The following is a 138,213-nucleotide window of genomic DNA, read 5'->3' as shown; positions in this document are numbered from 1 at the left end:
CCTACATACCATGCTATTCATGACTGATGGAAGCCGAAAATGTCTTTCCATTGTCAAAACCTTTAGCAAAAAAACTTCAGGAAGGTTGAAGACAGTTTTATTTTGTTGTTGTTGTTTGTTTTTTTTTTGATAATGTTTAAGATATTATTTTAACAGATTTATCAGGATTTATCTGAGTTTCCTGCGCCATAACAATATAAAAATAATTTCATTTGCTCTCAGCTGACCATCTCTGAGCCTTTATAAGTAGCTGGTGCTAACCCTGTATTTCAAAAATATGGGTTGTCTTTGGAAAGCCAGGAGCTGTAGGTCTCCATCACTTTACGTTCAATCAGTCACCAAATATTCACTTCTCTCCCTGAATTTTGGGAGGCAATTTAATTTGAAACTATGAATCTTAGGGAATTGTACTGCCTCATTTTTCCTGTTTAAGGAAGACCCGTCCTTTCACTGACATACTATAAATACAAAATTATTTTTATTTCCTGATTCTAGTGGTCCTGAAAGCTCTCTTGGAGAGGTAGAGCAGCTACAATAATCAGCAAATTTGAGTAGTTTTTCTTTGGTGGTTACTTCTGGCTTGAAAAAGAGAAGTAGCAGCGCCCTGACCAAAAGGGGACCTCTGTTTTCTCCTTCATAAGGAGAGGGGAAACACTGCATTAGTAGTCGGAATCAAAGTGTAATTAGGAAAGAGGAGGAAAACAGTTGTACATCAAAAATAGAAACAAACTTAGATGGTTGATGAAGGATTTGCCTTCTTCCGAGTTACCCTTCAGCTTTAAAGGACAGAAGGAGCTGGTGCACAGCCACCCTAATCAGAGGAGCAGTAGGAGGGCAAACAGCAGGTATGAGGGGAGTAGCTCTGGTGCTCTGCTAAGAAACAATCTGCCCAAGATGAGGAGCATTGCTGACTGTGTGCTCTCCCTGCACTGAGAGCAAAATTCATCCGTAGTGCCCTGGTGTTAGGAGGGCTGCCAAGGTGATTTTAGCACTTTCAGTGCATTTATGCCATCAAGCTGGAAGTAAAGTGCTCTGTTTGAGGGTGTTTTCAGGACAGAAGGTCAGCCTTATCCCTCTGCACGACGCTGGTATTTAAATAATGTCAAATAAGCAGAACTGAGGCTAATTTACGTTGTTGAAGGAAACTGGAAATAGTGCACCAATATTACCGGGTGAATTGCCTTGATCCCTGTGAAGGTGACTTTGACTGGGAGATAGCCTGGCCCGTTTCAGACCTGCCCCATAGCTTTGTGACTGGAGTGTGGTGTCCGTGTGGGTGCTTCTTGGTGGCGGGGGCTGGTTTTTCACCTGTCAGATGCGTCTTTGGGTAAAGGCTCTGACCACAGGGAGCTGGTCGTGGAGGGGGTGTGCCCAAGAGCCCTTTGGGGAGATCTGATTGTGCTATGAAGTGAACCAGAGGCTCTGAGAAGTTCAAATATTGAAGAGTCTTGAAGAAAATGCATGCCATAGAAAGTCACAGTGGGGACCCTCAGAAGACTACACGTGAGTTGACAGCCCTTGTGCAAAGCTGGGAGATTCTGAAGTTGGGAGGGGAGGACGCACCATCCACATTTGTTTCTGAGGAAAGGAAAACAGATCAGAGCTTGAGGAGCTCTGCAATCTTTCTTTTACAATTCTTATCTGAGATGATTGTGTCCAGCGTTTGGGAAGCCCCATAGTCAGCTCCCAAACCTAAGCTGTCTGTGTCATCTCTGGTCTTGCTTGTGCTAAACATCAGGAAAATGCAGGGTGCCAAATGCCTTCAAGCTGAATTTCTGGTTGTAGAGGCTACTCCTCGGAGGTCTTGTGAGGAATTCCTAGGCTGACAGGAGAGCTGATGGCCTTTGACACATTGCTTAGTTTCTTGTTTGGCATGCGAACATGCTCATGAGAGAAACAGATAGCTGGGAAGAGTTGGGGGTCACCTCACAGTTCTGTTATTCGTCTCCTGGAACTGGCTGCTGGCTGCTGCGAGATGTAAGGTATGCTGCAGCCCTCGCACAGATACTGTAAGGGGAGTCCTACAGGCTCGCCGAATTCTTGGGATAACTTCAAAGAGCTCTGCACCTCGTGCTACAGATCACGCTGCCTGTCCCCTGTGAGAATGGGGCGGCATAGCTCTGCGGCCTGCCAGGCCGAGGTGGTGTGTGAGTTTCTCAAGTTTCAGATGCCTCCCTGCTCCATTTATGTAGCCTTTACTTGCCCTTCTCAAGGTCTAATTTCATTCCACCAGCGGAATAGGGCTGGAAGGACCGTGCAGGAGGCCGTGTGTACTACAGCCTGCATCACAAACAACTACTGCACGAAGTAACTCATGCTTATTCCCAGCGGGGCTGTGTGTCCTGTCTCTCCACCATCCCTCAGCTTTTGCAGGCCAGTCTAACAGGCTAAAAGATGAGCACAGCTGAAACTTGGGTGTGTGCTCACCTCGGTGTCCCGCTCACCTCCTGCCCTTTGCTCTCTGCCGAAATTAGTGAGGTGGGTGGGTTGCAGATGAGTTCCTTTATGAGGCATGAAGACAGAGCCCAGCCACTTCGGAAGCTTTCTGCAGAGAACAATCCTGTGCCCAGTAGATATGGCATTAATTTTAGTTCCCTTCACTTGAATTAACTTTTCTTGTTGCTGCTCATGGACTGCCCGACATCCTGAAGTCCTCATAGGTTTTCATTCAGGTGGCCGAGGTGGAGATGAGCTACAGCCCTTCTGTGGCTCGAGTGATGAATTGTCATGCAAGTGAGAAGTGCTGCTGCTGCTTTCCCTTCCTGATGCATTCTCCCTGGGACATGTTCAGCTTCTGCTGGCCCAGGACCCACTTACAAGCTTTGAAACTGGATCCCTTGACTGGTTGTGACCCATGCAGTGTGCAAGGGCTGCTGCTGCAGGGGATTAATTTACCACTCACCTGTTTGCATATCAATTGCTTTGCTGCTTGGAATGGAAACTGTTGATTGTTTCTGAATGAAGCAGGTTTCACTGTTGACAAAGAAAACAGGAAGGTTAGACTGCTGGTGAGTAGCACGTTGTTTTGGAGTGAGAAATTGTTATTTATATCACTGGTTGCTGTCCTGTTCCTCGTAATCTGCATCAATACCAGATGTTGGCTCCTGAGAGCAGGCCTGTCCATAGGAAGAGCAGGTTAAGTGCTGGGGAAGGGCCAGGAAGCACGGTTTGGTGGCTGTAAAGTCAGTCTGTAACTGCAGTGCTTGCTTATCAGCAGACACCGCTGCCTTTGATGGTCGGAAACTAAAGGGGGATGCCAGTTTCCCATAGCCATATGCTTCCTGAAGTACACCCCGAGTTACAGTCATGTGTTTGTTCCCTTTATTCATTATATAGTTTAGGTCTCAAATGCTTTTGTTGCAGTGGACAAATGCTATAATACAGAGGAGGAAAAATTGAGGGAGCTCTGAAATGTGTCGGAGTGGCCACTGGTAGCGAGTTCTCCAACTTTGTATACTTCATCCACATCTACCTGATTGTAGTTCTTATCATTTTCATTAAGGATGGTTTAACTAAAGCTTCCTTTTTTTCCCCTTCCTTTCCTCTCACATTTCTCTTTCCTTCTCCCAGGCACAGGGGAACTCAGGCCCAGGGGAACTGTGCACTGAAGGCAGCTTCTGGGACGCCTCGTTGGCCAGAAGCTGGGCGCTCACTGCAGTGAAACAGCCTTCATTAGGTGCTACGAATGAAATGCCTGGAGTATGCCAGGGCTCCAATACTCTTGTTCCAACTCCTAAACATGACCATTGCTGAGAAAAAAGTAACCCTCTTTACCCTCATCTGATTCTTTTTCCTTTTTTCTTTCTTCTCTTCCTCTCAACGTGAGACCTTGAGACTCCCTTCCTCTACGAAGTCTTCTGTTTCATTCGCAACAGCCAGGCAATGCCCCCACACCACAGCTGCTGCCAGCCCTGCCTGAGAACCCCCTGCCAAAGGCAACCCAAACCCAGCCGCCTGCTACATGCAAAGCTCCTGCTGGGGGCCTCCCAGATCCCCATGCTTCTGCACTAAATTTTGGATTCTGCCTATCGCTGGGGAGAGGTCTGACGGAGCCACTTGTGTTTCAATTATGAGTACTATCGGTTGAGCTGCATCATCCTACAGCTGTTCTGTAGCTGTAAATGATGTAAAAATGTACAGAAAAGCAGAGGAGCAGGTCCCTGGAGTCATTCTGCAGCTAAGCCTAAATGAAATATGTAGGTGGGTGTCTTAGACACAGGGTCGAGCAGGGATAAAATTTCAGTTTGGGTTTTGCTTGCAGGTTTTTCTTTTTGTTTTGTGGAAAACACTAGGACATCTAAGCACCTTTTTCTTTCATCAATCTTTATTTCAGATGACCAAAGCCCTGCTTTGCTTTGTAAATAAGCAGAATCCTACCTTTGAAAACAAGCACACTGATGACAAAACTGCAGGCTTTACAGATAAGAGACTGTTTTGTCAAAGAGCTGAGTAACAATAGTGAGCTTTTGGTCAGCTGAAGTAAGCACTGATGTTGTTATGCAGGTGTTTATTGCCCACATACGTCTGGGCAGAAGTAAGTAGATCACAGCCACTGACTGCTACTAACAGACTGTAGTGGTGGTGCCACTGCCTTGTTCTGCTAGGGCTTGTGCCAAGACCTGAGTGTAGCAACAAGTGAAAGGAAACTCAAGGTGATGAGACAAAAAAAAAAAGTTTTCCCCTACCCCCCAGTGGTTTTTTTAACTAACCCAAAATCTCAGAGAGAAAACAAAGCTCGCACTGTTGATTAATCTTATCGGTGATGTGGGTCTGGCTTGCGTATCAAATTGGTTAAACAACTTACGTTTGAAGCACCACCTAAGGTAAATGTGCATAAAAAGGAGAAGGTTTTAAGCCCTGGATAGCCTGATTTACTTCTGGCTTTATAGGCTAGATAAGTTAATTGATTTCGTATTGATAACGCTTATCTAGAATGTTTTTCCCCACTATCTGGTGGGAGCGGCTGTACAACGACAAACCCGGTCCCTACCTGGGCTGACTGCGCCAGCTGCTAGGGTGTCGGGCGTGCGGCCTTGGGGTTCTCTGTGGGTATCCATGCAGTAGCCAAGACATGTTCGTCGTTATGAAGGTCAGTTTTAATGAATTTACTTACTCTTTTAACTACCACCTACCCAGATAAAACATCACTGGCATTCAGACAGACAGCTCATCACAGGAAAACGTGGTCAAGGAACTGTTTTTATTTTTGTGTTACTCATGCTCCAGGAAATAACTGTGTCCTTACTCACGCCTTTTTGTGTGCTGAAGTCATGAGCACTTTCACTACTGTGTTATTTGTTTTTTAATTTTCAGATTTTTAATGTGAAAATCTTATTAATCTTTAATCAGACTTACGCTGACCACAAGCCAAAGTTTGCTGAGTGATCCTTTTGATGACATGCAAGCTGTACAATGTAGTGATAGGAAAAAAATTAATTCCCTTATTGAGCAACGGAGAACGGAGGGCCCCAGGAGCCAGTGAAGTCGTGGCAGAGTAGCAAAGAGGCTTTATATTTGGAGATGTCTGACCTAGCCAGTCACCCTGTGTTTATGCCAACAGTTCCCTAGGTGCATCCCACCCTTCAGTTCTGTGGGGCAAGATGATGGGAGCTGCCCTGGGGATGGCAGAAGGGTTTCAGTCACGTGTGATGCGGGAGAAACCCTCCCTGCACTATACTGAGTCAGTCCTCTGGCTGCGAATATTTTCAATGAGACAAGCTCTGATGGATGGATGCAAAATCCTCACGTTATCTTTCCCACTTTTCAGGGAGCCGGGGCGCTCAAGCTGCAGGCCAGATTTACAAGATAGCCAGCTGAGCACGGCAGATGAAAGGCTAGTGCCCATCTGCTCAGCCACATGTACAAGGCTAAAATAAAGCACACTCTGCTGTCATTGTCAATAAGTGTAATTTATTATCATGACCAAGACAGCCAGGAAAGTGTATTTTCTTTTTTTTTTTTTTTTTAAATCATGTACTGTACTGCAATGCTGGTGCCAGTGGCAGAAATGTTGCTTTTGTTTGATAGGCTTTTGTTGAAGGTTCTTAGGAGATTTTTCTTCTTTCCAAAAAAGTTTGAGCTTCAAAAGTAAAGCAGTGTTCTATGATTATTGGAGCTACTTACAGCACACTGCAATCAGTGACTTAGCTTAATAGACTTTTTGAGACCCTCTTGGGCCACAGGAGAGGCAGGTGGTAAGAGCTGTCAGTGCACATGGATGAACTCTGACCATTTGGGCTTGTCCTTGGAGGAGCAGATTAAGACATATTTGGGGAGAGGCTTTTCCAGTTCCTAAGGCATCTTATAGCTCCTGAAATGCAGCAAGGCAGTATTGTTTCCTAGCCCCTCCTCGGAACTTACTGAGCCCATTCTGCAGTAACATGAGTGCCAGGTAATAACTGCACTCTGGTTAGACAAAGAACTCTCGGCTGATGTTGTACAATGCATGTGTCAATTTCAATTTAAAGAAAAAAAACAGATCACCTTTCCTCCATTTGCTGTACAAGATGCCTGATAGGTCTCTTCCACTAGATAATCCTAGTCATCGAAGTCCAAGCTCACTGCAGAATGCTATGCCAAGGTTGCCATCAATGCAAGAAATTTAACTGTGCATTTTAGTTCTCTGCAGTGTGACAATTGTTGAAGTCTTCACTTTCAAGAAATACGAGCTGAATCAGGGATGAGGATTAAGTAGCTCAAGAGCTGTGTGTAACACAAACAAGCAAGCTGCATATTAAATGGCTTAAGAGCTGCCATATGCAGTAGCTAGAGATAAATGTCCTTTTCTGGCAGGAAAGCTGACAGGGGGTTAAGCAAACAATGACAGCAGCTAATACTGCAAAGTGGCTCTTTCTACATGCTGGTTGGTACAAGAAATGAGGCAATTCAGCTCATAGTGGAGGGAGGAAGAAGGAATCATCATCCAGCAGCATCAGAAAGAAATCCTTATGTTTAGGACGTTGCCTACCCACACTCATGCCTTATTTCATCCCAGCTAATACAAGGAAAGAGCATGTTTCTAACATTCTACAGGTACTGTAAAAGGAAAAAAAGGTGTAAGAATTTCATGTTCCAGTGGGATTTACATCAAACAACGCGCTGAGCACTACGAGAAGAAAAATGCTGCCTTCTTCCAGCATTGACAAACAGTTCTCTCTCTGCTCCGCAGGTACGTAGTATGCCATTTTTTGATGTGGGTAAATTGAAGTCTTGCAAACTGCAAAAATTTTGGATCTTTATAGAATGGACCACAATTGCATTAGAAATGTCATCAGTTAATTTATTTTTTATAAATAAAAACAATAAATAGTTCATAATTTACTCTTGCAACTTTCTAAAAATATACATCTTATCTTAATATTCTCATAAATTAGTTCTGGCTTGTAAAATTATAGGCAAAATATACAAAGAATTTTTGTAGCTGACACTTTACCCTTTACAGTCTATATTAGTACAGAGACTAACGCCCATTAATTAGTAACTGATACTCTGCTAGAGAGACTTTATCTGTGTTTTAACGGAAATACCGAGGATAAACAATTTACTCTTTATTTAACAAATGGCAGTTCTCTACAAAACTAGCTTTATCCCCATTTAACAGCTAAATTTTGGCTACTGTTAGGAGTAGTCATGTGAGATCTGAAGGACCTCTGCAAAGTTTTCCTCAAGATCATCAAGTTCCTTATTGGCTTCCAAATCACTGTCACAAGTAATCAAGTTTAAAGTTGCCTCACATGAGGGTGAAGTGTCTGGGTCTTCAGATTTCACGTAAGAGTGAGACTCTGCCTCAGCGTTCTTCGTTTCAGCAACATCTTCCAAAAAGTCATCCTTACTCCGTGTCTCCTTTGAATTTTCACTGCATACTGGCAATTCGCATGTGCTTGGTTCCTTTAGTAATAAATCCATGGTTGTACGGAATTCTTCACTTTCTGTAGCTTTCCTTTGCCTCTGACTTTTACTAGTCAACTCAGGCTCTTCCATCACATTAAACTCTTCCAGGTCCAGCGAGTCCACGGCTTCCCAGTCCGTCTGGACTTCCTCAGTGCTGCAGCTGAGGTCTGCTTTAAGCACATCCAACAGGTGCCGCATCTTGCTCTAGGGTGTGAAGGAACAAAGGGGTGACACCTCTCCATCTGCCCAGAGCTCAGGGCTCCATTCAAACATAGAGATGGAAGCTGCTTGCAAACAATTATACAGCAACAGGCACTAAACGGAGTTGACTGTTGTCACTGTTTTGTGACTGTGCCTGACTCTTGAATTGTGGTAGATCAGGAGTCTGCAAATCTCTCGTTTATAGAGAAAGATGCTCCCCACTGAGCATTCTGGTTACATAAACCAGCAAATATGTCAGCAGCTTTCCTCTGTGCTTTGTAAACATCACTAAAGTCGCATACAGAAAGTGAGAATATTCTGGAGGCAGTACCTACCTCATCCAAACGGTTCTTGTTTTCTTCTATATGACACTCAAACAATTGTTCCAGAACTCTACAAATAAAAATTAAACCACTTAACAGGAAAGAAAGCATCTTTTTAGATGTCTACATAAACTAATGACCCTAGTTCTTGATTTTAATTTCTTAACCAAGTGGAACCATTAAGATTGTTTCAATTATGCTCTCCCACAAAGAGGGCTACCTGGAGCCTGAATCCCACTGGACTCAGCGCTCAGCAGGTCCAGCTTTGGGAGCAGACACTAACCGTGGGACAACTGGTAGCACAGCTCTGGGTAGTTTTGCTCTGCTGAAGCTACGTGGGGGGAGAAACCAATAGTCCAGTGGCGGTTCTGCTGTCACGCTGAAGCACCCAAAATCTCCAAGGTGCACCACAGTGGCTGATACAAGTGTAAGTAAAGGGAAGGAATAAAATCCAGGTTCAGAAAAAATCCAGAGACAAGTCCTCAGCCCTCAGAACCTTCTTCCATTGCTTACAAAGTGGTGACAGGATAAGAGAAAATTTCAACACAGAGGAAGTGTCCTGTGGCAAGTAAGGTAACAGTCACAGGAACAGATTTCTAGATAAGGTCAGGTGAATTTAATCTAGTTTACATTAGAAATTATTTTTAAAAAAAAGGAAAAAAAAGGTAAGTTTAAAAATAGTTTTAAGGGAAGACATTACTGTAAAAAAAAAAAGAACCAGAGGGAGACTGCTCTTGGAATTTCTCAGAATTTTATAGAGGCTTCTTTATCAGAACCAACAGGTTAAGTAAAGATTTTGTGACTAACTACTCAAATCCGGGAATTGTATAATACCTTACTGTTTAATTATTAAAAAATATATATATATAGTTAGTAACTGGTGAACCCTTGTCTGGAACAGTATGTAATCCTTACAACCCATGGTGAAGCTTGGATTCATACTGGTACAGGAACAAGGACAGAAGGGCAATGGAGGACATATTGTGTGAAAGATTAATAATTTGGTTTATTTTATATCTTGTGGAGTAAAATGATTTCTTCTTAGCATTATTCCACATAGGCTTTTAGGTTAGTTTCTAATAGAGGCTGCATCTCATGGTACATCGCAGCAGCCTGAAGTAGATGACCCACAGGACTTTCCAAGTCCTCTTTTCTTATAATAAAGCAAAAAAGAAAAGGAAATAAAGCAAAAGCAAACGGTAACTGGGTATTTATATATTCTTAAAGGGAACTCAATAATTACTAAAAACTACTTCCCTTTCTTACAGAGTTCCATGTATTTCTGACATAGCATTATAAACTTGAAAACAACCATAACCTACCTGTTAGAAAACAGCCCAAGGTTAAGAATTTCATTTGTTACATCTTCAATGAAAGTTAAATATAAAAGGTCATCTTCTCTGAAGGAAGAACAGAAAACCCAACATTAAATGTTTAAATATACAGACACCTATCAGACGATGCAGTACGTATGATTACCTTTATGGGAGATGTTATTAAGAACATCATATAGATCTTAGCACAAACAGTCATTTTCAGAAAGATCATTCTACCTGGACAAACTTAGCCCTTCATTCAATTTAAAAAATAATAAAAAGAAAACAACTGTACAATGTCACAATACTGGAAAGATCACTGCGGTGTTCCACGTTTCTGTTATCTTCCTGTTGTGGTATAAACTAGCAGTGAGAGCCTCTGAGGAAACAGCCAAATCTTGGAGAGCATTTACAAGCAGCTTTGCACTCAAACAGAAAGGCATACAAACGAGGAAGAAAGTGTAATATTGCAGCTTGGTGCTCTGAGTAAAAGGCTTCCAAAAGAGCTTCTAGAGAATCTGACTGCAACTTGGAATTTCTAGTACTCAGTGGGAGCTCAGAAAAATAGGTACTTATTGGCAGCCTCCATTCCTTTCAAACAACAACTCTTTGATGTACCAAATCCTCGTTAGAGGTGGCTTTCTCCTCTTTGATTACATTTCTCTCTTTTTCCCCCCTTTGGAATACCACTTAAAGCCTGACTGATGCCAATCGAGCAATCTAAATGGGGCACTCTTCAAAACTTTTAAGTTCTGTTTAGAAAACAACCCACTCCCTTTTCCTCCCCCTCAGAAAAAAAGGAAAATAAAAGATTTCACTATTGTTTCTCTTTCATAGCATCTTTCTAAATATCCCAACGTATCCATCCAAACAAGCTCTACAGAATCATCCTTAATAAACAGAATCAGTCTTATTAAACAGAAAATAAAAAAATGGGATACAGCTTGCATGATTAGGTAAAAACTGTCATCCAGTCTGAAGATTGTAATTTTGGTTCCCTCTATAGTCAAAGAAGAAAGATAACTATAGATGACCTATAATACATCCTTAAAGTTAGGGAAGAACAAGCCTACTAAAGCATAAAGAAATTAAACACCTTTCCCAAGGTCACAGGAGAAAGCAGTGGCAATGTTTCTGAATACAACTCAAACATCTTCTAATTGTCATCAAGTTTCAGAGCACAAATTTAGTAAAAATGCCCCTCAACATTTTATCTTACTAACGTTAGCTTCAGACAGCTTTTAGTCCAAAAAAGAACTGGAAACATTTAATGTGCTGCCACTGGATAGTAATAGTCTAGATCTTTCATTAACTGTTTTATAGCAATTCATATCCACATCAGTGTTACTGTAGATTGCGAACAACAGCTTATTCTGAGTGCTTATTCACTGTTTCAAGTTCAACAGTTCTGAGGAAGGGTTTCTACTTTATTGTTGCAAACTAGCAGGAGAATGGTGCAAGTATACTTACTCGGCCTCGATATTCGTCCTTGCAGATGGCTGCTCAGAATACAGCAATGTCTCTCTAATCAGAAAATCAAAGGATAAGAAATAGCAGAAAGCAACATTGTGTAAACCCTTTGCAGTACTTTGCAGCTGACTCTCTTCTGGAGCCATCCTGTGCCATTATTCCCATTATACTTCTTGGAAGAAAAAATACCAAAAACCAAAAAGCTGCCACATCCTACTCCAATAGCAAAACCTACATTGAAGTCTGAAGACTCTAGTTCAAGTGTATTTTAATACCTCACTAGATGCAGTGCTCTGGTAACTCAGAAAGACCTCAGTGTTACTTCAGATGCTATACACAAGTCCATTACCCATAAAAAGTGATTTCAGTGTAACATGATTCGATACTTAATCACGTAAGACTCCCTATGTTCTTTGACACACAGTAGATTTTCAGGAGTAGCTTGTGACTACTGCTCTACTGTACAAAACATCAAACAAGTACACGAAGGGATAGAGTGCATAACATACAAATTGTACTGCATAAAAACAGTGTCACCAGGTGCTGATGTACAAATGAAGAAGACAGGACTGTACAAAGTAGAAAAAGGGAGGATGAAAGCCCAAGTGCTACTCTCTGGACCAGATCTATAGAAGAACTGTGACAGATCTATCTTAAATATACCATATGGAGTTTGCAGGTCTGCAACAGAAAGAACGGAGCTTATAGATCTAAGTAACTTAGCACCCGAGTGCCTCACACAACAAAGGATTAAAAGCATCTGAGATTTTTATTATTATTTTTAAAATACCTGCTGTTACACTGTACACTGATTCCTAAACCCTTAGGAATGCCAGGTACAGGTTTATGCCTGAAAGCACATCTCTGGAGCTAGGACTTCCTTCATTTGGGGCTGCACTGATGCACCTACGTGAACCTGGGATCTCTCTCGATGCATCTCCCTTCTCTTATATATTTATATTGTTCCTTTAGGAATCAAGAAGATTTTGCTGGCTCCTCAGATTCAATTCCCTTCTTCAACATGGAAATTCCAGGAGATTGAAGGAGAATGCTCAAGTCATTTAACTACAGGCATGCTCTACAGGTTTCCATGGAAAGGTCAGAGATCAAATCAGCAAGTAAAGCATGATTCTGAGGCCAGCAATTAGGAGAATCAGCTGGGAGCCCTGGGTTCAGGCCTGATTTCCAACACTGTTCTTGTATTTTAGACAATATTCTAATGCTCAGTGTTACAGCTTCAGAAAAAGATGTGGGAAATGCTTCTGGTATGCAACTCTGGCATATCTTAGATTCAAAAGTCTGGATGTCTGCAAACCTTTTCCTGAAAGATATACCAAAACCGTATTTAGGTGTAGCCCTGTATATGACATATATAGGGTGTAAGTTCAGATTTATGTTCATAACTAACAGCTGTATCAACTTCTCATCAGTCTCACTCCCAACCAAAATATTATTATTATTAATTTTAATTAATTATTAAATTATATTATTTAATTTAATTATTATTAAATTATTAATTATATAATAATAATAATAATAATAATAATCATCATCATCATCATCCTGTATTTCAGAGCTCTCTTTCTTAATTGGCTTTACAGTGGAACTTCATAAGAAAACAATTCTGAAGTTGGGAAAGGCCATTGATCTAAAACGAATGAACAAACAAGTTCTGTGAGAAGAAACTCAGAAATGATAGGAGTGGCTTATTGCCCTAAGAAGAAGCTGTATAAAAAGCAAGAAGGAATGCTTCGAATATTTATTCCTTCTGTAAATCATGCACCTTAGGAAGGAGTATGGAAAAGCAGCTATTCCTCTCTCAGGCTCATCCACATCGTATCTGTTATCTCCAGCCTACAACACAAAAATAAAATCTTTATTATCAATGCAAATACACAGCAAATTCTACCACTAAAATGAACCTAATAAATATTTGTGACCAAGCAGTCCTCCAAATTTTATGTCTTTTCTGAGAAACTTTGAGTAAACTGAAACACATGGCAGCAATTAGTCATCAGCTTTGACATCTAAAATTTTAGTCAGGGGATGTAAGAGATCTGGAACATTTCTCCCCTGAAATGGCAAAAATGAATCCTCTGAAAACCGTAGAGTAGCAAAAATATGGTATGCAAAAGCAGGAAATGGCAGTCTAGATCACATACCTTGAGCTGCATGCAAAAAATTGATGGAAAGTAAACTTGCTGACTGCGTGCATTTTAAATTATAATACCCTGAAAAAGCTACTGTAAAGCTACAGACTTACTGCTGTGACTTACAATGGCCAAAGAAAAAAGCAGATGTAACAGTTTCAAAATTAAATCAAAAGTTCTTCATGGAACTGGTGTGAAGCCTTCTGAATAATCATTTGTATTTCTCAATGAGCTCAACTGCAGATGTAGATCAATTCAGGTGTAGCTACTCTTCCATCTTCAGTAAAGCTATAAAAACATTTTCTCTCATCTCGTCCGTAATTAATTGTCTTATTAAGGCAGAGACACAAATAGTCTGACCTTGTACCCCTTATTCAGGAAGAAAGTCCAAACATATCTGTGACTGTAATATAAAACACTAGGAGCAGGTAGAATTTGAAGTGGTATGATTGTTCATTACAAAATTCAGACATATTAAGCAAGACAGAAAGCAAACAATAGCAAGAAAAATATCCTCGCTTTGCTGGTTTGGTTGTTTAGTCAGAGGAAGGGATTCCTTTGTTCCAATTCTTTCATCAAAGGCTTTATGTATACATTACCCAATGTAAAAATATAGAAAAAATTGTTGTAACAGACACACCTTCTTCTGCTGAAAAATTATGCACCAATTATCTATGTCCTTAATTAAGCACACTGGTGCACTTGTAAAACTTCGGGGAACGGGGTACCCTTCAAAAATTTTGTAATGTTCCAAGCTCTCTTCACACATCTAAGTATTTTTTTCCTGCTGTTTCTGCTTGTTCTTGTGAAACTTTCTCTCACCTCCACATAACTAATTCATCTCATGACAATAAAGAAAATGAAACTTAATTCAGTTGTATGTCAGAGATGAAGTATATATCCCAAAATGATGGTGAAGGGTGTGGGAAAAGTACCCTGACTGATTGATGATGATTTTATTACCTTCACTGTCATCCTCTGCTGTTCAGTCAGAACTTTTCTCCCAGATGCTTTGTCTGCAGTTGGAAAGCTACAAAATTTAGAGATGTGTTAGATAGTATATCTAAAATAATTTCAGAGTAATTATTCTGCCTCTATACATATGTAAATGAGAACAGAATTTGTTGCTTTTATTAAGATATAGTTATGATAACAGCTAAATTCCATGGTTTCAAAATAAAGACTTAAGTTCTGTACCTGATCACATCAGTCTGTGTTTCAGCTTCCACATGCCGCTTGCAGCGGTTTTTCCTTTTCCTTTGAGCAGGAGTGTAATACCTGTACTCTGACAGGACGGATTTAGCATCTGATATTAAGGTGCGTGGAGTAAAAGGTTTTCGGCTTCCAGTAAATAATTCAGAGTGCCTGTCTAGAAGATCCCCACTGTATACTTTGGAGTTCCTATCCTGATGCCTCTGGGAACGACCAATGCTCACAAAACTATTAGAAGAGCAACTGCTTGAAACTCCGGAGTGTTTTCTTGGTGTACTCGATGTACTGACACTTGAGTTTGAGTTAGATGTGTTAGATGTATTCCGAGAATGTTTTCTGGTATGTTTTACTGGACTGGAGTGAACCAAGCCATGCTCGCCGTAAGGTGACAGTGCTCTTGACAGGTACCGTGCATGCTGAACAGAGGGGAACAGACTGTCTTTGTCTTCTGCTTCCAAGGGACTCTAGAAAAAAATAAAACACGATTTGATTGGTTTGCAACTTACCCGCTTTTTTCAAGTTGGCACTCGCAGTTATTATTGCTACCAACCTGGAGGTATTTTCTTTGTAAGAAAAATCCAGTTTCCTAAAATCAAACTGGTTTCAGAGCAGCTCCAGAGCTAACAAGTCTTAACACCTTTATGTGAAAAGATTGGTGCTTTCTTATAGAATAGCGATGGCTACATCAAACCAGGAGGTTCAATCATTTTAGTCCAAAACCGTAATACATTTTTAAAAGTTAAGGAACTAGTAACTGTTGAATTGAGGCACATTATTTTATATGGGTTTGCTCTGTTTGCACTGCCCAGGCAAAGGAAGGTAAATAGACATTATCCACAATTATCTTCAAGTGTGGAGTTGTTGCCTTTCTCTCCAAACCCTATTAACTTTATCAAATGCTGTCTATCTTTACAAGATGTACATTTGGTAAGGGGCACCACTCACCGACTCATCTTAGACCAACATGGAAACTACTGTAATGTGGCTTAAGACACAGAGTAAGAAAATTTGTAACTAGGTGTTTATTCCCTGTGTAACCCTCTTCTTTTGCCTATAAGTGGAAGATTCACATCTTTGGTAGGGCTGTAAAATTTTTTCCAATTATTTCAATTTTAGTAAGGCTAAGCATTGAGTAACACCATGCTAATGACAGAGATAAGAAAAGAACTAATAACGTGAAATCAAAATTTGAAAACTAAGTAGGTCATTGAGAAATGTTAAAAAACAAATTATTTGGAAAGACCATACTATCTTTTTCTGCTTTCTGAAAAAAAAATGAAAATCTTAATGCTTAAAAATTCATCAATATTCCTGAACTGTATTATGACAATGTGCCAAAGCTAAGACAGAAACATAGCTAAATCTAACTGGCATTTGAAGATTTATTTATTTTTTTGGTAAGATGAGGAGGAACAATTCAATAGAAAGAAATTTGATTTCTATCCTAAGAGAACTTTGAAAAATTTCCAAGTTGAAAGTATAAATACATGGGCAGTGTATGTGTGCTAGTAAATGTGCTTTATAGTGTGTCTGAACAGTTAGGAAGCATCTTAGCAATACAGCTGTTGTGTATTCTTTTCCAACCTAACACACAACCATGCATTGAAAATGTTATCAGTGAAGGGTATGTATGACATTTTATGACCTCCAAGGATGGCCATATTGCAGAGTTAGGTAATTAAACCAGAAGCCTAAAAACAAGAAAACTTTCTATAAACTATTTTAATTTCATCCACATGTATTTATGCCATTCAAGTTCTGTTACACACAACTGCGTGATGGAGAAGAGATGACACGTGTGTGTATTAAAGCTACCTAGCAGCGCAACTACCAGAGAAGGTGCTTGCTCCTAGGTCCTGGCACAGTGAGGTCCAGAAGCTGTGAGGGTAATGTTGTTCTGGAACATCTCACAGAATCATAGAACATCCTGAGTTGGAAGGGACCCACATGGATCATCGAGTCCAACTCCTGGGTCTGCACAGGACTGCCATATAAAATTGAACCATACGTCCAAGAATGTTGTCCAAAAGCTGCTTGGCTCCAGCAGACTCGGTGCCGTGACCGCTTCCCTGGGGAGCCTGTCCCAGTGCCCAACCTGCAGAACCTTTCCCTACACCCAGCCTGACCCTCCCCTGTCTCAGCTCCATGCCGTTCCCTCAGGTCCTGTCGCTGTCCCCAGAGAGCAGAGCTCAGCACCTGCCCCTCCGCTCCCCTCGTGAGGGAGATGCAGGCTGCCATGAGGCCTCCCCTCAGTCTCCTCCTATCTAAGCTGAACAAACCAAGGGACTTCGGCTGCTCCTGATGCATCTTCCTCTCTAAACCATTCACTATCTTTGTAGCCCTCCTTTGGATGGTCTCTAATAGTTTTATGTCCTTCTTATATTGTGGTGCCCAAAACTGCACACAGTACTCAAGGTGAGGCCGCATCAGTGCAGAGTAGAGTGGGACAAATCTCACGGCCACACCATGCAAGCAGTATAACACAAGACAAAATAACAGCTAAAATAAAATAACATCTGACAAAGCCCAATTCAAAATCAACAGCTACAAACCCAAATCAATTCAGTTCATGTCTAATTAAATAGTCAGACCTCTTAAAACAATGATTTTACTGTTCCTTACATTCAGTTCACATAGCTCCAGGGCAACTGCTTCACCAAATGCTGTAAGATTTAAACAGATGTATACAAATAGAGGTGTTTCATAAGAAAATTCAACTTCTAACACAGAAATTAACTTGTAGACATGCTTCCACCATCTGAGCAAATAATAGGAATTTTGCAAGGCAATCAATAGCTGCTGTGAGAATTCTGAAGCCTCCCACTTGTGGGATGTAGGTGTGCTGCAGGAAAAGTAAAGACACTTGGAAGTCCTTGTACATTTGTTGAAAATTCGTGACACTGTAGCCTAATAATGTACAGTATAGGATAATTATATATTACTAGTAAGCTGGTAATATATATTAAACTATGTAATACATAGTATAGCTTGTAAATATTCATAGATCTATTCTACCGTTCAATTTCTAAACGATGTGTTCTTAAAAGTTCTAAGCAATGACCCTCACTGTATAAATGTTGCATCATCTCATAAACTGCTACTGCTATTGCTTTGAATCTACACTATTCTGTTTTTTTTCCTTTCAGAACTGCTTGGGATTTTAAATTAAAACTCAAATAATATACATTTTGCAGTATGCAGTAAATGCTGTTTAAGAGGAGTATTAAAAAATGCAGTTAGTTTACCATCAAAATGAAATCACAGAACACACTGCTGTCATGCTGTATATTTCCTTCACAATTCCACACAATTTCCTCCCAAATCATTAATATCTATCCATGCTGTTCCAGTACCCCCAAAATGTGCACAGCTGCTGATGCAAAGAGGCAATTTTTTTTTTAGTTAGCTGAGCCAAAATAAGCCTTTCTTGATGGTGTATCACATTAGCGAACTTAATTTTACGACTACAGCACAATTACATGCTGAACTGATAACATGTAGCAACAATGCCAAACAAATGCTTGTTTTAGCAAGCAGCATAATAAGGCTTACCAGTGTGATTGTTTGCATATAAAATAGTTGCAGTGGCAGCTCAACACTACAGAAAACAGATAAGACTGGAAAGATTCAGAATCCACCTATATAGATATTTTGAAAAGCGAATTCTACACTCTTCAGCATGTATTAAAAACAGCTTAATTTTTGTTGTGTACTTTTTACTCTCAGTGATTAAAATAGTTCATGGAGCTGCAAAATAAATCAGGTTGTAGAAGCATTTGTTAACATAGGATGATTGGTGCCGCGCAATATACAAACAACAACAAAGAAAATAAACCAAAAGATGTTAATGTGCCAACTACTCATGAAAGCCACATGTTCTGTTTCTTGGGTTCAGTAGAGCTGATCCTAAAACAAGACAAAAGGATATGGTAAAAATGGCAATATTCTAAATTTAAGCTTTCCTTATTTTTGAGGAAGCTTAGGACAAGTTTCTTCTCCTTCTCAAACATGTCTTAAGTATAACAGTAGCCAAGGTAGTGACTAGCTGGTAGAACCACAAACCACAGCCGTATTTGTGGCAATCTTGAGATGCATTCGAGTACTGAGAAGGATGTCTTTGAACCCCTTTTCCTGGGCTAAACCCTTAATGCCCAAACAGAAACAGGCAGGGAGTACAGCCTTTGGATATACAAACAGTATCAGGAACAAGGAACTATCTTGCTGACTTCAAAAAGATTTTAAGGAATGCAACATAATGTTTGTCTGCAATTTGTCATTGATGTTTCAGAAAATTATTTTCATGTCTCTTTCGGTATAGGCAAATCAACTGTAAGCAAGTATGTCCATTTTCTTCTCTAATCTGTATCTGTAAAAGCATCAGATTTTTACCTGGAAAAAAGAGATGAAACAGGCCTACAAATATGCAGTAACACACTAACCGAATTTTTAGCTCTATTCTTCTGATGCAATTCAAAAAAATTTATTCAAAGGCAGTACCACAGGTTTGGACATTAGCACTAGCAAAAACTGTTTGTGACTCCGAATTATATTACTTACAGTGACACTTCTCTTACTTTCCAATGTATATTCCTATTCTGTTGATTCAACCAATTAAATTGTAATTTGTTTTGAAAGACCAAAAATTATCCAATGATATATTTCAGCAATAATAATCCCCTTAAAAAGAGTTACTAAATTAAACATTTATGCCTTTTTTATTTTTTTTTTTTAACCACAGCTCTGTGGTAAATGGAATATTACTTGCAGCAAGCTCATATTGAGAGGAATCCTGAATCTTCACGGAGTCCGCAAAAGTTCAGTCAAAACAGATCAAAGCATAATGCTCTGGTCTGATGGGCAAGAGAAGTAACAGAAAGAAAGAATCCAGATTTGTCTTTAAGTTACTTTTACTTCCTAAGAGAGGTTTACTTTCTTAGCTCAAAAGACATCAATGTGTCATCTGCTAACAAAAAAACAAGGTTACAAAGAAAAGCTTGCTAAATCTCCACATAAAATGTCCAAAGGCACCTCTCACTGGAGCCACTGATGAGTTTAGGTCTTGACATTAACTTGTTCTTGCACAAAAAGAGGTCTTCAAATAGAATATTTCATCTACTATTGTAAAATGAGCTCACAGATACACTTTATGAACCATATTGCCAAGACATAGAAGCTGCAATTTTGTAATAAATTAATATCTGATTCTTTTCACTCAACACAGCTCAATTTAAAAGCCACTAATGTTGCTGTTAAGTCAACTGAATTCCTTCTAATTCTAATTCTAATTCCTTCTATCCAGCCTTCTGCTGCTTGGACAGAGCAAAGGTCTCATTTGGTAAGCAACTGGCCTTTACATTTGCTGCTCCCACAACCCTTTGTATGTCAGATGTTCATTTTGTTGTATACTTTGATATTTACTTAAAAATTGAGAAACATGAGAGAGACTATTCACACAAACCTGTGAACAATTAAGACCTGAATGTATATAATCAGTTTGCCATACTGTCATCAGTAACAATAATTTTTCTCACTCAAAACTATATTCTTGTTACATTCTTTATGTGTGCACGTGCCTGTGTGTGTGTTATTCTGTTGTATAATGTGATACATCCCTATTTTCATCAAGGAGCCCAATGCTATTAAGGATATTACTGAATGTGCATGAAGAAATGTATTAAATAATACAACCAGCATGAGAGGTGACTGTTGTTATGAAGCCAGCAAAGAAATCTGTACAGAGCATTCCTGATGAAAACATCTTTCTTTGGTGTTCAGAAGGTTCTTCTGTTCTCTTTCAGTTGTTCACATATCTCATTCTGACAAAACTAATTCAAGCATAATACATCTTCAGACTCTTAATATCTTAACCATATAATAAATCTTTAAACACAAAGCATTTGAGTAGGTAATTCACATAGCCATACGTGTGCACTGCATGCAAAATTAACAACAGATTACAAACAGTAAATGGTGTTTCCTAATCTATATTTCATAAGTGCAAGCATAAGAAAGGTCATAATTGTCCTTCTTAAGAAATCAAACTGTCTCAAAAATCAGACTGAAACAGATCTTGAAATATGAAGCAGTTCTTTGCACTCCCAAAGCAATGACAATTATGCTTAAAATGGCTTAGATCCTTTCAACTGACTTTTGGCACAGATTTATTTCTTTTAAAAAAATCTTCAGCAGTCAGAAATGCCTATTAATAGGATTATCTGAACATGGGATATGAAATAGCAAGTCTTACTCAAATAAGAGATTTTACTCATGGCCAGCTCAATTGAGATTTTCAGATAAAGTCTAGGGATATGACTACAACAGTTAGAAAGACTACACGGTTAGTAGCATTCTTTGCATACACGACACAATATTTTCCAGGCTGCATCAAACAGTCCTTCTATTGTAGGAAAATGCCTTCAAGTAACTGATTTAAGACAGAGTATGTACACTTAATTTGGTGATAGATAAATGACTGGATACCCACTGATGTGCTGCTTATTCACCCTCAAGCTTTTCAGTCTAAATTAGACTAAATACTCACTTAAAATTACCTATTAGCAAAGACACATTCAAGTTAACAGCCCTTTCAGCATCCATATCTGTAGTTTATCACCCTATTTTGATAAACCTTCACACATGGTGTCAATCATCATCATCATGTTGCATGGAAAAAGAAGAGAAGTAAAGCTGTTCCCTGCACATCTTACACACTCCCTGCCCCTCTGGTTGACACTGACAGAAACTGCTGTCCTTGAAGTAACTTAGTTGCTAGTGATCCCATCAAAACACTGCTCCATTGTGCCCTTTGAAAATCAGACTGCTCCTTAGCTTCTCACACTTAGGTCTTCTCATGCACGATGCACAATAAACATCTATTGCATCTTAACCCACAGTTTAATGTGGAATACTTACATCTTAGTGATGAAAATACTCTCCTTTTAATGAAAATCTGTTATGAAATCTAGGTAGCCACAACAGAAATAGCTTCCTCGGCTCATTGCATATCATAGTAGATTCTTACACTACAGTAACTTTATATTTATAAATAGATATTACACATGAAGAATTTAAGGTTCTTGTGCATTCAAAACCTCACACAAAACAGTGAAAGAGGAGGCTAGTCATGTTCAAGACATTATAGATACTCAGTTTCATACTCAGCTCATTGTATAATAAAATATGTTGACTAAATGACAGAGATTATAAGAAATATATAACAATTATATCTTTCAGAATAATTATTTTTAGTTCTTTTTGTTTTTATGATGCACAAAGCACAGGCTCAATGGAAAACAGTTTCTATGCTCTATTGCAGCATTAAATAATAATAAAAGCAGCTGTTGAAAAAATGAAGAATGATGAAATAAAAGCACCAGACTTATGAGAAAGCATAAAAAGTGAATGCTAATGAATGAAGCCTTTTGAAAATAAAAAGTCAGGTGCATAAATCAAAGCTGGGTAACACATATTTAGCCTATAATCTATTCAGACATTGACCTTGTTGAAATTACAATGGTTATTAATGTATATGTTACTCTTGATATACATTTTACAAGAGCAACATTTTATTACTCAAGAAATTATGCATTATGAAAGGCATGTCTTTAGCTTCAGTATTCGTACATTTAAATTTAGCGTTGGCAAAGCCAGCAGAACTCTACTTGTCTTTTATTCTTATAATCCTCCTGTTATAAGATGCTTATGAAGAACAGGACCACATTCTACTTTTGCCACTACCTCCGATTACTTCCACTGCTTACCCTTCCGCCAGAAGGCTCATTTGTAGAATTTTATTAACTTGCTGGTGCTCTGATTTATATTCCAGTGAAAAACACCTTGTAAAACCAGCAATATAATCATCAATGATTTGACTAACAAAGTGCCAAATTGTATTTTAGTGAAGATTACTTTTTGCATATGTAAAGTGAAAACAAAACCAACAACAAACTTACAGAAGGATAAAAGGCATTATATCCAAAAACTACAGTTTGTGTAACTACAGTTACACTCTAAGGCTAACAAACATAAGGAAAACTACAATTTCTCTTGCCATGATAAAATCTATACTTCCAGGACAACTTTTGATGGGAAGGCACCTGTAAATCATTAGAAGAACTGGACAGATTATTTTAGAAGGACCTTGTTTTGGGAGGGATTAAAACAAAGGAAGAATGACAGTCTCTTATAATGCTATATTAAATACCACACTTACATCCCTTCATTGTAGAACTGAGAATTTATACAGTAATTAAAGATTTTAAGCACACTTTAGTTGGTTTCACTGTGAAAAATAAAATTTGGATCTTAAATATGATGTTTTCTACTTTTTCTAATGCATCCCTAAGAGCCACGAACTGAATTTCAAAGCATTATTTCTCCACATTACAATAGGGTCATTCTCAGATTGCCTACTGCAAAAAAAGAGTCACACAGAAAAACTACTGATGAGTTTTCTGATCTACTTGGAAATGTACTCGAGCTCTACATATGCTTAAAACAACATATGAAGCATTTGGTATTAAAATCAACAAAGTTAAGATAGCATTCTTTTTTAAGTTGTGAATTACTCCTCTACAGCGATGAAAATGATTCTATAGTTTATTAGCCTATTTATATACTATTTGGAAATATATGTCATATAACTGGATGAAATGCCAGTCAAAATGAGTGAACCTATACATATAGACAAAAAGCATAATCTTCACTCATTTTGATGGCTTAACCACTAATTTCCACTTTCAACGAAGAGAGAGAAACATGGGGATTCAAGCTGAGATGAAAGAGAGAATTCAAGAGTAACTAGAACTTGTCTTTACCACAGGCACTCTTCATACCTGCCATCTCCATCAGAAGGTTGACACAGTGGCACATGCCAGGAAGACCATTGTCTATTGTTTGAAATATCCTAGCCCTCCCTCTAGAACTAATGCCACATTGGTGATCAGCTGTTATTAGGGCAGGCAAGCAGACTATGATATCTACTAAGCAAAATTAAAATATCTACCTGTCCAAAAGAGGTTGACAGCAGCCTTCCACTCTCTCTTGAGCTGGATCGTGAGGCATTTTTGCCCACACTCATTTCTTTTTCACACCTGGCTATCTTCTTTTTCAGTCTCTCTCTTCTCTGCTGGTCAGCAACTTAGGAAAGAGATAAAGTTTGTCAGGTCCAATCTGAAATCTTACTCTTAATTTGTCCTAAGTGATTTGAAAATGTCACAGGAGTTCCAGTCGCTCAGCAAAGTGAGACCACAGAGATAGGTTCTACTTCACTTGGCAATTACGAAAAATTACATCTATTTTTTAGAAGAAAATATCAGAATATCTTGGTAGCTGAAGCTGTACCTTAGTTTCCTTTAGGTATTCTCATATCCCACAAGCAATACAGTACTGTGTGGAAATTTCAAGATCAGTAATGCTAACAGAGCACCCTAACTGAAAACTAGCAAGTTCATTCCCAAACTTTATGGACAGAACTCCTCTAACTGTACTCTCATCCAATGTGTTAGCAAGAAACAACATGTTTACTGTTAGTAAATTTGACATATACAAAATCTGCTCAAACCATGTGAAAATAGTCTCCCATGTACAGAAATCCATTGTGAAACAGCATGTTCAAGCCAAGAACATAAACAATACACGCAAACTCTGTGAAAGGCCACTGCCAGATCAGGAGGGAAAATTTTTATCAGTCTGCACTGGTCTGCAGTGCAAGACCTCACATGGTGTCCCTGTATCACAGATGAGTCAGGTATATATGCCACCAGATAAAGAGAAGCCCAAAAGAAATATAGGTAAGTTTTCTGTCTGTGTTCGTGTTTGCTGTCAGTCACCTTTATCCAGTATCTTGCATAGAACATAGTATGTTTTTGTATATTACGAGCACCCAGGTGCCACAGATGATGAAGTAGACAAAGTTGAAAAATCCAAATAAAACTGATCAAAAACGTTAATAATTTCCAAACAGGAATGAAGAGCCAAGCATACTTTTGAAGTCTATACATAATGAAACTTTTAACTCGACTACAATTCTCATTCACTTAATACAGACTCAAGCATACAAATGGTTTATTTGAGACACACACACAGACAAAGGCCTTCACAAGTTTCTTCTTCAGTTTCAAAATGTATTTATATCATGCTCTGGTAGACCCCAACCTTCACACAGCTTATAATGCTTAACGCATGGAAATGTAAATAACTTTGTGGATTGATTTGGTACGTTCTTCTAGACAGCTGAGAACTACAGCAGTCTGGGGACATTTAATCAACCTTTAGCATACATGCAACTGTGTCTATTAGAATCAAGAGGCATGGTAATCTCTAGGACTCAATTAAGCACGTGTATTAGTTTTATTGAACGTTTTAGTCCCCTTTTAAACTAGAAGCAATTCCTTCAGATGCTCTCATTCCTCAGGGAAACCCCTTTCTGTCTTTCACTTCTTACAATTGATGTGTAAAATACACAGTAATTTCTTTTACAGCTGCTGATTTATTCAGTATATTCCATTAGAGTACTTACTATATAAAGCTGCTTTTACTCCTGGAAAGGCGTTAGCTGAAGTTAATATATACTAAATTCTACAAAACTGAATTAAAATATGACTTATAATAGAAGGAAAAAATATACTGTACCATTAAATAATTAAAACTCAATATTTGTCTTTCTACACTATATTATTATTATGTGGTTATTCTAAATTATTTTTATTTCTAATTATGTTTGTCTTAAAAGTTACAGAAGGACACTCAAAAATTTGCTACAGGTCACAAGTTTTAGATGTTTGAGATAATTATGGTGGTTCAACAGAGTGCGGCTGTGTGTGCACATGAATGGAAGCTGTAAAAATTCAAGTCTTGCCCACTGCTCGAGTAAAACGGTGTATGAGTATTGAATAAATATCTAAGGAAACAATGAATGAATGAATGATAGAGCTCTACAAATCAAGAATGCAAATCATACAGAATTACAGGTGTCTTATTTTGTAAGCACGAGTACGTGGCTGAAAGAGAAATTTTCTTATACTCAAGTGCTTAGGTAGAAAGTGAGTTCATCTATGAAAACAGAGGCAAACCCCTTACTGCTTGTTCAGCCTGCACAACATTGCTTACCAGGAGTTTCTAAGCAAAGTGTACAGCAGTGTGAATATTAATGAAAAACTGAGTCCCTATTCCACTCTTTACCAGATGAAGTTTGAGATTTAACATACGTCAACAGACTTGGTCTTTACTACTGAGTTCAAAAACTAAGCCATTTTCCACAGATCTCTTCCAGGACTGTGTGCTACGACTCTTCTCTGCCAAAATATGGCCTGTGCCCGAGTAAAGAAAGAAAAGAACAGTAAGCACGCCAGGATGCTAAGGCTATCTTTGGTTGTCAGAATGATCCATCGGGACTACTGTCACCTACATGGGAAATGTAAAGCCCTTGCCTCACACCAATGATATATTGAGCTTAGCTCAGCTAATCCATTAAGTGTGTTCCAAAAGCTAATAAAGTCATTCATGCATACCACAAGGCAGAGCAGACACTTGCAAAACAGAATGGCAGAAAATCCTTGCAGTGTACCTGCCTTGTCCCCACCTTAGGGAACTCTCAGGCTAGATCTGCTGTAAAAGCCTAGGAATTGTAAAAGCAGCAGATTCAAAGATAAAGAAATCCCTCTTGAATAGAGTTAATGTAGACATAAACAGACAACTAGATGTAAATTAGGACAGCCCTGAGGCAGTCAGCAAGCAACAAAGACAAGGGTATAAGCACAGAAAATGTATGCTACTAATTTACTCTTACTTCACACATCGTTTCCTCAAGCAGGGACTGGAGAATCCAGTTTTTCTGTTTGGCTTCAGCCAGACAGAAAATGGCATCCTAAAAATGGCCTGAACCTTTGAAGCACTAATTGCAAATAACATTACAACTGATGGGAGCTGAAGATCCTCAGGGCTGCCATATACAATCGCTTGTCCTGCAGCTGTGCATTTATTTCTGGGCATTCTCACAGAAAGAATGAGAAGAGCATTCAGGAAGAAACATGCAGTTTTGAAAGGGATACTTATCTCTTAATTGGAAAGATTCCACTCTGTTCCAGATATCTGCTGCTTCAAATTAACTAAAGATAAAGCTTCTTTAGTTTTCAGTGAGGTATCGAGTACCTGTTAACAAATTCAGTTGATGTTTACTTCCTACTAGTCTACAACAGTGTGCCAAGGGCACTCCTGTCAAATATAGATTTACTAATTTTTTTTATCTGAAATTTGTTAATAGGTACTTAGTAGTTTCACTGCAAATATATTTTACTGTACATTGGCACCAGAAATGTGTAATATTTGTAAATATGGAAAAAGTTCAAGACAATAAGTATCTTGTGACAAATAAAAGAAAAAAAAATTTCATCTATTTAAAAAGGGTAAAATAATGAAAGAATAACAAATAGTCTATAGATCCAAATAATGTGATTCTCTATTTTACACGTAGTATAGACATTGAGATTAACGTATCTCATTAACTGCTCTGCTCAAAGCCACAACAAAAATTTACAGCAAAGCAACAGTGTATTACATCACAAACAAAGCAGTAATTTTTGTATATCAGATATATTCAGTCTGTGAAACTAAGTCAATTCCCTAACTTATTCCACCCACTCCATGAATCTGTTCTCTTAAATCTGTTAGCAATGAGAGGAAGCATAAGAAAACCCATACATTTTAAGAGGTTAAACTGTAGCATTCTCCACAGAGAGCTAAATACAGAACACTGATCAGTCTCTCACAGAAGGAACACTTTTGCGGGGGCAAATACCCTTTTCACAAAGTTTACACCGCACTTCTGAAGCGGAGATCGTATTGTTATATTTCTTTGTTAGAATACTCCCTCTACAGGCTCGATTCTTTCTTTCTTAAGACTAGGCTGCAGCAGTGTTATAAAGACATGCTTCAAATTATAAAACCATGTCATAAACCTGGCAGAAAACAAAATAATCATACCTATCACACTCCTAAGCAGCTTGCAACCTCTGTGCTAAAGGACAGTGTGTTTCAGAATGACAGTGGTTGTCCTTTGTTCTGAACTTCTGATCTCTAAATTTATCATATGCCACATTACAGCACACTTGGCAGATTCAACCTTCAAATCATTTCATTATTGATGTAAATAAGCCATGGCACACAACGAAATATTATGTTAGATTTAAATCGAGTTCAGCTTGAAGAACAACGTAACTCAAAAGAATTATCCAGCACTGTGCATTTCTCTAATGTGTTTTTATATCAATTATTTTTACATTAACACACTTCTGGTTAATATTTTCCCTTATGAATTCTCCCTGATTACCAGTGCAAATTTGCATCAACCTCAGTTCTGCTGAGCTTGAAGTGACCGTAATTAAAACGTACAGCATAGCAGTAGGTGGTATTACTACTGCAAGCAAGCTCTTCCTTCCATGAGAGCTAACAGCTTTTACTATCAGCTCCTAGCTCAGCACAAATCTCCAGTGCACCATGATTTAAGCAGCTGGGGTGAGCTCTCATCAAATTCAAATTGCGCTTTGCCATTGGTATGAAGTTCTGGTTTCTCTTAAGTATACTTTTATTTTTTTTTAAACACAAAATTTAATTTTCATAACTCTAAGACATGATTCTGCAGTCCTTCATATCCATGATCAATAACACTGTTTTGTCAAATAAAGGAGGAATCACGATGAGGAAAGGTGACAAAGGATTTATTAACGGCTTGATACCCACAACCTTGCTTGTATCAAATAGAACGTTACCCAGAAAAGTAATGTTTGTATCAGGGGATCTACTTAAGAAATGTGATACTGCCTGGCAAAGCTACCAATGGCAGAATTTGACCATTGCTAAAGCTTGGAAGTAAAGCCTAACAGCGAGACGTGAATCCTTCAAAGGAATTCCAGGAGAGGCTAGAAGCACGGCATTATCCCAAATCCATCCACCTCTGATCCATATGGGGTCCTCATATGGCATCTCATAGACATTTCTGCCAGCAGTATGAATAATACAGCAGACTGCGCACAGCCTACTACACTGAAATTGTGAAACTGCTGCACCAACACTGAAGCCTGAAGCCAACTTCTGAGCCTGCTAAGGTAAACCTCCGTTCATGTATTCTAGAGAGAGGTCTGACTGACTTCCACATGGGCTTGGGCAGTGGATTTTGTCTCAGGATATCACTGGTGCAGCTGCAGCCCCCCAAAACATTTTAGACATACTGTACCAAGCTAATGTGGTGCATAGGTGGAAAACGTAATTTTATTCTAGCTTTCTGGCATGCTATGAATATTTTTTGTTCCTCATTAATAGCAGAAAAAGGTCTAACAACAACAAGCCCTCCATCTCCCACCACCTAACAACAGATAGGTGTTCAAGCCAGGTAAATTCCGTTAAAAATCAGGGACACATTTTCAAAAATAATGATGATGATTAATGACTGAAACAACTACAAAAGGAAATGATATTTTATCCATTTCTTGACTTTTACAGGTCAAGCCTGCAGGCCTCTCTTGTTTGTGTGCATTATTAACTATATTCAGTATGGTTGCTGAGTTCAATATTAGCACAGTTGTATAAAATCTTTGGTTTGCTTAACTCATGATGTCAGACTAAACAATCTCATGACATTTTGCAACCACAAACTATGAGAAAAGTCTATTTTTGATGTAATGAATATACATCTTACAATGAATTAGCCCTCATTAAAAAAAACTTTCAGTAGAAGAAACAAAAGTAAATAACTAAATAATTTTTGTAAAAATAAATTAAGATGATTACAGTTGAAAGTATAAGTTGATAAATACTTATACATGGTGGGTTTTCCTGCTCCCCTCAAAATTTAGACTTGATAAATATGCTAGGATACCTCTCTAAAGACATATCTGAACTCTGAAAACTTAAGTGTTACAATTGTTTCATTTTAAAAGACTTATTTTAGTTGTTTGTAACTTTCATTTTCAGAAATGTGTACATAAAGACAAAACAGAAAAGTTAAAAATCAAAAGTGAGAATTTTTGTGAAAGCTTTCTGTAAAACAGTAACAACAGGATACTGAGCTTTCCATAGATGCAGGCTTTCTATAACATAAACGATAGATAAAGATGATGCAAAATATGTATGTGATCACATCAAAATGTAAAGTTTAATACAGAACTATATAAGAATATACATTTCTTGATCTTTCTACTTGAACCTAATCCCTAACCCCTCAAAAAGTAAAACAACAACCAACATCACTGATCTGAGAGAACTGTTTTCTCACCCCCTTCTCCCCGCAAGTATTCAGGTTCTGTCAGTGCTAAAATAGGTTTCTGGTGGGTACCTTCTCAGAATACTTTTCCTTTTTGTTTTTTTTTTTTTTTCCTTCAGTATCAAAGAGACCTGCATTCCAAAGCACACTAATCACTGGGTTCAGGCTGTACTATCAATATGCTCTGTGGAAAAACCTCTAAACATATGGGACGAAAAGTTAGTACTGTTAGAAACCAGGCATGTGTAGCAGCAGCTGTCTTACTTGGCACAGCTTTTGTCAAGTTTTCTGGCACAAATTCCACAACCACAGACTTCTAATGGCCACCGGTATCAATCAACATGCTTGGACTAATTCTGAACATAGAAGTTTCACATTTCAAGAAGTTTCACATTTTAACAACTATTTTAAGTCAGCAAGGCTGATCTAATACACAGGAACATGTTCACTGCTAGCCCAGTGGCATGGCAGCTTGCCTACTTTGCTGCCAGCTAAGATACCAGGAAAAGAACAGTGGAAACTAAATCCACTTTAAGGACAGAACACATTCAGTTGTCCAGGGAGCATGCCAACTACAGTATCATGTTTAATTCTTAAACACTAACGACTGATTCATGGCAACAACCCCAAAGGGAAATACTCACCTGCTATTTTAGCCTTACATGAAGCACATATTTAGGGTATGTTTTTTAACACTATCTGCAGGAATTTTGTTTTGTAACTCTATGTTATTAATAAATCTCAGCATTTCAAACTGAAAATTTAACCCCCTTTCCAAATCTGGTTTTTGAACATGAAAAGCAGCAATACGCCTTGCTTGAGGAAATGACAGGCACAGAACTATTCAAAGAAGAAAGCTCTAAACTCCCTGACCTCAGTGACACCATAGACATTCCTTGACATTCAGTCATACTGATGTTGCACCTGTGCCTTTACACATTGCGTGTCCCACCTCTAGCAAGATAAAAGAAACTGGTTTGAAAATATTCCAAAAATTCTTTTTACTACTTTATTTCTGAGCACGTTTTCAATGTTCTTACTGCCTGAGCTACTAGCTGTCATCTACACATACTCTGTTTTACAAAAGACAAAGAAATAAAACTTATTTTGGTGGATTACCTAACACAAATGATATCTAGCATTGAGCTTAATATTTGAATATGTAATACTTTGTTGAACTATTATTACAGTATTGAAATCTATAGTTCTTTGTAAGTAACACTTAGAACAGTACGAAAAAAACCGCTACAACTACTCTATTTTTAGGTATGAAACTAATTTAAATAATTTTCAGTTTCATTCTGAGCACCTAAGCATTCTAAGAGTGTGTAAGTACAGGGCAGACACTGGACAAGGAGGTCTGAGTATCTTAACCTTAAACACCTTGAAGGCTGTGAGAACAGTAATAAAGAAGTTGAAAGTAAATGTGCCCCACGGAATTATCCCTTTGCTAAGTCTGCACAAATTTCAGCCTGTGTGGTAGTTTCTGATCTGTTTATAAAGTGATCATAGTCAGGTGACAAAACATATTCAAAAAGCAGGTCAGAAAAAATGTCAACTACATTCACACATTTAAGACATTAATCCTCAAACATCTTTATTAGGAAGGGATAATCTTGAGTATCTCGTACAAATGCATCCTGTACTTCAGGTTGAGACAGTTTTGCACTGACCATTATGAAGTAACAATTTCAACTACGGCACCTGAAAACCTTATATTCCACCATCTAAAATTTGCTTTTTAAAACTGGAATTCCCAGGATAAACACTTTTGAGTAAATTCAGTTCTAAACCTGACAGTGTCCAAACTGGACATCAGGAAAAAGTCTTTTCGCTAAGCAAATATCACAAGACTGGAACAGGTTTCTGGGGTTGCAGAATTTCCATCCCTGGAGGTTTTGAAGACTTGGCTGACTGATCACCTGTTAGCCAAAGTCCTATTTTGAACAGGTTGGTCAATAAGGACTAAATGAGCCCCTCAGGTCCCTTACAACCAACATATCTTTGATTCTGCGAAAGCAGGTATATGACAGAAGTTAAACATCTGAAACATTAGGAGAGATTACAATGCATACTGATTGAGTTGTTGAAAATTACTACAGAGGAAATCTACGAACCTGTGTTCATCCCTCTCTGGTGAAAGATCCTCTTTTGAAATGCTAACAAAACCAGCAAGGAAGCTATACAACTTACAGTCTTGTGTCTGGCAAGTGGTAAGAGTTCTAAACTCCACTGAAATCAGATGGTAAAATACTCTCTTCCTCTCACGGGAAAAAAAAAAAAATCTCCTAGAGCAAGAAAAATAAGTTGTTATAGGATTTTATCCAGAGTATTTAAGATGAAAATGTAATTGGGAAACTTTTTCAGCATTGTATAGTAAAAATACTGACTAAATGAATATTCTGATTAAAAGATACTGTATACTTAAGTTTTCTTTATTACTTTGCTTTCTGTCTTTCACTTGCCACTCATTCTTATTAGAGAACACAAAGCACCTCACAAATAAAACCTGAAAACTAGGGTAGAGATATAACATTGTCTTTAGAAGCCACTTTCAGGGGAAAATACAATATTTATTGATTTGTTAAACAGATTATAAAAAATGGCAAATTCATTGTCATCTTCTAATTGCACAATTACTGTCAGTGAGAAACATCAAGCAAACAAAACATATGTTAGAAGAACTAAGCTAAATTTAAGGATAAAAAGCTGTAACCACACTGGATACTCAGCTCTAGGAGATGGAGAAATTTATTCCAAACGAATCCTGTGCTACTGACTAGAATCCCAATCCCTGAACTATGATTCTCAGCTTCACTTTATGATCTAGCTCTACTTCAGGAGAATACAGTAAATTTCAACTCATTAACAATTAACACTCTCAAGTCCTAGGATAGAACAACAGTAGGAAACTTGAAACATTGAGGGTCTTTTTCCTTAACAAAGTTTTTTTTTTTTTTTTTTCCCTAGCTTTAAGTTGTTTTCCTTTGTAAAAAGGAGACTACTTCTAGCTCTGAGTTGATTATATGCACGTTCTAATAAGGTAAAAAACAGCAGCAGCTTTTTCCAGTCCAGCTTGAAACTAGGTGAAAGAGCAATTCAGTGAGATTTAGTGTACAAATTTTATCAAACAGATGGGTAAAAGCAAGAGCAGATACAAAGGTGAAATGTTTCCGTCACACTCTGTATAGGAGATTAATGTTCTGTCTGTGATTAGGCCAGAGTTACATAGTCAGACACTGGTTTGAGTAAGATGAACTGAAAGAGAAACAGATTGCACAAAGGCCTGCTATCTGAAATGGAAAATTCCTCACTACGGAGCGCACCTGCTAGTGTCATGACAATTATCTGTTAGAGTTAAGGCAGTGTAGATGTCTTTCAAAATGAACATATTATTCAGGGAAATTCATTCTCACATGAAACACACAAGCTCTGAGCTCGGGAACATTTTATCTGTAAAAAAAAAGAAGACTAGAATGAATGGGCATTTGCTGGTGTTTGGAAAAACCTGAAAATGTGTGGGAAAATAATTGTTCATTAGGGAATCTAGGAAAGATTCCAGCAGGTGCAGAAAGAAAAAAGCAACAGGAGGCTTTTATTAGACAAACATGTAGGTGTACATTTTCTTCTTATATCAACTTTGTGTTTTCATGCTTGTTTCAAAGCAAATCTTGTACAGCCGGATTACAGAAAAGAAGATTTTTTTTTGGATGCCTCTGTAGAACAGGTGATCTGAAAATCCAAACCTCCATCTGCAGACTACAGAAATCTTTGCAGTACTGTTCCTAATGGTGCTGTACCTTTTGAAAGCAAGAGAAGACACGTCCACATAAAGTATCTTTGATCCTGGTGCACCTTGTTGCCTTAATTCACTCACAATCTATTATGCACAAGCTCTGAAAAACATTGTAACAAAATGCTAACGTCTTTCTGCGTAATGGATGAGTGATTTCCTGCATCAACTCTAGTTACTCTAATCATCTTACAATGCAGTATCACTCCTGCTTGACTGGATATGAGACTAACCACAAAGTATTCTGTACTCTAAAGATGTATCTAAATGAAGTTTTTCCAGTATCTCAGCAGTTCTAACTGAATATTGAATTGGAGAGAAAGAACTTTCTGTAACTGAATTAAAGACATCAAATAACAGAAATATATGTTTGTTGTTTTAATAAACAGCTGCTATTTATCCCCTTCGATTAATAATTCATTTAGTATTCCTTAAGTCAATGACTTGAAAGTATTTTTCCTCAGCTACCACAATAAAGAAAGGCTACAGTACCGACACCTTTAAACAATGTTAAGAAATGAGACAACTCCCAAGAAAAGTAACTGCAGGTTAATCCAGCCTGTTGGGCTGCGCATTTCTGACTGGCTATGCTTTCTGTGAAATGAAACAGTAAGTTTCAGTCCTGGTTCCCAGGTGGCCACATTCCAAAAATTCGTCTTAACCTTAAACTAGGTAAGCTCTCTTCTTGACAGTTCAAGCTCACATCATATCACAAGGAAATAGAGAGAAAAATGCCTAAAATTCTCCTCTTCTGTTCCATTCACTGTGTTGATGAAAAGGATACTAAGCAAAATTAATTGTGATCCTAAGCACAATTAATCACTGACAGACTAGGTCCATCTCACTAGTGTTACATTCACTGCAGATTCTTACAAATAGCTGAAGCAGGATAAGAAAAGCTGAGAAGCAAGCAGACACACATACACTTGATTAAGGGTCATAATTTGTCTTTTATTCCTCTGGCTTTTTGTTAAGTTAGTTTTACAGAAGCTTTAATGCATTGCAGATACTTACGTTTGATGCTGGTCAGCCTACTTCTGGGTGCTGAACAGTCTACAGCTGCTGAAAATAAGAAAAAACAGATGTGAACAGTTGAGTGTTTACTTAGTATTTGTCATGGCTAGAAAAAAATGCATTAATAAAACAACAAAACACATACTAATTAATTAGAACACAGACTTTTTCCCCAATCTACTTTAAAATACGCTACTTGCTGTGTATTTAAAGTTTCTGTGTATTTAAATTGAAATTTATACAGTCAGAGAATTTTAGAGATAACAGTGTTGAAGTAAAATACATATTTAAAGGAAGAATCATCATTTAAATGAAGGTTCCTTACAAAATGTTTCTATATGTTTTGTGCTGACTGCATTTAACTGCAAAGATACTGAGTATGTTAAATGGTAGAGAAATGACAGTACTTTTGTTCTGAGCATGGACTTTGGCAGAATCAAAAGCCTCAGTGTGCTTCTCTTTAAAGCAAAATTAAGAAAGGAGGGATGATGAGGAAAACCAGCATAACCACCTCCAAAACACTATTTCTGAAAATAACTAGAAAGAGAGCATATAATGTTTTGGGAGGCATTCAAAAATCATTTATCTCATAACCCAGACCCTGCAACCTTCTAAGCATTTAATTTAGACACTCAAGACATCCTGCCAAGCCCTAGCATTCATACCTCTACGACTGAAATCCCCAAGACAAGTTTATGCCACGAAAAATGAAAATAGGCTGTGAACTGTAAACAATATTAACAGCTGTCTACAGACTTTTCTTAGTCCTGTGCATGATATTAACTTGAACAGTAATTCTTACTTCTTATATGACCTTAAAAAATATTAACTTCAGCTATAATTGTTTTCAGCTGTAGCACTGACAATGGGGTATTGTCATTTCAGAGGGGAATAACCACACATTTCTAAATCTGAAAAAAAATTGGTTGGGATCTCATCATAATTAAGAAACATATTAAGAAACATATACAAGTTCAACAGGCTCCTAAGTTCCAGTTTTCACATTTGCCTTTTGACAAAAGTACCTTCTAACATTAAAATACGTGCAAAAATTCATATGCATTTTTAGTGCTCAATAACATAGATTAGTAATGTGATTTTCTCATTTGCAAACATGAGGCAATTTTCTAAGTCCTTAAAACTCATTAATGTCACTGAGTTTAATATGAACAAAAGATAAACAACATTTTTGAAAATTAAAAAAAGGCACAGTGGTCTGAGTTTAACTGAAAATGTTCTGCATTCATTCCTGAAATAAATTCTGTATATTTGCTACTGCAGTTACCTCCATGTTTTTTATCTCACCATATTATTTCACAGCAGCTCTACAGCAGAACGAAGAGAATACAGCACAAAGTACCCTAAAATTAAAGTCATAATTTCGGTAGCACTTGAGGCAAAACGTTTTCATACAAAACTTTGAAACCCCAAAATACAAAAGTCTTAAGTAACAGCTGTATCTCCTTGCTGACATTGGTCCAAGCATGAAACAGGAAGAAAATTAGGCTTCTGACTATCCAATTCACTCCCTCTTCGTATGCGCCTGTTCTGAAAAAAAAATAGCTAAACCTAGGAGTACAAAGTTCATTCATATGCACATTTTTACCTTTGGCTGAAAGGATTCTGTTATAATGAAACATCATGTGATCTCTGATCAGGTACTGGTTAGTAAGACTTCGTGTGGAATCAATACAGAAAGCTGTAAGATTAAAAAATATTTGAGCATTATAAAGGCACAATACTAAAATTTTAAACAGCTACTAACTGCAATTCAAATCTAAAAGTCACTATTTCCAAATAATATCTGTACAGATGTCAATCACTAATAGAAAAATGAAAGCCAAAAGAACCTGAAAATGGTTTTGCTATTAACATTTATCCTGTCAGCAGTGAATATAACAAGTACCAAGATAAAACTCTGCTTTCGTAAGACCCAGTTCCAACATCACACCTCCGAAAGATTTTCATGTGTACAAAAATGCACAATTTCAAACCTGCGGCACCAATTTAAATCTAGCTTTGTTTCTGAGACACGTAGTTTCTGCCTTGTGCAAACTCACTATCTAACTCCAAGGAAACCACAAACTTAGAATTAACATGTGCTTCTTTGCTCAATGGAAACCATTTTTCTTAACCAGCTACTATCACATGGTATCATTTTATCTACTTTTTTTTTTTTTTTTTTAATCCCCACTGAACCATTACATTAGCTCAAAAAAATAGTTATGGATGTAGCTGAAGTTGGACTATGAAAATGTCAGCATGGAAACTTCTTGTTTCTCCATTCTATCTTCTTTTGAAAGAAGTTTCTGAGGTGGCACTAAGGCACAGAGCTATATACTTGCCTATTTCAACTACTGACTGTAGTTGAATAGCTTTAACTTCAAGGGTTTCTTAAAGCAGAAACTCACATATTCCAGCTAATACAGACACAACATCTCTTTCTAAATATAAATATATATCTTGCTAACAGTTGTTAGCTAGCATAACAGTCAAGGCAAAACTCACTCCCCAAAACTATTTTCAGTAATGCACACTAAATTAAAGTACTATTAAACTTCACCAATATAGATCAATGCAAAGATTTTTATTATATAAATATTTTAATAATGAAATCAATTAATTCACCTAGAAGGAACCAGTCCAACTTTCTAGTGAAAGCAAGTGTGTTACTTACCATTACTCTTAGTACTTAACTGTCCTTTAAATGGACTTGCTGGACCACATCTGGGAATGACCACAGCTGGGTATTCATCCACTTTAACGAAATGTCAAACAAAAGAGAGAAAATACGTATTTTGAAAGACAAGATAAAGCAAATAATAATAATAATAATACATATATAAATATATATTTCTTCAGAGCTCTTCAATGATTGTAGGGTACCTTTTTCATAGAGGAAAAGTGCTATTTAAATGTTATACTACTACTAAAACACAACAGTTTAGTTAGGCGACTAAATCTAAATGTAACAGATGATGGTAGTACTTTTATTGGTTCAGGGGCTTAAACAGCAGAAGAGACCACTAGATTACTTTAATCTGAACTTTACAATGCTCATTAAACTGCACAGAGACATGGTCAAATTATTGTACCTATGCTAAACTCCAATTTATTTTAAAAGTTTACTGATCAAATTTTATCATGACATCAAATTACTAACGTGAAAAATATTCTGCGTATAGGGAATGATTGCGGTTAGAACCATACAAAAATAAGAATTTAATAGATGGAAAGAAATTAATTATGCTTGTTTGAGAAATCATGCTACCAGTGAGAACACACAATCTTAAAAAAATCTTGTTGTTAATTTAAGAAGAATTTCACTTGCCATTCAATCTTCTGTAAGTTTGCAGAGTGGTAACTCTGCAGACTAGTGCAGAAGCTGACTGAACCTAAACATCCTGTTGTTCTGAGAAATGAAAGATGTGAGCTAAAAGCCCTATCTCCTTCCTGGAAAAAAGCGTGGTACTGTCTGTGATGTGACCTTTGATTTACCAATCCACAGCCAATTTTATTAAGAATCTGCAGCATTATTGGAACAAATTTTAATGGGAGGTATACTGTTGTTTCAAATACTAGCGCATGCAAAGCATTCCTTTAAGGTGTTCAACGCCCTGCTCAAAATATCAAGCAAAACAAACAAGATTTCTTTAAGAGAATAAATATACCACATATGCATAAAACCAACTGTAGAACTGTACAAGCAATTCCAACAAATACATTATTATTATGATGATCTTCCCCTTCCCATCCTACTTCTCTCGATTCGGTAGGCCGCAGCCACTATGTCCGTGCATGCTGGGAAGGGCAGGCACCAGGGCGCTCCACTTGCTGGCCACGTTCAGCCTCCCACTGCTGGAGGCAAAGCCCCGAGTGCCCTTCCTCGCATGGAGCAGCACCTTGCACACACCAAAAAAGTGTGGGGATCTCTTCAATGCAGCCTCCAGCTGGCTCAGCAAAGGGAGATGCCATTACAAGCTGACCAGTGTGAGTAACGCCAAAAGACAGCCACACTCATGCCATACTCGTCTCAAAAAGCCCCTTAATTCCACTTCTCCTGGCTTTTTACCTCTTACACGGCTAGCACCTGCCTCCCCTCCCAATTTCCTACCATTATATAACAACTATTACACTACTACTACACCTGCAGATCCAACTACTACGTTCTGCAGCTCAACCTTAAGGGCAACAGCATGTTGCACGTGATGGTTAACATGGTGCCTGACTGTTAGCAGAGACTGTGTCAAAAGAAATGGTTTCTTTAAGAATGACTTATTTACATAATGTTTACTTGCAGAATGTTTATATAATAATGTTTTATTTATTTATATAATTCCCTCAAAGGAATTAGGACTAGGACTAGTTTGGAAAGCAACAAAAAGTACCTTGAGAAAATAAACAAAGTGAAAATGCTTAGCATATGTGGAAATTTGCAGAGCATTTTATTGGGACTCTGTTGTGAAATAACGCTAAGTCTGGATTGATATGCTCAATCCTCACTCTTACGAGGCACAACAAATATCAAGGCATTTTTGAATTAGCCTGAGGATTTTGCACTTAGAAAAACCTGCCGTTATAAAGCAGGGGCTTCTAAGGCTTTGCATGGTAGGAGCCATGTCTGCAAGAATTGTTCCCCCACACCTGGGAGGGTGCCAGACCAGCATTAGTGAGGGGATCAGAAAGAAAAAGCACTACCGTCGATTTTTTCAGCCCTACCCTGCAACTGTTTTTTCTTTACAACCTTTTCTTTAAAGCCAAAGGAAAACGTTCCTGCTCTTCTGCGTCCCTTTTAATGGCTCTTTTTACATGTCTCTTGTGGCACAATTCCTCCTCATCCCCATTTGTGATTTGAACATACGTAAGGACAAACAATACTTTTTTTTTTAAAAAGTATTAAAATCCCAAACATACAGCAAGAATTTATTAGATTTAGAATGACTACCTCTGTAATGATTGCAAACCTTTGTCACTAATGGCTTGCTTCCTTGTTTAAGTATTGTATTTCTCTATCATAATACTACTGAAGTGGTATTCACACTGCAGCTGGAAAACCATCCTGAAAATCATGACGTCTGAAGTTACAACGTTCAAATTTCTAAAGAACGTAAGTCTTTGGGATGACTAATGTTAACTAAACTTTTATAACATCTTAATATACAAAAATTTATCCTAATGATAAAAAAAAAACGTGTAAACCAGAAATAAGCCAATACTCCATATCATAGCGGACATCTACAAATATGAAGGTTTTCATTCACAGTTGCTCAAAGTAACCTAAATTTTCCATACTTCAGAGCTACGTCATAATTCTAGAAGGAGACCTGATACTGTTGGATAAACAGTTATAAAACCACCTCCAACTAATTTTTATGTGAAATAAACATGGTGGGGTAAGCAGGGGCATCTGAAAAAAGTACATAGACATTCTTATAAGCACAGTTGACTCTCTCCAGGTAAGCTAAATGCCTTGGCCCTTAGCTGAAGATCATCAGAGGGGCTCAGAAAGGTGTTGCTTTTACTGTCCTCAGCTGCAGGTCTCTCCAGCACTACAGAAAAATCAGGCAATTCTGAAATGTTCACTTCCTTTGCATCGCCAGCAGATGGCACACAGATAAACTGTATTGAAAGAACTATCGCATCTACTCTTTTTGCCCTTTGCAATTAATTTGTATCAGACTTGTGGGGAAAACATATAAAACAAAAATTCTCTCCTCTGCCAACATTCTCCATCATTATTTCATAGGCTAGAAAGCCTATTTCATAGGCTAGAAAAGCTCTCGGAAAGGGAGAAATATTCTACAGATTCCTCCACATTTTTTGATTATGGACATGTGGGAAGAGCAGAGATCACTCCCAAATCCCCAATTTGCAGAAGTCCCAAAGCCAGAGGAAACATGCCACCACTGGTAAAGAGGTCCTTTTAAAGGTATCTCTGAAACCCTTTAAGAACTAGCTGGGCACTGACCCATTTATTGCAGGTCCTGGAGTAAAAGTGTCCCTGAAAGGCGCAGCTCATGGCCCTGCTAGCACCCAGACACGCTGACAGCCATTAGCACCAGTAACAACGGACGTTTTCTTCCAGTTTAGAACCTTGCCTTACTGGGCAACAGCTGATGCTGAGCAACTTTCTAAAATATCTAGTTGGATTCTGGGTCCTCTCTCCTGGCAAACTGTACATTTTATTAAAGCTTCAAATAGAACAGACCAATCTTGAACTTTAAAACATTTCCATAAACAGCAGAACTCGTGAAAAAGGCTTCCTGCAGTCCCCGCATGGTATCCCGTGTTCCTTGTCCCACGCTCTGTCCCTTGTGCTGCTGAGATATTTCTGTAACCTTTGCATCAGTGTGGGCTTTGGAGGCTCCCTTCTCTGCAAGCCACCTGTTTCCCCAAAACTGGTACTCAACTTATCACAAAGGCCACAAACATTTTCGCTGAAATAATGCTTAGTGCTATTGGAAAAAGGAGTGAAGATTACTACATAAGCCTTTGTTTTCTTAGGGCCGAAGCTGTTTCATATAGAAGTTCCATCAAATTTATCATTTCTACATTGCCTACTGCTGACACGATCCTCCCTAAACCTGCAGTCTGAAACTCAAAACACCTTTTTATATATTCTCATTGAAAATATATGTTGCTAATGCCAGAGGAGAACCTGGAGGACTTGGTATGTGGGGGAGACCTGCTTTATTTTAGTGCCTGTTTGAAACAATCCAAGTGGGGTAGAAGGTGTCAGCGTTCAAATGTTTCACCAGTATAGTTTCAGGTTGTCTGCTGACTTGAGCAGGTATTTATTTAGATTCAGTTTGGGTTTTCAGTGTTATTTGCACAACTGCAACAACTAAACCTAAACTGAAGGCTTAGAGAAGAGAATTTTAAAGGAGAAGGTGGTATTTTCACCAAATGGCATAGTAACCAAATAAAAACCTGATAAAATGATAACAGCAAAACATTATAATGAGCACCTGGACTGAGAACAGAGTGAAAGCATTATGCATTTTGTCTACTTCACCTCCTTTTCCAAACCTATTCATGCAAGTGAGATTTTTTCAGTGAAAACTCTTCTACTGTTCTTGAGGGAATTTAGTTCTAAAATAATAACTTCTTTGGGAACAGGACCACTTGTCTGAAGTAGGCTTAGCAGAACTGATGCCAGTACTTGCAGTAAGTAGTACAGCAGCTTTTGCAATAATCGTTTCCTGACTGAAATGCACATTTTCTACTTCTTAAAATAAAAAAACCCTCCGGTCACAAAGTGGGAATCTACGTAAATAGATTTCCAGAACTGGACTGGAAACTCTTTAAGATCATTTCCAGTTCAAGAAATTATTTTCTGAGATTTATGCCTCAGAAACTGAGAAGTATAATGGACTCGTACCTTCGATACACCACACATATAACTGCATGATCTAAACATACATTTCCTCATAGATTTAACTGAATATAACACCAGGGTTCTTATACTGTGTGTTGTCCTGAAGTACAGAGAGAAAAAAAAAATACTAAAAATTGTTGGGTTTTGTTTAGTTCCTTAGTATTATTAGGACCTTATAGTAAGGTCCTAAATAGTTTCTTGTCAGTGCTTCTATTTGCTTGTTCTTGTAGGCTTTCCCTGCAAGTGTGACACTGTACAGTGAAGGAAAAAAAAAATGCAACAAAACACAGTTTTGTGAATAATTTTTTTCCAGCTGGTATCTAAGATAAGTAATAATTACATTATTCTAAAGAGATTGATGATAATATATTGTTCAAATTATATTTTCATTTAAAATGCATTCTACCTTTATTTGTAATTTTACAGTCCTAAAAAGGACGGAAAGTGGTGGTTTCTGTTTGTTACCTTGTTTCCTAATTGTTAGTAAATGGGCAGAATTTATGGAAGTTATTTTTCTACTAAGCCATTTCAGATTTGGAACATTAATTTGTCCTGGAGAGAAGCCCAGGCTTTCATTATAACGCTCTCACAGGAAGGAGTTTAAACACGACAATTAGACTTGCTATATTTATACTTCAGATACCGCAAATCAAAAATACTGGAAAAATTCAATCAGGCTACCCTTATCCACCAAGCCTTGTTATTTCAAAGATAAACCATAAAAAATACAGAGACTTAAGGTGAGATACTGGGTTCAGGCACCTAAACGCAGCGCTACAAGCCACAAACTTCCACTTAGCTGTGTGGATTCCTGTGAGTGCTGTATTTTCCTAAGAGCTCCTTATAGATCTCAGCTGAGGCTCAAACAGCCCCTAGCCCTCGGTGGATTTAGAAGTCCTGTCTCCCCAGCTGTCCCAGAGGAACACGCCCAGAATTAAGCCAAGGCCACTAACCCTTTTGTGAGATGGATTTTTCCAGGGCTCCAGCATCCCGGCATTCCCAGCTGCACCTTGACCCCCCAGCTGGAGCTGTAGCAGCGCCCCTGTGGTATTAAAATTGGTGGATTAAAATTGCAGCGTTTGCATGAGATGCGGGGATTTGTCTCCCACAGGCCAGTGAAGACATTCAACCCAAACGGACAAATGCTCTGCAAGTACTCCAGCTGCTACACTGATTTCTGAAGGTTTTGTGCCGGCTCTTCCATCACCAGCTCCTTTTCTCTTCCTCCCCAGCCCTCGATGCTCTAAATCAAGAACAGGGAGACATCTCTGCCCAAGAGGGTAATTCAGGAGCTCCAAGCAGAGGGGTTTGTGCTGGGAATTTAACAGAAGTCAAGGATGCTCTATTGCCCTTTCTCTGACTAGTTTGGAGATCTTTTCAGTGTGATTCCTGCTACAAATTCATACTTCTGACTCCGCACAAGCTTACAGTACACTGCAGCACTAATGCTGTACACATGCTGAGGAGGGAACAGAAGTGTGAAGTCCTAAATAAGTTAGGAGTAACAATAAAAACTCCTTCAACCATCTAATCTAATGCTTCTGTAAAGGTCACGTTTAAAGGAATGACATCAGGACCTGAAAAATAGGTTCCTCTCTTTTTGGTACTATGAGGATTTCTAAATCAAAGTATCCATTTTCTCTTTTTGCTAAGGAAATTGTTGTGCATATGAATAAACACAAACATATAGAGCAAACATTGCTATGTTGCTATATTTATGTTAAGAGATTAACCTGGTTATGAGAATCCACACTGGATTTAAATTTATTTAAATAAGAAAGTAACTTCTATGTTTCTATTTTTCTTTAATATTAGAATTATGATATGCTATTAGAATTATGGTATTATTTAGAAAAAATAATTTTAAAAGGCCTGATTTCCTATCAATGTGGCTTACATCTTCCTACCAAACCCTGTAAACCCCATTCAATTTCCCTAATTTGTCTTCTTTACCTGCAGTCATTTCCCCCTCACCCGATCATCCCCTACTTGCTTAGCTGTGGCTGTTGAAGTGCTGTCCATGTTATACTTAGTCAGCTGGTTTATCTCTGTTTATGTCTAACTACATATGTTACAACTGGTCACCTAGTTTAACTTACCGAGCTGCTTATCCTTGGCTGACTAGTTGCTCATCTGGGAATTGCCACAGAACAGAATGTCTTTCTCTAAAAATATACGTTAATTTGTTGTTGTTTTTTTTTTTTCTGCTCCGTCACTGAGGTTCATACCACTGTGTCTCCTACTCCTTACTCACAGCCGGGTGAAATTGGCTAGCAGATTCAGGACTGGAAAGAGGAAAAGGCTGGCAGACAGCAGGGACCCACCCACAGACTCCTTTTTCAGGAAAACAGCTTAAAACATGGCAAGCCTCTGCTGCCTTTCTGCAGTATCTACGCAGTCACAAGAGGTAACTTCACACATGGCTTGAGATTGAGCAGGTTACTGAATATACCGATAGGGTTCCATTTTATTTGAAAAAAATTACACGGGGCAGAACTGAGTACTTCATAATGACACTTGTATTTTTGTGCATGCTTATGAAAGCTAAACAGAAGCCTCTTGAACCCATTTCTGGTTTCGGTGACAGAAAAACTCCCATCAATTTTGAGAGTACAAAGTCTTAGATGCGAAGCTGCTTTTAACAGAACTACATTTAAGATTTATTAAGATTGGAGAGAATACCAACCAGAGGAAAAAATATAGTCATTATCTTCTAAATTTTCTGAAGCAAAATGTGATGAATGAAGTCCCAAGAAGCTACAACAGCCAGATTTTGAAATTTTGAAAGTCCCAAACGTTCCATTTGAATTTTGTATGGGATCGTTTGCGTCAGAGGCAAAATATTATGAAGGTAATACAATGAATCATTCCCTGACATGTGCACTATACATAATCTCGTAAGCCATTAATTAGATAGTAAGTGTATAAATAGTGCCTATGCTGGATTACACAAAAGCTCTTCTTTACATCTGCTCTTAATGTGCAAGAGTTAGGTCTCTCAGTCCTTTATGACTAATAATGTTTTCATTTATGCAGAATACGACTACCATTCAACCAAAGTTATATTTAAGTTTCAAAAACTCCTCTGACTAGCTTAAGAAATCTAGAGAAATAGTAGTATACAGTAGACTTAAAATAGGCCAATCGAGAGTTATTTGATGAAGTAATTCTTGAAAAATGTTACAATTTTCCTAACTATAGGCTTCATTTGACCAATAAATGAAGTTTTGGATGAAAGTTACTCCTCTACTTTTACTCCCAAAGCACAAACAAATGGCTGTGTCTGTCAGCAGCACATTTTGTGATAAAAATTGCAGGCAAAAGCAAATTCCATTAAGTTAATCCCATCAGAATTTGCTTGTGTCTGACTTGAAAAGTTACTAATCAGAGAAATTCACTGGATAGCTGCACTTGTGCAAGACGTCACGGAGTAATCCAGCAGCATACGCTGTGTATTGTACGGATGTCTCTGTGGGCACGGCACCATGACTCAGGTGAGCAGAACACCAGCTCGCAGTCACAGCTTTGCCCAGAACTCTCAGGCCTGAGCACTGAGAGCTGCAAAAAACTCAGTCCTGCTTGATGACTTTGTGCTGGCTTCTACTGCTTCAAGAAACTCAACATTACATAGTCCCACGAACCTGCATTTTGAAGGTGTTTCAAGATTTAGTGCCAAACCAACCAGCAGACACCATCTATATATATGCACAGAGAAAGAGACACACACACTATATTATTTAGTTTGTATTGTACAGATTGAAAAGATCTCTTCTGTTATTTTAATTTGTGCCTACACGGAACCCTCCCCTCGTTTCCATCAGTGTTACATTTTCCACCTTCTCATATTTCTAACTGAAAGGACACAGCCAGCCCCATGCAGAATGCAGATCAGGGAAACCTCGATCCACTGCTGCAGAGGATGTTGCAGAGCACAGCCTGGAGCAAAACAGCACATAGGTTTAATGATTTGAATCCTGTTTACTTCAGCACATATTTCTTTTGAAGCACGCAAGAAATCTGCAATGAAATGGGACTGATCAGGTACTTAAGTTCTAGTGCAATTTAAATTATTTGCTGAAAGAAGGTGGGATTAGTTTTATCATGGGACTAAAAGTCACTTAGTAGACTGTTTGACCAAGAGACAAATTAAGGATACATTTAAGTGACTTGTGAGCACAGATTTTAGTTTGGTAAAAAGTTAAGGACAGCGATTAACATTTCCCAGTTTCTGTTAAAATACACGGTTATGGTTCAAATTTAACTTACAAATGTTCTTCCTTCTTTGAAGATACATTATTTTTCCACTTCCCTGCTAGTCAAAGGCAACTTCAGTTTCTCAATAATCAAAATAGTATTACCAAACTAATGCTTGACTGTAAGAATTTGTTTGCTGAAACAGCAAATAAAGGAATACAGAGGGGAAAACTAAATGAAAGAAAACAAAACAAACAGCAGCTCAGGAGGCACAGGTGTGTTAACAGCCAGACCACCCTTCAGATTAGCACAAGAATTTTCTGCAATGCAGGAAAAATCTAAATAAAATGGTGGTGTCTGTAAATATATGAAGCATTTCTACAGTGTTTTAGAATCTTTGAAGCCTGCACAAACTGCCTAAACATAACAGCAGCCCCCATGCAGCAATGATGATGACTTCCCCAGCACTGTAACATAAAAGTGACAGAAGTGTGCGTGACTGATTAACAACAGGCATATGATTTCATTGCTGTTCAGATATGTGCCAATCGCTGGTTGTGGGAGTTAAACAGCCCGATGCAGAAGACTGGATTAGAAAAACAATGCTTTTTAGAATTACAGTATTCAGATTATTTGAGGTCATACTACAAATCTGTGACTACATTAACTAACTCCTAAAATTACTTAAATACCTTGCAAGGTATTTAAGGTGTAAGTAAATACCTTGGAGGTTTATACCCAGAATACGGGAAACAGATAGGGTTAATTCTTCAGTATTTTTATGGAAAAAAATCTTAACCTTATTTGAACTCTTAAAAGATCTACATGCAAATCTTAAGTTGTATAGTAAATAATAATGATTTTTTATTTTTGCTGATAAACTTATAATATTTTTATTTTTCTCTAGCAGCCTTACTAGATAAAATAGAGCCCCTGATATGAAACAAGTACAAAACTCTGGTTCTTCCTTTACAATGACAAACCCAGGTGTGAACAAGAAACTCTGCAAGAAGTACAACAGGACAAGAAATAAGACATCCCACCTATTCTGTACTAATTCTGGACAGACGATGCATGGACACAACTATCTCACACGTTATTGACAAATATGATGCATGCCACCTCTTTTGTAAACTGTGTAAGCAATTCAATGGCTTTTCTGCCAATTTTGCTCACGCCCACAGATTTCTAGGTTAGCACAATAAGGAATTAACAACTTTGCCTGTGCTAATCCCTGCTGTCTGTATGGATGTGTGGCTGTGAAGCTAGACGTCAAGCTGTCCACTTACAAAATACTTTGTGTAACTTTCTACACATACAAGTAATAGATTCCCATTGAAACCAATAAACATTATTTCATATTTTGAGCTAATTTATATTCTTTCGTGTTTGCTTGCTGCAACCTGAATGAAATTTAGACCTTTTACCTTACTTATTCTAATTTTATGGTTTATAGACGATCAGCATCCTTTCTGACTGTCCATAAAAATGTTTTAAGAAACAAGAATACGAAGGGTATGAATCCAAGTCAAAGAAAGGATAGATCTGTAATAAAATTGCTTTCACACTATGTAAAAAAAACATCTACTATGGGGACTGAAATAGCATTTATATATCTATATATATAAATATGGATGCACAAGATCCTAGTTTTCGCCCAGGAGTTCCTAGTTCCATGTAGTATTAGACCTCATGTTAAAACTCTGTTATCAGACATCTTTTGGAGTGACATCTGTCACTAACTCAAGGCTTGATCTGCCACCACACAGACGCAACCTGGAAGCACGGTGTTATCTCACTAGATCTGGCCTTATGCAGCTGTATGTACTTTTGACATTACCGCACAGCACTGAGTAATTCCACCCATAGTTTTATACCGTTCATGCCATCAAGCTCCCATCTAAGAATATTTCAGGTGTTTTCCAAGAGCTAGAGTTGGCTTGTGCAGACATATTCTCATATTTACGCCTGTTTTATCGTGTATGGCGAATGCCCCTATGACTATTCACAGGAACAGCCACAGCCGATCAAATCTGGGGAAGGAATTACTTTCTACCAGCTTCAAAGCTTCCAAGCCTCTTATTTTCGCTACGTTTGCACCAACACCCCACCAGGCCACAACCCTCGGACCCACACCCGAAAGCCACCTCAGCGGTACTGCGCACACAGAACCCGCAGTAAATCAGCGTTTGAGCTTCAGACCCGCACCAACTCGGGAGAAAGAGACACGCTGGCCCCGCAGGGGACCGAAACACAGCGCCCGAGAACGGGGCGGCTCACGGAGCCCACCCGAAGCCGCCCACAGCGGCTGCAGGCCGGCGGCCAAGCCTCGCCCGCCCGCGGCACCCACCGGAGCCCCCCTGCGGGAGGGCGGCAGCTGCGGGCAGGGCACACCCCGACTCCCCGCAGCCCCGGGGCAGGCCCCGGCACCCCGTTCGGGCAGGCCCCGCCCGCCGCCCGTTCCCTCGCCCCCCGCCGCCCGTTCCCTCGCCCCCCGCCGCCGAGCCCCGCACCTCGGCCCCGCCTGCTGCCGCCGCCGCTCTCCATCCCGACGCCCATGGCTGCCGCCGGGCCCAGCGCCCGGCCCGATGGCGGCGGCCGCCGCTCTTCCCCCGCGGCGGGCGGGCGGGCGGAGCGGGGGTTGCCATGGCCACGGCAGGGGCCCGGCGCCCAGCCCGCGGCCTCCAGGGGCCGCGCAGCACCGGCCTTGCGTGGGGCGGGCCCGGGGGCGGGGGGCGCTCACCCGGCCTGGGCTGCGGCCCGGCCCGGCACTGCCGCGTGTGTGCGCGGTGGTGCCGTAACTCGGGGTAAAGGGGAGTCCCCGGTGGCTAGAAGCCTCTTGGAGCGATACGCTGCTGTCTAGCAAAAGTTTTGCCACCTCAGTGAAAGGTGTGCGGCTTGACTGGAAGTCAATAATCGCTGCCATTGAGCGACTTAAGCCAAATTACTCGTATTTTAGAGGGCGGAGTGGCAAACACAGAACCTTCCGCATTTCCAGTGTGGTGCACGGAATTTCAAATAAACAGCTCTTTAGAAATGATCCACAAGCATGAACTTTTGGAAAGTAGAATCTGATCCTATCACTGATCCATCTATTAATGCATTTGTTTTTAGTTTTTGAAGAAATGATAGGTTTGTATTGAGTTTTTGTCAAGTAGGTTGCTATTTTACCCAACGTGAAATCTCCCTAGCATTTTTGCAAGAAAATCCTTCATTTTGAGTGAAGCTCCCTGATCAGATAGGGTTGTGTAGTCACCTGCACAGCTAAACACCTCAGAAAAGGGTGTTGTTCCAGCTAGAGTGAGGAGGTTTGGGAAGAAAAGCTTTGTACTTGCGTCACTTTCTAAGGAAAGTGACGTCTTTCATTAATAATGAAATTAGAATTATATATTTGTTTCTGTTGTGGAAAACTACTGTCCACACATTAGTTGATGCATGCATTTTGAAGGAATTAAGATATTTTAGCTCAGTTTCGTAATTAACAAGTCATTTCTAGGAAGTTGTCACTCAGTAATTAGTCCAATCCAAAGAGAATCACAAAGTTGCAGTGATGAAAGAAATGCCACTAAAAGGTTTTTCTTCTTGCCAGTAGGAAGGTGCTTCATTTACCTGTTCACACTTCAACGTGAGTTGTTGAAGAGATGTTGAAAGGAAAGGCATTTTAATTACAGTACAGGCATTATACCTGTAGGTCATTCACCTTCGTGATCTGGAAACAATTATTAATTGTTCCCTTAAAATTATTAACTGGTCCCTTCCAACTCGGATATTCTATGAATTAGAGATTAAATACAGGTGTTTATGTGATTTGCTACCCTTTCTTATGTTCCAGGAAAATAGTTTGAATGTAGTTCACAATCATGGCAAAAACAGGAAGACGATATTTTAAAACAATTTATTCCTTCTTTTTTTCTCATTCAAAACTCCCAGGAAGTCACAGAAGCAGGCGTATTCATGCTGGATGAAACCTGGGGTTTATCCACCCCAATACCTTCTGTGTGACACTACCTTCTACCAAATATTTTAGAAAACTTTTCAGTAGCCAATGTTTGAATGTTGTGCGCATAGCTGAAGTTTATTGCTAACACCTAACAGTTGGTGTGCAGCCTGTGGCTTCACTTCAAAGCTTCGTTAGTTTGTGATAATTTTAGATATTCCTATTAGCTGTGTGAGGTACTTTTTGGATGTGGCCTTAGTTCTTGTGTTCCACATTATAGTGATTATTTTGACAATCTAATACCACTTTCTGTAAAATCAGCTCTAAAATTAGTAAGTTTAAAATTTATCTGAGAAAGGACAGGAGAGAAAATACATGCCTTCGAAGCCTCATGGTCCCCATTCCCTTTGTCTTCCTGACTGTTTTTCATAAGGTTTCTGTTCTCATGGTGTTTCAGCTTCTGTCAGCCATTAGGCCACAAATACCTTACCTTTTTGTCAAAACTAAATCATTTGTTAGCATTTTTTTCTCTTGTGCCTCTTTTGGATGTAGGGCACTGGTATCATGGAGAGTATCTGATCTGTCAACTCCTCTGTGCGCAAACTGCAAATCCAAAAGGCCATGAATCAAACAACTCTCTCATTTTCGCTCTCTCTCTCCACCCTACCCAAAGCAGATTTTTGATCACATGTAAAATTAGGGGAAAGGGTTTCTGAAAATCAGTTCCCTTAGTTTTTGTCTTTCAGTGCCTCTGGCTTAGACTTCTTTGAAATAATTCATGTAGTTAAACCAGTAGATTGTGGAGGTAGAGACAGTCCTAAAACAGTTTCCATTTGAGATAACTGATGATACAACAGGGAATGTTAGGTGCATGAGAGGTCACCTCTCTGTGGTATCCCGACCATTAGTTGTAGTGTGCTGTATTGGCTGCAGATATCATCCTACTGAAAACATGTCTCTCCATCTCTCTTTCCAAATGAGTTGCTCATAGTAATATTTTTATATTTAATGTTTTTTGTTTTACTGAATTCTTATTTTCAATTTCCTGAATTCTAAGTGTATTGTACCCAACACACAGTAAGTAGTCTGTTCTCTCTGAGCCTAATAATGTATTTCTCATACTGTCCCTCCTATTGTGCCTATACTTTCCACCATGTAGATAATTAAAACACCCAAATGTGAGCGTTTTTAGAAACATATCACAACTGTTCCCCTGGTTTCTAGGCAACGCTGAGGGAATGTAGCATTTTCCACTAGTTCCCTCTCAATCAGCAGCATCCTAGAAATGTCCCAGCTCTGAAATTTTTGACCTCCTATGGCAACACATACGAGAGCTTTATGTGTCTGTAACTGATCTGACTCGCAGTCCTTACATACTGTAAGTGTAATTAAAAGGTAACCCAGCTATATAGCTGTATGTTCACACATTAAGTCCTGCAACATGTACTAAATAAAAATAAGCCTTAAAAGAAATTGAATCAGTCGTGGACTTTGATCCGTCAAAATAAGTTCAGAAATAAATAAAATGAATTGCTGCAGAGAGCCTACCATTGTCAAAGAAACAGCATGACAAAACCTGTAAAATTTGTCCTTTCCCAATTTGGAAAGAGGAAACACAGCACTGAATGGTGTTGGCTGTCTTTTTCAGGAGGGCATTTTCCCCTTTTCCTTGGAATGCATTACAGCAGAACATGGTTTTGAAGTGCATCTGCACTGGGTGAGGATGAAAGCAGCAGGAATACGTTACGTGAGTCACATTCGCAAGTATAGATGGGCACCTGTCCTTATCCTGACATGGGCTTACGGAGCTATTACAGACTCACAGAATGGCCGAGGTTGGGGGGAGATCATCTAGTCCAACCCCCCTGCTGAGCAGGGTCACCCAGAGCACATTGCGCTGGATGGCATCCAGGCGGGTTTTGAATATCTTCAGAGAAGGAGACTCCACAGCCTCTCTGGGCAACCTGTTCCAGTGCTCTGTCATCCTCACAGGTGACATTACCTACTTGCACACTACATCAGCCCAGTGCATCATCTGACAGAGACACCTACTGTTCAGTAAATTTACAGTTAACAGTATTTAGCAACAAAACAGGATTCTTAAGACCAAGGTAGTGTGTATTTTTGTGGAAGAAACAAAGTTGTTAGAGAAAAGGATGTCAAAAACAGAAAACAGTCCATATGATGCTTACTTTATTTTGCACATTTAGCACAGACACAGGCCTGGTTTCCTCTGAAAAAGAGTGTGTATCAGGCAGTACTTCAAACAGTTACCGTCTCATTTGGGACAGAGAGCAATTCATAATGTCAGAACTCCACGTTTCTGGGATTTGGCCTTCTTGGAAAAAAATGCTTGGGAATTGCAGTCTGCAGTTTTTTGGAGAGTCTTTGCTTGTTTCAAACCACTGATTTTCTTTCATGCTCTGTTTTCCTTACAGCTGTCTATCAAAGTAAGCCTGAACAGGCAGGCAGAAGACATCCCAAAAAACAGATCTGCACACCGTTTTCCTACAGAAAAGCCCTAAATTCATCACACTGTGTACTTTATGATGGAAATAAGTCTCCTGGGTTTTCTTGAGTTTTTATTTAGATCCATGATCCTTAGTTTTGGCAGCAGTGCCCTGTATCCGTGCAGCTTCGTCACCCGCCTGTGCCTCAGGGTGTCAGCCTTCCAAAACACTGGCTGCTGCTCGCAGCAGGCAGCTGCTGATTTGCAGCAATCCCCAGCAGGCACATTCAGACCATTACCCTCGCAATCCGTTCTACAACTGTCTAGAAAGCAAAACGTTTCCCTGAAACATCAGAGGAAGCAGTGCTTTCTGAATGCTTTTAAACAAGCTGTCTGGGCAGATTTTTTTGCCACCTACTTAGGAAATTCATGTGTCAGGCAAATGGAGTAGCTCTCACACAGTTGGCATGAGGGCAAAAAAGAAATGACTGAAGTAACTACTGAAATAAAGCTTTTTTTTAAGCACACTTTTCTAGAAGGAATTTCTTTTTGGCCTCATGTTTGCCATTGTGCTGCATGTGTTTTGGTCACTCGGTCCTTAGAGTTATTTAAAATCATGTAGTCTTGAAATATCTTTGCTACTTTCAAAATAATACAAAAGTTACATTTTCTGACAGGGCTGGAGACTCCCTTTCTTCATGGCATCACACTTAGTTGTTTTGTTATTGCTTGTATGACAACAGTAGTCAGAGATTTCTGTAAAGGCTAGGGCCCTACTGGGAATGAAGATGCTGAAACAATTAAGGGGAGATGGTCCGTGTCTTAAAAACTGCAGGTTTTAATATGCTATAATTTAGAATGCAATAATGGAGCTAAGTTAAACTAAGAGGGAATGTGATAAAGAAGATGAGAGGAACTAGAGGGATGTATTAAGGTTTCTATTAGCACAGTGTTAAACCACTGTACTACTTGTCACCTTGGAAGAAAAGGTCTCCCATGCAGTACAAGTGAGTACCACCAAAGCCCCTTCAGGAAGCTGCTGTGCAGAAGTACTCTGTACATCAATTCTTTCTCTTCAGTTCTATATAGAGTCATATCATGCATCTATCCCTGTGATACAACAATATTTTTATATGTGGCAGGGAAGAAACATATAAATTGTAGAAGATGTTATTCTTGGCTATAATGTAAAAAACAGTAGCTGGGGTGACTCAAGATCTGCTTATATTTATTCTTACACTGTGTCATTTTCTGTTTATCTGCTGTTCCCATGAAAGTTTACAGACAGGAGGCTTGTACGTGAAAAACTGTCCTTTTTTAGCGCTGGTTGCCTGAGAGCTGCTCTTTTCTCATTACTTTATTTGAACTATTGGGTATTAAAGAATACAGACTACAGCAACTAATGGTGTAATTGGAATTTTAAGGGGAAAAAATGTAAATGTCATAACCCAGTTGTCTAAACCATAAGATATGTTTTATTCTCTAGTAGATATACCTATTGTGTCACATGGAAATGCTTACTCATAGTAATTAAAGAGAAAAAGGATGAAAACATATTTTCATATTTCACTAAATAATGGAGTAATATGACTCAAATTTGACATATATAAATGACACAGCTGTATTAAACTCAGTGAATGTATTCCTGCTTAGGCCAAGATGGGTTGTCTATGTCTACTCAGCCTACAGCAGGCAGACAGAAGAATGTCGATGTGGCATCTGGTGTGGTCCATCTACCTTCTACACAGCCATTACAGTGTGCTCGCACTCACCTAGCAGCATGTGAATCCATGCATGTGCTTGAACAAATGGGGTCCTGTGCGCTCAAGAGAGTTCCTTTAGATTTGACAAGGTCAAGAGGAGGGATTGTCAAGGGTAGCTTTAGAATTGCCTACAAAACACAATACATACGTACTCTAATTTTCCATGGCAATCTCCTACATTTTCAGTATCTGCATGACTTTGTGTGTGAATGTGAAATACAATACAATTTTACTAGTAATAGGCTGAAATTCCCAACTGGAATCTTTTTTTTTTTTTTTTAAATTTTGGATTAAAAAGGCACTGTAATGACATTGCCTGTGTGTTTACACATACTGGAAGATGAAAATGACAGACTGAGAAAATATCTTGCATGCCATGTTTCATAAGTAATAGCAGTTTCTGTCACCTTAACCACTTGTAACTATGTGTGAAAGAAAACAATGGGCAAGGAAATGGCAAGAATCAAAATGGAGGGTATGAAGTTTAACTCTTGCAATGAAATCATCTAAGAGTAATTTTTCTGCGGAATCATTTCATTAATAGTAAAACAAAACATCTTAGGAAGAAGTACAGTATGTATGTTCTGTTACATTGTCTAGGATTTTCCTTCAACTAAAATTTATATTCCAAGGAAAAAATCTGCTATTTACTAAATTTGTGAGTTGATACTGACATCGTAAGACTTCAGGAATATCCATGTTCCAATTGAGACAGAACCTGAATTTGGTATAAGAACACTTCCCCTTCCCCATAAACATGTTATGTGCATCAATAAGAAAAGGGAAGTTCAGTTTGATGGATGTTTCACAGACCCAAGAGTCAGGATGCTCAGAGCCCGTTTACAGCCTGTCAGTGACTTGTGTGACCTTGTGTACACACCGATTCGGGTGCCTGAGTAGGTTGCAGTCTAAGTCACTTTAATGGGATTCATAGCTTGTAGTAAAAATGGAGATGCTTAAGAGTTAGCCCACTTGCCTGCATATTTGGGATGAATCTTTTTGCACTGTGCTTTTTTATCAATAGAAACAGAAATGACACTTATCCTTTGAGTAACAAATATCAAAACTGCAGATTACATGATATGGATGAGTGCTAAACATAGAATTATATATATTTTTAATCTACTGTCACAGAAACCAGTTAGGAAAGGATGACTTTTAATATTAAATGTGAATATCAGTGGCTGTTAAAATGATATCATAATGGAGTATAGCAATTCCACACAAGACTAGAAGGGGTTGAAATTACTCTCAGTAAGCAAACCAGTTGCAGAATATAGAAATAAAGGAAAATATGACTAGGATAGGGAGAGGTCTTATGTTCTATGATGGTTTCTTTAATGACAGGCAATAACATTATAGAAATCTCTTCCATAAACTGCTCAAGCTCTGCCTGAACAGTTTTATGCTTTTAGTCTTGCAGCCCTATTTAAAAGTTTGCTCAAATATTTAATTTCTTATATGACTAGAAATATTTAAATTCATTATGAGTGTACGTTAATGTACCAGTATTAGTCTCAATGCTAAATAATTTTTCATGTTCTTCTATTCACTGAGAAGTGGCTAGAGTTAGACTTCCCCTCCCCCAATTCACGTTGTTTTCCTCATCTGTTCTAGTAAGATCTGTGCTAGAAACCTTTATCTGATTCATGTGAATTTTCTTTTCCAAGACTTCCCATGTTCAGTTAATATTCCCATATCTCTTTCCTCCTTTGTCATCTACTGTTATAATAACAATCCTTACTTGTCCTCCAATGTATGCCTTTGCAGTTGGTGCTACTAATACATTTTATACTAATTTGTACCACACAAGTTTGCAGTACTAATGAGTACCTTCTAAATTGTGATTTGTTCCTTCTCAGTATTGGCAATACTTTCCAACTTCTGTCATTCCCATATTCTATACATTATAAATATGCACAGTTAGCTCGTAAAAAATATGCTGTGGAAATACCAGAAATGTTCCCAGACAGGTCTTCAAGGACCAGCACCAGTAACCTCTCTCTAATCCGTGTAATTTACCTATCAAGAAAACCTGTCAGTACTTGTATTCATTCTCATCTTCTGCACCTTAAGTAATGATTTCCCATAATACTCTATAACGTTAAAATGTAGGTAGATTACGCCCACTGTATTAAATTCGTTTCAAGGTGTTGAACTAGTGTGACATGATCAACTGTTAATAAAACCCAGTTGGGTTGTATTTCACTTACTAATTACTTCCACATAGCCTGGGTTTCTGTTTTCTTTAAAGTATATCCCTGAATAACTTTGAGGTCAAACTAGCAGACCTGTCACTACCTGGATCATTTTCCTCTTTTCTATGTTTCACCTTGAGCTTGGTCATGTTCCTCTCCCCCATGCAATTCTCTTTTCCATCTTTCAGTTTTCTTGGAACTCTGGAAGGGTTTCTGGAGAAACTGTTGTGGACTAAGCTCTTTCTGTCTCATCGACAAGGACCAATGTCCTTCATCTGTAAAGATCTGAGACACCTGACAGCCACAGAACAACGCACTCTTCAGTAAGTACCCAGTAAGTGCTACATGAATAAATAACACTAGCTGGAAAATATTAGTAGGCTCTTTTCACTCTGGCAGAAGTTACAGGGAGGGAATTTCTATTGAATTTACTGGAGGTGTAGTATTGTTAATCACTATTCTAAGTCTAGGGATTGAGGAGGTAGCAGTTTAAGACACTAGTTATTTGATTTATTAAAACTTAATGCAAGTTTTATATAGCCTCAGTTGTTCCTGGCCTTAACAACATCAGCAATTTTTAAGGTGGAATAAAATACCTGAGAAAGGAAGATGACATATAAAGCAAAGCACTCCTCCTGAAAACAAAATGGAGGTGAACACAAGACTGTGTAAGACTGTTGTCTTCACACTAGCAGGTGTGGAGATATGCTTTCCTTGTTGCTCTGGAATTGTCTGAAGAAAAGATGGTCCTTTCAGTAATTTTGAGGCAATAGCAAAATCTTTGATTTAAAAAATCAGAAGTGGGATTGAGGATAGTTCAGCCCTTTCAATTCCTTTTTTTATGTGTAAAAAGAAAATGATTGCCATTTCATTTGCTGAAAATAGAACTAGGGTGTTTTGTTTGTTTTTTCTGTTATTTTCATTTGAAGATTTCAGTGGCTATTTCTTTTGGATTTCATTAAGTTTTGTGGATCACGTTACTGGTAAAGAGTTCATATTTTTTGTGTTTCTGTGTTGTGGCTGCTGCAGTGATACTGATCTGAAAACTTGATTCTCCAAAATAATGAAACGTATAGCTATATCAGTTTACTTTTGTCTGGAAAACTGAGTCAGTTCCCATGGCAGCCTCTGCAGCTCTGAAGATGCTATGGGCTGTCAGACTGTTGTGTATCTGATTTTTGCAACAGCTGGATTTCCTCCTACTACTATGTGTGAATCAGAAACAACTGCTAACAAAAACAAGTTGACTGCCTTTTATTACTAACCTCTGATTAATGAATAATGAATGTGATGGTAGAGGATAAAATAGCCCAAAAATAGATCCTTGCTTTAGCAACATGATTGCTCAAGCCAAACCTTAAATATTATTCATTTTTGAAAATTTCATGAAAAACAGCCATATCTTACAGAACTTTCACGCACAAGGCACGTATTTGCTGCATTTCAAAGCTTGTTGTTTTGTAAATTATTTTTTTAAAGAAAAACCAAACTTGTTTAAATATCCATCCAAAATCAGAATGCAACAGAGCGAAACCAAATCCTGTCTTCCATAAAGATGTCACACCTCTGAACCAGAAAAAAAAATAAAAATGTTGAAGAGTCAAATACCATTTCTTTTCTTTCAGGGTTTGTCACTGCTTGAGTACTTATTTCACTGCTTCAGTGAGTTTCCTGTAAGTAATGGGGAGACAATAGGATCCCAGCTTTTCTGTAGCTTGCCTTGAATATATGTCTTTATCCAGTTAGGAGAGAAACAAATACGTTACTATGTGAAAAAGCACCGGAAAGCAATAAAAGTTGCAGTAGATTTTTAATGAGCATGTCTGTGTTTCAGTTTTGGTTACAGCTCTTCAAGACAGCGAAATAAAGATTGAAAAGACAAAGAGAATTATGGGAGTGAGAAAAATGAAGTTGACATACAAGGATAAACTGACAGGTATAGATTTCTGTGATTGCATAATATGAAAAATTAAAGAGCTTTTATGATTTGTTCTTTTTAGACTGTTACAAAATCAGGAATGAGATATTAATTATAATTAAGGGATGATGCTATGTTGCCAGAAAATAATATGGAGTTCTGATTTATAACTCAAGTAGCCAGCATGCATAACTTATTGATATTTGTGGTAATTGAGAGAGAAGGTGGTTTTATGCATAGCATATTTTGCATGGAATGAACTGCTGGAAGGGGTGTGTATTTTACCAAACAAAATCTAGGAACGTATACGTGTATGTCTTGATTCATACATTATTTTTTTTTTTTAAACAACGGTAGTTTTCAATATACTAGTTTGGGTTCTTACATCATAAAATTACCTTCTTTTTCTGACTAAGTGTTTGGGCTTTGGAAAATCTCATTTTCATTTTTCACTCTATTCAAGATTCTCATGAAATTAAATTAGATGCTATGCCATTCTATATACCAATAGCTTCATCTGTAAATGGTCATAATAATATTTGTTCTAAAAGGTTTCCATGATTCGTATTTGCTAGAGGTGTGTTTTCAGATACTCAGGGTGAAGATGCCAAAGAAAACAGAATTAGCTGTATTATGTTTCTCCTTGAAGAAGCAAGTACAGGCATTGGCAAAGGCAAGGTATTGATCTATCTGACAGGGACCTGTAATGGCAAACTTCCACGCCTGTTTATATATTTAGTGGCATCTAATATTAGTAGCATCAAATTTCTGTCAACATTTATATAATCATAGCTGCACTGAGTTCCAGCTTGGCATTCAGAAAGCTTGCATCATAAATGTACAGCTACTAGTGTACATAAATGTACACTACTTTTGAACTCTACAATGGGGTCAATTTTTACCACTGTCTTTGTAGATAACCAATTATGATGATGACAGGGTCTACATTCGCTCCGTCTTCTTCCTTTACTCAAAATGCTTGCCAACATAGTTCCATTACCACAGTTACAGTACTGAGGGATTTGGTGTTATGTGCTTAAAATGAGATTCACAAGATATTCAGGTACCCAACTGCCATTGACTGTTTTGGAGTTGGTTGCTTAAGTAACATTGGCAACCTGGGCTCTAGTAATTTGTAAGTATGGATCAGGAATAATTGTTTTGGATTCCTGAGTTTTTGAGTGGTCAACTGGAGATGATTTAAAGGGACATCTTTGTCTCAGAATAAGTACTCAGTACACTCTGAAAACAGCTTTCTTTTTTTTTTCTTTTTTTTTTTTTTTCCAAGGTATCTTCATCTGGGGATAGAAAATCACTTGTCACTTTTGAAAGCTTTGGTTGACAGCTGCTGTAATAAAGCAGTCACCAATCCCCAATACTCTTTAGTATTTCAAAGAAGTGTTCTAAATGAGGGGGAGGTCTTTCCTTTGATAGACAGCCTTGTGAAACTATTTCTTTGTGACAATAAAAAAAAAGAGTGCTTATCTGAGTTGTACATGCATTTTTTAGTACAAGTAATTTTGATCTGTCTGTTCAACAACCATGTTAAATCTCTGAGCTAGAGATTACCCACATTGTGTTGTTTGTATAGTAATGAAGCAAATTAGAACTACTAAATTGGATCTTTATGGACAAATACAATGTAGAGATGAAAAAATATATGTAATGGTTTATGTTGTTCCTTTTAAAAAAGATCCCAAGATTTTTCTATATTTTACATACAGAAGTTACTGCAGCTGCTTTAGAGCCATAGGAATGCATTCCTGAATTACTCCATAAAAGGCTTAAATAATATATGCATTCAAAATCTAAATGTACAAAGGAGGCTGCTTGTAGAGAACCTGCAATTGTTAGTTTAGGAAGTTTATACATTTTTCCATTATTGAGCATAGACATGTTATCTCAGTACAATTCCCAATTTACATAACCTCATAATACCGTTATATCCTCAGACTACACATAGTCCAGGAGCTTACTGTAGTTATATAGGGCGACACACTCCTTTTCATGGGTAGCAAAATGAAATGCATGTCACCTGTTGGTCTGTGGGCTGTAGCAGATCTGCTAACTGTGAGAAGCCACTGCGTATGGGTTGATTCACAGTGAGCTTCTCACTTTGGTGAGAGTATGCTGTGTGTGAATAGCACTGCAGTCACTTGCCATGTTACATCTAAACTGTTGTAATCCCACTATATCTTATCTCACAATATACTACGAAACAGTTAATGAAATGAAGAATATGATCATCAGGGTAGTTGTTGTAGATGGTGACATTATATACTAGGATGAATCTTGTCATTTCATTACTTTCTTTTTTTTTTTACCAAGTTCACTAGGTTCCACTCCTGAGTTTGTGTTTGTACTTCTTATTCGTGGCTATATATATGTGCATGTGTATGATTTGTGTAGAAGCTCAAATTGGGATGCCTCAAAACTCAAATTATTGCTAGGTGATGCATCTTCAGAAATGTGGGAATAGATCTTTTTCCTTGCTAGTATATTAAGATATTCCATCATGAGACATTTTTTTTCTCCTTATTATTACAGTGTCTGGCATACTGTTTCTGTAATAAATATTAATAATTTCTAATTTGCACTCAGAACGTAGCCACCACTCTTCCTACAACAGAATAATAATTTATTGATCTGATTTTGCTTGAAATATCATCCTATTTCAAAGTCTTTTTTTCCCAAGAGACCCAGCACTGAAGGTGCCAGTGGTGTGCAGAGAGAGAGCCCTAGGGAATTCAGAGTGTTACCCTTCATACAATGGCTAAACTACTGACTGCAAAAGTTCTACATCTGTGTGGTGTGGCTGAAAGACACGTGTGCTCGGCTACGAAGTTGGGGGAAGGTAGGGGAGAGTTCTGGGAGTGAAACAGAAAAGGAAGCCTGATTTCATCCCCTATTCCACAGTTCCATACTAAATACCATCACTTGCATATTTTGGGAACAGCTTCTTACTACATGAGCCATGTGAAAAATGTTACTTAATTTAGAAAGTAGTAAAGCTCTTCTGAGTACTGTGAAAGTGATGATAATTAATGCAAGAGTTGTAGTCAGCTCTTTAAATGCTCAGTATAGCTTCTTTCTTTCCCTGCTGTTCAGAGTAGAAAAGAAATAGGCACAACTAAAAGCTGTAGGAGGACTGGTCACAGTGAATGGTGTCTGTGCAGACTGTTCCTCCCTATTTTAACTGTTCTGTAGCTGCATTAATCCCCACATTTAATAGGCTGGTAGGATGATGCACTTCATTGAAAAACAGTGAAAGGAACAGCTGCAGTTACTGGCATGCTTGATTCTAAGAACTGGTGAAAATTTTCGTTAAAATGGGTGGTAAGACAACGCTTCTGACCGGCATTAATTTCTTTGGCGTGTATGGCCCCTGCCCTACTGGCTGATGAGGTTGCTGTCACATCTGCTGGAAGGTGGATCAGAGTACAGGATATGCAAGTGGCTGGATTGGTTCTACTAGTCCTGCAGATTAGGTAGGAAATAGTCAGGCTATACAACAGTAAGGACTATTATGAAGCCTTGCCCAAGATCCCCACAAGATCTAAGTACAAAGCTTTATAAGTGTATTTCTTACATCTGTAGCCATTAAACAAAGAAATATTAGAGCAACAAGCATATACACAAAATCATGTTATTTGGTTTTGTTTTCCTTGATTTGCTCCAGTAGTGCAATTGTAGACTACCCCTTGAATGACTCCTTTGTGCACAGATGTGATTTAATATATTTCGGTAGCACATTAAACACATCTTCTCACTTATCCACCATTCTCCTTTAAAGCTGAGGAGCCTGCGTCCCACCCACTTTTCCTTGCCATTTTCATGCTGTTTATTCTCCAGTCCTTCAATCACATCACAAGCTTTTGGGTTTTCCCATTCTCTTTCTGCCTATGCCAAATCCTGTCAGTATTTTTCTGATATGCACTTCCCTTCATCCATTGTCTCCATTTCCCCTGTCCAGATATTTTGTGTGCAACTCTTCCCCTGTGCCTGCATTGCTTTAGGAAGTCTGCATTGCCTCTGCATTGGCACCGCATTGCCTTGGCAGGCCAGACTGTCACCTGGGACATGGAAAATCAGCGCCCGGGGCCAGGCAGCTCATGCAGCAGGGAGCTGGGAGCTGCTAGCTGCTTGGCTCCCTCTCGCCTCTGTCCCTCAGCCAGGAACTGCTGGGGAGCTTCAACTGTCCAGGGTGCTGAAAGCCACTGCTGGGCTGGATGGTCTTCTGCACCCACCCTCCCCTTCATGACTCTGCTGGTGGTGTGAATGGCAAAGGAACATAGGTATCTCTGAAGGCTAACCCCAAATTTCCTGTTTAATATAGAGGAAAGTTATCAACCTGCTAAGGTAAAGCTTCTTGTAGCTATCTAGTAAGAAATCTTTGAAAAAATGACAAGAGAGAACAGTACTGCTCTAATATGAATTTGGTGGCTTGTTTTTATTAATCAAGCTTTCTATTTTTGTCACATATCAGACTTTGATCTTATGAGGATTCTTTGGAGACATCATGGAAAAACTAAAGGCCAGATTGTAATTCTCCCATGACTATGATTCAGGAGTAATTGTACTGAAGTCAAATTAAACTAATGTGAAACAGATGTAAGTGGGTTCAGACAGAGACTCAGTACTATGCAGCTTGAGTTAATGCTTTTCTACATGGCAGAACTTTTCCTGCACAAAATGCTACATTATATTATTATAATAAAAATGTGTGTGTAGTGCACTTTTTCAGATAGAATAAAAATGTGAGGTAGCTATTCCACTTGAGTTCTTGCTGGCAATACAAAGGGATTGATATAACAGGTGTCTGAAAGCTCGAGTCTGGCTAATGAAAAATGGTAACCAGGAAAGAACTGAGGATGAAGATGACGATGACACACTTCAAACCAGATACCCCCTCTCCAGTTCAGGCATTTCAGGGGTGGATGCTTACAGTGAGGCTGGAAATATGAATTATGTGTTACGATATGAGAGGCAGGATCCATAGACTATTCTGTTTAGTGTCACTGGCCAAAGGAACTTGCAGACAAGCTGTGGTAACTCAAACAGCTCAGACCTGAATAAATCCTATCCTGGCAAAGGCTATTACTGTGGTGTAGTAGCCTCAGGTAGACTCATTGATTTCATTGAAACCATTTCTGCCAATAAGAAGTAAATGTACAATTCTATGGGTTCATTCCTGAAATGAAGACCACTGCATGCTAAGACTTAACACTTTCTAAGAAACTGCATGAAGTAGAAGACTACAGTAGGTTGGTTTTCCTTGCACAGTTTGTAGTAGTCCCGATAATTAATTACCTTTGTGATTCCTACCTACACTAAAGCTTCCAAAATCTTTCTGAAGGATGAAGGAAGGTCTTCAGGTCATTCTACAGAGAAGGCTTTTAAAGGTCTTCCTAGACAGAAGGCTTCCTAGACAATAAAGAACTATAAAAGGATCCTGCATTGGATCCTATCCAAATTCATACTACAGAAGGATGGGTCAATAGAACTTAAAGAATGGAATGCACTTCACTTGGATTATTCTCTGGCTTTCTTGGTCTGAGTGTAAATATGAGCAGTCTTCAGGCAATAAACCAAATAAAGAATAATCTTCACAGTCAGAAATACTAGATTTCAAACAACCATATAGTTAACCAGAAACTGAATAGTTAGATGCACAAATGTGCGTATTGCAAAGTGATGACACAAGGACTGCCATAGACTTCCATCTAACCATGTCTTATCCCTTCAGTACACCCAAGAAAGGGAACATACAAGTTACAGGTGATTTCTATCTACTATAAATGCATTTTTCAGTTCCTGTTCACTGGATTTAAGTAGGTATAAGATCTACTTACTCATCAGTTCTGCTGTGGGTTTCTTTCAGTTGCATCAGAACAGCTTCTAAATCACTCATGACATATTACTAATGAACAGTAAAACAGCACTTAGCACTTTATTCTTCTGCCAGTGGGATTGCTTGTAATAGAAAGTCTCTTGTCTGTTGTGTTGTGATGGTCACAGGCCCACTCCTCTAAGACACTCAGCCAGCTCTGAGTCCATAAGGTCTGAACAATGAGCCCTAAAAGAAAAAGAATTTAAGCAGACCAGTTTGATAAACTACTGATAAAAAGTCAAGTTCTGAAAAATTTTATGCAAGTACTAAAGTAGATTGATTGTGCTATATTTAGTTTTTTCCTAGTGGTCTCCCATTTAAATATTAAACATTACTGGATCCACTTAGCTTATAAAAGTTGACAGAGTAACAGCTTGAAACACTATAGCTTCAAGGCACCGGTTCTCCCTATCATGAGAATTCAACATCACTGAGGGGTGAAAGGCCTTTTATTTGCATAAGATAATAGTTACGTTTCTATGCAACAGCTGTGCTGTCAGTGAAAGATGCGCTTATTGTGCCAAATCCATCTCTGGAGTAACCCCATTGATTTTCAGTGAGTTACTTTGGGAATAAATTGGCCCAATAGATAAAACTGCAGGTCTGAGGTATTGAAATAGTTGAGCAAGATTTCCATGATCATAACACAGTAAAAAATTGCAAAACAATTATATGACATTGTGTATTTCTGTACTTGACAGATCACAATTGATTTGCCACAAAATTTTTAAACCATATAGCTGGAACCAGGCAGATGTTTGTGTAGAGCTTATGTATACTTTTGGGGAACATGGGAACATTAAGAAGATACAAGAGACAGGAATATGGTATTTTGTCATTTTGTCACCAGGAACCTGGTGTTTTCATGATACTGTAAGTCAAACAAATGAGATATCGTTTTAGCTTAATACTAAAAGATTCTTGTGGCCATATGAAAATTCTTCTTTAGACAGTAACAATCAGGATCTGTTTTTTGCAAAAGCTTGGTAATGAAACTGCCTGAAGATTTCCACTCCAGGCTATAGGTTTATTTCTTGCTTATGTTAGCAGGTATTAAATGTTGTTGGCCTTGCAGCCTTGCAGGAGCCTGTTGAGTTCTCAGTGGACAAATGTCTACAGAACAATACCCACCTTATCAGTTAACTGCTAGTAGTTTTGGCACAAAGACAAAGTATTGCTTGGATTAGGGTGACAGAGCTCCTAATGACAATTGAGTAATATATGTCCAAACATCCATTTTTCCCAGTAATGTACAAAATACCAGTAAAATGGTAACTGTTTTGAATGCTGAAGAAAAGTTATATACATGCATATATATATATATTATATATGTGTATGTGTACATATAGATATTATACTCATAAAAAACTACACATTAGTGGTTCTTCAGAACTAGGGGCTCAGAAGTCTTGTTTGAAGTCTTTCTTGGTTACTAGAATAATGAAAATATTTCCCAGTCATGACTCAAGCGATCATAATGCACAATTAACAAAGCCTATTCTCATTTTTTTCCATTCAGTTTGAGGAGGTAACGTCAACAGGATTCCCAAAGCCTCTTCAGAATGCATCGTGGTGTGCTTGCAAAGGAAATACCTTTTTTTCCTGGTGTCATCATTGCAATCATCTCAAATTCAAGTCTGAGTGAGCTCAGACTCATTATAATTCTCACCATGTCCTCCCTTAGAGCAGCCTTTCCCGCCTCCTCCTGTACAACACAAAACAAGAGCCGCAGGGGTGCTTGGATTAGGAAAGAACAGACTTCCAGCACCTCCCCCCAGGAAAACTTTCACTACTGCATCTAGTTCCTTCAAACTACCTACTGCTTCACAGGACCTTGCACACCTTCATTTGGTTGTGGATTCACAAATACTGATTTTCCCTTCCTGGTTAGGGTTGAACAAAGACTGGGGACAGACAGGGATGTGTGCTATTTAGCTTCTGAATGTGGAAGTGAAAAGAGTGTGCCAACCTCCACAATAAGAGTTTCCTGAGGAGAGCCACACACTTCAGACTGCCTTATTTTTCACTCAGGCAGATTTCTCCTTTCCATCTTACAAGGTTAACTAACATCTGAGCAAGAGATAAGAAAGCAAGACAGAGAGGGCAATTGGATAAAAGGAAGTACGGGGCAAAAAGCAGGTGTCCTAGGCACCAAGTTTAGATTACAGCCTTGTGTCCTAAAAATTCAAAAGATCCTGGCTATGGACTTCACCACTGATTCTGATATGGGTCTCTGACCCATGACCCATGTGAATAGGTGGATTTCTCCCCCTAACCATCACCAGTGAGTGATCCCCTTCACCCAATGAGTTCATCTCCACTGTGAAGGAGAGGAGGCAGGACAGGGTTAACCCTGCACACTCTTCCTTCAGGTCCCCAGAGGGGCTGGGGTTTTGTTCGCCTGGCTGAGGGAGGGAAGCCGAGGCATATATTGTAACTAGAACTGGAGACCTTCCTGGTGTGGACAGTTCACAGCCTGTTTTGGGTTTGAGGGAAAGCCTGGAGTAGGAGGGAGAGGCGGAAAAACGCAGCTTGGCCAAGTAGCGAGCGCCTGGTCGTTGCACGAGGTACACCCAAGCATCCTCCATTTTGCCAAAGCCCCCTGAGAGCCTGGGAGGGCCCGGAGCCCCCCTGTGCCTGCCTCCCATCCCTCCCGCCCCTTCCCCGCAGCCTGGCCGCATCTCCCCGCTCTGCCAGCCGCCGGTCCGTGCCCAGGGTGCGGGGTGGGCAGGGGGAAAGGGACCCCCACGGTGTGGGGCTGGCCGCCCCGTCAGGGTGTGAGCGGGCTGCGAGCATCCCTGCCCTTCCCCTCCCCCGGCGCTGCGGAGGAGCCTCTGGCTGCTGCCGTACTCCTGCCATGTGCTGCTGCTGCTGCTGCTAGTAGCTAGCCGAGCGTGGCTCCGGCTGCAAACTCCGCCAAGCAAGCCTGCATCCTCCTCCGGGGAAGGGGACCCCGTAAGTACCAGCGGGAGCACCCCCACCCGGGAGCCCCCCTCCATCCCCCGCCGCCTCTTACAAAGGGACCGGCAGCCTCTGCCCACACCCTCCCTAAGCCAGTGCACGGAGGGGCTCGGTGAATTCCCTCCAAAGCTATAGGGTGGCTCCTTCCTCCTCCTCCTCCTCCTCCTGCACCCAGCCGGGGGTGCCCAGCCTCCCCCGGCCATGCGGCTGCAGCTCGCCCCGCTGGCTGGCTGTGGGTACCCTACCCAGGGCTGAGCCGAGGTGGGCTCGGTTTTGGGGTGGCTTCGACCGGGGGAGCGTGGGTGTTTGCCTCTGGGAGGTGCCCCCGGGGCGGGGCTGGGCTGGGCTCCCCAGCGCCGTGTCCCCCTCAGGTGGGCGCAGCAAAGGGGCCGGGCTGCAGCGGGGGCCCCTCCACCCCGGCCCCTGCAGGGGGCTGCCGGCAGCACCCCCGGGAGGCAGCGGCACCCCGACCCCCTGCCCACCCCATCCTGCTCCTCTCCCCCTCCCACGTCCCCTCCCTGTGCCGGGGTGCCCGCACCCCTCCTCACCTCGCCGGTACAAACCCCAGCACTGCCCTCCCCTCCCCGCCCTTCCCCACCTCCTTTGATTTATTTGTGTATTTCTTGCCTTGGCAACCACCAGTTCCCCTCAGTCAAACGGCGCAGGCTCCCTATAATTTGAAATTAATTTGTTTGACTGCAGCATAGAGACAGGAAGGTTGGGAATTTATTTAATTCTTTTTCCTCCCTGTGCAAAAAGGAAGCGATGAAATTTCCAATCGAGACTCCAAGAAAACAGGTGAACTGGGATCCTCAAGGTTGGTGAATCTCTATTACTACCATTACTACAATAATAACAATTATTATTGTTACTCCTGTCGAGTGACTAGTAGGGGACTATTTGACTCCAAATGGGAGGAGACGCTGGATGCTCGTCTGCTTCCCATGTGCACTGCACAGGCTTTCTTGCTCAGTCTTAGCGCTGCGTTGGGAAACACTCCTCAGATGTGGGGTTGGATGGGTGCATGGGTAAAGCCTCTTTTCGGTGTAAGTTTTGCAGTTCTATATTTGATGTCACCCTTCCCTTCCCTCCCTTTTTCTTGAGTATTTCCCTAGCAAAGTTGCCTGGGATGGCTGTGATCCCTGGCTCAGAGCATTGTTTGTTTTATCTGTGGCTCCTTTGTTGTTTCTAGTGATCATTGTCTCTGCTAAATGGGTGGTACAGGAGTGGACACAGATATGACAGCTTGCTCAGAGCTCCTCGATGGCAAATGTTTGTTGGCAAGCAACTGGCGCAAAATGCTGCTGCAGTGTAACCCATAGTGTGAACAGTATAAAAAGACATTAAATAGTGGAGCCCAAAGGGACCCCTTGACTTTTTACGCTGTCGTGTTAACAATTGTTCAGCCCAAGTGGATAGTTTGATTAACTCTATAGTTAGGTTTGGACTCTGTGTTGGGCAGTGTGTTTGTGTGATGGTGGCAGGAGATTTACGCCAGTGCAGTGGTTTTCAATAAAATGATCCAAGTTCTGTTTTAAAATAAACTGTAATGAAATGCTCTCCCTTCCTGACATGGGAGGAGGCTTATATGCATCCTACAGAAGAAATGACTGTAAAAAAAAAAACTACTGGTGATGTGTATACTGGTGTGTCATATTTCTGTGCATTGGTACAGGAGCAAAGCAACTTGAAGCCATATGCTTAGGTTTGCAGCAGAACTGCTGGCAGCCAGTCGTTGTACAGCAGTGCTTGCAGGAAGTCTGAAGTGATAGCATGGGTGTTGGTTATTCATCTTTATTCCGCAGGTTTGGTTTTAGCGGTCAATTTGTCTGTCATCCTCCGTGCCCTCACATCTACAAAATGAAATGTTAGAAACAGTTTCTCCTGGTGTAGAAGAATACAGCAGAACAGACTTCTTTCTGCTGAGCAGATCTGATGTGCTGTTTGAACAGTATACACAAGCTTTACTTTAAGCCTTACTACATCTTTAATTAGGTGAAGGCTGAAATGAACTCATCAGCATCCTCCGCCCTCAGCTTCACAAGGAACACACGGGCAGCAGCGCTAACAGAGATCTGGTTATTTTAATGACAGTATATTCCTTATCCTGCGGTGAAAACTTGCTCTTCCCAGGCGCATTTCTGAATCTGTGTTTGCTGTTGCTTCATTTTATGTCATTTTATGCATTGCAAAATGCCTTTTACTGTGAAAAGCTTTCCTCCTCTCCCCTGACAAGGCACAGAGGAAGCTGTGCTGCTGGCGTTCTGCATACAGCCTCCTTGCTTGGCAATCACTTTTAAAGCATATGGATCCAACAGGTGGTTGGTCACAACCTACTAATAAGCCCAGAACCACTGGTATTGTGACAGGTCGAAGACCTCAGAGCCAGCAGGTTTCCTCTCTGCCAAGCTGAATCCCTGGTAAGGACTGTAGAATGCTACCTGTTATTTCCCCTCAGTGTATTGACTTCATTAGCCAGGCAGCAAGGATGCTAATGTATACTCAGGAAGGAAGCAAAAAATGTTAATTTCTAATTCTCCAAGGGACTCAGGAAATAGATAAAAATCAGTGGAATGGAAAAACAAAAACAAATTGCTAAGGAAAAATTGTCTAAGGTCCAATCCTTTAATCAGCGCAGGATAGTCCAATGTTATCTATGTAGTCTGTTCTCTGCATGTACATGTGAAGAATGATGCTACATTTTGATTACTGTTTTCTTAGATACAAAGATCAAGGTAGAGAAATTTTGCAGTGAAAGGATACAAAGAGTCCTGAGTATTAAAAGCAGAACTCGGGTACAGTTAACCTTCACACTCAAGTACCCAGCTCATTTCAGCGTGCATTGTATGATAGTGCTCTGTTCTGGTCAGACTGAGAACATGCAGTTTCCACAGTTCTGTCTAGCATGAATTGTGCTAACTTGTGCTACCAGTTAGCTGCTTGAAATATATCAACTGATGTTCCTGGCAAGCAAGCTAGCAGTCTGAAGATGTGTGCGAGAGCTGTGGTATCTCAAAGCTTGTTTAAATCAGATTAATCCAAGCAATATTTTCTAGTAACATTTTTTCCCTATAAATACTTCTAAAGGCCAAGGCCCGTGTTGTGGCGATATGGCTGGCTTGAGACCGGTTATGTTGCTGGTTTGAACCCAGGTCAGAATAATAGTAATTGAAATAAATTGATGGTCAGACTCCGTAACGATGACTGTACTGAAAGTATTTAGATAGATGAACAGAGCTGCTGGTAGATTTCATCTGGCTTAAACGTGGTATTCTGAATTCACATCAGTGAAGATCAATATACCATAGAAAGACTATGTGGAGAGAACAGGTTTAAAAGAATAGACTTGACATGAGGGATTGTATCTTACAGACAACTAATTGGGGACTGATTTCTCAGTTGTTAGACTGGAATGAATAGGGAATGGAGGCAACTGAACTGTGCTCTTATCCTGTTGTATAGTATCTTTGATTTAGTAGCTTAGTGGGCAGTATTGGTGATAGGAGGACGGTTGGACTAGATGATCTTGTAGGTTCTTTCCAACCTTGTGTTTCTATGATTCTATGATCTTCCCTCATCTCAGGTGTATTTGTGCAGTCCCTGTAAGTGTTGTGTGTTTTCTAGATAAACCAAATGTTTCATAAACCTGGAAGTATATATGGTACAGGTTCCCCTAGTCAAGTCCTCTTCTATTCCTGAAAATCAGAGTATATAATTGCATTAATAAACAGATCGAACTTCATCCCAAAAATCATTAGGACTCGTCCCTAACATTCCAATGGGAAAGCTGTGCTAGAATCTCATAACAGAATTTACATAGGATTCATACATAGTGAGTGAATTGGGTAACAGAAGAGTAAAATCCCAAGCAGGCACCTGAAGAATATATGCATTTTAAGGAAAGTTGGACACACTGGGTAGGGGTACAGCATCTCACAATATCTGATCTCACTCTTAAAAAAAAAAAAAAAAAAAAAAAAAAAAGCCTGCCATATGTATTACTGGTGGAATCAAACTGGATTTAGACAATCATTAAACATTTGTTCTACCTATCACTGACTTTTGCTTCTTCCATTTGGTGCAATTCAGGCAATGCAGTCCTCTCTGAAATTAGTGACAGATCACGTTTCTAGTTTCATATGTCTCACAAATTTCCATCTAGACATTTCAGAATGTAACATTGGGTTTATAGCAGCATATGAAGGCTCTAGTTCTTATAATTGCTCTTGTCCTTCATCTTTCCCACACTCCTCTTGCTGTTTGTTACACACTCCTGTTTTCTGTGCTTAAATTAGTTTATAAACTCTTTGGACATGTATTTTTGTGCAGTGTCTAATACAAAGTGCATTCCTCATCCTGACTGAAACATCTGGATATTACAGCAATGATTTTTTTTCTACTATTCATCTGCCTAAAATTGCTATTTCTTTGTAGAAGAGAAGAAGGATAGATGAGACCATTTCCAATATGCTCAGAAATTATCCCCAAGCATGAGTGTATTGCAGGGTGATGGTTTATGGCCTTTTCAAGGGGAGGATGTCTGTCTTGGTGATGCTCTTAGTAGGCAGAAAATTGTGTTCTATCTTGATCCATCCTTTGTGCCTACAGTTTTTTGCCATCATTGCAGTGATATGGATTATCAAAGCCGTTTGAGTTTCCAGGTAGATGTTTATCTCTGTGCTGACCTTTTGGAACTTGGAAATTTTGATGTAAGTTGCTGTGTCCTTTCACAAACACATTTTGTGTAGAGTGTCTCTCTACAGTTTGGAACCCTAAAATCACGCATTTATTTTCATCCTTACATTTCGTGTGGGAATTAGTGGTCTGTGAGGAATTCAAGCTGTGGTTGACAGTCTGGAGTTCTTCAGGTTCTGACAGTGACTTACTGTTTAACCTTCAATAAGTCACCAACCCTTTCCTCCCTTTTTCCCTAGATGCAAAATAGGAATATTAATACTTGTCTAATGCACAAAGGTGTTGAGAAAAATAATTAACTTGTTTAGAGCTATCAAATATCTGCTGTTAAAAGAATGATATATGCATTGCAATCAAATGTTAAAGCAACGGGAAGGGAGCAAAACTGCCTATCTTTATACACAGATCACATCATTTAAGAAGTAAGGTTATCTCTTCACTTTGCAACTAGAGGAAGCTAGTATTACTTACGCATCTTTACAGACACTGAAGACTCAATTGACTTTCCCATTAGAGGTATCTAGAGCCATTTGATACTCCCCAGCTGCCACTCCAGAGGGGCACAAGTCTTCCATGGGTTTTGTGTCAACTTCCATGGGATTTCTCACTTCACCTGAGACACCTCAAGAGGCACCGGACACCTACATGTGAGGCAACTGAGCTGAATCTCAAATGTCTTTGTGCAGATGTCAGGATTGGATCATCTCTTGATGACTGTTGTAAGAAATCTTCAGCTTTGACAACTCAATGTAAGTTAAACTGATGCTGTCCACAGAGTGTTACAAACTGCTGCAGTTTCTGCTTTTTCTGTCATTTAATGTCAAAGAGACCAATGCAAAAGGCAAACTTCATTATAAAGACATAGATGAGTAGAATGAAGGTGTTCATTTCTGTCCTTTCTTTTCAAGAAGTTATATAAAAAGGTGTGGTTTATACCATGAAGTGCAGATGTGGGCTAGGCTACTTAATATCATTCTGCACTGATAAATCATTTCTTAGCAGCTCAGTGTAAGAAGATTTTGCCTTGGAAAGCTATGATGTGTAAAAAAAGGTAGCTCTGATCCCAGCAAATGAGGGCAGGGTACTGACCATGTGCTATTTGCATCACAAAATCATATTTGCTGCTGTCCCCTCTGATGATCAGTACTCTACTGTGCCTAGTGTAAGCATGGGTTGCAGAACACCTTTAAGTAGTTGATTTTAAAGAGAGATTTGAAGGAGGATAGAAATTGGATAAACAGGAGGACACTCCTGGTATTGCACAGTGCAACAGTGCAAAATACAGTCAGGTAGGAAAAAAAATGAAGAGTTTGGAAGGCATAGAAGAGAATGAAGAAATCTGTACTTTGCTAAAGCCTATGCAGAGTTTGCAGGTAAAGGCAGATGAATACTGTGGACTTTAACCTGCTAGTAGGAAGATTTGACTAAATCAGCAGGAGAGGAAGAAAGCAGAGAGTTATTAGTTTCATCAATTTTGTCTTTAGGTTGTCCTGGAAATAGAAAAAATAAGGATGTAGAAAAGTCAAATTAGTATTTAAAAAAGGAGCCAAGTAAAAGATTGGACAGCAACTTTCTTGTAGTAGTAACAGTAAGAAAAGGCTCAACTCTAGTCAAGGTAAGAGAGATGAACAGTAGAGTGTTATTAAGATACCATCTATACTGTGAGGAAAAAGGGAATTAAAAGAACCAAAGGCAGTATGATGCTCTAAGTCTCAGACAGGGAGAGCAGTGGAGTTGTCGGCTGCTGGAGAAGTTAAGATGGAGTCATAATTTCAGTGGAGAATACCTATGCTGTTTTTACCACATATGTACAGCAGTAACCCATTAATAGGCTTTTGGACTGAAAAGTCTCTTGGGCAGCTCTTGAAAACTGATGTTACCTGAAGAGTTAGTGTTTGATTTTGGGCGAAAGATATATGATATCAGTTGTAATTGGGTAGTTTTTGGTTTAGCTTTTGGCGTTCATACAGCATTCATATTTAGCTAGTGCAGACTATATCAGCTTCAGACAGAGCAGTGTATGTATATAGTGATACAATTTAAATCTTAGTCCCTTGATTTAACCCAGAGCTAGGAATTTTACTCACTTCAGTGCATGCAACATGAAAATCTTTATTTTAAATGTACTAGAATTGTGTTGTCCCCATGAGTTAAAAGTAAAAGAGTACTTGGAATCACTGGGAGAACAAGGGCCCTAGACATTATATTGCAAGTCAGGTAAGTGTGTGGGGTGAAACAAGAAGGAAGTGATGAGGAAGTCGAGAAAAGAAAGGGGTAATATTACAGAATATTAGAGAGTACACTGTGGTCGGTATACCTAACCTTTCTGTTGTAACAATCTCAGTATAATTGCAAAAAAATAGGGTAAACAACATAATTTCTGAGAAGTGTTTTTTTTTTGTTTGTTTGGTTGTGTTTTTTTTTTAGAATTTGTGTGGGGAAAAAAAGTGACATTCAAGAAAAGACTAAATAGTACCTTTTGGAGACCACTTTATTGGAGTGCCTCTGGTTTTTGTTTTCTGTAAGAAACTGAAAACATCCTGGAACCTGGTCTTTCTCAGAGGCTGCTCAGCTGCTCATATTCTAGTTCCTGAGACATTGATTTGTCTATGCAGCTTGTATATAAAAAACACTATAACTATAGTGGAAAATGTGCTCTAAGATGAACCCACTGACTTTCACAAATAACCTGCCATGCAGCTCTAACTGGTTAACCCAGGGAAATAAAGCAACAGGTGAGAATGGAACACATCATATACCCAACTCTTTTTGTTCCATGGTCCACTGCTATTCCCCTATCATATTTTCTGGGCTGCTTTTCACAGTTAAAATCAAACATCAATTTGGATCATTTAAACAAAATTATATTTCAAGAGAGTTATGTGATTCCTTTACAGTGTTAATGAACCACAGAGTTTAGGGGATATTTCCTTGGCCTGGGAATGCTGAGACCAAGAATTCAGATTTCATCTTTAACTGCTAATAATATTCCCGTGTTATTATGCAGGTTATTGTTGACAAATGTTGTGCGCATTGTCCCACATACCTGTATTACTATGTGTTATTCAGGTGTCCCAAAATAAAAGCATAGGAGTTCACTGGTAAGATTTTGAGCTTATGGTGCAAATTTCAGTTTGGATAAATCTTAGAGGTGAAATTGAAAGCCAGAATCAGGCTTTAAATGAAAGATTGAATCTGTTGTCAAAATACATACAGATAATAGACAGTTTAACTACTAGGAGTTAACAAAAGTTAATATCCTATCCTAAAAAAACATCTTATAAAGCAATGCAAGTTATTTTGGTGTCACTATCCTACAGGATCATCACAATGTTTAAAGCATCAGGCTATGAGTACCTAGATTTGTTGCAGCCATATGTTCATATCTCAGCAGGACTGACTCATCTTTTTTTCCCTAGGAGAGAGAAACAAGTTACTGAGTTTAATGGATAAGTATTTGGGATTTTGGCACTGTGAACTTGTACCACTGAGATTCTTAAGATTCAGCATGTTGTTAAAAGGTGCTTGGATTATTCTTCTCTTATCCAATGCTGTAATATAAAGTACCAGCATAATTTGAAAATAGCAAATACATACTGACAGCTTGCCCAGGTTTTTTAGACTTTCAAATATCAGTGTTTCATTTTAAAGAAAAAAGGAAGTCGCTAGCTACTAAGGTGAAAAAACTCAGTGATGACAGAATGATAAAAGAAATGGTACTGCAGAAACTCCTAGCTGAGATGAAAGAAGCAGTTAACACATCTCAAAGACATTCCTCTAGGTTAACTCAGATCCATCACTGATTTCTTAGCGGTTAAGACTGCTGAGTTTGGATTGCACAATAAAGGGTCATGCAGAGAGGTCTTGGGTAGCAGCAGTCATGACAGCCAAAAAAACAACACCAGAGCCACCTCTTTATGATGACAGAGCCACCATACTGATTTGCCTTCTTGAGAAACAGAGGTCATTACTTCGTTGCAATGATATACTGATATGTAGACTTGAGACCTGGATTTCTCATCACCAGTGGATGTTATTTGTTGATTTGGTTTTCTAAAAATGGGCATCAGCTTCCATTTAAGTGGCAGTGAGGAAGCTGAGATGTTTACATAGGACAGCTACATATGCTAATTGACCTAAGGGAGACCTCTGTCCTTTTGGAACAGCAGATTAAGGCCAAGTGGAATACCCTAAGACCTCTCACTTGGTACTAGATAGTATGTGTGGGCAACTGAATTATACCATCTGGGTGTGACTTAGTTTGAACGTAAACCACCTAAATATAGGTAGGTATCTGAATGAAATAAAGACGTGTTCTAAGTTTCTAAAGACCTGCTATGGTCAGAGAAAATACAAACAAATATGGTCAGTGAGGCCTGGAGAACTTTCAGGAGATGTCTGGTTTAGGGTGAGCAGAATCATTCCCCAGGTTGCACAGACCAATTTGGCCACATCTGTATTGACTCTAATGAGATGTATTCTCAGTCACTGCAAGTGAAAGAGTTGACAAGTTGGTCATACTAATATGTAAACTTTAGCCCAAATGGCTTTGGGTACCTCCTTACTAGGAGGATTTAGAGGACACCACTCTCCTGGTGAATTCGTTCCCAGATTGCCAGGGCTTTGGGGTTACAAGGAGTTATACAGTCATCCTTAGTGCAGCTCTGCCGAAAGCTGTAAGTTGCTACTCTGAGCTTGGTATTATCAGTAGTGATTTAATTTGTTTTCACCAGCTCTGAGTGCAGAATGAGTTCATATGCACCTGCCATACACCGTGCAGGCATACTTTTGCCTAGATGAAGCTTCATTGTGGGCAAAGGTGACCACGGTGCCACAGCTGTCTCTTGTAAGTTTGATCTCTGAATGCATGTAGCTGTGTGTCGGTGATGCAGTATGGCAACACTGTGAAGTGCTATGAGATGCTAGATGCTGGCCACAGCATATGAGCAGATGCCATTCTCATGTGGCTATGAAATTTTATCATAGTTCAAACTGCATCTGACTTCCTACACTATTATCTGAACGGAAGTTGAGCATAAGACAAGAAAAGTATTGCATAATTTATTCGTTGTACCAGTCTCCTTATCGTCTGAGATACCCTAAACTGTAGAATATATAGCAGCCTTAAAGCCAGCTTTGTGCAGCCAGAATCGGGCTGGCATTGACCTGGAGCTCTGTGTGCCTGACTGGTGACACTGCTCATCTGTTCTGTTGTGGTTTACTGCCGTGCTCAGCATAATGAGTCTGGTGTCTCTTTGACCTACTTCCTTTTGCTTACCTGAGCTCTCTGACTCTCACTTTCTAATAATTGTCCTGCATGCAGGCGGGACAGGTAAATCATTCTGACTGCGGCATCTTCACTGGAGCAACTTACACACCAAAAGTGGAAAAGAAAAATGTGTACATTAGAAAGAATTATAGAGAAAATAAAAATGGCTATACCGAACAAGTGCATTTCAAACAGCAACTTCCTCTCACTTATGAAAAGTCTTTTCTGCACAGAGCCATTCTGTAATAGCTAGCTTATATGTATTCTTTTCCTGTTCCAGAATAGGTTTTCAAAGCACAGTAAAACCTTCATTCATTTCAGCTAAGACTCTGTTACTGTGTGCAGGAACTTAAGACTGTCTAAACAGAATGGGTCCTCAGTATATGCAAATAGTGTATCTCCAGTGAGCTAAGAAATAGCCCAACTGATGTGCTTCTTACAAGATTTCTGACCATTACCACATGGTGAAATATCCACTTTTATTGCTGTTGCCCAGAAAAATTGAGAAATCCTCACTTAACTGAAGTAGTAGATCATTACTAAGTTTTGATTGAATTCACAGTATTTTTCTGTAAATTCAAATAATTTGCTAGACTGAGGGAAACACCAGTAGACCAATGCAGGAATTTTTACTTGTTTTTACAGAGGAGCATCAGTGTGAGCTCCTTAGGTATGGTCAGTAATGTGCTGATATACCCCTAAGGATGCACCAAGAAATCTCTGAAGGTGCTCACACTATTCTTGTTGTGCATGTATTTTTCTGGCCTTATTCATATGTGAAATGTCTAGGGTCTGTTCCTTTTCTGTTAACCTAAGAGAGTTCTGCAGCAGATGTTGTGCTGCCCTGGCTGGGTGATGTGTTGGCATCTTACAGTTCCAGTTTATATGTGTTGCCACTAAAGTTCCCCTTCATGTGACTGCGAGGCGATCAAGAGATTCCTTCACGCTGCTGTGATGCTGTACCCCTGGCAGACAGCCACCATCAATCACATTTCAAATGCAGAGTAGATAGTTTCCTAGGAAGGACAGCATGAATCTTTGCTTTGTTGTTTGTCTCCCCCACTTGCTTCTCTTGCCAGAGGTTTCTATCTAAGAATGTTCTTCCCTTTGCACACAGGCTTTCTTATGCTGAACTGTTGCAAGACTAGGTTTCCTTCATTAGTTGGTCTGGCCTTAAGACCATTAGCCGAATTTCTTTGGTGAATCCTTGAGACAGGATATTTGAAAGATCCCAGTCCGGCTGCTCCAGCAGCAGGAGACCAGCTAAAACCCTGACCCTGCATTATCCTAAGCACTTTGAAAGAGAAAACCTTGAAATCTTGTGGTGGGAGATCCTGACTCTTCCTAAATGTCACTGGAATTCTGGAGAGGAAAATCACAGAATTGTAGGGGTTGGAAGGGACCTGCAGAGATCATCGGGTCCAACCCCCCTGCCAAAGCAGGTTCCCTAGAGCAGGTTGCCCAGGTAGGCGTCCAGAGGGGCCTTGAATATCTCCAGAGAAGGAGACTCCACAGCCTCCCTGGGCAGTCTGTTCCAGTGCTCCATCACCCTCAAAATGCAGTTGACCCATTTCAACCAATGGCATGTCGTAGTTCAATGTCATTGTTTTAAATTAGTTTTTAAAGAGAAGTTTGTGGATAAGCAGCTTCAACCAGCCTCGTTCCTCTAAGGATGAAGCCTGCCAAGAACCAGTGAACAGCTGCTTATTCCTTGGTGTTTGTACTTGAGGCTTGTGACATCCTGACAAGAAAGCACATTTTCTAAATACTGCCTAATAAGGAAAAACAATGGTATGCTCATCTCTTCTGAGAGGAACTCTTTTTCACAGTCATCACTATACCCAAAGATCTTGAGCCAAAAGCACGTGCTTCCGATTTGGCTCTTGACAGAGTGGAGATCTGCGTCAACTAGCTCCCAGGCTCCCAAGAAATACTGATCTAATGCTGGGGAAAGAGGTTTTAGCAATGATCTATTAATCTTATTTCAGAAAGGGGACTGTGAGAATTTTTCATGGTTTTCTCTGTATTCAGTTTCTCTATAAATAGCTTCATAAACCTGCTGATTGCACTGCTGCCAGTGAGCGTGTTGGAACAAACACGGTCACCAGTCTTGGAGCAGGAGGGGCTCCCTATTTGGGACTTGCCCCTGCCAATCACTTCTAACCTCCCCTCTGCTCTTCCTAAACCTCGTGTAATGCTCTTCTACTCTATTTTCCAATACCTGAAGTACCTTGCCAGGGAGTTCATTGATGAGTCCCGTCACATGTGGGCATGTGCTTGGCCCCTTGCTCTGGGCTCAAGTGTCAGAGGCAATGGAGAGGGCAGATGAGTACAGAGCGCCGAGAAGAGGAGCTGAGCAGCAAGATGCAGGTATGCTGCCTCCCACGCTGCCAGCACGACTGGAGAGAAGTGAGGGACAAGAGCAGATGGATGGATTTGGAGGAGGGCAGCGTGGAAGAGAGGTCAGGAGAGAGAGAAAGCGAAGCAGGGGAAACAAAATTCGAACTGCTCTCCAGCAGTGTGCAATCTCACTCCAGCACAAGGCAAATCTCCCTCACGTATTCGTCTGGACTTGGCAGCTCTGTAAGTAGCGCTACAAATGGTGTCAGTAGCAGTGCATCTTCATGGTAATGCCAATAAGTGTTAGCTAGGAACCCCCTGAGGATTGCTGTCCTGAAGTCAAGCCAGAAAGAAAAAAAGGAAGACGCTTTCAGCTGTTCCTGGAGTTCACGCCCTGCACTGTACACCCACCCTTCCGACCAGTGAGCTGTCACGTATGCCTCAGAAAAGTGCAGTGTCTGGGAGAGGGGCGAGGGAGGGGAAAGTATCTCAGCATCCCATGACCGTGACTTTTGCTGAGATTTTTTTAATGTCAGTGCGTAAGTTCTGGCTGATACTCGTGCAAGCCATGCTTGGGCTTCCTGTTATTTCCCTGCAATTTGCATAGCCTCAGTACGCAGGAGCGCTAGGGCTGTGTTTGCAATAGAGTAGGTCTTGGGCAGTCCATTTTAGGTTCGTGGGCAGGCTCTGACTGCAGTTCTGATGGCAGACAGGCTGGCTTAGAATCCGCCTGGAAGTTCTTGTAAATAATCACCAAGAGCAGCTTACTTAGGGGTATTGTATTTCTCTTTTATGACCAACAAAAGAAAGGAGTTTCATTTGTGGTTATCTATTAATCTTGTAACAGACAGACCATCACTGAGTCATGTGTAGTGGAAAAGAACATGTCCCCTAAAAGAACTTGAAGACTGGCTAATCAAATAATTGTACCTACTTGATGCATATAAAACAAAGACCTTGTTTTAATCAACTTTTGAAATTAATCTTTAATTCATTTAATTCGTTTGCTAAAAGCTGTGTCAGTGTTTACATGAGACAAACTGTGAATACATACAGTATCAGTTTTTTCCGGTGTCACAGGGATTTGTCTATTATTTGTAAAATGCTTTGAGATATTTATATAATCATGAAAGATTATTAGAGACTTTTGGCATGACTGGTACAAAAAGGAATGCTGAGATGCATTTGACTATCTTACACAGAAGGGGAGGGAAAGAATTTCAACAGCATTTTTCCTGCTGTGACTCAGGACTAGAATATTGAGATGAATTATTTTATTATTATTTTTTAATATCCTTAACATTTTACTGGTTTGTTTACATGTCCTGGATGATGAATACAGCCTACAGCATTAGGCTGTTTTTCTTATTTACCCTTCACTGGTTGCTTTTCTTCTTGGGTCCCTACGGGTATGCAGGGCACGCTCAGACACCTAAATGATTTCTGGCAGATGATTGAATGTCCAGCTAGAAACTTCCTAGTGAAGGAGATTTTGGTATCTCAGTAGGTGTTCCCATGCTTAGTTATCCTTGTAGATGGGCTTTTCCCCTAGTATACAGTCCCCTACTTCCTTGAAACAGATTAATCGGTTATTTGTTGCCCTATTCTTAAAGGATCTAGGTAAGAATTTATCACTGTTTTTGTTGGGTCAGTGTATTATTTTTGTTTGTGAACTACAGTTCACTTTTTTGCACTTGGTCTAAACAGCATTTTCATTTACATTAAGATGATCCGGGGAGACCTTATTGTGGCCTTCCAGTACTTGAAGGGAGCGTATAAACAGGCGAAGGAACGCCTGTTTACATGTGTTGATAGTGATAGGACAAGGGGGAATGGTTTTAAACTAAGACAGGGGAGATTTAGTTTAGAAATTAGGAGAAAGTTTTTCACTCAGAGGGTGGTGAGGCACTGGAACAGGTTGCCCAGAGATGTTGTGGATGCCCCATCCCTGGAGGCATTCAAGGCCAGGCTGGATGGGGCGCTGGGCAGCCTGCTCTAGTGGTTGGCAACCCTGCCCAGGGCAGGGGGGTTGAAACTAGGTGATCTTTAAGGTCCTTTTCAACCCACACCATTCTATGATACTTTGGAATATTGCAATGAAAATCTAAGTGGGATGTTGAAAAAATGCCTGATTATCATTTTGCATGGAAAAATGATATTTGAATATACAATGGAGTTTGATTTACTGTTGTTCAAACCAAGATACAAGATTAATCAAAACCGGTTGAAGGAAGACACTGATATTTCTTGCATTCTTAAAACATGGAGAGGTGTTTACCTCCTGTACTTTGCTAACTCATTCTTTCCTTTTATTTTCCTGTACTCTTAACACTCAATTACAATGAAGCATGCTGATATTTAGTCACCATTCAATATTTTGGTGATAAGTGGAGTAGAGAAAGGTGCTGACTACAGAAGCCTGTTCTCTGCCATTCAAAGTTTAGTCTCCTTTTTTGAAGAAAGAAAAGTGTATCTTCATTGGTTGCTAACTATATGTGGTTGTGAAAGTCTGTGTTGAAGACAAAAACGGAACAGGCTCCCCAGGGAAGTAGTCACGGCACCAAGCCTGTCGGGGTTTAAGAAGCATTTGGACTGTGCTCTTAGTCATATGATCTGAATTTTTGGGTAGACCTGTGCGTAGCCAGGAGTTGGACTTGATGATCCTTGTGGGTCCCTTCCAACTCGGGATATTCTGTGGTTCAGTGATTCTAAGGACATGAAGCTAAAGAATTCAAGCATAGATGTTCTCCCTCTTTTTTTTTTTTTTTTTTTTTTTTTGATAGGTCTTAAGTAGACCTTTTTTGATAGGCCTATAAACAGAAGCACAGCACTATGCTTGAAAAGCTACCTGACTTTTCTGGGCTTAAACCTGTTTTCAGTGCAAAACTTAATGAAAATTGAATCAATCTGCAAGAAGGAGCCTAGAAATACTTCTGAACTCCTCACGTGTAGGATCAAGGAAAATGATTGTTGTCTAGCATCATGATTTTTCCAGAGTTATCTGGAAGACAGAAGTATGTGGTAATACTTGTTACTATTTGGAACAGATTCAACACAATGACACTCCAGTTTTAAACACTGCTGTTGTTAGGGCCCCTGCTTTGAAGAGTTTATTCTCTATGAAATAAATAATTACAATATGTAATTGTTAAGCAGGACCTATAAAAAATGATTTAGTATTGGATTTGTTGACTTAGTGAGGTTCTTTTTTTTTTTTTTAAAAAAAAAAAAAATTATTAAGGGCACTGAGATCTTCATCCTACAGACTTTTTCTTTTCCTAAGCAACCATTGTGAGGTTTTCTTTTCCCTGCTTTGAAAGGTCCATGTGAGCTGGGTGCTTGAACTGCTGTTCTTCTGTGCTTTAAAGAAATTACAATTAGAAGTAGGAGCACCTTTCAGAAATACAATAGGCATAAAAATGGTATTCAGACCCTCCTCTCTCACACTATAGTGTCTTGACTAAAATTAAATTAGCTTTTACATACTTATTTTCTATCTCTTTAGAAAGGCTGGGTTCAGAATAGCTAAAGTGAAATGATAGAATACCAGAAAGTCTTCCAACACCCTCACAAAATCTGTTGAAATCAACGAAAAGGGACATAGCAGAGCTCAGGGGAATAGTAATTGCATAGATTCTTTAATCTTTTACACACTTGTTAAACTAATCACAACTAAATTAATAAACAATACAGCTGGTCAAGTTTACATAGCACCCAATTTCTTGTCATTTAACATCTGCAAACAGATAGAGATTTTTTTTTTAAATTGTCTGAGATATCACATTGTATTGCTACTTTTCCTAGATTAGTTAAGAGTGTATACAACTCCTGCCAGCGTGAAATATTTAATGAATTTGACATTTAGCTTTATGTGAAAATGTGTGCTGCTAACAGCCATTTCCTTAAATGTGTATAGAAAATGAGTAAAATATAATGTTTATTTGGAGGAAGGAAAAATGAGAATGAAAGGTGATAAAAAGTGGAAAAAATCAAATCCACTCAATAAGACAAATGAATGGTTTTGTTCCGTATTGACCCAACTCCAGTAGTTAATGACAAAAAGGCATTACCGTTGGAAGGCTGCTTGCTCTCTCTGTAGCTATCTCCTCCTCATCACTGTAGTTTAAGTTTTGATCTATGCATTGATATCCTTGGAGCATGATGGTAATGGACTGGTGACTTTTTCACCAAAATCCATATGCACACCATGACTGGGGGGACTTGGAGATAAAACTGCTGAGTGATACAGATGGAATGGTGTCCTTAGTTCTCTTGTCCCTTGTGCAAGCTGTTGTGGTGGGCTGACCTCGGCTGGCTGCCAGACACCTACCCAGCCACGCTCTCATTCCACCTGCTCTTCAGGACATGAGGAGAAAATAAGATGGAAAAGCTCATGGGTCAAGATAAAGACAGGGACATCGCTTATGCATTACCGTCATAGACAAAGCAGATTTGACTTGTGGAAAATGAATTTAGCTTATTGCCAACTAAAATAGATTGGGTGGTGAGAAACAAAGGCAGAGGTTACAATGCCTTCCCACCTCTTTCTTTTTTCCTCTGCTCAGCTACCCTACTTCTTTCCCAACCGACTTCTTCCTCCCCATCCTGAGTGGTGCAGCAAGGATAGGGAATGCGGAGTTCCAGTGAGTTCATAACAGTTCCTCTGTGCCACTCTTTCCTCCTCACACTTTTCCTTTGCTCCAGCGTGGGCCCTTCCTATGAGCTGCAGTCCTTTAGGATAAACCTGCTCCATCATGGGCTCTCCCTGGGCTATAGTTCTTCAGGAAAAATCCACCTCCTCTGGTGTGGGTTCCTCCATGAAATGCAATGTGGATATCTGCTCCAGCATCGTCCTCTCCATGAGGTAATACCTGCTCCACCATGGTCTCTTCCAAAACTTCTGTGAGCTGCAGGGGAGTATTTCCTACAGCATATGGAGCACATCTTCCCCTCCTTCTTCTCTAATCTTGATGTCTGCAGGATAGTTTCTCACACTTTTTTTTTTTATTTCCTCACTTCTCACTGTATATGCAGCACTTCGACCTTTCTTGAACAAACATTTACAGAGGCACCACCAGCTTCACTGATGGACTCAGCTGTGTGCTGTGGTGGTGGGCCTGTTGTGGAGCTAGCTGGAACTGGCTGTGTTCAGCATGGGGCAGCTCCTGGCTTCCTCCCACAGAGACCACCCCTGTCCCCCACCCCTACCAACGCCTTGCCACATAAACCCAATGCACTGCCATGGAGATCACATAGCCTGGTTTGTGGTTTTAGTTGGGCAGCTTGCTGCACAGTGAAATGGAAGCAGTGATACTCTGGTAGTATGGATAGTAGAATAGTAGTATGGATAGTAGAAACTGAAGAATGCTCCCACAAGATTTGTCCCTTGGATAAAACTGCTGTCAGATAGGTGTGACAGCATCTTTTAGTGGTAGGTTCATTTTGATGACTTGCTGCATAGCTAAGTTTCACATCTGCCACTAAAGAAACTCCCCAGGAGTGGAGAAGACACTTAAATTTCTTCTGATCTCCAGTGCACCAGCATCACTGCTCTGTGAGGACTCTCTTGATTGTTGGGAAGCTGTTACTACAGAAAGAGACAGCTTAACTCAGACTCAGATAGTTTCAACCATGTTACAATTTTGGCTGTTTAAATTTTATTTTTGTCTGAACTATAGTTTTCTAAAGAAGAACAACACAAGCCACATTATAAAACAGCGGTGTTTGTTTTCTTGTAAAAACTGCATTCCAAATCAATTAAGCAGTTGGACTATTCCAACAGCTATTAATTAGTATGTCTCAGTTATAACTGATACAGCAGAATTTTGTAGATTTTTTTTGGAAACCTACCGAGAATCATGATTTCAGGCACTGGCTGGAATTATATGACAAATGACACAAAAATTGCAGAAGCCTTTTTATATAACATTTTCCCCAAAGCTGCTGCCAGGGGTGGCAAGGCAATGGTTAGACATGATTCCCTCTGGTACATATTACTGACATCTCTCTCCCCAACAACAGAGAGAACTCAATATGAGAACTTTTCCTGTGTTTTAGTAGTATTATACTGTATCAGGAAGGAAACACCAACTTTATGACTTACACAGTTTATAACCTATTGTACTCCTCCTGCCTTCTCCCTACCCCACTCCGGGACAAGAGCAATCGGGAGCAATGAGTGCTACTTTATTTCTAACAGCACATTCAATCTCTCCGGTTTAATGTCAGTTGCCCTTTCTGCCTTTACCTGTCTCGCTTTCCATACTTAGTTGAATGCCTTGCCTCTGATGACTGCATTTGCAGCACACTGCTGAGATGTTGCTGAAGTCAGCAGTGCTAATACCGCATTAGAGAGCCCACTTCAGGGAAAACAATGTTGGATTTAACCAGTGGGGTACCGCTGCAGTGAAAAGCTATGTGCTTGGAGGCACTCTGTTCATTTTCCAAGCAAACAATATGTCAAGCTTTGCTTTCATGAGCAGTAAAATGTAATAGTAATTCTCACTTCAATGGCAGCATTCAGCAAAGTGCTGTACAAACAGGAGGGTGAAATTCCCCTTGTATGGCAGACTCGACATGACTCTTTCACTGCTCAAGCCTTGCGGTTGAGATCCTTGGGGATGTGCAAAGGAACTAGGGCCAAACTGGCTTCAAATATGTTGACAGAGAGCTGTTTTCTTGTGACTGTATGGATGCAGTGGTCCCCAGACAGCAGTGCTTATTACTATGCCCCAGTCCAGAACAACAACCACAGGGATACTAATGTTCTGCCCTGTATGTAATCGTAGCCTGCAGGCAGGATTTTGTCTCCCATTCCTTGATCACAGCTGGAATGTCACCTGTTAATTAGCTCGCATCATGCAAAGATGCCGCGCAGACACGATCGTTGTCTACTGGGATTTTTACTCTAAAAGCCAGATTTTCTAAACTAAGAATTCAGATTTTCTAGTTCCCTGTGTGTAAAAATCTACACGTGTTGGTTGAATGGATGCTCTCTACTTTACAAAACCTGTTAAAAAAACACAGCAGACAGAGATGAAGAAGGGAAGATGAGGGGCTGAAACAGCAAGTGAAGCAGGTGGCCCTGGAAACGATTAGCCATGTCCTCATAATGCAAAATTTTAATGGCTTAATGATTTTTTTCTTACACATGGCCAGAAACTTCTACATTTCATTACTTCTGCTACTCATGCATATAACAACCACCCATTTCCTGTCTGACACACAAATTCCCATTATCCATAGACCCTCCTGCATTTTCTGTTTGCAACACATTCATGAGATGTGCGTATGGATGATAGCTTAATACACCGATTGCCTCAGCTCTTCCTCTAGCACACCTCTTATCCTTGCACTTGCTTCCAAGCACAGCCCTGCTATCTTAACCCAATCAGCCAGTAGCTGAAATCACTCTGGGGAGACCGTGGGGAGGTTGTCAGATTGGAAGATGCTTAGACACCCCTTTCCCCCAGGAACTTCTGTTTGGAGATGAGCCAGAGCCTTAGAGCACAAGATCATGAGACATCCGCTGGTGGGCTGTGCTTTTTCTTGCCTCTCCACACAGGTTCATCAGGAAGTTTTTGATGTTAACTTCAGCCTGTGGCCATTTCAGAAGAGGGGTGGGGGGAACCTAAACATCCAGAATACTCTGGCCAGTGGAAACAAAATAAATGAGGCTCCTGCTAGGACACTACAATAAATATGTCCAGCAGAGTCCCTTCATCCCCCAGTCCTTTATGATCCATTTTAGAAAAGGTAGCTCCTCCTATTTTTAGTGACTGATTCACAGGAACAGAACTGCCCTTGGCTAGCACCTCACAGACGTTTCCGAGCCTTGGTGTTCCCGGTCTCTGTTCTGCAACTTCATACACTTAGCAAAATATCATATTTCTGCATTACTTCAGGAGGGAATGCTGGCTTACTGAGTAGTGCTAAAGGAAGGATGTACATGTGCTGATAACCCGGTGTAGGATCTTGTGAACTTTGTAGGGAGGATGATTTGCTCATGAATTTTCTCTGAAGCCAGGCTGCATTATCAGATTCCTTTGTAATTGACTAAACTTCTAGTTTTAAGACAAAGATAAGGAAGACACCATGGGAATTTTATTTTGCTTAACTATGTAAATGTTGTTTGAAGAAACCTTAAGATGCACATCGAAAAATGTTTTTGTTTGAGCTGAAAGTATGTTGTTCTCTTCTTCCTTGGATGGACCCACTAAAAAGGGAAATGAAATGTCCAGTAGTACATCTCAGAAATGTTAGCTGCCTGCAGAGAAGTATTGTGAGCTATGGGTCTGCTTTTAGTTCACTGAGTGCACCTCCTGGTCTGCTGGAAACGTGCAGGCTTTCTACTCATTTCATTTTGGATCAACTCATGTAGTAAACTCAAAGCCAGCTGCTGGGTTTATGAATGCCTAAGTACATATGGCCTCAATCTAATTCTGTTCTGCATCCTATGAAGGCAACATTTGCATCAGATGTGTCAAAAATACTCCATTATACTATCATAAAAGTATACATACATTTCTGTGTGCTCATGCAACACAGGAACATGGAAGAAAACAAAAGCACTAAGACACTCCATTGAACCTGACTTACATTTTTTTCACAGATATAAATTGTGACAAGAACACCACAGAAGAGGGTCTGAATGTTATAAAAAATCATGTTTTGTTTAAAGCACTTGAGAAACTCCTTTACAACCAGGTTTCATCAGTATCTAGTATGTTCTTGGTATATTGGATAGAGTAGTTGCCTGTATATATATGGGTCAGTATGGCAAAGTCACATGTATATTTTCATGCTCAAAAGCCAGCTGGACATCCTCTCAGCAGCTTGGTTTCTATTTGAAGCTGTCCCTTTGAGGCAGCTGTACTTTGAATCTCTCTGTCTGGAGATGTTCCCTTTAAATTAGAACTATTCTTGCAGACTCGTAACAGGTTATCTACCTCACTTTGCTGCTGCATAGCAGGGCCAGCTACTTCTAACTATTTCTGACAGACGTTTGTCTAACCTTTACTTAGAAACATCAGTCTCCTTATTCAATGTATTCCAGAGCTTTAAAACCATTATTTAGAGACCTCCTTGGCAATGCCCAACCTCAAACTCTCTTGCATCAGTATGAGCAACATATGAATGTTGGTTACATTAGAAATGACTTTAAATCACAAATGCAATTGTTCCGATATCATGAGGAAAGTTCTTAAATTCACACCATAAATTATAAAGAAATACATCTTGAGTCCTTTTCCTCCATCCAGTTTCTGATTATTGCTTACAAGTATTTCTACTCAACTGTGGTAAGAAAGCTGGCATTTGCATGGCATTTTCTTGCCAAGGTTGTGGTTTAAAGAAAACATCAGATTAGCAGTGTCCTCTGATAAATTGTGCGAATTGACAGCTCAGGAAATAGAAAAACCTTTCTTGATCAATGAGTCATTTCCTAATAGGCTAGAACAGGATTCATCTCTGTAAAATATGCAGAATATACCCTAGGGAATAATAATTTTTTTTTCTTTCTAGACATGACGTGTCCTGGTGGTATCATGTTTCTGTTTGTGCAATGAGAAGAAAATCTACTAATTCATGCAATCAGGTTCTTGAAAGTTTAATTCTCAGCCACATAGAAATGACTAAAGTGAAATGTACATGCAGTAACAAAGGGCAATTTCTAACTCGTAATAATGTCTTATGGAGCATTGTTTTAATAGCAACAATGTTTTACACTACAGAGTTTTGTTTTGCCACAGTTTTCTTGATGGTCAGTGAGTGAGAGCTTTGATTCCTTAATTCTCTTCAGTATTAGCAGAAATCTCAGTTATTTAAACCCCTCACATTACCAATGGGAAGCCTGGCAGTGCTGTTCAGAACACACATGAAATGCAGGTAGTGTTGTCTTAGAGGTGAACAACTGTACAGATGCTAACTCTTTTTTTTGACATGTAATGACAGTATCTTCAGTTGGTGTATTTTGAAGCTTACTCAAAAGTTTCTCTTGCAGGGTTAAGGCCTGTGTCAAAACACTGGTGTGCTGCTGTGAGGGTACCTGATCCTTTGAGGCTACCTGCCTACCAATGTAGAGAGTGCATATGCATGGAGATTCATCATTGCTTTTAATGAGGCATGTTAAGTCTCTTTTGATATAGTTTAACAAATGGACATGGAAAAGACTCTGTTCTGGGAAAAGCCTGTCTGACAGCAGCTTATTCTGAAAAAGTACGGATAAATAAGACAGACATTGCTCTGCATTTATTGTAAACATATCCTCTTCTCGTGCTCTTGGTTTGTCCTATAATCAAATCACATAATGCTAGAGAAACTTGCAAAATGCAGGAAATGAATTCCTTTATTTCCAAGCAGTGAACCAAACCTATTACAGATAGAGGAGCTCTGTTAAGCATTTCTGACTCTTTTGTTATGACACTATATTTCTAGCAGTATGTGATTTTATGATACTCTCTCACTCTGAACTTTTGACTGCGGTTTTCCTGTCTGTGGCTTTTTGGGATGCTCAGAACTGACTTTCCATGAGCTCAAGTCGCTAACCTCACTCTCTTGTTGTAGAGAGTGAGATAACTGCTAGATAGAGTATCTACACTAGTTTTCCTTTAAAGTACTAACTGCTGCTTTAAATCTATCCTGAAACATCTCTGGGGTGCTGACTGCAGTTGTGCTTTGTGTCAGCATAGTAAAAACACCATCTTCGTTGCACATCAGTTGCTCAACTAGCTGCTTTGGTAGAGTCTTCCTGTGTATTAATTTATACAAGATAAAATATTTTAGGATCAACATTTCTACATACACTTAGGGTAGCAATTACTAATAGCAGAAAATGAAAGGCTTTAACACAGTTCTTCTGAAAAGAGTTAACTTTTATTTTAGAGGTAAGCAAGCCAAGCACAGCAATCCATTGAACTGTTTAAATGAAACAATATTTATAAGAACATTTTATGTTCCCTACCCTGAACTTCCCATCTTTTTCTTAAATCAGTAAAATATGCTTTCCTTTAAAGAGAGAATCAAACAAGCCATGATTTTACTGTAAAGCTGTTATTAACACTTTGCCAGAATTATGACTTGAATCAGAAACACCATTTATATTAGCAGAGAGGAAAAAAAACAACTCACAAAAGCAGTTTCAACTCTACCATCTCTTGACTTCCTGAGTAAAGGAAAATCTCTTGACTTCATATGAGTAAAGACAAAGCATTTGTGGGGTATCGAAGTCAGGCCTCTCTCCACACTGGAAGGGCCCCCAGCCTACACCAGACTATCCCAGTCATGGTGAGGTGGGTAGCTGTGTCAAAAAATCGTAGCATGCTGTTTCTGTCATATGACTTCTTTCCTCGTTTTACCACATAAGCCTTGGATCCTGAAACTATTTTGCTGTGTAATCTCAAGTGTGCAAAATCAGTCCCCAGATTTGGGCATTTTGTGTTAAGTCACAATAATACACAACAGTAGTAAGCTTTAACTAATGTAAATTGATTTAATTCCATGGAATTAGTGGAAGCTGCATTACACTGATTTACATCAGCTAAGCCACTTCTGGGAATACTCAAATTTATCTTAGTTCCATAAGGAGATGTCATAACTCAGATTTAAGATATTTGTTTATAGAGAAGGGAGATTTCCTGCTCTTCACACAACCTCTCCATTTTACCTTTCTTCTGACACAGACACAGACACAGATTTCTAGGTTGGAAGAGACCTCAAGATCATCGAGTCCAACCTCCGACCTAACACTAAGTACTCCACTAAACCATATCGCTAAGCTCTACATCTAAACGTCTTTTAAAGACCTCCAGGGATGGTGACTCCACCACCTCCCTGGGCAGCCCGTTCCAATGCTTAATAACCCTTTCGGTAAAGAAGTACTTCCTAACATCCAACCTAAAACTCCCCTGTCGCAACTTTCGCCCATTCCCCCTCGTCCTGTCACCAGGCACGTGGGAGAACAGACCAACCCCCACCTCGCTACAGCCTCCTTTAAGGCAACTGTAGAGAGCGATAAGGTCGACCCTGAGCCTCCTCTTCTCCAGGCTGAACAAGCCCAGCTCCCTCAGCCGCTCCTCATAAGACTTATTCTCCAGACCCCTCACCAGCTTGGTCGCCCTTCTCTGGACTCGCTCGAGCACATCCATGTCCTTCCTGTAGCGAGGGGCCCAAAACTGAACACAGTACTCGAGGTGCGGCCTCACCAGAGCCGAGTACAGGGGCACAATCACTTCCCTAGACCTGCTGGCCACACTGCTTCTTATACAGGCCAGATTCTGAATTCTCTTCTGATATTTCCTGCTGAAACTCATTGCAGCAATTAAAATTATCCTTTCCTTTCATGAGGTCTAGAATGAAATATTTGATCTCTTTTACAAAAAAAATTGATCTTTCTAATACTGTCATTCTTCTCCTTGTTGTCACTTCAAATCTGTAGAATTTATGTGAAATATATGTGGATCTAAGAGAGTATCCTTTCAAGTTTGATGTCACTCCATATTGGCTGATACATGTTGGGAACCATTAATCTCGTGCTGGTCAAACTGAGCAGCTGTGGCAACAGGTGCTTGGGGGACGGTTGGACCAGATGATCTTGGAGATCTTTTCCAACCTTAATGATTCTATGATTCTAGGTGTTGCAAAACTGAGGTAACACAGAACGTGGATCAACCACAGAGGCTTTTCTTGTGATCCTGGATCCTTTCTAATCAGTTTAGCATCTGAAGCCTCCAAGTTACATGTGAAGAGAAATATTAGTTGTACATGTAAATCAACTACAGATTTATGCAGTTTGTTGGTGAGCAACTCAGCTGAAAGCTCTATCCTCAGTGTGATGCTTAAGAGGTGTATCAGTTCTAGGAAAATGTGACTGTAGTAAACAGCTGAGTTCTGTAAATTATTAAGTGCCATAAAATGATTTCTACTGGGAAGGAGTTGTAGCTCGCCGCAAACTCAAGGTGTAATCACATTGTATGTTCAAGTTATATAGAATCTGCTCAGATGCCCTAAACCCTTCTGCTTTAATTTCTGAGCAAAACAGCAAAGACATTTTGGGAATAAGTCCAGAGAATGCAGCTATGGTGACTGTATTTTAACTGTAATCTGATTTAGGTCTGAAATAAATCAAATACCTGGTTTCAGATAAATTATAGGCCAGTGACATCTGCACTGTGGTAAGGTTATAGCAAGGATTTAGTTTAAAATGAATGCAGCATCTTTAAAGCCTGCTTGTAGTACCATTATACCAGTGGATGCTGAGGAACTGGGCCTTATCCTGCCATTGCTAACATTGGCAACAGAGAATATGGAAGTGTGATGCTGAAGATGTGCCTGCATTACTTGGAGGCAAGCCAGTTTTGATTTGGATGCCTTGGTAGCTTGGCACAGTGGTCAGGCTAATAAGTCTGGCTGAAAGTTGGGGCTCATTAGCTCTGATGTAGTGCTAGGGTCCATGGCCATTGTGTCCCAGTCCTGAGCTGGTGGCTCCACCATCCATCCTGCTGTGCTTTTTTCACTGTACGCCATGCTCTGCTTTGCACTGAGAAGCCATACCAGTTTGGGCATATCTCACTATGTTCTTAAATTTAAAAGAGCCCTGACTAATTCAAGGCTTCATACTTGGCATGTGAGTGGCTTTGACATGCAGGTAGCTGAACACTTTGAGTGAAGAATGATTTATGCTAACATTTGTGAGTCTTCCAGGCTTTAAGAAGATTTTTAGAAGTAGTGTTTTTGTGTATCCTTGTAAATAATACAGGGCTGCTTTTGCTAGTGTGTCAAACAGCATTTTGATTTGCAAAGCATTTTCTGTTTCTCTCACTACCAGGTCAGGTAGAGATCACCTGTCATCATGGTCTGTTTCCTAGCCCATCAGTACTGTTATTAGAATGATTTAGGGACATGAATACTTGCCAGGGTCTCCCAGCAAACATTACCTTTTGTAATGTATATCCTAATTAGTAAAAATTTTCACGTTCTTGTTGGATCATTTTCTGCACCTTTCTGAAGCTTTTGTTTATGCAGCTGGCCTGTCCCATTCTATAGGTAACCATGGGTGAAAAACCCCATGAGATGACTTGTGTATGAATGAGCAAAACACACGTGGAGCCTTCCAGGTGAGAACAGTCTTATCTATGCAAATATCATGGTTGATGCAATTTGAAAATGGTATTTAGGAAAATTGTGTATGGAGATCAAATCCATGCCCTTAGGGATTTGGTTTTGAGTAAGGGCTTTCACTTTGTGTTTCAGTGACTGTTCCCTCACCGGTGCCAGCTTGTGAGCCCGAGCCCAAACCAAACGGACACTACGCGGCCCCGCGGCTCTCTGTTTCCTCCCGAGCAACGGTCGTCGCTACCATGGAAGCGCCTTCGCAGGGCCTGCAGACGGTCATGAAGTGGAAAACGGTGGTGGCAATTTTTGTCGTGGTTGTAGTTTACCTGGTGGCTGGAGGACTCGTTTTCCGTGCCCTGGAGCAGCCCTTCGAGAGCAGGCAGAAGAATACCATCGCGCTGGAGAAGGCTGACTTTCTTCGGGAACACGTCTGTGTAACCCAGCTAGAGCTGGAGACACTGATCCAGGTAGGGATGTGGAGATGGCAGTATTTCTTGGATGTTAGGGTGAACAGCTGGGCAGTTTGTTGGGCAGCTGAGTGAGTGGGGATCTAAATTGTTCACAGGGCCTTGCCTAGTGCAGTGGAAGAAAAACCTTCACCACAGTGAAGAGCAGGCTCTTTCTGAGTCGTTTTAAAGCCCTGGAAACAAAAACATTGTCTCCAGAACATTGTAAATAGAAATTAAATGTCTTCACTAGAATAATGAAAAACATGCAAAGAAAATCAGAACTTAATATCTGGAATATATTTTTGTGAGACATGACACATTTTCAAAACATTTTCCTATCTCCATACATCTCCCTGGATTGTTGTGTTTGTCCACCCAGCCATGCTATATAACACTTCCTAGCTGTGAATCAAACTTCATTTTAAAAGGTGTTATAAGCTTAGTATTTCTGTTAGGAAGCTGTTCCAGTATCTCATTGCTGTGATGGCAAAAGCATTCTCCTAGTTTTCAGCCTATACTAATTCTGTTTCATTGTAGTTGGTCTTCCACAGCCAACCGCCCATTGCTTAATTGATTCCTCTCCCTTGCCCTTGTGTGCAGACAGCAATGCCTTTCTGCTTCTCCTAAGCAAAACAAAATCTTTCTGTTTCTTTGCAGATAAATGTGGGTTCTCCCTGCTTGTGCTCTGTGTTCACAGAAGACAGGTCAGTTCTGAGGCAGAAGCTGTGTATGCGCAGTCTGGTACTTGAGCTAAGAAGCCAAACCTGCTTCAGCAGGAAGTGGTATTGTGCTGATGTGCCTATTACAGCTTTTGGATCAGGACTGGCTTGGATCACACCCTTCATCTGTCTGCAAAAGACAGGTGAACATGCTTGGTTTGCAGTGTGAATTCTTCTGGTCAGGGTTATTGGCTCACATGCATTTCTCATGGCAGTTCTGCAGAGATCAGCATTTCCCTCACCTCCTTAGGTATGATGTATGCTGGCTGATTACAGGTTTGTTTGTTTGTTTGTTAATATGGAAAGGAAGAAGTTTGTATTTTCTTGATGGAAATGTCACTATTCAAAGGTATGCAATATGCTTTCTTTTCTAGCAGAAAGCAGAATGGTATGACAGAATAGGTATGACAAGCAAAGCACCTCAACATGAGGGTAGACTCCTGGAAACAGACTGCGGTACGAAGATTTCTAAATAGCCCCTCTTCTCTAAGCTAAGCTATGTACCAGTTTGCATTTTTTAGTTTTTATTTTACACAGTATTTTTTCTTTCTTTCACCTCAGAAGTGATGATATTAAAATAATAAACAGGCATGCTGTGTCTTTAGAAGGCAGGCATTCTGAACAAATCTTACCATCTCTTGAGATTTCACTATGTCCTCAGGCGTTACACTGGGTAACTGGAAATCTTTTGCAAAGGTAAATTAAATGTGTTTAGCAGCTTAACATGTGAATGTCTTAAGGCCAAGTGATGTGAATTTGCCTTCATTTGTCAATAAAGAACAACTTCCTTTGGATTTTTTCTCTATATCTGGGGCTGAACCTGGCTCTGGGGATGTATTTGGGTTTGCTGGTACAGAAAACTCTGATTGTAACTGATTTGCACAGAAGAAGAGTGAACCACCCTTCAAAGGTAATGTAGGGTGTTAATGTTGTGCTTTCATGCCTTCATGTCGAAGATCTCAAAAGTGACATCCCCCTAGCTGGCAGAATAGATTACTGCATTGCACCAAATGTGACATCTGCCTTTACAACTGTGATTTCAGACAGATGTGGCAACCTCTATGGGTCCTGGCTGCTGTGCTGTGTGTAGTCATCACCTGACTAAATGTCATCTGATTACCTGACAGCCTTTAGATGAACACAGATAGCACTCAGAAGAATGACTATGCTCATTGAGCTCTCTGCTTTGGAGAATAAGGAAAAAATGCAAAAAAGGAGACTTTATAACTGTTTTATATCCTTTATTATGGAGGTGACTGGAAGAATCTTTTAAGGAGAAGAGGAAAGGAGTGTCTTTGCAAGGCTAGTAAAGAAAAAATTTACCCCTTTGCCCAAATTTCAATCTTTCAAAGTATTTTCCTTTGGAAAACCTGTAAGGAAGATGTATGGCACTGTATGACGAAGCTGTGAAAAATTCATTGTGGATAAGACATGCTTTCCAAATTGATCTCCGACAATCAATTGCAAATACTGGCACAGGTTGCACAAATGTGAATAGCCCTAATGATACTGCTATGTTCAGACCGTGAAGTTCATTCATAGACTTAATAAGTAATACGGTGATAAAAGCAGTGTAAATACCAAGGAAGATGCAAATCTAGATCAAAGGTATTTTAAATTTGTATTTATCTCTTGGGCTTAGTCCAGGTCTCTCTCTAATGCTAACACAATTACAGAGATTTTTTTCTCTGCCTATAAAGTGCAGTCTACATTGTCTCAAGTCACTTGAAGTGGAAGTTCTTACACTGTACACTTTTAAACCTAATTTCTGCTCCTGAAGACCTTTGCTGTGGTAGAAAAAATTAATTATTTAATGCCTCACGTGATCTACTACTTGGCACAGTGGTGAATGCCAGAATAAGCAAGTGATAAAATTAGGTGCTTTATCTCAGTACTTTTGAAGATGAGTTTTCTGAAGAGTGAGAGAGAAGGGAGATCTAGAACATGCTAAAAGAGAATGAAACTTCAGTTGCTTCAACTGACTTTAGCTGTATCTGTATTGTACCCATATGGAAAAATAACAGAAGGCAGCAAGGCTCAAGTGACTGGTCATATAGTTGGAAAAAACAAACAAACAAACATTACTATTACAGGTGCTAACATGATACTATGAAACTTTTTTGTTCTCATGGCATGGCATATGCTTATGACAAGCTGGGGTCAAAAAAGTCACCTTGCCTTTGTAATAATGCCCACTTGGAGGTTTGATGTGTTCTCAGAAAGATAATATGTCATCTCTAACTAGGAGAGGCATGCAGGAAGACTACAAACATGTTTTGGCAAAGTAATTCCTATGGACCTGACAAGGGTATTCACATTCTTTTTCTGTGTAGCCTGTGCGCCATGTATACGTAAAAGCTTTTGTAATGAGCTGTACTTTCATTATGAGCCCTGCACCTTGATGTAAGAGAGGGTGACTTGCTACTGTAAGAAGTTACTTAGGTTATTGGTGGCCTGTTTTCTTCTTCCTTCAGGGTTTCATTTAGGAGTATGAGTGACTGTAGTTAAAAATCTTTTTAAAAATAACCCACCTGGGAACTAAGTCATATTATCCATGTCCACTAATGACTACGGCAACTCTAATGAGTTAGTCTGAGTGAAAAGGAAGTGGAGTTGGAAATAAGTGAGTCAGACTTTACTGGCTAATTATATTAGTAAGAGTTTGTATCTTGGATAGGCACTTTTGATTAGTGTTCTGAACTACTTTTCCCCTGAAGGTAAGCAAGAGAGGGAACATCCTGTGAAGATATTGCAGTTTTCAGCTGCTCAGCAGGTTCACTAGAGTTATAAACCTGCTTGTCTTCTCAGGGTGTTGCATTGTAAAATGAAGAAAATTTGAATGCATTTCATGTGCTAGAAGACAGCTCTAGATGGAGCAGAAAAAAAAAAGTGTTTTGAGATAACTGTGGGGAAGATTTGCCTATTGCTGAAGACAGGAAAAGACTGTGCTGTGAAGAAAAACAATGGTAAATATCTGATTATTGAACCTTCTCCCTCTGCCTCTGGAGGCTGTCTTCTCTATGTCCCAACTTCCCTTCTGACCCTGATCTTTGTTATATGTCATTCACTCTAAAGTGATGTAAAGAAATAATTCAGATCTCTTGCATCATGTCTAAGTAGGTGCAGGCACCCTAGTTTGTGACTTCAGTCCAGAGATTGTAGTGCTTGTATAGGAGACAGACTGAGCCTAGGATGCTGCAGAACACTGCAGCTGTTCTGTAGCTGCATTGCTTCCAGAAATTAGCTAAGGCGTTTGCAGGGAGCTAAGCCCTCTGAACTTAGATCTCTGTGAATGTCCCTTGTTGAATGCTGTAGGTCTGCTATTCAGACTGATCCTTGGCACTGTTCTGGAACAGTGCATGCATGACAATCGAATCACTTTATAACTGTATGTAGATCACTATCTGGCTGATTGTTACCTAAAGACCTTTATAGGATAGGCAGAAATATATAAGGGATGGACTCTTAAAACCTATTACTTTTTATTATACCTGAAAAAAATTGCTGGGCTCAGTCCTTGGACAATTCTGTTGTGGAAAAGTGTGGGAGTTTATAATGAGGATCCCTTAATCACTGTATAAGGTGTAGTGAGAATGATGACTGAGAGATGTAGCGAGTATAGAGAAAAGTTATTAAGGAATTAGTCTTTAAAAGCTGCTTAGTAATGAGAAGCATCTTTATAATCATAACAGAGGAACATCTGAGCATGAAAGGCAATTGGAACAACCTTTTGTATGCGTGATAGGAATCTGCTTGGAAGAGAATTGTGGAGGGATATAATCATTATTGGATTAGCGTGATCTCTGTGGAGGGAAATTAATGTTACTAGAAAAAAAGATGACAAATTTTCTTTTCTGTTCTTACCAAATTCCTACCCTTGTATACACATGGGGTGCATCTTTTGAGTAGCTCAGCACTCAAGAATAGTATTGTGCTCATCCTCGGAAAAGATTTTTCTTCTTCGTGCTTGGTATGTACTGGAGAAATTAAAGAAACGTGAACAAATGAACCAGATAAAAGCATTTCTTTCCAGAGAAGCCAGAAACAGTCTGCATGATTCCTGTCTCCTCATCAACTGCAGTAGCTCCCAGCTATCTTGTTGCCTATGGGCATGACTCTAGACTTTTTCTTGAGCTAATTGTCTTAATTACTGATCGAGGTATTCACTCGTGTCAGAGAGGCTGAGGGAATTGTAGCACAGTAGACGTGGACCCCACCGCTGCCAGCCAGGGGCACGGCAGGCTGGGGGTGGCCAGGAACAGCACCCAGCCCAGGCTGTCAGACACCTCCCAGGGGATGGGGATGGTTGAGGCCAGGCCGTCACATCAGCCCGTGGGTCAGGGCCCAGCTCAGAGGAGCCTGTGGCAGGGCAGGGCACAGGCCTGCCCATGGCAGGCTGGAGCCCAGCACTCATAGCATTGCTGCGGCAGGGACTGACACGGTGAAACCCTGGCAGTTTCTGTTACTACAAGGAGAATATTCTTGAATTTACCCATAGACAAGAAATACTGTTTCGATCTTCTGTTCGGGGAGGAACTCAGGACATATGATGAGGAAAGTCCGTGTTCACTATGCACTTCACTGGACTTGGAGTCCTGTATATTAGGAACTAGACAGCCTACTGTGAGCGCATGCTTCATATCCTTTAAATATTACTGCCTGAATATTGACAGGTGGAACTGATTGTTCCAGATGGAGATGGAGTCTGGACTGAACTCTCTTTAGAAATACAGGACTTGGTCATCCCAGTATCATGACCTATGCTGGGCTTTTGCTGTGGGGTCTGCCTTCAGGCCCATATAAATTCATCAGACCAGGCCTTTTCAGTTACTGAGGGACTGCAGTGTGCTGATGCCTAAGGGGCCAAGAGTAAAATACACACCTGTACAATGATAGGGAACTGAACTCTGTTTTTTAAAATCAGTTTTTTTTTTTTTTGTTGTTGTTGTTTTTTTTTTTTAATAAAAATTGGATACTTGGATTTTCTTTGGTAATTTTGTCATTTCCCTCACTCCTATCTTGAACTGGCTTTAGAACACATCCATTACTCAAAAAGCAAGAGAGACAATTTCATCCCTTTTAGATATTTCATGTCATTGCCTTCCCTGGATAGGTGGCATTTCGTAAGAAAAGTTACCACTGATTAATAAATGTTCATTAAAGAAAGATTCATAAAAAGTATTTTAAAAGTTGTGCACTGTGTATGTAACTCCACTGGAGAAGGAAGAAGGGATCAGAAAAGGAGTAAGAGTGAAACTCTTTATAATGAGTTTATAGTGAAACTATAAAAATACCTGAAACAAGTAGTTTGAAATGCCTTGAATGTGGAGAGCTTGCTAACAGAGCTGTTAGCACTCTGGAAATTGGTTCTTCCCCTACTCCAGGATAAGGTGGCTCTTCAGGTTATGCTGCAAAGCCAGTCTGAATTTCCACAGATGGGAAACTTGTAAAATGTCATGGTCTATGTGAACTGGGAGAGTCTCGCCATTGATAGCGTCCTTGTTTGAGCTTTGTGCAACCCTTCATCTAGCAGGATACATCTGTGTAGCTGGACTCGTGGTGGTGGTGGTAGGGCAGTCTTTAATCATCACACGACCCCAAATTGCATATTTAAGGACTGTTAACTGCAGGGCTAGTCTGCTATTATTGCCTATTTCCTGTCCTCCTAGTAAATCCTTCACCATATACAAAATACCATGTGTTTAACAGATGCATTGGAGTAGACTATCCCAAGTTGGAAGTGACCCAGAAGGATCATTGAGTTCCACTCCTGGCTCCACACAGGACCATCCCAAAATCAGACCGTATGTCTGAGGGCATCGGCCAAATGCTTCTTGAATCCCGGCAGGCTCAGTGCTGTGACCACTGCCCTGGGGAGCCAGTGCCAGTGCCCAGCCTAGTTAGATATTTATAAATGAATGATGTCAGTCAAGATTTAAAGAAAAAATTGGTTTGTTCTGGATGATGAAGGGAGCCTGAGAAGTTCAAAGCTACCTAAGGCAATAGGACACTCCTTAACTTGAGCAGTTAGTGCTTGGCCCTAAAAGACTTGCTAAACTGTGTAAACTCAAATGTGCTTAAAGTGTTGTAATTAGCTCGATGACATTCACACACTCAAGGGGAAGGCAACCAGCATTCCTTGGCAGAAGTAAGGTGCCAGGGTAGCTGACAGCGTGTCACGGCCTATTTAAACAGGCAACCTGTCTGTTATGCTGATTTACGCTCTTCTGGGTAAACAAATAAATGATCTCTGCTTTCATAGCAGCTGCAGTATGCCAGCAACTGATACAGAAACCCTTTCAAAGGGTTTGGTCCTAAACACTTCCTTTCTCTATATCCCTATTTCTTTGAAGTATGGACAGGCACTGAGGAGCCCTGGCTTCCTGCCCACAGGAAATGCAACCAGTCCAGTCTGGAGTTTGCTCGTGCTGTAATTTCACAATCAGCTTAGCCTGACATGTAGCAGCACGACTGTGGAAAAGGGCTATCCTGTACTGATCTCCTTACAAACACCTAGTCTCTGTTCTTGTCCACGTGCCTCTTCTCCAACTTCTTTCCCTATAATGGCACTAGTGTTTGTGGGGCAATGTGATGAATAAACTGCAGAGCAGATTTGCTTATACTAGCCCAAGGAAATAGTATTTTTCAGCTGGTGTAGTTCTGTCTTCCTGGTGTAGATTCATGTTGGCTTAAGCTGACTTTGAAACTCACGTTAACTCACTGCTAGAAGGGGCATGAGTGACCCCTTCTTGTCAGCCATAGGATACTGGCAGAAGTCCTCTGTTCCCTCCATCTCCATTCTCCATCCCCCAATCCCTGATCACAAAGTTGTTTCATGATGCTTCCATAGCTATCCTATTTGTTCATTTTAAATGGCCTATATATATATATATATATTACTTTAGTTAGCATAAAATATAAATAACTTCATCAATTATTAATTATCTGGGAATTAAAATCCTTGGCTGACTTGCTTCAGTTGACTTCATGAATATTATTTGTATTTACCACCCTTCTTTCTGCTTCGAACGTCAGCTGTTCCCACTGGGGAATTTTTTTCCTTTGGCAGTTGCTGCTGCAAGAACAATATTTATGGATCTCTTTGTGGTTTTGGTCCTCTGCTTCTCAACTGCTTTGTATCTTTTTGTGATTTGTCTATAAATTGTGTCTTTCTTCCACCTTAATATCTATTTAGTTCAGTCATATATTCAGATGTTGCTTACAGAGTATGCTGCTATTACTTCAAGCAGGTATTAAAAAGTAAATCTAACCTGTTCCTGTGGTCCTATAACTTTATTTTTGGAGCCTATACTGACTTGCATAGGATACAGTAAGGCACGCATAAGGCTGATTTGTTGTCTTTTCTTTGCAGCATGCTATTGATGCAGATAATGCAGGAGTCAGTCCCATAGGAAATTCTTCTAACAACAGCAGTCACTGGGACCTCGGAAGTGCCTTTTTCTTTGCTGGAACAGTCATCACAACGATAGGTATGTTTATGCTTGTCTTTTAAAATACATGGTTACACTGAGACATTTGTCATGAAATAAATTTGAGGAATTGAGGATCACAAAGAGACGAAGTGATTTCTTTATTTCTGTACTAATTCTATATTTCTCTCAGTTCTCAGAAGGTGTGCCTCTGGTGTGTATTAGGGGCACTGAGCATCTGGGTAAATATTAGAAGCTGTTTCCATAATTAGGATAGAATAGCAATGCTGAACTGAAAACAAGTAGCACTGATGTAGCTAAGGTTTTATAACCCTTTTCTTAATGCTAATGCAGGTGGTCTTAATTTTCACTGAAAAGATCAAGAATTAGCACCAGATGAAATAACTGGTATATGCTTGTTGGGAATTTGACGTCTAATATTATAAGTTAATTTACCCATAAGAGTAACCTTCTTCCTAAGTAAATCAATTATGCTTATGCTCTGGTTTGTTATAAGCAATTCTTCTTATACCGTACTCCTTGTAAGTGGAACTGTAGTCACATAAGTATCACATCCTATTTTAAAATCCTACCTAGCTTTCATACTAATAATACTTTAATGGAAAGAATTCCATGAATCGTAGAAACATGTATATTTTTTGCCATTCTAGAATTTCTGGCCTTGAAATATTTTCACATTTGTCTCTATTACAGGAAAGGTGTTCTGACAAGCTCCATTTACGTTTCTTGAGCCACTCATTTTAGTAAATTCATTATTCAGGCCCTTGTCGTCTGTGTCCCGTATACGTTGTGCCCAATGTACTTAGCCTCTTGATCTCTGAATGCTCAGTTTAGATGTGCTCTGGTTTCTGTCCTGTCCTCTGTGTAGCAGTTCCTCTCTTGAAGGATATTTTGGAGCTGGGATTTCAGAAGATGGTCTGAAGGAAAAAAAAATAAACTGATAACATTGATGATAAGGTTAATCTCCTGATAATTTTATAGTGGTTTGATAATTTTAAGATGGATTTCAGTGCTGTCTTGGTTAAAGGTCAAGAGATGACATTATTCAGAAATCATGAGCTAATTTTTGCTTTTTATTTGCATTGCTTTTGAGTATTCTTCTGATTTAAATATGGGATAAAGTGCTTTTCTGTATTTTGACTGTGATGCACACACTGGTGACAGTATAGACAAATTATCTGACATAACCCTCCATTAAATTGCGAGAGTCTGACTGAATTCTTTAAGTTCTTTACACAGCTAATACAACAAAATGTCCTGTTGCTGTTGCAAGACTTGCTGTGGTGATCAGCCCAAACAGTGGAGTCTTGTACCTTTAGCTCAGTGGAGTCTTGTGCCTTTACTTTGTTGTCAGAGTGAGGGTGAAAGAGTGATCATATAGACTGTACTGCTTTGTGTGTTCCTCGATATACTAAGCTACATTACCATGTATTTTTAATGGCATCATAAAACCAGGGGGCGGAGATAAAGGAAACATTTCTGAATCAAATGTTTAGGAAACCCTCCCTAAATATTTGTTTACTCAATAGACCCAAGTGACAAGCTTTAAAATTACGTATTAAAATAAATGCCACTGTGTAGGCATAGTTTATGTAGGCATATTCATTGACATCTGCTATTTAAATAACTTATTGAAAAGAGCTTGGATTTTTGCCCATATTTGCTTTAAGTTCTCAATGAATGAGATTTTTATAGGCTGCATAAAGTCTACATATTGTGTCTGGGCATGAAAATGATTTTATTTTATCCATCAGAGCCCTGTTAGAGTTCCTGTTGTGCAGACACTCAGCAGACTACTTGGTCAACCTCAGTCCACTGGGTGGTGGCGCCTGTATTTTCTTGGACTTTTAGAAGAAATCTCGGATCACAGATGCAGCCATGAAAGGCACTGTGGGTGGAGGGATGGTGTCAGTGTAGCCCTTTCTCCATCCCATGACAGAGGGATGTATCCAGTGTCAGTGTTACAGACCTGGTTATTACAATCACGTTGTCTCTGGATCACCTTCAGATCAAACCATCTCTGGCCTGCAGTTAAAAAGGACTATACTATGTATTCCCCATATTCCTGTTCCTAAGTGCATTCTCCTTCCTTCCTGTATGTTGCACAGTCTTTCTGACAAATGCTTTCCTGTGGCTTTAAGAGGCAGTCCAAGCATGTTTGCTTTACACTAATCTGGGTGAGGACGGGTGAGGAAATTATGAACTAACCACTGAAAATGCATGTTGTCAGGTAAATCACACTCTTGTCAGGACATAATTGGCAGAGCCCTAGAGGAGCAGAAGAGTGCAGGCACCAGGCCAACAATGAGTGATTTTTGTGCCATGATAAGTCAAACTAGATTAATTAATCAAAAAACAACTTTAGGTAGGACCGGAATCTATAGAAAATATGGGTAACTGAGGCTACAAAGAAAGAACTAAATCTCAGTGGGTAGCTTGTCTGGGAAGTGACATCATGCCATGGGAAACCTGTAAATAAGAATTAGATTTGGAACAAAGGCATCTCTGCAGGAACAGCCCATTAGTTTTTCTAAAAAGGTGTGTATGAGGTCTGAGTTTCTGATCATTGTTTTTCTCTGCAGGGTATGGAAACATTGCCCCAAGCACTGTTGGAGGCAAGGTTTTCTGCATCTTGTATGCCATCTTTGGAATTCCACTGTTCGGCTTCTTGCTGGCTGGGATTGGAGACCAACTTGGAACCATCTTCGGGAAGGGTATTGCAAGGGTGGAAAAAGTGTTCAGAGTAAGCTCTCTCATTTTTTTTTGCTTGCATTGCATAACTTGCTTTTAATTCTGTTGCTGTTATCCGCAGTCCTTTTTACATGTTAGGTACCCTGAAGTATTTACATACCAAGCTGAGATGATGCTTAAGAGCCTTTGTAGTCAGTGGAGAGAAAAAGACTTGTCTAGGTGGTGATGCAGGGGTTATAGATTAGGCTCTGAATTTCCTTTTTGACGACCCAACGTTTTTCAGTGACTATAACCTATCTCTGAGGAATGTATCTACTGAGCTAGTTTCCTTACAAGGACTGGTTTAAAACAGCCTTAAAAACAAACACCACAGGTTACTTTTGACAAGTACATTTGTTCACTGGAAATAAAAAGAAGGTAGTATAACTTCTGGAGGAACAGGGATGCAGAGCAGGTTCTGACTGTATTTCTAATAAAGCCTAAGAGACATGGAAAGCAGGGTCACCCGGAGTAAATATGAGCTTGGGAAGAGAGGTGGTTGAGTAGTGAGTTACTTCCACTGCAAGAGGACAGATGTATTGGAGTAGATCTGCAACTGCAAGAACTGGCAAAATACCAATGTCTGGAATTGTCTTCAAGGTGTTTATCCACCCTTTGTACCTTGGGTACATCTTGCACTAGATTTCTATATTGATTTTCTAGAGTTGAGGAGCTCATGTAATTTCCCTTTGTGAAGCTGGTACCATCTATTTTTGGGTCTGTATCACCATAAGCAATTCTTTCGCAAGCACTGCCGCAGACCTGGCAAATGCTATTTTGCTAATTTGCCGATGGTTCACTTCAGGGATTCTCTCTTTGAAGCAGAACTTCTAGAAGTGACCTGTGTGATGGTTCCCTTGGAGGCGGCATAACTGGAGGTAAGTCTTTCCAGGGATGGAGTGGATGAAAAGCTGTCCAAACTGGTTAGTTTAATAGGCACCTATTTTTAAAACATTCCTACAGATGACAGCAAATGACTTGTAACTGTTTTTTTAAAGGAAATAATTGAGTATTAAACTGGAGTATGAGCAATTTCCCTTTTGATTAAGTTACTGTGAAGTGTCCCAGGCTAGCCATAAGGAGTGTCTCTCAGACTAAACGTGGAAAAGGTGACTGGTGATTAGGGGTGAGTAAGCATTTACATGCCTGACTGGAGAACACTTGAAAATGGCCTACATTTTCATGATCTGAAAATAAGGTTATTGAAAGGTGGCTCAGACTGGGCCTGCAAAAACAGAAGAATCCAAGATCACTAATTTTGTTTTAAGCTAGCTTTTTATTATACCTACTTCACCTCAAAGGAATCTTTGAAGCTTTCAGCCTGCTTCTGCCCGAGAAGCAGACTACAGGCTTGTAGTTATGATATGAACTAAGAGTCAGAAAATCTTTTAGTAATTCTCAGCTGTACTATTGGCTTTCTGGATGAGTTGGACAAAAAAAAACATTAAACTGTCAGCATGGTAGTTTACAAAGAAAAATAATACATGTTCTATTTGAAGCATTTTAAGATTCACAAATGAATGCCGATACTAATATTTCATGCAGAATATAGTCCTTTGGCACATAGTGTGAGTTCTTTTGGTACTCAAAGTATTCCTTCCTTTTCTTGAGTTAATGCAGTTGCTTGCTTTATATAACCACCCAAACTATTTCTTTTCTTCTTTGGTAGTCTGTCAGCTTCCAAAGCAATTTGGGGATCTGTGGTCCCCTTGTTTAGCTAAGATGTATTCACTCCTTTTACTTTGTTTCTCATAAATCTGTCATATCAGTTCTTTAGTGATTTGATGTACAGGGTTATATATCATTTCCTTCAATATTCCTGGTAATAAGGTTCAGCTATTTGAAATAGGCTTGAAGTAGTTTACAGTTTGCATGCATCTTAATAACTAGTATTATTATCAGTGGTTTAACTTTGTATGATTACTTACGTAACACCTGACATTATATATTATCATTAATATACTATACACAATGTATATATATTGTTAGCTAATGTAAATTATAACCATTATAAATTTAGTATTAATGTAAATTATTACATTGTGCTTACATTGCTAGACACCATATATGTTTGAATCTAATCAGAGAATCCAGAAGTGGAGTAACAGTACTTGATTTAATCATGGGCAGTGAACAAAATTTAGATCTATGTGTAGCTTTTGTTTCTCACTAGTTCAACATGCAAATCTTGTTTCTTACTTTGTCGCCACATGGAGTTCAAGTTCAAGATATTTGTCGGTGTAAAGCAACCTGCAACAACCTTTAAAGAGAGGACATAAAAATTAGCAGAATAGTTAGAATCTGAGACTAAGAGAAACAAATGTATGCCAAGGAGACATTAGAGCTAAGAAAATGTTGGGTGGTGTGCTTCATAAATCTTTTGAAGTTAGCTGAAGGGTCACTGACTGTGTATCAATAACTATCTAGTGATTTAATGTATTAAATTTCTGAAAGCTTTTAAGAAGTTTTCTCATCAAAACCTATAAGAAAATCAAGCTGTGATGAGGTAAGAGAGAAGGTCTCACACATCAGTAAGTCTCTGAAGGAGAAACGGAGATTAGATGTTAGCATTATTGGCGTGATTCAGCTGGAGTCCTTGTTGGAATCTTATTGTTTTGACAGAAATGGTCTGAAGTGATTCAGACAAGAGGATGAATATGCAGGTGACAGAGTCTGCAAATTGCATCTCTGGATATTTCAGGACATCTAAAATGAAAGCTGCAAAGGGATGATAAGATGATAAATGAAATCCAGTGTTGGCAATACAAAATAATGTATATTTCTTTAGTTTGAGGAAAGAAATCCTAATATATTCAGACAGGGATGGCATCTCATTTCACTATTTCAGAAGGGGTCTGGGATTACTATGGATGGCTCTTTGAAGATAACACTACAAAACTTACCTGCAGTTAGCAAGGGGACAAGTATCAGCAAAGGGATTCAGAACCAAATGGAAAAGACCATTCTGCTACTACACAAATCCATGGTGCACTTGCACCATGAGCATCATACTCAGTTCTAATCACCCCAGTTCAAAAAGCAATTCAGAGAAATGAAAAACAACACTAGGGTCTGCACCCACATGCCCTATAGCTGAGTCTCTAAGTTGGCATTCACTAGCTACCCATATTTCTTGCTTTCTAGTGGGTCCTTACCTCTCTAGTGAGTTCCTCATGGGTGATTTAGGACAGTCCTGCTTGTGCCCTTGTGGAAGGAAATGGGAAGAAACTGCATGTGTCCTGGATACTCTGTCAAGTTTCCATGTGCATATGCCTCAACATGTTGCTTCTGCTTGTCTTCAGTCACTTCAGTTTATCCCACACACCCTTACATATGCTACATGGCTGGCCTTGGGGCAGCCAAGAGTTTCTGAAATCCTTGCAGCTTTGTCATCGTCTGTAGAGATGGATGGCGTTTGAAGTAAAACTTGGTCTTGTGCTGTGGTTAGGATCCTTTCTGAAGCTAAGCAGGGGCAGTATAGATAGATACCTGGGCAGCTGTGAACCAGCGGAAGGTTTCTGTGTCAGCACAGCAGCCTTTTTACCCAATGCATTTCCTTAACAGGTCTCTTGCTCCATGCCACAGTGTAACTGTGAGCATGCAGCCCATGCTGTGCAAGGGACAGCGTGCCCCTGCCTAGACAGACAGACGAAGGGAGGATTTCTCCCAGAGGAGTTGTACTGGCGCACGTTTGCTGCCTCTGACGTGACCTGTGTGGAGCCCTCCAAACCTACGTTAATTAGCAGCACAAATTAGAGGCTAAGAATGCCACGTTTAGCTATTGCAGTGATCAGCCCACACATTCTGTGTGAATTTTAAGAACGGTTTGAACTTCATAAAGGGGGAAAGAGGTCTGCTTTTATCAAATGCACACTACCTCCACAGTATTGACAGAATATTTCAGCACCGGTGCTGGACCCATGCCACTGCTCATCTTGTTGATGATCAAAGCAATGTTGCCACTATTTCAGTGTGTAGATAACCAGAGAAACAATTATTCTCTTCTCTGTGACTAGGCAGGGCTGGAAGTATTTTATTGCAAAATACTTAATGTACCTTTTCAGGAAAGGGAGGCACTGGCAGAATGACACTGCCTGGGCTACAAGGAGGTATCCCAAACATCACGTACTGGCTAATTTATGCTGTCTCTCCTATTAGAATTATCCTGTTTTATACAAGTAAATAAACATCAAACAGGTCAGAGACACAAATTAAAGTGTCCTCCATAAAAGCCCTACCTACTCAGCTACTGATTATTCCTATACATCCTATCTTCAATAATCCAGGGCAGAAAGTAACCACTAGTCTGTTTTCACATATGTACAAATATGATTCTCCAAAAAAAAGGGTGTGTACAGGGTCACCAGACTCACTGTATATGCACTGGTCATTCAATGTTTGGGTTCAGTGATGAATCAGTGCTCCCATCTGAGAAAATCTAGTAAAAACTCAAAATGTAATTAAAAATATGATAATTTTTGTAATCATTTTCAGCTGGCAAAGCTTTCCAGACACTACAGAAATGAAATATATGTTCCAAGGTGGCATAAAACCATAAAAGTAGTACTATTATCTTGCATATGTGAGGGATCTTATGAATGGCCTGAGATTGTTTCTATAATAAACAGCAGAACAAGCTCCATTCCTTTGGCTTGTTCTGTACACACACAGGCTGCAAGCATCTAAAGATAGAAAGGAAAGCACTCCATAGGCAGAGTGCACAGTTACAGAATGCAGCACCTGTCATTATCATGAGTTAAATATAGGCTAGATTCAGATAGTCTTTATTCAAACCTTGTAATGAGTATTTAGATTCTAGCTGGAAGTAGATGAGATGAGCATAACCAGACAGGTCTTCCCTCATCTTGCAGTTTGGTACAGATGCAGACCTTGAGTGTGGGCACATCATGCTTCTGAGAGCACTCCAGGATTTTCTGGCTTCTGAGGTGAGCAGTTCCTAGACTCAATCACTCCTTTCACTGCTGTGGCTTTCTGCAATGATGCTGAGAGCAAGTCTGGCAACACAGCTTGTAGGGCATGGATTGGAATACAGGGATGTGAGCAAGCAGCCAGAACATGGATGGTGGCAAGTCTTCACCACTGAAGCTTGTGTATCAAGAAAATACACTACTTTATTCAGAAATGCAGTGCCCCTGTAAACAAATCATGCTTCACTGAATAAGAATCGTCATACATCTATCACCTGTCTTTCCAGTTTTCAGCTTAGAGAACATGCTTGCCTGTTGACCTCCCGACAAATGGTGTGCTCTAGACTTAAGACACCTGTAAGTCGTATGAAAATGATAAAAACTTTTTTTTTTTTTCTTGTAAGACAGCAATATGCATTATCTTAACGTTGAAAGAACAATAGGAAAAAATAGTTCTTAGTTGGAAGATGGGGCTGGAAGTGGGACAGGAATAAGAGGAGTCCCGTTGAGCTGGTGGAAAGCTGCCTTTTAGCAACTTCTAAAGCTCTACCTTTCCAAAACCCAAAACTTTGTTTGCCTTGTTGGATAGATCCTAGCTACTCTTTCCTTTAGAGCTTTGAATTCTTTTTAGAGATTTTTGGCTGCTGTGATCTCTTTTGTTACTGTGACAGTGACAGGATTATTTTTTACAAATTCCTTATCTGAGAATGAATGCAAAACATGTCTAGGGAAAGAAACTTTGCACAGGATAGTAACTGTGCAGAGGAGGAAAACTTACAAATACTCTTTTTTCTTTGTCTCTTCTCTGCCCATCCATTTTCTCTATTATCTGTGCCCTTGCTTGTTTCACCCCCCTCTCTTCCCTCCCATTCTTTCCCTTGAGTCACATTAAACCTGTAGCGTTATACCTGATACCAATGTGGTGAGGTCTCAGTAAAGCTTGCTGGTCCAATGAATCTAAGAGGTTTCCTTGAAGTACCACCTTAACTTCTCCTTCACTAGTGTAATGCTCCCTGTGAGGCAGCAACCACCCTGTGCTCTGCCTCTTGCAGCCCCACACCAGCGCTAGTTCTTAGCATTTTTTAGCAGCTGTGTCAAACTTTCAGATGGTACTGTTCCCGAAGCCAGAAATTCAAATTCAGATCACAGCTTCTCCCAGGAAAACAGGGAAATCACTCTGGATTTGCGATTGTTGTTACTGAATTCAAAATTTGGCACATAGTTAATAGCTACATGTGTTGTAAACTTGGTGATATGTTCGCTAGTAAGAGCCTATTCATAGTTACAAATACATGATGCTGAATGGCCTGCACTCAGACTTGGTCCCTAAAACCTGACACCTGCATTTCTGAGCAGATTAAGTTACTAGAAAAATGATGGAAAAGTTTCATCTCTACTTCCTGATATCTGATCATATTATACTGGAAATCAACATAATCTCTTTTATTTTAAGTTTTATTTCATATCCTTACTAGCCAACATCAGTGTGCTTTTACTACAGTTGCTAAAAACCCACCAAGGATATTAACATCTTTTTATCTTCTTGTTTTTAATATAGTGTTATTTACTGTTATTTTCTGTAAGGAAAAAATCTACTTTTTATTTTATTTTATTTTAATTGTTTTTATCGCATTCAAGAACTTCCACAAGGGAACAGGCCAGAGCAATGATCAATCTGCCATCTGCTGATATTCTGTCTCTGGACAGAACTGTCAGGAGGGGACATGAAAGTCAGCCTAGTGGTGCACGTACACAATCTTGTTCCAATATGGTACAAGATTTATAAGCAGAAATTCCAGTGTTCAGAGTTTAGTCTAACAGTCTCCCAGGTCATTTCCCCAAAACCAAAATGTCTGAGGAACATCAAAAATCAGCCACCAGATTCTATGTTTTCATAATTTAGTAAGGATTTCTCATTGTTACAATAAATACAGTAGATCTAATTACATTCTATTATTGGTTATTACCACTTTGATACCATAGAAGCCAGCCAAGAACAGGGACTCTGCACAAAGACTCTGAGGTAACAGTGATTTATAAACAGTGTTTTTAAATGGACAGGAAAATATATAGGCAGAGGAAATGTGATAGCAAATGGCAGGTTGGTTGTGAGATGGAAAGTTTTAGAGGGAAGAAGCTAGATGGCAATTAGAAAAGAAGTGAGGCTGAGGAGTTTGAAGAAGTGTTTAGGGGTGATAGGAATTCAGTGAAGCTGATGTGAAGATACTGCTAGAAGAATGGGGAAGTAGGAGCAAACAGCCAATTGCTACATGACAGAGGAAAGCTTCCCTCATAATTCCAGGTGTACTTTGACTATCCATCTGTTTCTTCTTTGTTAATCTTTCTGCTCCTCCTAGCGTGGCACTGCTGTTAGGCTCTTCCCTGCAGTTTTTACCTTGGGATGGGCAGAGAGTAGGAAGGAAGCACCATTGCACCATTTCCTCACAGGAGACTCCTTCCTCAGCATAGTCCTGCGACCATCGAGGTAATAGGATAAAATGAGGGCTGAGACTACTTTAGTTTCTTCACCACTTTAAAGCAAGACTTCCTGTTATGGACTCCCATAATACGGTGACTTTGCTGGATGCTGATATACAAGATGGACAGGCTCTTGCTCTTTTATCTTGCCATAAGCTGAGATTGGCTTTGCAGCCATCCTTAGCAGATGAGTGCTCTGAAAGCGACTACCTCAAACCATGTGTTTAGTCCAGCAATGCAAGGAGTGCGTGGTAGGCTTCCATTTTAATTCCCTTTCACTGGCAAGAATAACGTTTCATATGAACTTGGTAACAAAAACTTTAAGGAAGAGAAGTTACTCTTCGGAATCTTTTGTCTGTAACAACTTATGTCTTATATGCTGTCCTCAGGGAAATGAGACCTCAGCACAACTTTTCTAGCCTATGAAAATTCAAACAGTCTATCTTCCACCACACTGGAGTGGATTGTGAACCACTTTTGATGGATGTACTCTTCACTCCTTTCTCTTGAAAAGGAGTTTCACTGTGCAGAAAACAATAGAACATGTTGAGGAGGCATGTTTCTTCTTTTAGTAAACAGTCTGACAACTGTTTCAGTTAAAATACATAAGCGCTTCTGAAATCCAGGACTTCATTGTCAAGATGAGTGCTCTAGTTTGGAACACACTCTGGGTACATTCACTTCTAGTTCATCGGTAACTAGTTATAAAGAAGACTGTTAGTCTCTCTGTACTCGACAAATGTATTTCTCTTTATGCTCCTTCCTGCCTGGATTCCTTCAATGCCCTTCTTAAAAAGAGTTGTTCTTCTAATTAGTTTTCTTGGTTGTGAAGCAGTCCAGACCCAGGGCCATCTGGACACTTTACTGTAGTACGCCCAGCAATGGCAGAAGTGTGACTGTTGACTCTCACAATGTTGAACTGGGGGATGAAAGGCAGCAGTGGTAAATTTACAATGTCTGTCTCTGAAATACCTTTCCCCTTGAGAACGTTCAGGCCACATCTTTTATGTTTCCAACCGGTGCTTTAATTATGGGTATGGAAAGATGGCAGGAAGTTTTAATTTTGCTTTTGAAAATTACATGCTTTAGTAGTCCTCGATACAAGGACTATACATTCAATACAAGATATTGCCAAACAATAATACTATGGGTGAAATGGTGCAGGCTGTGACTTCTTCATTCAATGACTCTCCATTCACCAGAGCCAAATTTGTCTCTGGATTCTATTTTAGGTTTAGTCATTGACTTGTGGTATAACCTTTAATATGTTGTTTTTACTCTTTAATTCAGTTTCCCACTCTGCTACATGTATCTTTTCTGCACAGCGCTGATAAAGTATGCTAGGAAACAAAAATTCATGACAAAATCTGTGGATCCAAGACTTGGAGTACCAGCTTTTGATATTTTATCTCCTCAAATTGGGTATTTAATTCAGTTAGTGATGCTTATAGCTAATCTGCTTCAGGGAAAATAAATTAAGTGAAGCAAACCTTTTGCTGGTTTGTTCTTATCCAGATCATTTCTTTGCCAAGTTTAGAGCCTAAAGCTTACTGGGGCTGATCATGGAGCACATCTTAATTTAATCCTGCAAGTCAATAACCTCTTGCAAAATTAATCCAGTTTAAGGGTTAATATAATACTGAACAGTTAGGTATAGATCTTGACATCTTTGGAAGGCGTCTTAAACCTCTTTGACTACCTTTTGGTCTGTTAGGCCTATAGGGCTTGAGAAAAATACATCAGCCTGAGGCAACTTCAAAGAGAGGATCATGAAGGTGTTGAAGTGAATCTACCTCTGAGGAGAGCCCCAGGAGGTGTTGAACCTGGTGGTAGTTGAAAGGACATACCTGGGTTGCTAGAGAGAGAAGTCAGAAGTTCTAAGAAGGAAGAACATGTTATTTATTGTTTATAATATTTATTATCTCTCAGGAAGAGATATTAAATGTTCTGATTTTCGAGTCAAATCAGTCTCTCTGAATAGGTGATAGTATAAATGGAGGAAAGACTATTCTAAAATAAGGCTTTATAACTAGCTTAAATCTAAAATATAACGTTATCTGGGAATCTCAACCCAGCTCAATGCACCAAAACTGAAACCCAATATACATTGAAGTTTATTCCCCAAAGTAGTTATCACTGGTATTGCTGTAACACTTCTTTCTCTAAGTGCTAAACACAGAGCAATGTAGCTTAGAGATATAGATCACTGGATACAGGGCACTCCAGGGGAAATCTTGTACTGCTTTGCCTGCTTACTTGAGGCCTTTTAATATCTTTTCATTATTTTTTTTTCATTTTTTAAAATTATTAGAGGTTCAAACTTTCAATGTTTCTTCTTACTGAAGTCATGCTTTTGTCACTGAACTGCAATGCCCCTAATATTTTACATCTCTTAAAACAGTATCTTCTACAAAAACAAATGAGGAATCCATGATTAATACAAAGCTTTTATTAATTGCTGTTGGGTATCTGGGTATCTGTCTATATTACAATAAATCATAATAACACATTTTTTGTTTAGGAAGCAATTTTTATTATGTTGCTTTCTGGTTGTAGATAGGCTGTAGCTAGTGTAGTAAATGAACCGAAGATCCTTTCTTTATTTTACCTTTTTGTGGAGCCTCATGTTTTAGCATATTTGATTGTTTACAGAAAATACATTAATAAACCAAAGACAGGTATAGTTGGCAATTAACGGCTAGAAAACTGATTTAAGTGCAAGATAAGAGAGTTATTTAGCAATTGATGCTATTGTGCCTGAGTAGAAGGGTTTCCAAACATATGAATGATGTTTTATCATCCTTAAAGAAGAACATAAACATGATGAAGTATTGTTGAAGTTAAGTTTTCAGGAAATGTTTTTTTTTTTTTTTTTTTTTCCCACTGATAATTTTTACATAGGCTAATTATCATGTACATCAAGGATTTTCCCCAGAATATGATTTCTGTCTTTCTGCCACCTATTGTTCCCTCTGTGTACTTCTTTTTTGTTTGTTTGTTTTGTTTTTGTTTTTCAGTGAAAAATGATTAGCACAATTACTTTCTCTGTATCAAAGCCTCGTGCTTGCCAACTCTCATTTGGTTTGAAACCAGTTCAGTATTCAGAGTGACCTAAGGATAAGCAGTAGCAAGGAGATGCATTTCCATACAGAGCCTGAATCACTAATTTCTTCTTTAGGAAGGGAGTTAAATAATCCTTTATGGTTTGAAATAGCTAGGAACCACTATTCTAAAGGGTAAAATTACACATGCCTGCCTCCTGCTAAAATTAGTATTAGTCACATAACTTTTAATTCCATTGAAGAGCACTTTAAATAAATCCATTAATCTCAAACAATTCTCCTTCATGAAACACAAGACAAACAGGAGCTGAAAGCATGATTAAGAGTATACTGAACAGCTGGGGTTTCTTGAATAATCTGTGTTAGGCTTAAAAAAATGAGATACTTCAATAGAAGCTGCTGATTAATGCCAAATAAAACATGAACTTTTAAAACAATGACTTGAAAGTTAAAGTGTTTCCTAAGCACTACTGGTGAATATCCTCCCTTTGTTGTTTACTTCAAGTTTTGGTCATATTGCTGGGGAAACTTTTCTGTGTTAACAGCGCAGTGCAAAAGTGCCAAATCCTGTGTTCCAGGGTTTTGATGCTGGTTTTGACATCTCTGAAAATCTGACTTATGTCCAAAGGAAAAGCAAGACAGAAATGCAACTAAAGCTCAAAATCACTAATAATACAGTGATTGTTGATCCCACACTGACATATACATAGAAGAGCATTCTAGTTACTATTCTTCAAAATATCCTCCAAAACTCCTGTGGGTAACCTTGGGGGAAGTATCAAAGACTGAGTGTGAGAGTGGTGATGGCTCTTGAAGGGCAATTGGTAGGATTTATTTCGTGTGGGTACCTGTACATAGTAACTCATCTGAGGCATGAGGGCTGTGCTACTTTCTCACTGGAGATGCTCCTTCAAGGAGCATACAGGCTGTATGAAGATGGCAAATGTAGTGTGATGTTGCTTTATGTATTCTGTCTTCAGCTTTCAGGACTGTCAAGCTATCATATTAACCACTCTAACGTAATTTACATGCCCATATATTCCTGTGTTATATGCATATGTCCCTGTGGCAATAGGAAATGTTTTGAGCCATGGGACTAAGTATTTGAGGCCTTCTTCTCCCTGTGCCAACCCTTTCCTTTCAACAGTGCTCCCTGTCCTCCTTTTACCTTGTAATATGAACTCTAAGCAGGCAGCAGTGGCAGCTCCTGCAAAATGTTGAAGAAAGCTGGGAGGGACAGGGAGAGAGTTGTGGCATGGAGACAATGTTCTGAATACTCAACAGCTTGAAGGAATCTGGATGTTTTGTTCCACTAGAGAGGAAGAAAATAATACCAAAACATGACAGAGCAAAAAGTCAAAGCCCAAGCAGAACTAGCAAAAGAAATGTTGACTTTCTCCATCCTGCAAAGAGGAGATAATTCTAACAACGATTTTCAGTTTCTTGCTAAGTCTTTGCAATTGGCCACATCATGCTATAGATAACTAGATCTCTCATTGATCTAGCTACAATAATTGTTTTTCTCTGTCTCAGAGCATTTATTGATTAGACTCAGCATATACTAATAAATGTAGCTTTGCTGTTATGTGGCACTTTTCTTTGCTTCTTCATAACTGCATTTTATTTTTTCCTCTGAATTGCACTGATGAACAAGATGAAAGTGTTGACTCAGCAATAATCAAAATAAAGGGTTACCAGGACTGGCAACGTAGAATCCTTTCAGGTAAAGGGAAGGTTGCACAGCAACCATTATTAACCCATTCTTCCTCCCTGGAAGAGGAGAATATAGGTATAACTCAAAAGAGAGTTTAGGGAATGAAGGAGGAAAGGAGCAATATATTCCAAATTTAACCTCTGAATGCATCCTTTGAATTTGCTTAAGTCTGTGCCATGAATCTCTGTTGTACTCTGTCTGCTCCAGTGTCTGGGAAAAGTATATAGAGAGTCGATCCCTCTTTTCCCATGTTTATTTTTTCTTGTCCTGAATACAGCTCAGCCAGAACAGAGGTTTGGGCTTAATATTGTTATTTTTGTTTCTTCAGTAGCACAATGAGCAACTTGATGAAATTAGTTGGTTCATATAAGAAAGTCCTATCTGTGCTTGAAGATTGAAAAGGGATATATCAAGCCTAGAAAATTTCCATACCAGTGTTTTGTTATTTTCATAACACTATATCAGTACTCACATTATGATTACAGCAAGAACCATGCCTAGCAGTTTATAAAAATAACATTTGAGAAAGCTGTTGCCTTGTGAGAAGCTTGTTGCATATTCCATCTGGGTCTAGGCAAACACCCTGTACAAGTGTGGTTTTATGGGGAAAAAAGCTATGTAAAGAATAAATCCTTCTTTTCCCTGACCTGTGCCTTGCACATATTCAGGATTGTCTCTACCAAGCTTAGTAACAAACGGGAGTGCTTACAGCTTTTTATATCCATCTGCCCTATGCTACTTACTACACTTAAGAAATAGGGGATGGATTTTGCATCTTCTTTTGCAGCAATAGCAGTGTTCTTCGTAAAAAAAAAAAAAAAACAAGAATTAAAATAGCACAGAGACACCAAGAGAGCTGCTTTGGCAGAGTGAGGGAAGCCTGTCTCTAGTGGAATGGCTCAAACCACTGTTCTTAACACATGGAGGTGTCTGAAATGTCATATCTATATTTCAGATATCTTACTGGAATTCTGCTTGTAGGCTTTCAGAGGGCATTGCCTTCTTTGATGTGGTGAGTTGGCCCTGGCTGCTCATGCAGCTGCTCTCTCCCTTGCTCCCTCCCCCCAGAGGAAAAAACAGGCAAAACAAGAGGGAAAAAAATCTGGATTAAAATAAATACAGCCAAATCACTTACCAAGTACTCAAAACATACTCAACTTGGGAAATTTAAATTAATTTATTGCCAAATAATGTAAATAATTACTAAGTTGAGGCTGTGAGGGCGATCAGAGGGCTGGAGCACCTCTCCTATCTTCATAAAGGCTGAGAGAGTTGGAGTTGTTCAGCCCGGAGAAGAGAAGGCTCCAGAGAGAACTCATTGTAGCCTTGCAGCACTTAAAGGGAGCCTACAAGAAATCTGGAGAGGGTCTCTTTATCAGGGGGTGCAGTGATAGGCCAAGGAGTAATGGCTTTAAACTAAAAGATGGTAGTTTTAGATTAGGTATTCAGAACAAATTCTTTACTGTGAGGGCAGTGAGGTGCTAGAACGGGTTGCCAGAGAAAAGTGTTCTTTCAAGGTCTTTCAAGGCCAGGTTGGATGGGACTTTGAGCAACCTGGTCTAGTGTAAGGTGTCCCTGCCCATGATGTGGGGGGGGAACGATGGACGAACAAGGTGTTGGAACTGGATGATCTTTAAGGTCACTTCCAACACAAACCATTCTATGATTCTATGATCCAATGTTATCACACACTGCAAGAGTAACTTTGCCGCACAGTGAAGTCAAGAACAAAAAATTTGATGTATTGTTCTTAGATGTTATGTGTATACAAGTGATACTGAAAACAAATTTACTTTCAGTCTCATTTTGAATGTGAAGGAGCTAGGACAAGTTAGAGAGAAATACACAACAACAGGTGTAGGCAGCAGTGATGTTGATATGGCTATACTGCTCACCACAGAGGAGCTCTGTGAGTCCAGTGTTGTTCCAGTCTTTCAGAATAGCCTGCCGAGATGGGCTACTCACCTTACTGCGGTTTGTGCCAGGCTCTGGATCTGGGCTGGCTTACATTTTACTGATCTGAAAGGCAAGCAGTGTGAACCCATAACTATAGGCGCTGTCTGTACTAGCCTGCCAAAAATGTTTTTACTATGGACATACTTAGGTATTCCTCTGTTTGTGGCAGAGGAAAAAATAGGATCGATATATCTGATATTCTCTTTTATGCTTTGAGTACAAAGACTGGTTTTCCCTTTGTTAAAATATTTTGATCTAGAGGAAGTGATTTAGAAGATGAGCTGCTTAATTTGAGCACAGGAAGAGAGAATCTGTTCCAAGAATAGCTGGCAGCATGGGAGAGGGCATAAAGTTAGGAGTAGGCAAAGGGGACAAAAGACATGTTAAAGAAATATGTTTTCTTTGGAGGAGTGTTCCAAAATACAGAGCCTTGTGCAGAGATGAGGACAGCATGTTCCGTGAAGGCACAGTATATTAGCACTAAAAATATGACACTGGTCAACTAGCCAAAAAGGTAAACAACTTGCTTGAAGTCCTGGGGATATTTGTCAGGAATTCAGAAAAGAAAATCTTTGGAAGACAGAGGAACCATATGAACTCACTGTGAGGCAGCAAATGTTCCAGCGATGTTTTTGCTTGAGTAGTGCTGTATATTGGTCTAGTTTCTATGAAATGAGAGGCGACACTACAAAACCTTGGAACAAGCATGTTGGAAATATGGTGTAATGTTCCATATATTTAGCATTTAGTCTGGTCTGAAAACTGACTGTAGTATCTTTTGATCCCATGCTTAATGTCTTCTACTTGGAAAAAAATCTACTCCTTTTTGAAGGAATTTGTGTCATCTCAGTGGCCTCAGCTTGGGAACTGAAGAACCTAGTTCTAATGTCGCTCCTTTTGTTGTCAGTGGTCAGGTCAGAAAATTTGTAACTGAAATTACACCTGAAATTCACCTGAAAAGGGCAGTAGTCATGAAAGAATCCGGTTCATCAGCATAGATCTGGGACCAGAGACATAAAAAAAAAAAAAAGAGAGAAAAAAAAAATGCTTTTCTCTTAACTTCTGAAGTTATTAGATATGACCAAAATTGGTAAGACCCCAGTGTATGTAAAAGAAAACAAGGAAAAGACAAGGTAACAATTGTTGATGGAAAAAATGCCGAAGAACTAATTTCTACTAATAAGGATCTCTCCATGAGAATATCTGTCCTCACCCTCTTGACACTAAAGCAGGCTGACAGTAGTTGTTTGAATTAATATGAACAATATGATGTCCTATGCGGTGATTGTCCCACTCTACTCTCCATTGGTGTGGCCTCACCTCAAGCACTGTGTGCAGTTTTGGGTGCCACAATGTAAGAAGGACATAGAAGTATTAGGGTGTGTCCAAAGGAGGGCGACAAAGATAATAAAGGATCTGGAGGCCTATGAAATGTGGTTGAGATCACTGGGTTTGTGCAGCTTAGAGAACTGGAGACTGAGGGGAGGCCTCATGGCGGCCTGCAGCTCCCTCACGAGGGGAGCGGAGGGGCAGGCGCTGAGCTCTGCTCTCTGGGGACAGCGACAGGACCCGAGGGAACAGCATGGAGCTGGGACAGGGGAGGGTCAGGCTGGGGGTTAGGGAAAGGTTCTGCTCCCAGAGGGTGGTCAGGCACAAGAACAGGCTCCCCAGGGAAGTGGGCACTGCGCCTGCTGGAGTTAAGAAGCATTTGGACAACGCCCTCAGACATACAGTCTGATTTAGGGGTGGTCCTGTGTGGAGCCAGGAGTTGGACTCATGATCCTTGTGGGTCCCTTACAGCTTGGGATATCCTATGATTCTGTGATGCTGCCTGTTTAGCACTTAATCACCTTAAGAGTAAAATCAGCACCTTCATCAGTAAATGGAGATGACTCCTCATAGGTTGTTATATCATAGAAAACTCTTCATTCTTTTCTTAGATTTCTTTCTTAATCATTTTTTTCAGATTTGCTCTAGTTAGATTTAAATTGAAGACTCTCTCATAAGCAAGCACTAATTTGTTTATAGTTGATGAATGGCTCACAAATCATCTGCTTCATAAATGTAGAGAGAACTTGGTTGATAAAACAGCAACAAAAAAATAGAAAACATCCCTTTCAAAAGTGTTTTTATTTAATGTAAACCACTATCAGATTAACTACTTTTCCCAGAAAAAGACCTCTGTTTCATTTTGACACTTGTAGAAAACTCTGTATGTATGCCATGAAATGGGCTCAGAGGTTGTGTTAGCCTGGCTGGAGTTGCTCAGCTATTTGTCCTTCAGTGTTTGGCTCCAATTTGCAAATACTGCTGAAAAACAAAGTTCTTTCACTGTCAGAATTGTAAATGCAATTCTTGTTTTTTAGTAAAGTCGGTGGAAAAATCTTTTCTGCAAGGTTGTTGAAAGTTCTGCAAGGTTGTTGGAAGTTCATATGCTGTGGGAACATGGGATATTTCTAAGTTTCTTTGACAGATAGACCTATTATGCTGCAATGACCTGCAGTACTTGAAGAGTCTACTTGGAGTACTGTTACAGAGAACTGTATAGTAAGACAAGGCCAGGTAGGAGGAGGGAGATGTGGAAATTCCTTCTAGATCATATGATGATAAACTGACACCATGAAGGGAAAGAACAGCTAATTTTATTTATGATGTCTAACTTATCGGTATCATTACTAGTCTAAAGGTCTATATATTTTTTTTCCTTAAATTGAACTAGGGGCAGTCTTAATGAAGTACAAAAACACGGTCCCTTCTTCAGAGAATTCACTGGTTCTCTACATGTTTCTGACACAATCTGATGTTAAAAGACACATTTGATGCAAGTTATCATGGGGTTGCAAATTGAACAGATTGGTTCTGTGAGTGAGATTCACAAAAATCACACAGAGGCCAAATTTCCCTGTGTTAGTACATGGGGATAGGTAGGTGCTTGTGGTCCATAACAGCTGCATGCTGAATGGGAAAACCAAAACTGGTCTCTTCTGAGGAAAGTTTTGGTGTGTATGACATGCAATCCTGTACCTGGAAGTAACTATGTATATCAGTGCTTGAGGAAGGTGCTGCTGAGAAACTGGATTTAACAAACTAGGATTAAGTGACTGAACTTCCCCCCCCTCCAAGACTGTGCAAGATAGACATGTGGTTTGACCCTGATCTGCAGGTGTGTGGTGGTTTCACCCTGCTGGGCTGCTCAACTTCACCACATCTGCTCTCTCACTTCCCCTCCTCAAAGGGAGAGAGGGAGGAAGTATGATGAGAAAGAAAAAGGCTCATGGGTTGAGATAAGGGTAATCTAATTAAAGGGAAAAAAAATAAGCAAGGGTCATGTGGAAGCAAAGAAACATAGAAAACAGTTGTTCTCTACTTCCCATTAATGAGCAGTGTTTGGCTATATCTTGGGAAGCAGGGCCTCAATACGTGTAGCTGTTGTTCAGGAGGACAGACATTTTCATAATGATAGCCCCCTCTTCTCCTTCCCTTTCCCACCTTTTATTGCTGAGTGTGACACCATGTGGCATGGAATATCCCTTTCCTTGGTTTAGGTCAGCTGCCCTGGCAATGTCCCCTTCCCACTTCTTGCCCAGCACCAGCCTACTGGCTTTGGAGGTTTGGGGTGGGATCTTGATGCTGTGCCAGCATTGCTCAGCAACAAACAAAACACTGGTGTGATTTCAGGGATGTTCTAGCTACATGTGCAGAGCACAGCACTGAATGGGCTGCTGTGGGGAAGGTTTACTCCATCCTAGCCAGACCCAGTACCAGGTGATTGCCATCTTTTGTTTAACAGCTCAGCGGTTAGAGAACACGAGAGACCTGGGCTCAGCTCAGCTGTAAGAAAGCAGGAATGCCATTTCTGTGGAGTGCCCTGTTTTAGTACATTTTAGGCCGTGCTGAGCCAAACTGTTCTTTTCCCTTTTGTTGAAGTTGGATCACTATTTAGTCAATACAGTCACGAGTTCATGAGAACACCAAGTGAGTGGGAAAACAGTTCTATACTATAGTGATTAAAGCATCAGGCTGGAAAAAGAACAAATGTATCAAAAAGGCGTAAGATGGCTGTACCTATGAAATATACTGCCCTGAGGAAAAAAAAAAAAAAAGCTTCTTTAGCAGAATTGATCGTATTTTGAACTTATGTTATTTTTTCTCTTCTAGTGAAAGTACCAGCCTAATTTTTTAGACTCAGTAATTCAAAGGTCTGAGGTATGAACCTCTTCCAATTTCTCACCCTTCAGTGTCTTTATATTTAATATATATATATATTTCTTTTAATAATGAGTTGGTACAGTGCAGTGGCTTAGATTAATCTTGTCTAATTTGATATAGCTATATATGGAATGTAAAAGCTGCGTTTCCTTATTCTTGAGTAAACGTGCAGCACAGCGTGATGTTCTTTGTAGGGAAATAGCATGGTCAATTCCATCCACAGGAGAAACATGCAAACCAACCCTTTTTTATATGTAATTATTACAATGTACATATTCCATGAATAACAACATTTGTGCTTTAGCATTTTTGGTTCTATAACATTTATACTCTGAATGTCTCCAGAACACACGCCTATATGTAAGAAGCTCCCCTTTTCACTTGTACCCTGAATATCATGTGTTATTGTCCAGCAAGTAATTCTGCTTCTGAGTCTTGCTTTTGTGCTCTTTTCACTAGCTCTAAAAATACTATTCACCATTGCTTTCTGAATTCATTTGTACCAGTGGAAGAATAAGAAGAGAAAAGAAGAGAAAAGATCCTCAGCTGCTCCGCTTTTGTGCTAGTGGCTGAGGTGCACAATAGCCATGAGTTAGGCCTTTCTGCAGATTCTGTCATTAACAGTGTTACCATCTTTACTTAAAAAACAAAACAAAAAACCTACCCCCTTTCCCCCCAAAATAATAATAAAAAATAAAAAAAACACCTTCAAAGAGTCACCTTTGGCTGAATTCATCACTCATGAACAAGCAGATGTCTTGAACCTTTAGTACTGATTTGTGCATCATTCCTTCCACTCTTTTCTATCTTGAGACAAGACAGTCCTAATACATATTGAAATGCATTTTATTGTTGCTATATGGGGATTGAAGGAAGGAAATTTTTCTTTATTAGTAGTGCTCGGCAGTTCCGAAGAACTTTTTATTGAAGGATTTCCAGTACTGTGCAGCACTGCATGTACCTACCTACATTGTAGCTAGGTGTTGGCCATTTCACTTTTACATATGGGGAAACTGAAGCACTTAGCAGTGAACAAGTCACTGTGGCAAAACTAGTAAGTAAACAGCCTGGTTAAATCCTTGTCCTCCATGATAAAAAGCAAATTTGCCAACCTAAGATACCATATAACATTTTTATGATCAGTTGCTTTCCCTTCTCTACATATACAGTAAGCCTGAAATCCTACCAGTGTTAATGTGCATCCATAACTCTAAAGAAAGCTAGATCATTCTTTGCATTTTAGAAAACTGCTCAAGATGACTCCCCAGGAAAAGAGGAAATAAGAGATCAAGTCAGTTTTTATGTTCTTGGGTTGTTTAACTCCTTGGTATTTCAACACAATTTTTCCATGCCTTGTATTTAATTAATCTTACATAGCATTGCATTACTAATCCTATTTAACTATTTCCATGCAGCAAGACACAGAAAACAATGCACACGTACAGAAAATAAAAAATTAAGAGTAGAGATAATTTCAAACAGTTCCAAAACTAAAACTTTCTGAAATACTGTACATTCATGCTGCTACCTGAGTTTTAAGCGCAGAGCATCCCAGGTCAGGTGAGTGCCTAATAATCTGACAGATCTGTAATCTGACATTGCACCTCTAAAAGAAATGCTTTAGTGGAAACAATACTGCTCACAAAATGATTGGATATTAACCAGTTCAGGCAATATCCCTTTTGTATATTAAAAAGATAACTTCTGAAGCCTCTTATTTCCTGTCTAGGCAACGTCCTAATCTGGAATGAAATCTCATTTCTGAGTTAAGGAAGGTGCTTGATTTGGAAAACTAATATGTGACTTACAGTGACCTCCACATACATTTTCCAGGATAAATACAGAATTTACACTGGCACTGCAATTAATGCACAGTAACATTTCTAGTAGTTTCCAGGCTTCTTGTGAAACTCTATTGAATTGCAAGTTCATTTGAGTACAGCATAGAAATCTGAAATAAATCTGTCAGAGTCAGTTGTGCATATCCAGGCTTGCATCAGTATTACTGGAAACAAAATCCAAGTTTATACTAAATAAAGTGAGAGTTTATATGGTCTAGGAGTGTAAAATGTTGCAATTACACTGCTTGTATTTGTATTTGGTTTATAGCAGCCAGTAATGCGCATACTATTTGTTCAAGAGCTTTCCAGCATGTATTTACATATGTAATTTTACCTCAGGTTATGTAGTATTTGACATAAACCCTGTAGTTCTGGAGTGAACTGATAGCATAGCTATCCATTTCTGAAAAGATTTAACCTTCATATTTGTGAATGAAAACTGTAAATCCTGAGTCAAAGGAAAGTCTAAAAAGCATGAATTATTAGTAAATAAAATAATAAAATCTCTCTCTCTCTCTCTCTCTTTCTCTCTCTCTCTCTCTCTCTCTTTTTTTTTTTTTTTAGGAAAGGTTTATTTTTGTGTTAGTCTCAGTCTTCCTTGTTGAATGCTTGGGGCTGGTGAGGCAATGTGGCCTTACATATATGTATGGCAGTGTGAACATACACCTTTTCTTATATATTGAACCCGAAATGGAGTGTACTGAGCCTTTCTGAAGCTCAGGACTGGTTTTCCAGGGTGTATTTCTTGTAGGTTAGTAACTGTCTAGTGAATGGAAAATGGGAATCACCATTTTTCTGTGGCCAGACATAGAGGTTCACTATTTCCCATGGAGGGTTTTCAGTGAGAGGGAAGGTTGTGTTCTACCTAATAAGCTCACAAATGGATGGAACAGAAATACAAGATTACACCAGCATGATTTGTCTGCCATTCATAAGATATACAGTCCCAGTAATATACTCAATTTTTATTTTCTTTTGTTATTTCCATTTTCTAGAAAAAACAAGTGAGCCAAACAAAGATCCGTGTGATCTCTACCATCCTCTTCATCCTGGCTGGCTGCATTGTCTTTGTGACCATTCCTGCAGTTATCTTCAAACACATCGAGGGATGGACAGCCTTGGAGTCCATTTACTTTGTGGTTGTCACTCTGACTACAGTTGGCTTTGGTGACTTCGTAGCAGGTGAGCGAGCGGCTTTGAGCCTAGGTGCTGTGCATGAGGTCCTTGGCTCTTACAATTTATTTTCTGGTGTGGAGAGGGGGCTTTTCACAATATATTATAACCAGTGAAACGAAGCCAGGTGTTTCTGTTGGGGTTCCTGTGCAATAACATGCAGGACTCCAGGCTGATTTAAGACCCAGGTGCCGTTCCTTCTGCAGAGTGCAAGCTTTCAGCAGGGTAGATAACAGGAGTCTGGGAAGTCCTGATTATCCCTTATCGTGCAATGAATTATGCACAAGTCAAATGACTTTCCTATTGAATTCAGGATATGTATTAGTCCATTAGGTCTCAATATGAGGCTGATTGCTGAAGCAAGTAGCCAAAATGATGAATGGACAAAGCTCTTACAAGTTAGGGTTGAGCTATAAGGCCGGAGAAATGTCTGGTTTGATGCAGTAGTGGGCTGCTAAAAACTTCTGTTGCAGAAACTGCAGCATTTCAGAGGCTGGATCTTGTTCTCCAGCCTTGGCAACAATTTCTACATTGCAGCTGCCCTGTTAAGGAAAACTCATGTAGGAAAGGAAGGACTAATGGGGTATGTATGCATCTCGGTGCTAGGAAGCTGCTCTCTATGATGAATACAGTACTAGCTGGAGCTATAAATATCCATCCTTATCAACCACCAAAGAATAAGTCAGGATTGTTGGCTAGCGAGATGAGAGAATTTTTTCATTCTTTTCATTCTACTGCTTTGCTAAGGAAAAGGTGGTTAAAATAAGTGGAATTTCTTTTTCCATTAGTGCATGACCTCTACTCCTCATTCCTGTTAGTGGTCCTAGTTAAAGGCATTAAGATGCCTATGTTACAAAGAGCCATACTATGCTACTGTTTTGTTATTTTGTATAACATCAGTGGAATATGAAAGAGTTAAAAACATCAAATGAAACTACGGAGATATGTAAAGTTTTCTTTGCTGAAGAGCTGTAGACAAGTCTTTTGTAGACAAGACTCTCATCCTCCTCTTTTTCTGACATAGTTGTATAGAAGATGTGAAACATTGAGGAAAAAATGGCACTGAACAAACAAAGCCCAAGATATGTAAAAAGCATTTCACAAGCATTCAGAAGTAGAAGTGATTGTATGAACTTGATCCACTTTAACCACTTAAGTGTGAAGTAAAAAGCTCACTGCTATTCTGGCTTTGTGGTATCACAGTATGAAGTAAAAATAATAAACAATATTCTTCTTAAGCATGTGGCACTTTGGTAATGTTTTCTTTAATAATATAGTTAAAAAAATAAATTTTAAATTGTTCTATATTCAACATGACTGGGAGAATTTAATACACAGCTGGGCTGCTACTAGTGGCCAGGATTTTTCAAAAATCAAATGGGTACCCTGAATGAGAAAACTTCAAAGATCGTCTCATGATTAAGAGCTTAAGGCAGGTGATCACCAGGAGATTTTGATTTTATTGTTGGTTTTGAGAAAGATTGTCTGTCACTTTTATTTTCTGTCATTTTATTCTCTCTGTATCTCGATCCCTTCAACATCAAAGAGAAAATGCTATGTCGTAAAGCAGCATCAGTGGAGCTATGGTGATTTATTCCACCTAGAATGTGTCCCAACTCTTGCCAAATTGGGAGAGTTTTTGTAGTACTGTTGGAAATACAATTATGGATATAGTCTGGAAAAAAAAAAAAAAGAATATTTGATAGGCTGAAAAAAAGTGTTTTCATACTTTTTCAGAAATCAATTGCCTGATTTCTACTTAAGACAGACCTAGACAATCTGCTTCATAGCGAGCTTCTGCAGGGATGCATTTGATCAGAACAGCCTCATTGTACCATAGCAACAGCTGTCCCCACCTACCATTGTTTTGCACTCTTGAAGACTGGAAAAAGAGAGTGATTCATGCAGTGGATGGGGAGAGATTAACATCAAAAACAATATTTGGGTTCCTGCCAGTGCTCAAATGTCTGAGCTTTCATGGGGATGTTCAGTCACTGTACGCACACTCATGCTCAGTCTGGGTGAAATTAAAGAGTTATAGAATATCTAAGATTGCAAAATGCTCAGGGGGAGACACTGAACTGTGTCATCTGGGGAACTTAATATAGGAAAATCCTAAAAGCTCTCTGTTGTGATAAGGAGGTACAGGTTGGTGTCTAGCTCTCATACAATGAAGATTAGGAAATATGCGTTCCTCTGCCTATGTCCCAGGCGGGGGACTTAGTCTTTGTTGATAGGTTGATAGGTCTAGAAGTCTCAAAAGTGAGGTTGTAGCTGCTTTCTTTTACAAAGGTTTATCCTGTTCTGTGGTAGGTAGCAGCCTAGGTGCTACTACTGCATTTCTTTTAGGCCCTTCACTGTAGTTGCCAAATGCCCACGTATTTGTTTTACTAACTCTTTCTGAGACTTGCATGAAAAGCATCTAAGATTCCTGCTTGTCTGAGCACTGGTGCAGGTTGCTTGGAGAGGTTGTGGAGTCTCCCTTCTTGGAGATATTCAAAAGCCAACGAGTCATGGTCCTGGGGAACCTGCTCTGGGTGACCCTGCTTGAGCAGGGCGATTGGACCAGATGACCACCAGAGGTCTCTTCCAGCCTGAATCGCCATTCTGTGATTCTGTGATTCTGTGATATTTGTTACTTCATTTGATACATATCTCCTCTAAAGTCATTGGCCAGAGAATGCATCCTATAACTGATATCCAAGCAGATAGTATATCCTTATTATCAGAGCTTATACAGCATTGGCTTTCTATCAAATACCCTGATTTGGAGGGGAAGGCAAAGTTATTTTTCTGTCTTATACACAGAGGTCTCTGAATCCTGTATTTAAAGACAAAGAATCTGGAAACACTATCACCTGAGAGGACTGAACTGTGAAGTATCCAAATTACCAGGCTGCAGGCAGTTCAGGATAAGGGAGACTAGCTGTATTAATTTTTTTCTTGAAAATGTGTTCGTGCTGTTGCAAGTACTATTGAAGCAGGAATTTCAGAATTGCTTCAGAATATCAGCAATTTGAAGAAAAAGTTTACTAGGTGCTCTGGCAGGTCATATAGTAGCAGAACAATACGCAATTTTGAAGAATCTTAAATTAAGAACAGACTGTTCCTCCCATCTGACAAGCCTCTCATCTTTTATTAGAACTACAATGGTGTTGGCAAGAGTAAAGAAATATTTTAAGGAATTTCCCAGAATTTCAGATATTTCGTCATCAATTTTGGCATCTCATGCTTCCTAAGCATAAGTATATGCTTATTGCAGGAGGAAATGCTGACATCCATTACCGGGAGTGGTATAAACCCTTAGTGTGGTTCTGGATCCTTGTTGGCCTTGCCTATTTTGCTGCTGTCCTGAGTATGATTGGAGACTGGTTAAGAGTCCTGTCCAAGAAGACAAAAGAAGAGGTATGACATAATGTCTCATTGTTTTTTCATTTTATAAGAGAGCTTTAAGTGCCTGATTCCTGCTTATCTAATGAAGGATGCTCCTCTGCTTGACCAATGCACAGTATTGCCCATGGTTTACTCCACTGGCTGTCTTCGCTATCCTGTTAGCTCTGATCTTTACCTTTTTCACAAAGGGTGGAAAAAAGCAACTGAAGCAAACCTATGTTGTTTCACCTCTATCAGTACTATTGAATACACAGAACACACCAGTAGGATTGCAATTATGAAATAAGCGAGGCTGGCCTTCACTCTGAAGCAAGCTTGAAAACTGTCATAAAAATTTCAAGTGCTCTTTCTTCAAAATTAGAGGTGCATGGATTTTTAAGACATTAGTTGGCTCTGTTCCTTATTAAACAATAATCTGCCTTTAAATCAGGCTTCAACACTGAATTTCCCCACCTTTCCCTATGTCAAAGAATATGGTTCTGAGTAAGGTTTTAGATTTAGGCCCCCGTGTTTTTAAAGTTTGAAGAAATTGAGTAGGCGGCATCAGGGAAAACATGATTAAATACACTTAGAACATGCCCTCCATGGTTCAAAGACAATATTGCTAGTGCTCAGAATAAGAGTGGAAAATGAAAGGTAATTGCTGTAGCTCTGAAGCTGAAGCCTGCTGTGGAGGAGGTTAATATAATTTCAATTTTTAATGCAATCTCCTCCTGCATTCCTAGCAAAGCTGACCTGGAAGGGTCAACTAAAGAGCAGGAATAACCAAAATTTGACAGAGGCAGTGCTGTTTATAGTTTATGAAGGCAGCTGACCCACCCGAGGCCCACAAATTGTGCAGCTCCACAAATAAAAGGGGTGAGCATTGCCTGTCAGGCTGCTCAGTAGCAAGACAGTGCTTGGCTATGACACCCATGGGTGGGAATTTGAGCTCTTATGGTGGATGTGAGATACCTGCTACCACAGGTAATCCAGTTCTAGGAGGACATCTGTTCACCTGGACCACTGGATGCAGAAATGGAGTTCTGGCCCCAGCAGCCCAAGGAAGCCATTGACCTTGGTGGGCTGCTGCAAACATTGTACTTCTGAATCTGTTCTCCTTTAGATGAGCTTTATAAAAGGCCTGTGTTGACTGAGATATTGCTTGGTCATGTCTTTTTTTTTTTTTTTTTGTCTTTCAGGAAGAAGTATTTGTTCAGCAGCCATGTCAGTGCTTTATTCTTAGTTGTTATTGTTCTCTCAGGTGCAAAGGAGTAAAAGAGAACAGAACAGTGAGACATTTAAGGACATCCTCGTGGTGCCCACACAGAATGTTGATGTGTTTTGAAAACACCTCCTTCAGGAAGCAGCTTGCTTATTGCTGGATTGAGGGGGTGTTATTTGGACAGTTATGCAATGGGCACCTCCATTAAAGACAGCTAGAGCTGACCTGGAGAAGGGACCCTAGACTGGATGCATCAGCAGGTTTTTGGAGTATTTGAAGTTACTTAATAGGTATTCCCAACATTAATTGCTTTGTGGCACTGAGCAGAATGTTCAATGGGACTGAACAGCTCTGCCCATGAGCAATACAGAAAAATACATTGCTGTATTGCTACACACTGGTTGCTCTGCTGTTCTGAGACATATTAGTATATAATATGTGAATAATTTTGCCCCCTCCTGACTGTCTACTGCTGATATTTTAAGTCATGAATTTTGTTCTTAATCATGGAGAGATTAGCATGAAGGCCTGCTGTCACGGAACACAGCTATAAAATCTGTGGGGTGGCGAGAAGTGAAACAGGTAGCCCAGTGATATGCCACGTAAGTCATTTACTAGTCACGTGTTGGTATCTTTAGACCCTTCCTGAGTATAAACACTTTGCTGCTGAAGTTTGGCCCAGATGTATGCTTTGGACCTGGGACTCGTCTCCAAATCTATGCCAGACAAAAAGGTGGTTATGCTACTGTTCTGTAGGAACACGTCACTTCATTTTGTGTGTTCTTTCTTTCTTTATTTTCATTTTTATTAATTTATTTTTCTTGTTGTAAAGGTTGGAGAAATAAAAGCCCATGCAGCTGAGTGGAAAGCAAACGTGACAGCGGAGTTCAGAGAGACACGGCGGCGGCTCAGCGTGGAGATCCACGACAAACTTCAGAGGGCTGCCACCATCCGGAGCATGGAGCGCAGGCGCCTGGGCCTGGACCAGAGAGCCCACTCCTTAGACATGCTGTCTCCAGAGAAGCGCTCTGTCTTTACTGCCTTGGAAACGGGACGCTTCAAGGCCTCATCTCAGGAAAGCATCAACAACAGGCCTAATAACCTACGCCTTAAAGGGTCAGATCAGCTCAACAAGCACGGGCAGGGGGCATCTGAGGACAACATCATTAACAAGTTTGGATCATCTGCTAAGATGACCAAAAGGAAAAACAAAGACCTCAAAAAGACCATCCCTGAGGATGTGCGTAAAATTTATGAGACCTTCCGAAACTACTCCTTGGACGAAGAAAAAAAGGAAGAGGAGACAGAGAAGATGTGTAATTCTGAAAACTCTTCTAGCACTGCAGTCCTGACCAACTGCATCCAGCAGCACTCGGACCTGGAGAATGGAGTGATCCCCACTGAAACCAAAGAAAGGGAACATGAAAACAAAGCATTACTTGAAGACAGAAATTAAATGTAAAAGATGCTTGACTTGAATTAACAATGTTAGTGTTTTATATACATATATATATTGAGACACGTGCCTTATACAGACTCCTTATTCAGTCTGAATTATATAGCATCGAAGAATATTTCACTGTGCCATAAAGACTCAAGCTTGCTCTGCCAAAACAAGTCAGGAACACAGCACTGCAGAATGGCAACAGAAAACTACGCACATGGAAATTTCAGCCTGTATAAGATTACCAGGGCAAAACACAAAGGAAGAGACTGAACCACGGCGATACCACCAGAGTGATATGACCATGGCATAACATTAGACAAAAGGCAGCTATGTAAGAGGAGCCTTTGAAAGCGATAAAAAGGAGTGTATCTTTGTAATGGAATATGTATTCATTAAGCCTTCCCCTGGTGATTAAAAAGAGGAGAAATTATTGGAGTGAACTAGGAACCTTCAGTAAGGCTTAGTTTATGTTTTGGCACGTGATCCAAGCTAGATTTTTTTTTTCCATTTTTGAACCAGATGCATTATCTTTCTAAACTCCAAACGAATGTCAGTGGACACAGCCACCAGCTGGATGCTGGTTTGAAAAATCAACAGAGACATATTTAAGGGTCGGATTGCTCTTTTCATTAAAAAAAAGAAAAAAACTCTGTGGGTATTTATCTTAACCAGTGGAAAAAGAAAAAGAAAAAAAAAAGAAAAAAGAAAAGAAACAAATGGATTTTATTCTCTTGTAGGAAATATTCAATGTAAACTCACAGCAAGAAAGTGCATATGAAGAAAATGCAACATCTAGTGCTATGTTGTTTAAAAGAAGAGAAACATTAATTTAATGATATTTGACTAGGTGTATAAAACAGTGGGCCAACAGTTTTTTAAAAGAATTTCTCATTCACACTTTCTACCACTGAAAAACCTTTCAATTTTAATGCTGTAAGACTACGAAGGCAGAAGGAAAGCTATAGCTTTTGCATGTCAGCATACTGCTGTTCTCTGTAGCTGAATTTGAATTTTTAAAAATAGAAATAAGAGCATATACATTATTCAAATGAGGGCCAGGGCAACCATAGAATCTCAGGGCTCTATGCCCCTTTTGCTGGGTTTGGGTCTAGGCACGAGCTGCAGTCATAATCTCAAATTAAAAAAAAAAAAAAAAGAAATTTAGGAAAAGAAGTTGAGAAAAATATGGTGGTAATCTTTTAAGTGCTTATAGCTTTAAGTGCCATTAATGCTGTCATATTTTGTAACTTTTTAAATAAGTATTTTGAATTATTTGTTTTAATTTCCTTTTCAGGTATTATCTTTGTTTGGCATTTGCTATCTCTTTTCTTGACAAATCTAAACATGAGCTCTCTGCATTTCCAGACTAAAGTGAAATGTAACCAAACTGTAGGCATTTTAAAAAAATCATTTGTGCTGTCTGGACGTGTATGGATATAAGACACACAAATATCCCTAGACTTCATAGTAAATATTCAAAGAAAAGGCTGCAAAATAATTAATAGGAATTATGAAAAACACTTAGTTTTGGTAGTCTCAGCCTGCAGGCTACTGTTTGCCATTGCAGATAGAAGATTTTGCATGCCAGAAATGAAATACATGATCGCACCAGCAATGCCTCCCCTGCGCCTTCTCCAACTCTTAAATAGTCTTGCAATTCAAGCTGTAGGCGTATAGGTAAAGTAAGCATGGATGTAGATGGCAGAGACATACCAAGTCCTATAAGCTAGTCAAACGTACAGACACTCACAGGCCATATGGGCACAGACTTTTGGAATTGCATGCCCATATCTGCATACACAGAAATGCATGCTCCATTTTCTGTGATAGTTTCTTAGATTTCATGCACAACGAACCAACTCAAAATATAACTGGTCACCAGAATATGATTGCCAAGGCTATGAATAGAAACATGGCAATGAAAATGCAAATTTTTAGTATCCATATTTGCATATCTAATTGACTCTGCACCATTTGCAGGAGCAAGCCAAATATCACTAGTGCAGAAGAGGAAAAGTTCTTGGTATGTTCTGTCTGCTGATTCACTTCACTTGAAGTATCACATCATCTTTCTAATTCCTTTATCTGTCTGAAAATTAAGGATGAAAAAACAATGTTTGAAAAATTTCAGGTCATTTGGGATTACTTTAACTCAATAAGGTCCTACAGAAATTGCATTCTGCTTAGGTCACCAATGAATCTCTAAAGGCTCAGGGCTGTCTGCTGGCTTTGGCATACTGGAGGCAGGATGGTGAGCCTCGTCCCCAGGGAAGGTTTCAGCTGACTCCATAGCTGCCCTTGCTGCTGGAGGCTTTGGGGCCACACCATGACATGGACAGCAGCTTGCAGCCACCCTCAGACCCCATCCTGCTCAGGCTGCAGGCAGGGACCAGGGGGAAGCAGGTCTGTTCAACACAGGAGTCCTCAAGCCCTCCTGTCAGTCCTGGTTTTGGGCAGGCATGGGATGAAGTAGGGCCTCCAGTGCCACACGTGAGCAAGTCCTCTGAAGTCTCGGAAATTCAGTGAAGCCTTTTGTGCTCATTCTGTGGACCCAGGATGGATAAAGTACACTTGGATGTAGTGAGGCTTTCTGTTGTTTAGATCTGGGGCTTTACTGTAGACTAGTAGGAAGTTAGGAGCAAAAGCTACAATTCGAGTATGAATTTGAATTGCAGACAAGGTTCAGAAGTGCTCAGACGTGTGACTGGGGTCCCGTGACTTAAAGTACTGCCTGGTTACACCATATTGCACTTCGCTTGTATAAGGATCAGGCACACAAAAGCAGGTCACCTGAGCCTGAAAGCCTGCAGTACATGCGGATTGTGCTAACAATTCTCCATGGTTACCAAATGCCAAAAACAACATCACACGTGCAGTTTGATTTGCTCCTCAACTGAGTTATTGTCGCAAGAAATGCTTGTCTGTAAAGGAAAAGTCCTGCACAGATGCACAGACAGCTGTAAGGATATGTGAGATACATTACCTCTCTGTGAAAAATAAGGCTTAGTCATAGCCAGTGCATTTGTGCAGGGAAAGCACGAGTAGTTTTCTTGTAGGCCTTGTCTGCGAGAGCAGGGAGTTAGTGGGCAAATCACAGAAAACACGTCAGCATGGACAAAGTGGCTGAGGATGTAATATTTGGTGGCCAAATTCAGAACTGCTTGCTGTGATGTGATAGAAGGACAATGCAGTCCTGGCATATTTTTCATCTCTAAATTTTCCGAGTTCTCAGTCTGCATCCTGTCCAGATTCTAGCTGATGGCATCTGTGGCTCGCTTTAGTTTCTGCCTGCCCATCCCATGCAGGAGTCCCTGGCTGACATTTTACCAGGCTGTGTCTTCACCCACTTCTGGTTTGGGATATGATTGTTTCAGGGACAGAGGGTGATGCTGAATAAACTCCCAGTGAGATACAGAACAGAGCATTGGATGACCTTTTACATGAAAGCAAAATAACCTTTTTCATTCTGCCCCCCTTCACCCTCATATGTGTGTCTGTGAATCTTGCTGAGAACGCTGCCAGTCTGCTAGTGGAGCATATATTTTCTCCCATATGATTGCCTGTTAAATACCTCAATACACATCCATTTGTATAACAATGTGGGAAGTGCAAAGGGTGTATTGCGTAGGGTGGCAGCCAGTGATGTCTGAAAACTAAAATGACATTTTATTGTTCTACATTGCTTCTCCCCTGGCAAAGGCCATCTCTGGGTTTTAGTTATATGTAGCAGTTTGGGAGAGGATCACAGTTCAAACATTGAGTGTCTTGGTGGTTAAAATTCTCACCCTTTGGCATTTAAATTACTTAGAAAAAAAAATTGTTATTTCTAGTGAGGCTGTTCAACCGTTACTGCAAGTTTTGGCAAAAGATAGTCTGAAGCATATCCAAGTCTCCTTGCACTTAATTATAACCTGTCACAGCAGCCTAAAAATAAAGTCAGGCAAAATGGTGACTTATTGACTTTAACTCTCAGATCCTGCACTGAGCACAACATGACTTGACATGAGAATTGGGACCTGAAAGAACAAAGGAAACATGGATTTTCTGTAGCCGCAGCCCTCACACATAGAGGAAGACTCAGCTGTCTGTTTTCCTACAGCTTTTAGCTCTGCAATCCCACTCTCTCCTGTCTTGTGCGGGAGACTTCTGGCATGCTCCTTTGGGGATCCTCCTGAACCATTAACCATCACCGAGCTTGTGCAGATTTTCCATGAGTGGTTTTGAAAAGGTTTGTAACTTCATCCATGTGGCAGTCTGTGAATTTCATTGTCCTTTTTTTACAGGGAACATTATTTCTAATAAACACGTTATTAGAAATAATAGTAAATAAAAAAGCAGTGATTTATATTAACGAAATCTGATTTTGTTGTTGCTGTGAAATTATAAACCATCTGAGCTTTTGCTGTCTGGCTTTATGATGTCTCTAGTAGAAGTCTGCTTCTTCCAAAGCCATTAATGGGCAATGCCAGAGACTTTCTGCAAAATTCTCTGTAATCCACGATAAACAAATTATGTCTGTGAGTTCAGGGTGTTAAAAATCCTGTATTTTCCTGAAGAATGTGTGTTTATGCTGTACATGGGCTGTTTATTTGTTTGCCAGCTTTGGTTTTCTCAGGGGCTTACTTGTGTTGTCAGGTAGCATGATGTCTGCTAGTCTCACTTTTCCCATCATCCACTAAAAATAAATAACAGGCAAAGACCAAGCTTTATGTAATCTTGTATATTAAACTGGAACAAGAAATCTTCTGCTAAACAGACACAAATTTAAAGGGTGACTGGGAACTGCTTCAGTCCTTTCCGTACCTCTGTTTGTTCTGAACTGTGGTTTCTTTAATCTAAGACCAAAATCTGCTCCCATCAAAGTCAGTGCAGTAAAGAGGAGCTAGCTTCTTTCTTTTAAGCTTTTTAGGGTGAAGATCTGCTGTTTGAGCACTGAAGTGCTATTTGCACTTACCGAGATGGCGTTACGTCAATACTAAATACAAATAAGCCCAGCTTCAGAAATGGTTCCCTAGGCAATAAAATATCAATGAAAACACAAATGCAAATCAACACAAATCTGTGGAACTCAAATAGAAGCTGGTAGATTAATGTATGAAACTAGTTGCCTGAAATATATCATCACAGAAATGCAGATTTGGAAGTTTCTGTAGGTTGCCTAATTCTTCCCAAGGTCCCCATCTTGTTCCCTACCAGTAGCAGTTAGTCTCGTTAATACCATTGCTGATTTGGAGCATAATTGTTCCTGCCTGCCAGCACAACTCAAGTACATAATGATGTTAGACCATGTTGACTCACGCTGATGAAATCAAACACTCTAAAGAAGCAGTTTCCAAAAGCTAATTTGGGGTTGTCCTGATGAAGCCAGCACATACTCTGGGAGCCGGATCACGCTGGGTTGAATAGGTCAGTCTAGAAGCACAGAATATCCCGAGTTGGAAAGGACCCACAAGGATCATTGAGTCCAACTCCTGGCTCCACGCAGGACCACCCAATCTAAGGGCAGGTCTTGTCCACAGTGCTGGTGAGTACTCAGGAACCTACTGAAAAAGGTGCCATGCGAACATGTGCATGTGCCCACCCTTCATGCAGCCCATGCAACCAGTTCTTGCACACAGATTCAGTGGTGATGCCTGCCATTCTGTGCAGGTAGACGTGAACTTCTGTGCTCCCTCATATCTGCAGACAAGTTGTGTCTCAGCAAAATCTTGCCACTAATACCTACACTGCTTT

The 138,213-nt window shown here is 39.7% G+C and overlaps 2 protein-coding genes across 4 annotated transcripts; one reads left to right on the top strand and one right to left on the bottom strand.

Annotated features, from left to right (window-relative positions):
- Positions 1 to 7,265: 7,265 nt before the first annotated feature.
- SPATA7 (spermatogenesis associated 7) lies at positions 7,266 to 48,830 on the bottom strand. Of its 3 annotated transcripts, none has more exons than XM_035539637.2 (12): positions 48,711 to 48,830; positions 37,303 to 37,383; positions 36,232 to 36,324; positions 34,626 to 34,673; positions 23,567 to 23,700; positions 14,548 to 15,026; positions 14,314 to 14,380; positions 12,984 to 13,054; positions 11,201 to 11,254; positions 9,737 to 9,814; positions 8,427 to 8,484; positions 7,266 to 8,094 (listed from the first exon to the last, which is right to left on the bottom strand). In XM_035539637.2, the coding sequence occupies exons 1-12, from the start codon at positions 48,754 to 48,756 to the stop codon at positions 7,618 to 7,620; spliced, it is 1,686 nt and encodes a 561-aa protein (XP_035395530.1). In that variant the 5' UTR covers positions 48,757 to 48,830; the 3' UTR covers positions 7,266 to 7,617. The 3 variants fall into 3 exon arrangements, with proteins under 3 accessions (XP_035395530.1, XP_035395532.1, XP_035395533.1); XM_035539639.2 differs by having other exon boundaries at positions 34,626 to 34,670; XM_035539640.2 differs by lacking the exon at positions 11,201 to 11,254.
- A 19,248-nt stretch (positions 48,831 to 68,078) lies between these two features.
- KCNK10 (potassium two pore domain channel subfamily K member 10) lies at positions 68,079 to 132,489 on the top strand. The gene is made up of 7 exons (XM_035539673.1): positions 68,079 to 68,130; positions 93,865 to 94,193; positions 102,267 to 102,384; positions 104,928 to 105,088; positions 126,259 to 126,445; positions 129,699 to 129,841; positions 131,866 to 132,489. Exons 1-7 carry the CDS (start codon positions 68,079 to 68,081, stop codon positions 132,487 to 132,489), a joined length of 1,614 nt encoding a protein of 537 aa, XP_035395566.1.
- Positions 132,490 to 138,213: the final 5,724 nt, after the last annotated feature.

This window comes from Cygnus atratus, chromosome 5 (genome assembly GCF_013377495.2).
Source record: "Cygnus atratus isolate AKBS03 ecotype Queensland, Australia chromosome 5, CAtr_DNAZoo_HiC_assembly, whole genome shotgun sequence".
Classification (NCBI taxonomy): domain Eukaryota; kingdom Metazoa; phylum Chordata; class Aves; order Anseriformes; family Anatidae; genus Cygnus; species Cygnus atratus.
This window is presented reverse-complemented; position numbering and strand designations above follow the sequence as displayed.

Bases quoted from the DNA above. Each gene is read 5' to 3' on its own strand.
- SPATA7 (XM_035539637.2), bottom strand. From the start codon at position 48,756: ATGGGCGTCGGGATGGAGAGCGGCGGCGGCAGCAGGCGGGGCCGAG. The intron at 36,325-37,302 runs GTAAGTAACACA...TTAATCTTACAG, and splicing joins GTTAAGTACTAAGAGTAATG to CTTTCTGTATTGATTCCACA. The intron at 11,255-12,983 runs GTGCATGATTTA...TTTTCTGATTAG, and splicing joins TTTCCATACTCCTTCCTAAG to AGAGACATTGCTGTATTCTG.
- KCNK10 (XM_035539673.1), top strand. From the start codon at position 68,079: ATGAAATTTCCAATCGAGACTCCAAGAAAACAGGTGAACTGGGATCCT. The intron at 102,385-104,927 runs GTATGTTTATGC...TTTTCTCTGCAG, and splicing joins AACAGTCATCACAACGATAG to GGTATGGAAACATTGCCCCA. The intron at 105,089-126,258 runs GTAAGCTCTCTC...TCCATTTTCTAG, and splicing joins GGGTGGAAAAAGTGTTCAGA to AAAAAACAAGTGAGCCAAAC.